General features: G+C 44.1%; 3 protein-coding genes across 3 annotated transcripts; all 3 read left to right on the top strand.

Moving 5' to 3' along the window:
* The first annotated feature begins 570 nt into the window (after positions 1-570).
* Positions 571-93,140, top strand: LOC119383191 (zinc finger protein 1 homolog). Its single transcript, XM_049412865.1, has 4 exons — positions 571-814; positions 78,993-79,295; positions 87,015-87,849; positions 91,085-93,140. The coding sequence occupies exons 1-3, from the start codon at positions 571-573 to the stop codon at positions 87,038-87,040; spliced, it is 573 nt and encodes a 190-aa protein (XP_049268822.1). The 3' UTR covers positions 87,041-87,849; positions 91,085-93,140.
* An 18-nt stretch (positions 93,141-93,158) lies between these two features.
* LOC119381676 (gastrula zinc finger protein XlCGF49.1-like) lies at positions 93,159-112,623 on the top strand (the record flags this gene model as incomplete). Its single annotated transcript, XM_037649449.2, has 4 exons — positions 93,159-95,472; positions 105,270-105,872; positions 111,903-111,919; positions 112,602-112,623. Coding segments are annotated over exons 1-4 (756 nt in total), but the record flags the coding sequence as incomplete, so codon positions are not given.
* A 4,226-nt stretch (positions 112,624-116,849) lies between these two features.
* Positions 116,850-118,898, top strand: LOC119381675 (52 kDa repressor of the inhibitor of the protein kinase-like). Its single transcript, XM_037649448.1, has one exon. It carries the CDS (start codon positions 116,850-116,852, stop codon positions 118,896-118,898), a length of 2,049 nt encoding a protein of 682 aa, XP_037505376.1.
* Positions 118,899-121,896: the final 2,998 nt, after the last annotated feature.

The following is a 121,896-nucleotide window of genomic DNA, read 5'->3' as shown; positions in this document are numbered from 1 at the left end:
TTCCTACTGATAATTATGTGATACATTCAGCTTTGATTGTTCATAGCTCTTCTTAGTCTGACATACCACTTGGAACATCAGAGACCATGCATTTCTGCTGCTTTGACATCGGCACATTCACTTGCACTAGTATCGTTACTTGTGTACCAGGTGTGTTAAATATTGCAAAGCTGAAAGAGAATGTTGACGTGCTCGCGACAGGTAAGTTGTGATGAGGATAGGAATGTTGGTTTCTTCATGTGTGGTGTTTAAGTGGAAAGTATAGTACATACTGAAAACCCAGCTCTAGAAGAAAGCTTCACTACATTACCAGTATATCTTACGTCATAGAAATGTCACAAATACTAAATCTTCGTGGAAGTTTGGCTATCACACTTTTCTCGAGTGGCACGTTAGGCATACAACCCAGAACATTCTCTAGGGTGTACCTATCACTTTGTTTCTTGCATAGACAAATTGTTTTTACACCTTTGCGAGCAGGTTGTACACATCCAATCTTTGCGTTGTCGCATAGAAATACGCAGAGCAAACGAAAAAGGTCTGCATTTTTCTTTTAAAACAAAACATACGATGTTCAAATGGCATGCCTTGTTTTTCTGTGCAGAAGAGTGGCATTCCAGCTTTCCAACAACTCTGGAGTATGGCAAGTCAGAGTCCCATTGTTCTTCCATTGCTGTCTCTGAAACTGAAAGACTCTCTGATATGGAAGTTCATCACAAGATCCACACAGGCAAGCGACTGTTTGAGTGCCACCTGTGCCCACAACGTTTCAAACGGAATAGCAATCTCAAGCAACACCTGCGCACCCACACTGGTGAGCGGCCACACCAGTGCCCTTCATGTGACAAGAGCTTCACGGAAAATTGCAGACTTAGGGACCACCTGCGCACTCATACTGGTGAACGTCCATTTCAATGCTCCATCTGCCCACAAAGCTTTTCACATTCATCCACCCTATCAGCTCACCAGCGTGTCCACACAGGCGAACGACCGTTTCAGTGTCATTTCTGCCCTGAAACCTTTTCAAAGCGTAGCACTCTCAAGATGCACCTGCACACTCACACTGGTGAACGTCCATTCCAATGCTCCTTCTGCCCGCAAAGCTTTTCGCAACAGTCCACCCTGTTAGATCACCTACGCAGCCACACAGGTGAACGACCATACAAGTGCACGGTCTGCTCAAAGTCTTTTCTGCGGAGAACTCATTTGAAAGTTCACATAAAAACACACACAGGCGAACGACCGTACAGCTGCACTGTGTGCTCCAAGTCTTTTGTGCAGAGCGCTCACTTGCAAGGTCATATGAAAACACACACAGGTGAACGACCATACAGCTGCACTGTCTGTGCCAAGTCCTTTGTGCGGAGCACTCAATTGAAAATTCACATGAAAATGCAACACTGAGTATGTTCCCAGCTGGCATGTGTGAATTGTCATTACGTTGGTATTTCAGTTGTTCACGCAGTATGTTGCATATAATTCTAGTGTGCCTGGAACTGACACCATGTGCTCTTATATTTTGAGCTGACGCGTGAAATCAAAGGATTTTGAATAATTATCTAACAAGTTGTAGAGACATGTTTTCGAAGAGATTTGGTTGTCTTACTGTGATCTTGTTGAGATAGTATTCTTTCAAAAACGGTTTTGTGTGTGGGTGTGTTACTATCTAAGTTAAATTCTTAATGTTTCTCCTCTTACTATGGCATGTATGTATTTTCCAAATATACTCCTGCTGTGTGAACACTCCTGAGTCCATTTACTTCTGTGCCAGCAAAACTGATTGCACACTGTACTTCTGTGTTGTTAATGCATTGAGTTGTTAGCAAGTCTAGCTTCTGTGCTGAGGTAGAATCCCTCGTAGTGTTTGAGCTATATCTTTAGATGCACTGCTACCTTAGTGAACAGCCCTTATAGTTGTGTTGTGTTGCTTAACTCAGGGGAGCAAGTTCAGTTCCCGGCCACAGCATCAGCATCCTGATGGGGGTGAAAAACAACAACACCCATGTACATGCATTTAGGTGCACATAAAGCCTGCAACTCCCAAATGGGGTTCCGAGGTAAAGAACGGTGCTCCGAAAAGCGTGGGTACTTGTATTCCAATCACTCTATCTTTCCTTGAAGGTAACTGCTCGAGTGCTTGAAAGTAACTGGTCACTTGTATCGTATAGGGACTGATAGTCTGTTTAACATGAAATCACACATCAGGGTCGACTAAGACAAGTGCAATTTGTACCATCAGAGTTTCTCACGGCGGTCACAGTGAACAAACACAGTATTTGGCAGATTTTTGTTTTAATGCAGCTCCCGCTGAGACCAATTGGTTGGTTGGATTGCTTTTGCCACAAGAGTCTAAAGGAAAATTTTGCTATATCATCAGTCATATTCATTCTTACCATTATAGTTTTGTAAACCAATCACCAGCTCATTCTCGTTTCACCAGGTGCAGGTGCAACAATGAGATGAAACGCCAGCATGCTTGCTTTCTGTCACGAAGGATTAAAATTAGGCTTGTGCGAATATTCGAGCACTTCGAATATTTGAACGAATAATACAGTATTCGAATTCGCTTCGATTCGAATTTAAATTATTGAAAATTTCGAAGTATTCGAAATGAACGAATAGGTGTATATTATTCATCTTTAAAAGGCGCGAAAAAAACCACAACGGACAAGTAGGAAGGAGACAGGACGACGCGCGTCGTCCTGTCTCCTTTCTACCTGTCCGTTGTGGTTTTTTTCGCGCCTTTTAAAGATGAACTTCAACCAACTCGCCCAACTGTCCCTGCTAATTTAGGTGTACTATATTAGTCCGCTTATAACCCCCCTGCAAAGGTGGTTTCACTGCGGTGAAGGAATGCTTTACCGTGAATACACCTTTCCAGGAAAAATCTACGTTGTCTGTTTGTAACCTCCTGTAAAGGTGGTTTCACTGCAGTGGAGGGGTGCTATACCGTGGTTACACCTTTTCAAAAAAAGTCTGTACTGCCGCGAAGCCCCACTTCAAGGTTAAATGAACATACATATTACCCTCGCATTGATTCATCATTTTTTAAGTTTAAAAACTTGTTATACCGGCTTATATGCTCCAAGTATAGTAAACTTTAAAATGTAACATATTTTACAGGTTATTATTCGCATTTTACAGAAAGCCAAATCCTGCTACTATTAAAAGTTGCTTCTACTTCCTTTGAACCAAAAAGAATTACATTTGCACATGCCTTGTTATAATTTTAAAAAAACATTGTGCAGGTTGGTTGGGTCATGACAAATATGCTCATTTTTCTTCATAATATGTGATATATACTATTCAAATTCGATTCGAAATTATTCGACCAAAATCACTATTCACTTCGAATTCGCTTCTAACCTAAAATTTACTATTCGCACAAGCCTATTTAAAATGCTGTTAGAAAGGGTTTGGAAGCATTGTTAGACTGTGCTTCACATCATATCCGTAAAACACTACTGTTGTGTTATCTTTTTCTTTATATCGATGAGGGTATAAGCATATTGCTAAAGTGTCATGGCTGTAGTTGATGGGAATCAACACAACTTTACAGAAGGTATTGTTAAACTCGGCAGATAGAAGAAAATTATTCTTGCCTTGTGTTGTCCGCATCAGCAACCTTATCATTGTTGGTATCCCTTTGCTTTCTTTGCCCTTCTTGGTAAAGTTGCAACTTCCCTGTATAACCTTTCTTCCTGCTTCGAAAGCCATGCATTGTACCACAAATGACAATAAAAGATACATTGCAAGGTCTTGCTGTTTTTTGTTACCTTTTTCTTCTGTCCTTGTCTAAAGCACAGAGCATCTTTTTCTAGCAGGCAATACCCCATGTTCATTATCAATTGCAGCTTCCTTTTTTGTGAGCTTTTATACTTGCTTTATCACTATCATGGCATCTTGAAACCATTGTGGACAGGTCATGACTCAAGAGCTTTGGCATGGAAATGTGTTAGTACTTGACCCGCGGGGTGCTTGCAAATATGCAGGCATTTGGTGTGTTGCGACACCACGGACCCGAGCATGTGTGGGTTGAACCCACCTGTCACAGCTCAGGTAGGCTCAGCCGAGCTGTGATGGTACAAAAATCTAAAAGACAATCCTGGTGTTTTAAATACCCTTTACTTTGACCTTTAGGCTCCCTTGGCGAAGGCAATGAACTGTTGTGCCATGGTAACTTCAAGGCAAGTGTACTTGCGACAAGGCATTAAGTTGAAGAAAAATGAGAAATATTCATTGTTATCTAAATAGTTTGAATCTCTAAAGGCAGGAAGGTGCCTCCAAATCGGCACAACACATGTTCTTAAAGGCAGCTATTAGATCGACATGGATTTTTTAAATAGTGTTTGCTGAACACATTGTTGAACTCATGTCTAATCTGTATTGGAAGCAAATGAGAAAAGCAATTGCATACCAGATTGAAACGACCATGTGTTGCTGGAGAAAAAGAACATTAGAACGAAGGAGACTCATTTTTACACTGAAAGAAAAGTGTTGGTTCAGGCACTCTTGTCTAAATGCTAGAACAATAGAATGAAGGAGTCTTAGTTTCTTGGACCTTTGTTCCTTTGTTGTTAGCGTTTTTTTCTGGAACATACGCATGTGTGAATTTGTTGTGTGCCTATATTTATTGTTTACATCCGGTAAAACTTAGTTGCAAGTCCAGTGTGTGTTTCGTGGGCATTTTACTAAGTGTTTTTGTGGGTTGTTTGTCCTACCATTCAACTGTGCATGTAAACCAGCTAGCACATGTATCGGTGAGTGTCATTACATACTATACTAGAGTAGTGTGGCATGCGGCAACGTCACAGGAGCCTCCAAGGTTTCCACGCTCATATATATGAATAGGGGATGCAAATATTCTGACTCGCTTTTCCTTTTGCACGGTGAAAATTCTTTAGTTGACAGTAGGCTGCACGCATTTTTACACTTAAAGGAAAGTTTTGGTTCTGGCATTCGTGTCTAAATACTACAAGAAAACAAAGAAATTGTTTTTTATGACGGCCGCCTTACCCATTGCATTGCACATAAATTTATTTGAAGTTTTTCTATTATAGCAAGCGGACCTTATGTGTAGCCCTTTGATGAAAGTTCAGTATTGTAAAACATGAAAAAAAGGTTTAGAGTGCGCAGTTTTCAACTATTTAAGAACATTAATTGCTACAATAGAGAAGCCCTCGGAATGATGGTTGGCAATTTATTAACGTGACAGTGTAAAGGAAGTTGTGTCGCAGTAAACCCGCTATGGATGGCGTTGCTTGTATGTGACAAATACCATTAGGTGCAAAGAATAAAGGGTCAGGGTTCAAGTTGGAATCGAGACCAGCCTGGGTCGCAGATACAATCAATGGCAGGTGGGATTCATTGCTGCCACATGCCACCAGGTTCAGTAACCTGTGCTTTCAGGCAAGGCTCTGGTGATAACACAGATATTTCAGGAGATCATATGTTTCTGAGGCATAGGCCTGATAAAGGCTATCGCATTCCACCCTTAAAAGCAAAGGTTAAGCATTCTCCAACTATTGGAGAACACTTAGGCATACAACTAAGGTGAAGCTGGGGCATCTCCCCCAACTATTATTCTGGAAAGCCAGTGGTCCTTCCAGCTGCGATAAGATAATATTCACTTCACTCCGGTGAGGCTTATTCAATGTGTAAGAATACTGGTGAAGCCTAGGAAGAGGTCAAAAGGCTAATTAATCAGTCCTACAAGGAGGCTGATCTCCATGCAAACAGTCGCTGCGGCATTCCACAATGGAAAGGACAAAGTTCTCTACGATCTCAAACACATGGGAAGACCCAGGTTATGTAAAATTACAGCTACAAAAACCCAATTACATATTTGAAATTGAGGTAGAAAGGCGAAGTCAGAGTTCTTAATTTTGTTTGGTTCACTTAAAATATAAGTTACTAGGCCCACATCTCAATTTAACCTGAACATAGTGAACATGAATGTGACAAAATAAATTTTTGACTGATATTGACTTGTAACAAACATACAGTGTATATGGAATGAAATGCGTAATGTAATGCATAAAAAGAAGCATTGTCACACTATATGTGACATTGCTGTTGTGTGACATCGCTTAGCTTGCAGCTGACGCGTATTAAAAGCGAACGAAAAATGTAATCGAGAAACTGACATAAGCAACACATGGAGGAAGCCTTGCTCGGTCATTGGCTGCGAGCCAATGACGTAGTCACTGAACTTCTGTTATGTTGCCGATGTCATAGTCACAACAGTGGGCTACGCCTATCCCTCTGTGTGGTGTAGAAGGGTGGACAGGCTGAGTGAGAGAACGAAACCAGCCGAAATGGTTGTTTTATCCACTGTAACCTTTTTATTACCCCACTTATTCACACAATTCTTGCAGCAGCATGTTCGCATCAAATATATGTGCAGTTATCTGATCATCACAAATATTGGCCCTCAGTGTTGTTTACTGGTTCCCTAAAACTTCACTCCCTTGTACCAGAAAAGTAAATACAAAGTTTATGTTAACTTTTCTGCACTTACATAAGACTTTTAAGAGGTCAAACTCAGCATAGCATACCTGGTATGTTGAGCCCAGCAGAGTAATTAAGCAAATGTGTCATGTTGAAATAACATTCTAGAAACGTCTTGAACCAATAATCTTCGAATGTCTATTCCCATGGGCCTTGTTGTTACTCTAATTTATTGGTTGCCTTTGTGTTACAGTTGGTGCGTTTCTTCTAATAAATAACTGTGCTTTGTTAACAGAGAGTTTTAGAATTGGGGCCCCAAAGAAATATTTTCAAAAGCCACTGTCCATGTGCAAGATGCAAACCACATTTGGGTGTTTCAGTTGGCCACGCTATTGCTGGAATTGAGCAGTGAGCCCCAGTACCTCCATGTTGCATTGTGTCATTAGATTGAACAATGAGCGCAAAGCAAAGCCCTATTCTTCAAATCTTGTATCATGCGTGGCCCATAACTAGCACATGCAGAGCACGTTAGTGCCCCCAAAATTTGGTGCAACTATTCGAAAACTTTCTCATGTATACTTTGTGAGCACATGGTATCGCTGGAGCCGACGTTTCAACAAGCTGACCTGTCTTCTTCAAGGCTGCAACTTATGGTTGCAGCCTTGAGGAAGACGGGTGCTTGAAGAAGTCAGCTGGTTGATGCATCTAACAGATGCATCATATTGCATGCTTTCATATGGCTTGAGAAGTCTTACGTTAGCAGATACACAACCTGGCCATATTTCAGAAATAGCAAAACTATAGCTTCCAGGCATTATAGAGCACTTTGTGTGTGAACATGTGGCTTGCTTCTCTTGGCGACATTTACCTATCTCATTCTAAAATTATGCATACTGTGCTAGCTTTGAACTGAGTATGGTTTATTTCAGAAACTCATTCATCCGCTGCTGTTTGAACCAGGATGAGTGTTCCCCTACCAGGAAAGAAGCAGTCAAAACACTACCCATGGTATTTTTTTTTATTCTTAAAGGGCCCCTAAACCACCCAGAGGTCAAAATTTAGTTGTGGCGTTCCAGTTGTGGATGAGTCTACAGCGAACGCTGGAGGAGTTACACACGTTTGCTCATAACGCTCTTTTCATCGCTACGCTGCATTCCTCGGCTCATCTGTCCAGCTCTCCCAGCACCTTTCCCCAGCATCTGAGATGAAAACGCAAGGAGCGCGCGCATCTGCTAGAAGAAAACAGGGTCTTGTTCACCCACTGACAGCACCTGTTGCTCACGACGTCACCTAATTGGACAGGTGACGGCATGACAGCCGTTGTGTATTGGCCGAGAGATCGAGCGGAGTTGCCGCCTGGCGGCTACTGGCTGAAGCGCGCCTAGTGTGGATTGCTCCCTGCGTCATCTGCTAGCCACGTCGTGTTTACATGTGCGCGTACGTCTTGCACGTTCTCAAAGGGCGGTTTGTTCTGTTGTGTTAGCGCGGGTTTTACTGCTCGTACGTATACCTGACGTGGTGTAAAGAAGCAAATGGGCTTGCTCGGCTGCATGCGCATTGTAATAAGATCAGTGAGTGCGACTTTCGAGAGGGCTGGGTATTGGTGTCGTACCCTTTCGTTCGCCAGAATCATTTCAGTGTTGGTGCTACTTTCTAGTTTAAGCATAGCACCAAACATGAGGAGCATTAAATAGTGTGTGAAGGCAGCGTTTTAGCAAATCCCGATGGCGTGCCTTACATTTCTGTCGTATAATTTCACGCGAAACCTCATTCTTTTTTCTTTACATTATCTTGAGCATTTGTGTGGAGTTGTTATAAATTGATGGAACGCAGCGGACATTATTAGTTTGAAAAAAAAAAAGATACTTATTCCATAAAATAACTGGACCTTTGTTGCATCATTGTCGTGCACGTAAGCAATCGATGAAAGCTCTAGCTGTGCTAAACTCTTGCCTTTTTATTCTGTTACTGGAGCAAGAACAAGTGCGTACGCGTTGAATGTCTCCGTGGCACTAAAGCGCTGTCAGTCACGTAGCTTTCCTGACTAAACTTATCGACTTTCCTTCATTTCATGGAGAACTGAACAATAAAAAAAAATGTGTATGCGTATTCGCACGAACAGTGCTATTGAACTCATTGCACAGGAATATGGGCTAATATACAAATGAACGAGAAGTAAACACTTAAGTAGTTCAGTCGTGCTACAGCAGTGCATAGGTACGCAGAACACAAGCTAAACACGTGCAGAGAAAACAACCAAAAACGTCATATAGTGCGTAAGCTCAGACTGTCGTCTAGGGCGAGTATCCCTTTCATCGGCAGATTGCGCTTCTCTCACTAGTAGTAGTAACGTTGGATGATCTTCGTGCATCGATTCAACAATGAAGAGCGCATATATTACCAGTAAGCTGCAATCCATGCATTTTATTTGCCGACAATTGGCTCAAACTGCTAACAACGAAGCGCCGCTGTGTGCATTTGTATATGCGCCGCTGACGGCCTCTCCACACTAACGCGGCGACGGCGCTGCCACCTATAGGTCGATCTCGCGGCCAATAGTGGAAAGTCACTGGGAGGAGTATTCCAGCATCTGTGAGTGTTTTCGGGGTCTTAAAGTCACCTCAGGTCCTTGTAACATACCGTTAAATACTGTGGTCGCACAAGCGCCCAGTATTAGCATTTCCAAAAGTTCAAAATACTGAAACTTGTATGTTAAGCGCTCACCCCCTTCAAGCATCATTCGAAACATTCGCCCTATTGCGGCCGTCATGAGACTGCTAGGGGTGATGACGGGGATACTGTATACAATCGACTAAGGGCCGCGCTCATGTAAGGGCTGCTCCTCCCAACTTGGCAGTCCAAATTTAAAAAAAAAAAGAAAGGATCTCGCCAGAAAATGGCAGCATCGTCGAGTCTCGTGGACGGCGCATTTCACAGGAGCCACCAGACGGCAGTAGCTGTCCTGCGGCTTCGGGTGCGCGGAACTATCTGGGAGATCATGTCGCTCTTCTCGCCAGCGCCATTGATCCTTTGTGCCGACGAAGACATCTAGCGATGATGTCCGCAGCTAGATGTCAGATATCTCATCAATTGGTATATATGGCACGATTAAATAGGTGTTTCCATACGTGGATCGAAAATTGAACAGAAATTTCACAGTTCCGTGGAAGGGCCGCACCCCATCAAAATCGCGGAAAAAAACTGCGGCCCTTACAAGAGTGTATATGGTATTCGCTTTCTTGTGGCAGAACTGGAAAGACTGATGGGGGTGAAGATAATGCAGAATGACAATGAACAGTTCTTGAAGGAAAACCTAGTCGTAGCAGGGCTTTTGTGAGACAAGTCTTCATAAACTGTGCACGCAGTCGCTATTCCCACACTTCTCGTGCAGACCACCAGGCGCATGATGCATTCCTACTCTGTTTCCAGGACGATTGAAGTCTCCACCTAGCTCACCTGCGCCTCCACACAAGGGAAATGCCATACAGCTGCACTGTCTGCTCCAAGTCCTTTGCACTGAGCAGTCACCTGAGAGTTCACGTGAAGTCTTACAACATTGAATATGTCACCAGTGATGCATCTGTGAATTTTTATTGCAACCATATTTCAATCCTTCATATCTATACCACGGCCACTACATAAAAAAAAAGGTGAGGCCTGTTGCGTGGTGTCGAAACCACGTCTAGGGCCTAGTTCTCGCGCTCGCTGTGGCACCCCAGCTTGGGTACAGCTGTTCACAGAGAAGCACTTCTACAGTCACGTTGGTGCGTGCGACACTGACTGTAATCAGGCCGTAAATAACATGTTTTATAGTTGGACATTACAAGTTGAATATTAAAGTCGTTATAAGAGGTGCTGATTACCCCACATGTGCGAACAGTTCGCCCTAGGAGTGCTAATCTTTTGTAGAGTGGGCCTCGATGCTCTCCATGAAGGTTGCCCGCTTGACTCACCTGAAATGAAAACAAGTGCTCGTTATTACAAGTTATTCTGAGTAGATTTACGCTTTCCTTCAAGACGAAGCAGGGAGTGATGCAGGCACTGAGAAGGGTGGCCGAAGGACCCGGATGCCTTTTCCCCTAAAGTTTAACTCTCCCTCTATTCCTCTTTCCTCGGCAATCTGACAAGTGCAGCAGTTTCGGCAGTTTGGTAAAGATGCGTGACCTGAAATTAGTAGCGCTTAAAGAAACAGTGGCAAATTAAAAGATACGTAGAAGTAACGAGCACTGGTCCTGTGTACGTCCCCTCCTCATGCCTCCGTTTTTTGTTACGCGATACTCATTTTAGCTTTTGCCTGTGTTTCTGATGGGCACGTCTCTCCGAACAGCTCCTCTCGCCCCCGCACTTGGCAATGAAACTCACCTTGTTAACCCGCCACGTGCACCCTCTTTCCCCCAAGAAAAAGTTCTGGCTACGTGCCTGGATGTACGTTATTGTCATGAATTGGAAGCCAAATTTCAATGTACGTGAGCTTGTGGAAAATTTATAACTTCCAGTGTCATTGAAAAAGGCTTGTCTTTCTCGAGGCACCTTGTGAGGAAATAGCCCACCGGTAGACACAGGCCATTGACAGTCCTCATAAGACGAAGCATACCAAAGCGGTTTGCTGCTTGAGGAACTGCACTTGACTCTTTCTCGCGACTCACGTAAACAAGACCAAATATCTTCATCATACTCAGGCTGTTTCTCGCTCAAAATGGCCACTTGGTTGCAGATAAAAACGGCAGCTTTGTCTCCTTTTGCGCTTTTTGTAATGCATGAACAGAGGCCTGCACGTCTTAATTGTTTTCATAAGTTAAGAGGCGTTCCTTCATTTCATCTCGATTGGCCTGCAATTTTTTTAACTGTTCTCCTTGACGAACAACTTTCTTTTTCAATCTGTTCACGGCTTTCTTTGACTCTTATAAGGCATGCGCAAGATCTAATGTGGTTTGGCAGGCCTGATCTCGAGGAAAACTACGTTATCTGCATCATTCTGAGGCCGACTGTGGAATGAGCGCTTCGATCTCGTCTTCAACTGGACAAGCGTCATCAGCTGGATTCCAACGGCATTTGCTGTACTGTGCGTTCTTTTTTTGCATCCAGTGTGGATAGCCGCGAAACACAGTCAGGACCACAGTCGGAAGCAAAAGCCTAACCTGCGTGTTCTTTTTAGTCATTCTCAGTAAAATGTAGTGAACATACCGGCAGTGATGGAATTGCTGCTACAATTGCTCTAAACTGCTCCAAAAGAGAAATGCTGCTCCATGCTGCTCCAAAGTGTAATATTTGTTAGTAACTGCTCCAAACCTGCGAGCCTAAAGAAACCAAAAACAAGCTATATATACTATCATCCTAGTACGCTAGTATGCAGCTTGCCTACTGCTGCATACTAGCATATAGGCAATGCCACAGGTATGCACTATATATATCTGATTTAGCTCTATATTTGTACCTGTCAAGCAGACTACTTTGGAGAAATGTGTGAGATGTTAGTTCGATATCATACTGATTACTAACTTGTACTGTGACGACTTTGATATGTTACTGACTACATTTACTATTTTATCAGTTTAGACCTTATTTATGCCACACAAACGGGCATTTTAAGTGCTGAGCTTGTTCAGCTGCTTTTATTTTTAGAAATTTTTCATGCTGGCTATTTTGGTGAAATAGCAAAAATAACATATTGCTTTGATTTTGTATCGATTACAAACTGCTGCTTTGGTAATAGTTACATGTGATTCTGGCTACTTTTTATAATTTGATGCTCAACTTTATCTCTTTTATATCATTTCTGACACAAGTACTGGTATTTTAAATATATGTAGCTCATCTTACTTAGTGTTCAATGACCATCCATCTGCTTAAGTATTTGTTTCTTGCAATTTCCAGTGATTACTGTATGTGCAATATGTTTAATAATAAATATCAATATTTATGAGATGCTTAAGTGATGCTTTAGACTCCAGGAGTCGTTAAGAATACTTTGCCATCTGCTCCGAAAACAGCAATAGCTGCTCCAAACTAGCATTTCTTCTGCTCTGAAGACACTTAAGGCCGCTCCAAAGCACCATTTTTTCTGCTCCAGAATCTGCTCCAAAAAGCCAAATGTCGCTTCCATCACTGTACCAGTGACCTGTCGCTTGGCTCCCACTCGCTTCTTTTCCACGACGGTCCTTGGCAAGAAATATTCTTCAACCACGCTTCCCGACACTGTAGATTCGTGATACTTCGCAGTAGCGTCTTTTATAGCGTTTGAGTTGCACAGATTGACAGAACCATCTGCCGCATGCGTGCACACCAAAGAACCGTACCTAAGCACAGAAAGCGCGAGGCAAGCTGCTCACCGCACGATCACACAAAAAAGCACACGAAAAGCACACGAACACGCATAAATCCCGAGGAAACCACATTCTAGCACGAACCGGCATCTATCCTGCATACCGGAGCAGTGGCGTCCTCACCGAAAACTGCAACCGCAACTGTCAACTCAGCTGAGACGCACCCGCCCATTGACAGTGACGCGATGCAACAGGCCGCACCTTTTTTTTTATGTAGCAGCCGTGTCTATACATTAAGCTGCATGTTATTCTGGTGCATATGTAACTGTCACCATGTGCTCTTATATGTTGAATTAACAGGGGGCAATAGAGCATTTTCCAGGAATATTTAACTAGTTGCAGACATTTTTTCTTGTAAGAAGGTTCCATTGCCTTACTGTGGTCTCTTTAAGTACTCTTCCTCCAAAGGGGTTGTGTGTGTGGCTAAATATTCATATTAAATTGTTAGTCTCTGTTTTGTCGTTTTGATATATATATATTTTCTTGATGTTCTTTGACCAATGTGGACACTCCTGTGAGTTGATTTGCTTGTACACAAGTTAAAGTAGTGTCATGTTGTATTCGTATGTTGTTATTGCACTGAGTTGTAGGAAAGTCTTTTGTGCTGAGAACTACAATGTTGATTCCTCTTGATGTTTGAGCTGCCTGTGCAGATGTACTGTTCTGCGACTTTTGTAAGCAGTCCTCCGAACTGTGCAGCTGAGGCCACAGAAGTAGCATATTTATAGGTGTGAAAAACAAGAACTGCTGCGTACTCAGATTTCGGTTCACACTAGGAAACCCAGTTGGTAAAAACTAAGCCGTAGTGCCTTGCAGTGTTACGCATCAAATGTTATGGTGGTTTTCGCTCATAAAACCAAAACGTAATTTAATTTTGTTAATCACATGTCTTAGTTATTTGTTTTTCCCTGTTCTGAATGAAGCTAGTGGCATCTTGTGTTCTCAGGTGTTATCGCACTTAGTAGGCAAGTGTTTGTAGTAAGGTGCAATCGCAATTTTGATCGGTCATGGTGTTTGAGCTAAAAAGTATTCTTAATGACTAATGTACATAAACAAAGCTGATTCCCTTGTGCAAAGAGAGATATTTCATGTACTGCAGCATTGTTTTCTTTTGCCGTTACATTTGCACAAGAATGTGGAAAGGACTAGGGCCACCAATGTAGGTACATACTAGTAAATTTGAATTAACGGATGCATTGTTTTTATTTCTTTGTGTTGTCTATGTATTTGTTACTACTGTCTCTGTTTAAACTGTTTCTCCATTGCTCATGTCACTGTTGATTTGTATCGGCGGCAAAAGTCCAACCACCAGCCATGAAAACACATGAAAGATTCAAAGAAAGCTGTTGACTTTGAAATAGAACTTGCCCTGGTGTGGGTAATAAAAATGGCATATCTCATGTGTTAAGAAGAGGAAGAAATAGACTGAAATGCAGGCATATTTGGTTGTGTTTAACAAAGAAACGAGTGTACTGATAATTATGTGATACATGGAGATTTGGTTGTTCATAGCTGTTCTTAGTAGGGATGGGCGAATATTCGAGCGTTTCGAATATTCGAACGAATATTACAGTATTCGAATTCGCTTTGATACGAATTTAGATTTTTCGAAATTTCTAATTTCAGTATTCGAAATTCGTACGACTATATGTATACATTTGACCGCACATAACCTTCTGTAAAGGTGGTTTCACTGCAGCGTCTGCTTGCTGTGCCGTGAAACAACCCATCCAGGGGAAATCTGCACGGGAAGCCATACTTCAAGGTTAAATTACATATCTCTTTAAGTTTAAAAGCATGTTGTATGGGCCTATATGTGCTAAGTATAGTAATTTTTAAAACTGTAACGTATTGCACCACTTATAACCCTATTGCTATTCAAATCTTGGTATTATTCAACGCTGCCTCCACTTAATTTCAAAGCAAAAAAGTGACATTCACTCATACCTAGTTCCAATCCTTAAAAATATTGTGCAAGGGTCATGACAGAAATGCTCATTTTTCTTAATAATATGAGGTAAATACTATTCGAACTATTCGATTTGAAATTATTCGACCAAATCACTATTCGCTTCGGATACGCTTCGAACCTCAAATTCAGTATTCACCCATCCCTGCTTCTTAGTCCGCCATACCACTTGGAACATCAGAAACCATGCACGTCTGCTGCTTTAATAGCGGCACCTTCATTTACACTAGTGTCATTACTTGTGTACAGGGTGTGTTGAATAGTACAAAACTGAACAAGAACATTGAAATGCTCACAAGAAATAAGTTCCGATGTGGATAGGAATGTTGGTTTCTTCATGTTTGGTAATTAAGTTTAATAAAGCACAATGTATCCTGAAAAGAAGTTCTAGAAAAAAGCTTCACTGTATTACCAGCTTATTTTTCTGTATGGCAATGTCACGAATATTAAATCTCCGTGGAAGTTTGGCCATCCCACCTTTCTGTGGTGGCATGTTAGGCATACAACTCAGAACATTCTCCGGGGTTTACTTATCATTTTGTTTCATGCATAGACAATTTTTTTTTACATGTATGTGGGCAGGTTGCACATATCCAAGCATTGCAGAATCATATACAAATATGCACAGCAAATGAAAGAGATTGACGAGCCTCGAGAAACCCTCTACATTTGTTGATGAAAAGAAGTGGTGATCATTTTCAGCACCAACATCTATTGCTCTAGTTTTGTTTGACCTTTTCTTAACTGCATTTTTCTTTTAAAGAGAGACAAATGATGTTCAAATGGCATGGCTTGTTTCTTCTATGCAGAAGAGAGGCATTCCAGCAGTCCAGCAACTTTGGGCGATGCCAAGTCACAGTCCCATTGCCCTTCCATTGGTGTCTCTAAAACTGAAAGACTATCTGATATGGAAGTTCATGACAAGGCCTGCAAAGGCAAGCGACTGTTTGAGTGCCACCTTTGCCCTCAACATTTCGAACGGAACAGCAATCTCAAGCAACACCTGCGTACCCACTCCGGCGAGCAGCCACATCAGTGCCCTTCATGTGACAAGAGCTTCTCGAAAAATTGCAGACTTGGGGACCACCTGCGCACTGATACTGGTGAACTGTCCATTTCAGTGCACCTTCTGCTCCCAAACCTTCTCACTACAATCCAACCTATCACGTCACCAACGTATCCGTACTGGCGAGCGACCATTTAAGTGTCATTTCTGCCCAGAAAGCTTTCCTAGAAACAGCACTCTCAAGAGACACCTTCGCACCCACACAGGTGAACGTCCATTTCAGTGCTCCTTCTGCCCACAAAGCTTTTCACACTCATCCACCCTATCAGCTCACCAGCGTGTCCACACAGGCGAACGACCGTTTCATTGTCATTTCTGCCCTGAAACCTTTTCAAAGCATAGCACTCTCCAGATGCACCTGCACACTCACACTGGTGAACGTCCGTTTCAGTGCTCCTTCTGCTCGCAAAGCTTTTCGCAACGATCCACCCTGTTCAATCACCTACGCATTCACACAGGTGAACGACCATACAAATGCACGATCTGCTCAAAATCTTTCGTGCGGAGAACTCACTTGAATGTTCACATGAAAACACACACGGGTGAACGGCCGTACAGCTGCACTGTGTGCTCCAAGTCTTTTGTGCAGAGGGCTCACTTGCAAGGTCATATGAAAACACACACAGGTGAACGACCGTACAGCTGCACTGTCTGTGCCAAGTCCTTTGTGCGGAGCACTCAATTGAAGATTCACATGACAATGCAACACTGAGTATGTTCCCAGCCTGGCATGTGTGAATTGTCATTACGCTGGTATTTCAGTTGTTCACGCAGTATGCTGCATATGATTCTCGTGTGTCCAGAACTGACACCATGTGCTCTTATAATTTGAGCTGACACTTGAAATCAAAGGATTTTCAAGAATTATCTAACAAGTTGTAAAGACATGTTTTAAAAGAGATTTGATTGCCTTACTGTGACCTTGTTGATATAGTATTCCTTCAAACATGGTTAGGCGTGTCGCTGTGACTATCTAAGTTAAATTCTTAATGTTTGCCCTCTTACTATGGCATGTATGTATTTCCAAGTACACTCCTTCCTGTGTGAACACTCCTGAATCCGTTTTTTTCTACACCAGCAAAACTGATTGCACACTGTACTTCTGTGTTGTTAATGCGCTGAGGGGTTGGCAAGTCTTCTGTGCTGAGGTAGGATTCATCGTGGTGTTTGAGCTATGTCTTTAGATGCGCTACTGCCTTAGTGAACACCCCTCCTAGTTGTGTTATGTTGTTTACCTCGAGGGAGCGAGTTCAGTTCCAGGCCACAGCATCAACATCCTGGTGTGGGTGAAAAACAACACCACGCATGTACTTGCATTTAGGTGCACATAAAGCCAGCAACTCCCAAACAGATTTCCGAGGTAAAGAACGGTGCATCAGAAAGTCTGGGTACTGTATTCCAATCACTCTACCTTTGCTTGAATGTAACTGGTCGAGTGCTTGAAAGTAACTGGTCACTTGTATCGTACGGGACTGATAGTCTGTTTAACATGAAATCACCCATCAGGGTCCACAAAGACAAGTGCGATTTGTACCCTCAGATTTTTCGAGGAGGTCATAGTGAACAAACACAGTATTTGGAAGACTTTGTTTTAATGCAGGCCCCCGCTGACACCAATGGGCTGGTTGGATTTCTCTTGCCACAAGAGTCTAAAGGAAAATTTTGCTATATCATCAGTCATATTCATTCTTACCATTATAGTTTTGCAAACCAATCACCAGCTCATTCTCGTTTCACCAGGTGTAGGTGCAACAATTAGATGAAATGGCAGCTTGCTTTCTGTCACGAAGGATTAAAATGTTGTTAGAAAGGGTTCGGAAGCATTGTTAGACTGTCCTTCACATCATATCCGTAAAACACTACTGTTGTGTTATCTTTTTCTTTATACCGATGAAGTTATAATCATCTTGCTGAAGTTTCATGGCTGTAGTTGATGGGAATCGAACACAACCTTGCTGAAATGGTTTTTGCATATTCTTAAACTCATCAGATAGAAGAAAGTTATTCTTGCCTTGTGTTGTCCGCATCAGTAACTTCATCATTGTTGGTATCTCTTTGCTCTCTTTGCCCTTCTTGGTAGAGTTGCAACTTCAGTGTATAACCTTCCATGCATTGCAGCACAAATGGCAATAAAGGATGCATTGCAAGGTCTTGCTGTTTTTTGTTACCTTTTTTCTTCTGTCCTTGTCTAAAGCACAGAGTATCCATTTCTAGCAGGCAATACCCCATGTTCATTATCAATTACAGCCTCCTTTTTTGTGAGCTTTTATATTTTACTTTATCACTATATGACATCTTGAAACCATTGTGGACAGGTCATGACTAAAGAGCTTTGGCATGGAAATGTATTAGTACTTCACCCGCAGGGGTGCTTGCATATATGCAGGCATTTGGTGTGTTGCGACACCACGGACCCGAGCATGTGTGGGTTGGACCCACCTGTCACAGCTCAGGCAAGCAGGACTGAGCTGTGATGGTACAAAAATCTGAAGGACAATCCTGGTGTTTTAGATACCCTTTACTTTGAATTGAGGTTCCCTTGGCAAAGGCAATGAACTGTTGTGCCATGGTAACTTCAAGGCAAGTGTACTTGCGACAAGGCATTAAGTTGAATAAAAATGAGAAATATTCATTGTTATCTAACTAGTTTGAATCTCTAAAGGCAGGAAGGTGCCTCCAAATCTGCAAAACACATGTGCTTAAAGGCAGCTATTAGACCGACATGGATTTTTGAAATAGTGTTGCTGCACACATTGGTTGAACTCATGTCTAATCTGTATTGGAAGCAAACGAGAAATGCTAGTGCATACCAGATTGAAACAACCATGTGTTGCTGGAGAAAAAGAACATTAGAACAAAGGAGGCTTAGTTTCTTGGACCTTTGTTTTTTTGTTGTTAGTGTTTTTTTTCTGTAAACATACACATGTGTGAACTTGTGTGCTTATATTTGTTGTTTACATCTAGTACAACTTGGTTGCAAGCCCAGTGCAGCTGTTTCGGGGGCGTTTTACCAAGTGTTTTATTGGGCAGTTTGTCCTGCCATTCAACTCTACACGTAAACCAGCTAGCACATGTATCGGTGAGTGTCACTACATGCTATGCTATGGTAGTGTGGCATGCAGCAGCATCACAGGAGCCTCCAAGCTTTCCTACACCCACATATATGAATGGGAGATGCAAATATTCCCACTTGCTTTTCCTTTTCCACTGTGAAAATTCTTCAGCTGACAGCAAGCCGCACGCATTTTTACACTTAAAGGAAAGTTTCGGTTCTGGCATTCTTGTCTAAATACTACAAGAAAACAAAGAAATTGTTTTTTATGACGGCCGCCTTACCCATTGCATTGCACATAAATTTATTTGAAGTTTTTCTATTATAGCAAGCGGACCTTTTATATGATTGTCATATCTTTGACGAAAGTTCAGTATTCTAAAACATGGAAAAAGATATTTGAGTGCATAGTTTTGAAGTATTTAAGAACACTAATTGCTACAATAGAGAGGTCTTGGGAATGATTATTGGCGCTTTCTTAATGTGATAGTGTTAAGGAACTCATGTCGAAAAAACCTGCCGTCACATTGTCGGTGAGCGACAAATGCCAGTGGGTGCAAAGAATAAACGGTCAGGTTTCAAGTTGGAATCGAGACCAGCCTTGGTCACTGATACAATCGGTGGCAGGTGCGATTCATTGCTGCCACAAGCCACCTGGTTCACTACCCTGTGCTTTCAGCCATGGCTCTGGTGGTAGCGCAAATGTTTCAGGAGATTACATGTTTGTGAGACCTAGGCCTGATAAGGCTATCTGATTACACTCAAAGCTGAAGCATCTTCCAACTATTTTTATTCTGGAAAGCCAGTAATCCTTCCTGCTGCAATAAGATAATATTCACTTCATTCCTGTGAGGTTTATTCAATGCATAAGAGTGCCTCTTGTGTCTTGTGTGGCCCATAACTAGCACATGCAGAAGACGTTATTGCCCCTAAATTTGGTGCCACTATTTTGAAACTTTCTCATGCCTGCTTTGTGAACACGGGGTGTCGCTGGAGCCAACGTTTTGACAAATAGACCTATTTTCTTGACGACTGCAACTTAAAGTTGCAGCTTTGAAGAAGAGAGCTAGTTATTGTGTTTTTTTTTGTTTGTTTCATCTAACAGATGCATCATATTGCATTGTCAGGGATGACAAGATAAATTATAGAAGAAGAGGAAGAGAAGAAAAGAAATAGATGAAACACGAGCAAGAAAAAGAAATCGAAGATGATAAAGAACGGGGTGGCCAGTACGGTGGAGCTCGGGGGAAGATGGCTGAAAATTGGTTAGTCTGGGTCCTGCCCCCAGTGCTGCAGAGGTCGAAGGAGAGCCCGCCCGAGTTCTAGTCTCGAAAAGCTGTCAACTACTTGCTCCAGAGGTCCAGCTGACCGGCAGTGCATCGAGCTTCCGGGACAGGTCAATGTTTTTGCCGCTGAGCATGGACCAGCTAAGGCTGGCTGTCGGCCGTCCATTCTGCCAAGTGCTCACGAACCAGCATGCGCTGGGATTACCAGGAGTGTAAGCTGGCACACGTCTCATCTTGCCGAAGTTGGACGACGCCAGAGCACCTCGCCTCGTCTGCAAAGCGCCCTGCGACATCAGCGGAGACACCGGTACCGACAGACGCAACGAGCGACGGTCTCGTGGCAGCATCCGATCACAACTGTAAGCGGCCAATGATTTCATACCAGTGTTCATACGGACGTTAACACGATTTGAGGGATGCCTGTAGTTTTCGCAGATATAGGACTTGTTAGTTATATTGTTGTTGGGACATACTTCTCCGTGTTCTTCTGTGTTTAATTATCTATTTAGTAAAGTGAAGCTTTGGGCTAGTTGGTTTTACATTATGAAATAGTGACAGCGCGAAATTCTACACGGGGACACACAAGAGAAGTAACACGGACATGTTCCTTTCATGTTCAATAAAAGTTCAGTTGAAAGTCAGCGCTTGTCTGTGTTGCTTCTCTTGTGTGTTCCCGTGTATAATTTCACGCTGTTACTATTTCATAATCATCTATGTGTGTATTGAGTGAAAGCTGTGTTTCTGTCATGCCATTTTGTGTTGGTGCGTTCATTCTGCTGACTCAAGCGAAACGTGCCGGGTGCTTACATACATGGTGACATGCATGCTTTCATATGTCTTGGTAAATGTTATGTTAGCAGACACAACCAGTGCATATTGCAGAAATAGCCAAACTATAGCTCGCAGGCATTATGCAGCACTTTTTATGTCAACATGTGGCTTGCTTCTCTTGATGACATTTACGTTTTTCACTCTAAAATTATGTATACGGTACTAGCTTTGAGCTGAATATGTTCTATTTCAAAAACTCGTTAATCCGCTGCTGTTTGAACCAGGTTTAGTGTTTCCCTGCCAGGAAAGAAGCAATCAAAACGCAATGTATGTTATTATATAGTGATAGCAATTATATGGACAGTCTCGACGAGTTTTTGCCGTCACCGTCGCCGTCATGTCCTGTATAACGTCCAAATTGATAAGATACCCCCCGCGCATCATCTGTTCTACTGTGAGTAAAAGCGCGGGAGCGGGGGCGACGAACGCGGCCGAAGCACAGATCAAACGAGCCGGCCCATTTACGTCGCTCGGAGGGCTCATGCGATAACACTACCCCGCTCGGGAGGCCTGTCGTCGAAGCAGACAGGAAACGCCCTGCCTGTCTCGAACGAGCATGAAAAGATGCAAGGAGGAGTGGGGGTGTCGCTCGAGTAGCAACTTTGAGCTTTGATTCTAAGCGTGCTGTCGCGATCACTGGCGCACGCGCTATCTCAGGAGCCATCAGCTGGCGGCTCATATACTCCTTCTACGTGCTGCGCTCTCAATGTGAAATGACTATGCGAAAAGAGCATCTTTCTCAATGCGAAATGACTATGCAAAAAGAGCATCTTTCCCTGGAGCGGCCGTATTCTCTGACACCAGCGTTTTGCAGTTACGCGAGATCGGATACAAAAGAGTTAGCTGCCAGCCTCACTTCGTATAACACTACAATTTGTTGCTATCGCATTCATTGATTCGCCCTTGCGGTGAAACTGACTGTTTTTTCAGGGCTTCAAACATACCGTAAAATACCATAGAAGCACCCAGCACAAGCACCCAGTATTAACATTTCCAAAACTTCAGAATTCTGAAAATTATATGTTAAGCGCCCACCCCCATCCAAGAGCCGGCATCATTCGAAACATTCACCCTATTGCGGCCGCTATGAGACTGCTAGGGGCGATGACGGGGATATTCGCTTCCTTGTGGTGGTAGGTGAAAGACCAATGGGCGTGAAGATAATGCAGAAGGACAATGAACAGTTCTTGAAGGAAAACCCAGTGGTAAAGGGGCTTTTGTGAGACAAGTCTTGATGAACTCTGCACGCAACCACTATTCCCACACTTCTTGCCCAGACCACTTGCCGCAAGATGCATTCCTACTCTGTTGCCAGGAGGACTGAAGTTGTCGAGTGGCAGTGCACATCGCCAAAGAATGTGAAGGTGGGAAAAAATGGTACTTTAGCAGAACAGACTGTTGGGCTAGTTGTTTATCCATGAACACTGAAAGAATAGGTGCTAAAAATTGACGAGCACAAAAAGGAGAACAGACAAAGGACTGGCGCTACTAACAACTGTTTATTTTGTGAGAGCGCCAGTCCTTTGTCTGTTCTCGTTTTTGTGCTCATCAATTTTTAGAGCTTATTCTTTCAGTGTTCAGGGAAGAATGGGTTCAGTACAATGAGTAGGCGCTATGCCCTTCATTTACCATTTGAGAGTAAGTATGCTTTCTTCGATTTCGTAGCCATTGCAGCCCCACCTTAGAAGTTTTCATTGGCCACCATCTTGGTTTTTGCTGTCTTGGTTTTCCGTCGAAAACCATCTTGGTTTTCGACTAGACAAGCCCCCATATCTAGATTAACTCAGCTTTAAATGAAAGTGTGGTGGGTGCTTTCACGGTATTATATGGTAATGGTTGAACCCTTTTGCATATTGTTGGATGTTTGTCCGCCCCCTGGTATGGCTCCGAACAGCAAGGCAGTTGTACACATCCCGTCTTTTCAATCATACTGGGCACATTCATTGTTTGCAGCAATTTGGACCCTTTTACAAAAAGTGCTAGTTTATGTTTGTAATTATGGTTATGTAATGCTTAAATAATGAAAACAAGACAAACATTTAGTGGAAGATGGAGGCTTGTAGTGATTAAAAGCATCATTAAACATGGAATGTTGCTGGAACCAATGTTTCACCAAGTGGACGAATGTTTCTTCATAAGGGCATTGCTGCCCTAAAGAAGGGAACTCCACTTTCTCTGAACAGTGGCTCCAGCATCATTCCATGTTCAGTGATTTTTCATCACTTTGTTAATCGAGTCGCAGGTTTTTTTTTTTCCTAAACTGTGGGACAGCCACTGCTAGCTAATGTAGAATCTTGGACACCATAAATTTGATTGCACCTGTGTCATTTCTATTGCACAAAGTTCAATGCAGCTAAAATCCACAGACTATTCCCTTTTATTTTCGCTGTACAGCCCTTACAGACTGGTAAGCTTTGGTGGTAGAAAATTTTAAACTAGTTCATGTAGTGCGTATTCTCAATAGGGTGGTAGCCTTCTGATTGTAACGTGAGAATCTGAACCAAATTACGATGTTCATCCTGAGTGAGCTGTCGCATGATGAACTACACTGTTGTTGAGGCCACATTTTTTCACAAGTTCTGCAAACTCTGTGTATATTGATTGCATTACTTCATATTCAGTTGTGAAGTGTAAACAGAAATGCCTTCCTCTGCTTCTCTTTCAGTTCTCAAAGAGCTTCTTTGAACCCACAATATGAATTGAACACGAAGCTAAGGCTTTTGTGTTAGCAGACTGGAAGACTGGGAATGCTGCTTACTAGCTTACTCAACAACCATCATCGTGTCAACTACTGGATAAAATGGCAGATACTGTCGTTCGTACAGTTTACGTTGTTCTTGCAGTGGGCTCTTCCTTGCTTTCACTTAGTGGCAATACTGCAGTCTGTCCACGTGCACGATATGATCAACTGCGTACGAAAGTAACAATAGAAATAGGCACTGACACATCGAGGATGAAGTTGCAAAGCCATGTAGCATTGGCATGCTTATGTACACCAGAAAATTGTTACCCGCAAATCCTCTCATAGCACTTATGTATGTCTGTTGGCATCCATCTAGTATCACACACACGCCATTGTACAGGGTGTTTCCAGAAATGTGTGGAAAATTCTCAAAAATCAAGGAAATAGGATATTTGTTCGATGTCTTCACAATTACTTCTTCTATAGCCGCAGACATCTTAGGCATCTTAAATTGGAGAATTAAAGTTTTTCATGCGATGAACCCATTGCAGCCTTGAGATTTCAAAAAGGCGGCCTCTAGAAATAATTGCGAATTATGTATTGCTATCCAACCAAATTCAGCGCCGAAAGCGAAACGCGAAAGAGTGCAACTGCCATATTCTTCTGAGACGCGCAGAATCAGTTGGCGTCATTATACCAATCATCAACCAATTCCGTTGTGTGGGTGCGCAGGCTGCGCTTGCAGTTATAGCAGGCACTGCACACATACATTAACAAACGTGGAAGAACCTCTGTAATCGTTGTCTTGAGCAGGGACGTCGTTCTGCTTGTCTGCTTGTAGCATTCATCGGTGCTTTGGTTTCGGTTTCGTCATTGAATTTCATAGAATTTCATTACGCCGCAATAATTACTAGAGGCTGCTTTTTCGATGTCTCAAAGCTGCAATGGGTTCTTCGCATGAAGAACTTCAATTCTCCCATTTGACATAACTGCATAACTCCATTAATTAAAAAAGTTGATTAACTTAACTTTCTTAATTAGTGTACCAAATGATGTCTTTAACCTTCTTAAGGTGCCTGCCACTACAGAAAAAGCAACTGTGAAGGCAGCGAGCAAATATTGCATTATTCTGATTTTTGAGGATTTTGGACATATTTCTTGAAACACGCAGTATATCATTGCCATTATATAAAATGTGTGTTTGTGCACCTTCACACGTACATTCTATGTTACGTTGAAACTTTTTATGAGTACTACGTAATTGTATACATGCCGGGTCAGAACATGGATACTTTCAAAACCTAGTGTTTCCTACTGTGTCATCTAAAACGCTATTGTATGTTCGCATTGAATGCTCGACACTGAGCCCTTTCATTGTCTTGGCTGCATGTTTTGACATTGACTTTCTTGCTGGTTCTATGTGCTGTTGCTGCAGTTTTTTTGGTGTCTGATTCATCTCTGTTGTATCTATTTACTGTTGACTGTTGCTGGGTTGTTTTACACTGCCGGGAAAGGCAAAAGCTTTGTGTTCCTCTGGGTTGACAGAATGCTCGTTTTTATAAGGATTGAATGAGAGAGAATCATAGGTCGGCAAACTCACTCATGAGTCGACTCACTCGGACTCACTCAGACTCATATCGAGACGTGAGTCTCAGTCTGAGTGAGTCCGGGTGAGTAAAGTTTTTGTGAGTATGAGTCCGAGTGAGTTTTGTTGGGAAATATTTTGGTGAGCCTGAGTTCGAGTGAGTCCGGTTGAAGAAAATTTTGGAGAGTCGGCAAACTTTCGTTCGAGTGAGTCCGGTTGAAGAAAATTTTGAAGGTCGGCAAACTCACTCACGAGCCGACTCACTCAGACTCAGATCTAGCCGTAGGTCTGAGTTCGAGCGAGTGCGGTTGTGAAAAATTCTAGTGAGTCTGAGTGAGTCTGGTTGAGGAAAATTTGGGTGAGTCTGAGTCCAAGTGAGCCCTAAGGGCAAAATATATTTCTTGAGTGAGTCCGAGTGAGCTCCATATTTTTTGCCTACCTATGGTCCTATCTACTCAACTTCAGCATTACTATCAGCCTTATGTCGGCTCACGCTTATACTCACGTATAGTCCCACATACTTCAACGCGCTACCGTTCATACTTCAGCTCAATATTTATTGATCAGAGAGGTGAGTTGAGAAGGGGGAGGGGGAGGAGGTGCCTTGACCTACCCCCCCCCGCCGTAAACTTTTTCACGGAAAGTTACTGATAAAAATATCTCGTGTGAGTCATCTCGCTCAATAAAAAGGTCCTTATGGAACTGCACACTCAGACAACTCATATTTGAAGGTACGAAATCAAAAGGTGCTAAGTAGCGCACCGATTATGCGAGTTATTTGCGTTAAAGAGCATTGACATTATGGTGGAAAAAGGCTAATTATAGGCTAACAGACTCATGGGTCGACTCACTCAGACTCACTCAGACTCAGATCGAGTCATGAGTCTGAGTCTGAGTGAGTTCGAGTGAATTATATTTTGGTGAGTATGAGTCCGAGTGAGTCCGGTTGAGAAAAATTATAGTGAGTCTGAGTCCGAGTGAGTCCGGATGAGGAAAAGTTTGGTGAGTCGAAGTCCGAGTGAGCTCTAAAGGTAAGATATGTTTCGTGAGTGAGTCCGAATGAGCTCCACATTTTTTGCCGACCTATGGAAAGAATATACATAAGCACTTTTGTGGGAGAAGCTTCTCTTTCATTTTTTGCCAGTCATTAACTATGCGAAATGGCAGGTTACGTCCAGTACAACATGACAGAAGAGCTTTGTCAGACAGGTAAATGACCGTACAGCTGCACTGTCTGCTCCAAGGCATTTGTGCAGAGCACTCATTTGAAAAGTCACATGCATGTTCAATACTGAGTATGTTTTCAGCCTGGTATGTGTGAATTGTCATTATGTTGTTATTTCAATTCTCCACACAGACTGCTGCATTTTATTCTGGTCATCCTCTTCTTTTTTTTTTTTTGTAAAATTGCAGCTTTGTGTGTTCTAGGACAAGCAAATTTTAACAGAAGCACCATATTTTTTTTTTGGCACTGGCGTTCTCCAATATTCTTGCAGAAGCAAGTTGCGTTGCACTCACATTAAATTGCAACCATTATTGAAAAAAAGTGTCGCACGCACTTAAAGGGGCCCAGCACCCATACTTTAGCAGCCAAGTTCCGCATTACAGTGCGTTCATGTCATTGCAAAATGAATGCTAACGAATTATGAATGCTTACGGCCAAAGAATTCAACTTTCATATTCAAAATAAAAGTGGACGACAAAGCGAGGCATTCCATCTCGCTTTTTTTTTTTTACCCACTGAGGACTTACTGCTTCCATTAAAAAAACAGCTTTCATTTGAATGTAGCAGAAGCAGTTGTCCGTCGTGGCCGTCCAACAACAACTCGTAGCTGCGCTTTTTGATGGATGATTCAATCTACTGGAGCACTGGTAGCTGCATCTCTAGAAGAGCACATGATAATCATTTGAGTTGCATCACTGTTGTCGTAGAGGGTGAAAAATAAGAGGAAAGCTGGTACATGCTTATTGTTGTTGTAGCAGATTCTTGCGATTTAGCAGAAACTGAGAACTTAACCGTTTCAGTGTTGTTTCTCAGTGCTGCAGTTCACGTCCTTTCACGAGATGGTACTGCCAGTGTTGCGTACAACAGGGCCTGGCACAATGCTGCTAATACCACTGTGTAGCTTTTAAAAGTGTGAAACACATTTTCATTTTACTCTTGAAAGGAAGTTTACGTGTAATGTATAATAAGACCTTTGCACCCAACCAATGAAACTGATGACATAAACTGCGCATCAAAAGCCTCCTGGCTAACTTCTGCTGCAGAAAATTGTCAGTGTGCGGCACATTACTGTCACTGCAAGAACTTGCTTCTTGGGCAAATCAACGTATCATATACTTTGATCTTGGTGCTTTCACTACAGCTGAAGCATTATCAAGTCCAACAGAAAGCAAATGTGTAATAAAAACAACGTGCATACCATAAAATCCCAAGCAGGCGCCCCTCCATTCACTTCCACCATTTTCACTGTTTCGTTCACTCTTTTTATTCACCTGAAGAGGCCTAATAAAAACAGCGAATGCATGTGTATTCAATACGGCACTTCATTACAAGCACATGTGTGCATTCTTTATTTTGACTGGCTCCTCCGCCACCATCTTGGATTGGGATCCACGACCGAGCAAGGACGCCCCTCCAAATTTTGTAGAACTGTTTTTCACTGTGAGGGGGGAGGGGTGGGGAGTGATCTTATGGTAATTCAGTGTCCAGGGCCTTCTCAAAGTTTCATTAACATCTCTACCAAAGGAAAACCACAGAATCAGATTCAGTACATTGAAACATAAATAGGGCTCCGGCAGCGGCGTAGCCAGAATTTTTTTTTTTTGGGGGGGGGGGGGGGGGGGGGTCAACCATACTTTATGTATGTTCGGGCGTGTGTTTGTATGTCTGTGTGTATATATACGCAAGCAAAATTGAAAAATTTTGGGGGGGGGGGGGTTGAACCCTTGGCTACGCCCTGGGCTCCGATGACGTTGCTGTTCTACAGATTAGCAGAGTCATGAATTTTGTGCATTAAAAACAATAATTACGATGATGTAGTGTTGATGCTTATTATTTAGAATATTCGAAGTTGCATTATTTTTGCCATTATGTAATGGGTGACTGCAGGGACGTAGCCAGGGGGGGGGTTTGGGGGTTCAAACCCCCCCCCCGAAATTTTTCAGTTTTGCTTGCGTATATATACACGCGCACATACAAACGCACGCACGAACATACATAAAGTGTGGTTGAACCCCCCCCCCCCCGAAAAAAATTTCTGGCTACGGCCCTGGGTGACTGTGTTCTTTTACTTTATTGGTTTGCTTAAGGCTATGGAAATTTGTTATAGACACTGTAAAACATGTTACAGTGCTGCAAAACAATTTACTTTCAGTAATTTCAACTGAGCAGCACCAAAATTAATGCACTGATGTTGTGTGCCATGCAGTCATATCAAAGCAGGTTACTTGACTCAGTTTCAGTTATTGTGCTCTTATACTTGCCCAGACTGAATTTTCAAAAGAGTTGTGCTACTGTAGTAACCTCTACATCTGCGCACATGCAGCTGGTGGGTTGAACTCTTAGTTCACATGTGAGTCACGTGACGTTGCAATTTATTCAAAGACAATGATTAATGGCAAAACGCTTAGCACAAAAAGATTTCTCTGTGTTCAAGGACTTGTCTATTGCTGTTCGTTATGCCTCACTGATTGTGTTTGCGATTATTGAAAGTATCACATATAAAAAACTCAAACAGTCTCACTTTCATGTCTACCGTGTACTCTATATATATGGACAATGCATGGGAAATAAAACAGTTGAGAGTTGCGCTTTTCATGTTAACTTTTGTCTGCCTGAGTTCTTTAAATGTGATACCTTCCATCAGCACAAACTTATTGGTCTGATGCATCAGTAACCTGTGTCAATTTTCTCGTGCAGCTGAAAAAAGGAATCGAGGCTACCCAGCACAGAAAAAGCAACAGCTATCACTGCAAGGGCACCCTTATCCCTGCCACTATTGCAATTATGTTGCTGACAGGTCGTCATTTCTTGTAAGGCACAAGGTCATCCACACGGGCGAACAGCCATTCCAGTGCCACGTCTGCGCTGGAGGCTTCTCGCAAAAGGCCCACCTGAAGTCGCACATGCGCACCCACACGGGCGAGCGACCTCTCAGCTGCTCTGTGTGCTCCATGACTTTCATGCACTTTGTTCAGCGCAGCAGACACATGAGAAAGCACCATCGTCACCATTGTACCGCGCAGTGAGATAGATAACCTCGGTTTTTCAAAGTGGACGGGACACCTTTATGAGGAACTTAAAAGGACGCTAAAGGCAAATGTTAAGTCGACGTTGATTGCTGAAATAGCATTCCATAAAGCTCGTAGTGCTTGCATCGTGCGAAGGAAATGCTTATTTTCAAAGAAAAATCACATTTTAGTGATCCACACAGCGTTGGCACGCTTCAAATCACCCGCCTAGAAAGGGCCTGCACAACGTTGCCCGCCTTTACTGCCCAGCAGTCGACGCTGCGGTTTCTGCTCTGAAGGGCGCATTACAAGCTTTGCCCAAGTTGCGGTTGATCTCGTAATCTTCTCCACGAAAAGGCAACGAGCACGCACGAAGATTTCTAGGTTGTTTAACACACTGCCGCAGAGGCACGGCACTCGGCCACTTCGGCGTAGGGGTTTATTTGCAGCACCTATTGGAGAGTCATGTCGATATCTTTGCTGAAGCTGTTGTTGCTGAAGCAGTGCACGCCATTGAAGCATCCGGCAACGTAACAGGGACACGGCATTTTGTCGAACTTTCCGTTAGAGAGACTTTCATGAGCGTGCAAAGCACACGCAGCAGTACACGATAAAGAAACTACCACTGGGACGAGACTGTGCGAGCGTAGGGCAGCCTGTCGGAAATGCAACTTTTAAACCACCCGCGCCGCTCTCCTTGATAACGCCAAATTCTTTTTTCCATGGTTGAAACAGAAATGCACAAGCAGCATTTTACTACGTCTTGTGATGTGCGGAATGTTATTTTTTTATTATAAGTAGCTTGAGTACTAGTGATTAATCGTACTTGGGACTCTTGACGTCATAGGGCTCATTCCAAAATGTCCCACTGGTGGCGCATATCGTGTTCTACGTTTACCTTAATTTCTCGATTAGTAGAGCACTGCTGTTGATAATACTGACGTTTAGGCGTTCTCAAACATTCACTTTTTTACTCTGCATTATTGCCTTTAGTGTCCCTTTAATAACTGGCCTACATGCGCACAGCAGTATCAAGACCTCACTGTACACCAAGAAGCTGGCTGAATTTGCATACTGTCATTCATCACAGTGCTGAGACGCTTTGTAGGACAGTGAAACTAAATTAGTTGGGGGTGATTCTGTTTTGATGAGATTTAAACCGCACACTTTGGTTTCATTCCTTTTCACAAGACAATCTATAAAACTCATTAAATAATTTGGCACTATGCTGATTGCAACTTGACTGCAGTTAATTTCAATTGCCTATTTCCTGCCTTTGCCTGTTCATTTATACGGGCCAAGGCTTGTTTCTGTACTCTGCCATGCCCACCCCAGAATAATGAAAGAAAACGCCATGGGCACATTATTTTAGTAGTTTATTTTGGTGAGAAACATTACTTGTTTTAAATTGTTTTTGCGACATTGGAGATATAGGTCGAAAAACTCACTTATGAGCCGACTCACTCGGACTTACTCAAATTCAGATCTAGCCGTGGGTCTCAGTCCGAGCGAGTGCGGTTGAGAAAAATTCTAGTGAGTCTGAGTGAGTCTGGTTGAGGAAAATTTTGGTGAGTCTGAGTTTGAGTGAGCCCTAAGCGCAAAATATATTTTTAAGTGAGTCTGTGTGAGCTCCATATATTTTGCTGACCTATGGTCCTATCTACTCAGCTTCAGCATTACTGTCAGCCTTATGTCGGCTCACGCTTATACTCTCTGACTACTCACACATACTTCAACGCACGAGCATCCATACGCCAGCTCAATATTTATTGATCAGATGCACGAGTTCCGAAGAATGGGGAGGAGGGAGGTTTCTCTTTCAAGGAAGCTTCTTTATAAAAATATTTCGTGTGAGACATCTCTTTCAATAAAAATGTCCTTACTGAATCGGAACCCCTGGTAGCTCGTTTATAAAAGTACAACCAAGAAAGGTTCCGTGTAGAGCAGCGATTATGGAAGATATTGACGTTAGAGAGCATTGACACCATGGTTCAAAAAGCTAATGATGCGCTAACGGACTCGTGAGTCGACTCACTCAGACTCAGATCGAGCCGTGAGTCTGAGTCTAGCTCAGTCCAGCTGAGTAATATTTTAGTGGGTCTGAGTCCAAGTGAATCCGGTTGAGGAAAATTATGGGTGATTCTGAGTCCGAGTGTGCCCGAAAGGCAAAATATATTTCATGAGTGAGTCTGAGTGAGCTCAAAATTTTGCCGACCTATGCTAGGAGAACAGGGGTTCAGGGCTACTTTGGTTATTTAGCTCACAAGTACCGGACCTCAATTGAGAACTTCATTTGTGATTGAATGGTTGCATATGAAGAAACACTTGCATGGCCACATTCGGTGCCCTTTGTGTGATAAATGCCTTTTGGAAAAGTACAGGCTTAGGAAACGCCACCGTGTCTACACAGGCAAGAGACCATTAAAGGGCCCCTAAACCCCCTCTGATATTTTTTCAAACATTTTAAGTAAACACGCGCATCATGTGGAGAGTGCCGTCACGATCAACAATGCCACATGTGGCATCGCTACAAGCCGCGGGCTGAGCTGAGAAGCACAGAGTCGCGGCAACCGGAAGTGCCCTTTGTTTCGAAGACCACGTCAGCGATGACGATATGTCACGCGAGATTGGGAGGGGCACTCAGCGCGGAGGGCAAAGTGGCTTCGGGAGAGGAGACCGGCAGACAAGTGGAGGGTAGTGAAGGAAAGAGTGGAAACGAGCGATGGCAGCGTTTCGATCCTCAAACGCGTGTTACTCCGCTATTATGGCACCATTTCAAAAAATTCTCACAGTTACGTGTTCGTTGGAGACTTGTGCACAACTGTCACACCACAACTAAATTTCGACCTCTGGGTGGTTTAGGGGCCCTTTAAAGTGTCGTTGGTGCCCACAAAGCTTTCCAAGAAATAGCAGTTTGAAGGAACTCCTGCACACTCACACTAGTGAATGTCCACTTCACTGCACCTTCTGCTCACAGAAATTCTCATAAGAAATTCCACCTATCAGCTCACTTACTCCTACACACAAGGGAAAAGCCATACAGCTCCACTATCTGCTCCAAGTCACTTGTGCAGAGCAGTCACATGAGAGTTCACATGGAATTTCACAACATCAAGTATGTCACCAGTCATGCATCTGTGAATTGTTATTGCATCCATACTTCCCTTGTTCATACCTACACATTATGCTATATGTTATTCTGATGAATTTGGACCTGCCACCATATGCTACTATATATGTTGATTTAACACGGGGCACTGGAGGATTTTCCAGGAATACCTAACAAGTTGCAGACACTTTTCCTTGTAAGAAGATTCCATTGCCTTACTCTGGTCTTCTTCATGTTCTGTCCCTTTATGTGATATTCCTTCAAAGGAGTTGTGTATGTGACTAAATATTCATGCTAAATTCTTATTGTTTGTTTTGTTGTTGAGGTACGTACGAATTTTTCAAATATTCTTCTACCTATGTGGACACTCCTGTGAGTTCATTTGCCTGTACACAAGTTAACTAGTGTCATGTTAGTATTTGTATATGTTGTTAATTCACTGAGTTTTAGGAAAGTCTTTTGTACTGAGATACAACTAGAATGTTGGTTCAAGTCATTGCTTGCTTTTCATGCTGCCACGTGCCGACCGCTTTCTCCGGGCAAACGCATGCTTTATGTGAAAGACGTCATGGAGAGGAAGAAGTGCACGTTAAATGCCGACCGCTTTCTCCGGGAAAACGTGTGCTTTGTATGAAATACGTTATGGAGAGGAAGAAGTGCAATGTCAGTGCGCACATGAGATGTTTCAAGGCTTAGCACACCCGCACATAGTACCCCTAATGCCCAGTGTCCTATATGTGTAGGACGGCTTGCAAAAGAGTGTTGCCTTTACCTGGCAGTAAATAAAGAACTTGTGCTTTCTTTGAGGGTAGAAGTACACATTTTGTGAAAAAAGATATTTGTTTTGTCATTTTTTCTGAGTTTGGGCATATATGGGTTAAACTAGTGTCATGTTGTATTTGTAAGTTGTTAATGCACTGAGTTCCAGGAAAGTCTTTTGTACTGAGATACAACTAGAATGTTGATTCCTCTTGATGTTTGAGCTACCTGTGTGAATGTACTGATATGCAACTTTTGTAAGCAGTCGTCCAAACTGTGCAGCTCAGGCCACGGAAGTAGCATATTGATGGGTGTGAAAAACAAGAACTGCTGCGTACTCAGATTTCGGTTCACACTAGGAAACCCAGTTGGTAAAAACTAAGCCGTAGTTCCTTACTGTGTTACGCATCAAATGTTATGGGGGTTCTTGCTCATAAATCCAAAACGTAATTTAATTTTGTTGATCACATGTCTTAGTTATTTCTTTTTCCCTGTTCTGAATAAAGCTAGTGGCATGTTGTATTTCTCAGGTGTTATTGCGCTTAGTAGGCAAGTGTTTGTAGTAAGGTGCAACTGCAATGTTGATCCATAATGGTATTTCAGCTAACAAATTTTCTGAAGCACTAATGTGCATCAGCATAGCTTATTCCCTTGGGCAAAAAGATATAGTATTTCATGCATTGCAGCATTGTTTTCTTTTGCCTTTACATTTGCACAAGTATGTGGACGGTAACTACAGCCACCAGTGTAGGCACACACTAATAAATTCTAATTAATTGATGCTTTGTTTTGATTTCTTTGTCTTTACTATGTAGTTGTTGCTGTGGTCACTTTTTAAATAGTAGCTCTGTTGCTGATGTCACTGTTTATTTGTAGCGGTGGCAAAAATTCACCCCTCAACCATGAAACCACGTGAAAGATGCAAAGAAAGCTGTTGACCTTGAAATAGAACTTGTTCAGGTGTGGGTAATAAATATAGCATATCTCATGTGTTTAGAAGAAGAAGAAATAGACTGAATAACAAATGTATTTGGTTGTGTCTAACAAAGAAATGAGCAACTTTAAAATAATTTTTTCAAATTGATAATTATGTGATACATGGAGCTTTGGTTGTTCATAGCTGTTCTTAGTCTGGGAGACCACTTGGAACATCAGAAACCATGCACTTCTGCTGCTTTGACAGCGGCACCTTTGCTTACTCTAGTGTCATTACTTGTGTACAGGGTGTGTTGAATAGTGCAAAACTGGAAGAGAACGTTGACATGCTCACAACAGGTAACTTGCAATGAGGATAGGAATGTTGGTTTCTTCATGTGTGGTATTTTAGCGTAAGGTATAATAATGCATGCCGAAAAGCAGTTCTGGAAGATAGCTTCACTGCATTACCAGTTTATTTTTCTTTATGGCAATGTCATGAATATTAAATCTCCGTGGAAATTTGGCTATCACACCTTTCTGGATTGGCATATTAGGCATGCAACTCGGAACAGTCTCAAGGGTGTACCTATCACTTTATGTTTCTTGCATAGGCAATTTTTTTTACACGTATGGATGGGTCCAGTCATTGCGTAGTCACATAGAAATTTGCAGAACAATAAAAAAAATATCTGTATTTTTCTTTTAAAACAAAACAAATGATTTTTAGGAGGCATGCCTCGTTTTTTCTATGCAGAAGAGAGCAATTCCAGCAGTCCAACAACTCTGGAGAATGGCAAGTCACAGTCCCATCGCTCTTTCATTGGTGTCTCTGAAACTGAACGACTATCTGATATGGAAGTTCATGACAAGGCCCACAAAGGCAAGCGACTGTTTGAATGCCACCTGTGCCCTCACCGTTTCCAACGGAACAGCAATCTCAAGCAACACCTGCGTACCCACTCCGGCGAGCGGCCACATCAGTGCCCTTCATGTGACAAGAGCTTCTCGAAAAATTGCACACTTAGGGACCACTTGCGCACTCATACTGGTGAACGTCCATTTCAGTGCACCTTCTGCTCCCAAACCTTCTCACTACAATCCAACCTATCACATCACCAACGTGTCCATACAGGCGAGCGACCGTTTAAGTGTCATTTCTGCCCTGAAAGCTTTCCTAGAAGCAACACTCTCAAGACACACCTTCGCACCCACACAGGTGAACGTCCATTTCAGTGCTCCTTCTGCCCACAAAGATTTTCACTCTCATCCACCCTATCAGCTCACCAGCGTGTCCACACAGGCGAACGACCGTTTCAGTGTCATTTCTGCCCTGAAACCTTTTCACAGCAAAGCACTCTTCAGATGCACCTGCACACTCACACAGGTGAACGTCCATTTCAGTGCTCCTTCTGCTCGCAAAGCTTTTCGCAACGAGCCACCTTGTTCAATCACCTACTCATCCACAGAGGTGAACGACCGTACAAATGCACGGTCTGCTCAAAGTCATTCGTGCGAAAAACTAACTTGAATGTTCACATGAAAACACACACAGGTGAACGACCGTACAGCTGCACTGTCTGTGCCAAGTCCTTTGTGCGGAGCACTCAATTGAAAATTCACATGAAAATGCAACACTGAGTATGTTCCCAGCCTGGCATGTGTGAATTGTCATTACGTTTGTATTTCAGTTCTTCACACAGTTTGCTGCATATGATTCTGGTGTGCCTGGAACTGACACCATGTGCTCTTATATTTTGAGCTGACACGTGAAATCAAAGGATTTTCAAGAATTATCGAACAAGTTGTAGAGACATGTTTTAAAAGAGCTTTAAAAGTTGCTTTCATGTGACCTTGTTGATATAGTATTCCTTCAAGCACGGTTGGGTTTGTTGCTGTGACTATCTAAGTTAAATTCCTAGTGTTTGTCCTCTTACTATGGCATGTATGTATTTCCAAGTACACTCCTTCCTGTGTGAACACTCCTGAATCCGTTTGCAACTTCCCTGTATAACCTTCCATACATTGCTGCACAAATGGCAATAAAAGATACATTGCAAGGTCTTGGTGTTTTTTGATTACCTTTTTTTCTGTCTTTGTCTAAAGCACAGAGCATTTATTTCTATCAGGCAATACCCCATGTTCATTATCAGTCACAGCCTCTTTTTTTTTTGTGAGCTTTTATATTTTACTTTATCGCTATCATGACATCTTGAAACCATTGTGGACAGGTCATGACTAAAGAGCTTTGGCATGGAAATGTGTTAGTACTTCATCCGCAGGGGTGCTTGCAAATATGCAGGCATTTGGTGTGTTGCGACACCACGGACCCGAGCATGCGTGGGTTGGACCCACCTGTCACAGCTCAGGCAGGCAGGACTGAGCTGTGATGGTACAAAAATCTAAAAGACAATCCCGGTGTTTTAAATACCCCTTACTTTGACCTTGAGGTTCCCTTGGTGAAGGCAATGAACTGTTGTGCCATGGTAACTTCAAGGCAAGCGTACTCCTGACGAGGCATTAAGTTGATGAAAAATTAAAATGCTTGATTGTTATGTAAATATCTTGAATCTCTAAAGGCAGGAAGGTGCCTCCAAATCTGCACAACACGTGTGCTTAAAGGCAACTATTAGATCAACATGGATTTTTGAAATAGTGTTACTGAACACATTGCTGAACTCAAGACTAACCTGTATTGGAAGCAAACGAGAAATGCAAGGGCATACCAGATAAAAACGACCATGTGTCGCTGGAGAAAGAGCACATTAGAACGAAGGAGACGCATTTTTACACTGAAAGAAAAGTGTTGGCTCAGGCACTCTTTTCTAAATAGAGCAAGAGAACAAAGAAATTGTTTTTTATGGCGTCTGTCTTACCCATTGCATTCCACTTAGATTTACTTGAAATTTTTCTGTTATCGCAAGCAGACCTTTCTGTATGATCGTCATATCTTTGACGAAAGTTAAGTATTGTAAAACATGAAAAAAGATATTAGAGTGTGCAGTTTTCAACTATTCAAGAACATTAATTGCTACAATTGCTCTGGGAATGATGCTTGGCTATTAATATTTTGATAGTGTAAAGGAAGTCGTGTCGCAGTAAACCCGCTGTGAATGGCATTATTTGTGAGCGACAAATACCATTAGGTGCAAAGAATAAAGTGTCAAAGTTCAAGTTGGAAGCGAGACCAGCCTGTGTTGCAGGTACTACCAATGGCAGGTGCGATTCACTGCTGCTGTTGCGACCTGGTTCAGTACCCTGTGCTTTCAGCCATGGCTCTGGTGGTAGCACAGATCTTTCAGGAGATCGTATGTTTGTGAGACATAGGCCCGATAAGGTTACCACATCCCACTCTTAAAGGCGAAGCTTAGGCATCCCGCTGAACTATTATTCTGGAAAGCCAGTGGTCCTTCCAGCTGCGATAAGATACTATTCACTTCACTCCTGTGAGGCTTATTCAATGTGTAAGAATACCGGTAAACCCTAGGAAGAGGTCAAAAGGCTAATTAATTAGTCCTACAGGGAGGCTGATCTCCATGCAAGCAGTCGTAGCATTTAGCAGCAGCAGCATTCCATAATTGAATGGACAAAGTTCTCTACGATCTCAAGCACATGAAAAGACCCAAGTTACGTAAAACTACATCTATACAAATTAAATTTTAACACAAGCGCCATATTTTTTTTTTTTTTGGCACTGGTGTTCTCCAATAGTTCTTGCAGAAGCAAGTTGCGTTGCATTTACATTAAATTGCAACCATTATTAAAAAAAAGTGTCGCACAACATTAATGCTAACGAATTACGAATACTTACGGCCAAAAAATTCAACTTTCATATTCAAAATAAAAGTGGACGACAAAGCGAGGTATTCCATCTCGCTTTTTTTTTTTACCCACTGAGGACTTACTGCTTCCATTCAAAAAACAGCTTTCATTTGACTGTAGCAGAAGCAGTTGTCCGTCGTGGCCGTCCAACAACAACTCGTACCTGCGCTTTTTGATGGACGATTCAATCTACTGGAGCACTGGTAGCTGCATCTCTAGAAGAGCACATGATAATCATTTCTGTTGTATCGCTGTTGTCGTAGAGGGTGAAAAATAAGAAGAAAGCCGGTACATGCTTATTGTGCTGTAGCAGATTCTTGTGATTTAGCAGAAACTGAGAACTTAACCGTTTCAATGTTGTTTCTCAGTGCTGTAGTTCACGTCCTTTCACAAGATGGTGCTGCCAGTGTTGTGTACAACAGGACCTGGCACAATGCTGCTAATACCACTGTGTAGCCTTTAAAAGTGTGAAACATTTTCATTTTACTCTTGAAAGGAAGTTTGCGTGTAATGTATAGTAAGACCTTTGCGCACAACCAATGAAAATGATAACATAAACTGCGCATCAGAAGCCTCCTGGCTTCTGCTGCAGAAAATTGTCAGTGTGCAGTACATTACTGTCTTTACAAAAACCTGCTTCTTCGGCAAATCAACGTATCATATACTTTATTGATCTTGGTGCTTTCATTACAGCTGAAGCATTATGAAGTCCAACAGAAAGCAAGCGTGTAATAAAAGCAACTGTACATACCATAAAATTCCAAGCAAGCGCCCTTCCATTTCCCTTCCACGATTTTCACTGTTTCGTTCGCTCTTTTTATTCACCTGAAGGAGGCCTAATAAAAACAGCGAATGCATGTGTATTCAATACAGCATTTTAATACAAGCACATATGTGCATTCTTTATTTTGACTGGCTCTTCCGCCACCATATTGAATTTTGATCCACGACCGAGCAAGGACCCTCCCTCCAAATCTTGTCGCATCATTTTTCACTGTGATGGGGAAGGGGGGGGGGAGGGATTTTACGGTAAATCAGTGTGCAGAGCCTCCTTAAAGTTTCCTCAACATCTCTACCGAAGGAAACCCGCAGAATCAACTTCAGTACAGAGAAGCATAAATAGGGCTTCGGTGACGTTGCTGTTCTACAGCTTAGCAGAATCATGAATTGTGTGCACTAAAAGCAATAATTCGGATGATGTAGTGTTGGTACTTATTATTCTGGCTATTCGAAGTTGCATTATTGTTGTCATTATGTAATGTGACTGTGTTGTTTTACTTTATTGGTTTGCTTAAGGCTATGGAAATTTGTTATAGACACTGTAAAACATGTTACAGTGCTGCAAAACAATCTACTTTCAGTAATTTCAACTGAGCAGCACCAAAATTAATGCACTGATGTTGTGTGCCATGCAGTCATATCAAAGCAGGTTACTTGACTCAGTTTCAGTTATTGTGCTCTTATACTTGCCCAGACTGAATTTTCAAAAGAGTTGTGCTACTGTAGTAACCTCTACATCTGCGCATATGCAGCTGGTGGGTTGAACTCTTAGTTCACATGTGAGTCACGTGACGTTGCAATTTATTCAAAGACAAGGATTAATGGCAAAATGCTTAGCACAAAAAGATTTCTCTGTGTTCAAGGACTTATCTATTGCTGTTCTGTTACCCTCACTGACTGTGTTGCGATGATTGAAAGTATCACATATAAAAAACTCAGACAAACACAGTCTCACTTTCATGTCTACTGTGTACTCTATACATGTGGACAATGCATGGGAAATAAAACAGTTGAGAGTTGCGCTTTTCATGTTAACTCTTGTCTGCCTGAGTTCTTTAAATGTGATACCTTCCATCAGCACAAACTCATTCAACCTGAACAAATTAGCCCCAGTTATTGGTCTGATGCATCAGTAACCTGTGTCAATTTTCTCGTGCAGCTGAAAAAAGGAATCGAGGCTACCCAGCACAGAAAAAGCAACAGCTATCACTGCAAGGGCACCCTTATCCTTGCCACTATTGCAATTATGTTGCTGACAGGCCGTCATCTCTTGTAAGGCACAAGGTCATCCACATGGGCGAACGGCCATTCCAGTGCCACGTCTGCGCTTGAGGCTTCTCGCAAAAGGCCCACTTGAAGTCGGCACATGCGCACCCACACGGGCGAGCGACCTCTCAGCTGCTCTGTGTGCTACATGACTTTCATGCACTTTGTTCAGTGCAGTAGACACATGAGAAAGCACCATCATCACCATTGTATCGTGCAGTGAGATAGATAACCTCTGTTTTTCAAAGTGGACTGGGCACCTTTATAAGGAACTTAAAGGGACGCTAAAGGCAAATGTTAAGTCAACGTTGATTACTTAAATAGTGTTCCAGAAACCTCGTAGCGCTTGCATCGTGCGAAGGAAATGCTTATTTTGAAAGAAAAATCACATTTTAGTGATCCGCACAGCGTTGGCACGCTTCAAATCGCCCGCCTAGAAAGGGCCTCCTGATGTAGCGTTTGCCTTGCATAACGTTGCCCGCCTTTACTGCCCAGCGGTCGACGCTGCGGTTTCTGCTCTGAAGGGCACATTACAAGCTTTGCCCACGTTGCGGTTGATCTCGTAATCTTCTGCACGAAAGGGCAACGAGCACGCACGCAGATTTCTTGGTTGTTTAGCATACTCTCGCAGAGGTACGGCACTCGGCCACTTCGGCGTGGGGGTTTATTTGCAGCACCTATTGGAAAGTCACGTCGATTTCTTTGCTGAAGCTGCTGTTGCTCAAGCAGTGCACACCATTGAAGCATCCGGCAACGTAACAGGGACGCGACATTTTGTCGAACTTTCCGTTAGAGCGACTCTCATGAGCGTGCAAAGCACATGCAACCGTAAGTGATAAAGAAACTACCACTGAGGCGCGACCGCGCAAGCATAGAGGAGCCTGGCGGAAACGCAACTTTTAAACCACCCGCACCATTGTCCATGGTAACGCCAAGTTCTTTTTTGCATGAATGAAACAGAAACGCACAAGCAGCATTTTACTACATCTTGTAATGTATGGAATGTTATTTTTTTATTATAAGTAGCTTGAGTACTAGTGATTAATTGTACTCGGGACTCTTGACGTCACCGGGCTCATTCCAAAATGTCCCACTGGTGGCGCATATCGTGTTCTATGTTTACCTTAATTTCTCGATTAGTACAGCACTGCTCTTGATAATACTGACGTTTTAGGCGTTCTCAAACATTCACCTTTCACTCTGCCATAAATTGTTATTTGCCTTTAGTGTCCCTTTAATAACTGGCCTACATGCACCCAGCGGTATCAAGACATCATTGTACACCAAGAAGCTGGCTGAATTTGCATGCTGTCATCCATCACAGTGCTGAGACGCTTTGAAGGACAGTGAAACTAAATTAGTTGGGGGTGATTCTGTCTTGATGAGATTTAAACCGCACGCTTTGGTTTCACTTCGTTTCACAAGACAATCTATAAAACTCATTAAATAACTGGGCACTATGCTGATTGCAACTTCACTGCAGTTAATTTCAATTGCCTATTTCCTGCCTTTGCCTGTAAATTTATACGGGCCAAGGCTTGTTTCTGTACTCTGCCATGCCCACCCCAGAATAATGAAACAAAACGCCATAGGCAGTGGTGTGGCCCCACTCCTTCGAAACGGAAGGATGATGCAGGCACATGTGAAAGGTGAATGTTGCGCTTGTAATAAGGCTCTACAAAAAATTATTTTGGTAGTTTATTTTGGTGAGAAACATTACTTGTTTTAAATTGTTTTTGCGACATTGGACACATAGGTCGGCAAACTCACTCATGAGCCGACTCACTCAGACTTGGATCTAGCCATGGGTCTGAGTCCGAGCGAGTGCGGTTGAGAAAAATTCTAGTGAGTCCGAGTGAGTCTGGTTGAGGAAAATTTTGGTGAGTCTGAGTTCGAGTGAGCCCTTCGCATGAAATATATTTTTAAGTGAGTCTGCGTGAGCTCCATATATTTTGCTGACCTATGCTCCTATCTACTCAGCTTCAGCATTACTATCGGCCTTATGTCTGCTCACGTTATACTCATGTCTACTCACACATACTTCAACGCACAAGCATCCATACGCCAGCTCAATATTTATTGATCAGATGCATGAGTTCCGAAGGAAGGGGAGTGGGGGAGGTTTCTCTTTCAAGGAATAAAGATATCTTGTGTGAGTCCTCTCTTTCAATAAAAATGCCCTTACTGAATTGAAACCCCTGCTAACTCGTTTATAAAAGTACAACATAGAAAGGTTCCGAGTAGAGCAGCGATTATGCAAGATATTTGTGTGAAAGAGCATTGGCACCGTGGTTGAAAAAGCTAATTATGCGCTAGCGGACTCGTGAGTCGACTTACTCAGACTCAGATCGAGCTGTGAGTCTGAGTCTGACTGAGTCCAGCTGAGTAATATTTTAGTGGGTCTGAGTCCAAGTGAGTCCGGTTGAGGAAAATTTTGGTGAGTCTGAGACAGAGTGAGCCCGAAGGGCAAAATATATTTCATGAGTGAGTCTGAGTGAGCTCAAAATTTTGCCGACCTATGCTTGGAGAAAAGGGGTTCAGGGCTACTTTAGTTACTCAGCTCACAAGTACCCGACCTCAATTAAGAACTTCATTTGTGATTGAATGATTGCATATGAAGGAACACTTGCATACCCACATAGGCAAATGGCCACATTCGGTGCCCTTTGTGTGATAAATGCCTTTTGGAAAAGTACAGACTTAGGAAACGCCACCGTGTCTACACAGGAACGAGACCATCAGAGGGCCCCTAAACCCCCTGCGATATTTTTTCAAACATTTCAAGTAAACACGCGCATCATGTGGACAATGCCGTCACGATCAACAATGCCACATGTGACATCGCTACAAGCCGCCAGCGTGCCACAAATTTCAAGAAACAATTTCTTCTCCTCTCCGGGCCCTTCCACTCTGCTTAGTGACGTGTGACGTCAGCATGTTGAATCTGTGATGCAGTATGCGGGCGATGCTGCGATTGGTCAAACAAAAACCTACGACTTCTCGTTAGTCTCCAAGCAGCTGCCCGTGCTCCTTGCTGTTCATCCGGTTGTCCGCGTGTGCGCACTTGTGAATCGGCAACTGCGGCCCGTAACACAACTGCCAAATCGCTAGCATTTGCACAATAATGTGGATGGTAACTATGGCCACCAATGTAGGCACACACTAATAAATTCTAATTAATGGATGCTTTGTTTTGATTTCTTTTTCTTTACTATGTAGTTGTTGCTTCGGTCAGTTTTGAAACAGTAGCTCTGTTGCTAATATCACTGTTGATTTTTACCGGCGGCAAAAGTTCTCCCACCAACCATGAAAACATGTGAAGGATGCAAAGAAAGCTGTTGACATTGAAATAGAACTTGCTCAGGTGAGGGTAATAAATATGGCATAGCTCATGTGTTGAGAAGAGGAAGAAATAGACTGAAATACAAGTGTATGGTTGTGTCTAACAAAGAAATGAGCAACTTTACAATAATTTTTTCGAATTGATAATTATGTGGTACATGGAGCTTTCGTTTTTCATAACTGTTCTTAGTCTGGTATACCACTTGGAACATCAGAAAACATACACTTCTGCTGCTTTAATAGTGGCACCTTCGCTTACACCAGTATCATTGCTTTTCTGCAGGGTGTGTTGAATAGTGCAAAACTGTAACAGAACATTGACGTGCTCACAACGAATAAGTTCCGATGAGTATAGGAAGGTTGGTTTCATCATATGTTTGGTATTTTAGCGTGAAGTATAAAATGCATGCTGAAAAGTCGTTCTAGAAGAAAGCTTCACTGCATTACCAATATATTTTTCTTCGTGGAAATATCACGAATATTAAATCTCCGTTGAAGTTTGGCTATCACACTTTTCTCGAGTGGCACGTTAGGCATACAACTCAGAACATTCTCTTGGTCGTACCTATCACTTTATGTTTCTTGCATGGACAATTTTTTTACGCCTATGTGGATAGGTTGCACATGTCCAGTCATTGTGTAGTCACTTAGAAATATGCAGAACAATAAAAAAAAGATCTGTATTTTTCTTTTAAAACAAAAATGATTTTCAGGAGGCATGCCTCGTTTTTTCTATGCAGAAGAGAGCAATTCCAGTGGTCCAACAACTCTGGAGGATGGCAAGTCACAGTCCCATTGCTCTTTCATTGGTGTCTCTCAAACTGAAAGACTATCTGATATGGAAGTTCATGACAAGGCCCACAAAGGCAAGCGACTGTTTGAGTGCCACCTGTGCCCTCAAAGTTTCCAACGGAACAGCAATCTTAAGAAACACCTGCGCACCCACACCGGCGAGCGGCCACATCAGTGCCCTTCATGTGGCAAGAGCTTTTCGGAAAAGTACATTCTTAGAAACCACCTGCACACTCATACTGGTGAACGTCCGTTTCAGTGCTCCTTCTGCTCGCAAAGCTTTTCACAACAATCCACCCTGTTCAATCACCTACGCATCCACAAAGGTGAACGACCATACAGTTGCACTGTCTGCGCAAAGTCATTTCTGCGGAGTAGTCACTTGAATCTTCACATGAAAACACACCCAGGCGAAAGACTGTACAGCTGCACTGTCTGCTCCAAGTCTTTTGTGCAGAGCGCTCACTTGAAGGATCATATGAAAACACACACAGGCGAACGGCCGTACAGTTGCACTGTCTGCTCAAAGTCTTTTGTGCAGAGCACTAACTTGCAAAGTCACATGAAAACACACACAGGTGAACGACCGTACAGCTGCACTGTCTGTGCCAAGTCCTTTGTGCGGAGCACTCAATTGAAGATTCACATGACAATGCAACACTGAGTATGTTCCCAGCCTGGCATGTGTGAATTGTCATTACGCTGCTATTTCAGTTGTTCACACAGTATGCTGCATATGATTCTGGTGTGCCTAGAACTGACACTATGTGCTCTTATATTTTGAGCTGACATGTGAAATCAAAGGATTTTCAAGAATTATCGAACAAGTTGTAGAGACATATTTTAAAGGAGATTTGGTTGCCTTCAGGTGACCTTGTTGATATGTAGTATTCCATCAAACATGGTTGGGTGTGTCGGTGTGACTATCGAAGTTAAATTCTTAATCTTTGTCCTCTTACTATGGCATGTATGTATTTCCAAGTACACTCCTTCCTGTGTGAACACTCCTGAATCCGTTTACTTCTACGCCAGCAAAACTGATTGCACATTGTGTTTCTATGTTGTTAATTCATTGAGTGGTTGGCAAGTCTTCTGTGCTGAGGTAGAATCCCTCGTAGTGTTTGAACTATGTCTTTAGATGCACTGCTACCTTAGTGAACAGCCCTTATAGTTGTGTTGTGTTGCTTAACTCGGGGGAGCGAGTTCGGTTCCCGGCCACAGCATCAGCATCCTGATGGGGGTGAAAAACAACAACACCCATGTACTTGCACTTAGGTGCACATAAATACATAAAGCCGGCAACTCCCAAACGGGGTTCTGAGGTAAAGAACGGTGCTCCGAAAAGTATGGGTACTTGTATACCAATCACTCTATCATTGCTTGAAGGTAACTGGTCAGAGTGCTTGAAAGTAACTGGTCACTTGTATCGTACGGGACTGACAGTCTGTTTAACATGAAATCACACATCAGGGTCCACAAAGACGTGTGCAATTTGTACCCTCAGAGTTTTCATGGATGTCACAGTGAACAAACACAGTATTTGGCAGATTTTGTTTTAATGCAGGTCCCCGCTGACACCAATGGGTTGTTTGGATTTTTTTTTGTCACAAGAGTCTAAAGGAAAACTTTGCTATAACATCAGTCATATTCATTCTTACCATTATAGTTTTTTAAACCAATCACCAGCTCATTCTCACTTCACCAGGTGGAGGTGCAACAATTAGATGAAACGGCAGCTTGCTTTCTGTGACAAAGGATTAAAGTGTTGTTAGAAAAAGTTCGGAAGCATTGTTAGACTGTCCTTCACATCATATCCATAAAACACTACTGTTGTGTTATCTTTTTCTTTATACCGATGAAGTTATAATCATCTTGCTAAAGTTTCATGGCTGTAGTTGATGGCAATCAGCACAACTTTACTGAAATGGTTTTTGCATATTGTTAAACTCCGCAGATAGAAGAAAATTATTCTTGCCTTGTGTTGTCCGCATCAGTAACCTCGTCACTGTTGGTATCTCTTTGCCCTTCGTGGTAGAATTGTGACTTCCCTGTGTAACCTTCCATGCATTGGAGCCATGCATTGCCGCACAAATGAAAATAAAAGCTGCATTGCAAGTTTTCCCCGTTTTTTATTTATCTCATTTTCTGTCTATCTAAAGCACAGAGCATCCATTTCTAGCAGGCAATGCCCCATGTTCGTTATCAATTACAGCCTCTTTTTTTGTGAGCTTTTATATTTTATTTTATCACTATCATGACATATTGAAACCATTGTGGACAGGTCATGACTAAAGAGCTTTGGCATGGAAATGTATTAGTACTTCACCCGCAGGGGTGCTTGCAAATTTGCAGGCATTTGGTGTGTTGCGACACCACGGACCCGAGCATGCGTGGGTTGGACCCACCTGTCACAGCTCAGGCAGGCAGGACTGAGCTGTGATGGTACAAAAATCTAAAAGACAATCCCGCTGTTTTAAATACTCTTTACTCTGACCTTGTGGTTCCCTTGGTGAAAGCAATGAACTGTTGTGCCATGGTAACTTCAAGGCAAGCATACTCCTGATGAGAGATTAAGTTGAAGAAAAATCAAAAAGCTTCATTGTTATCTAAATAGTTTGAAACTCTAAAGGCAGGAGGGTGCCTCCAAATCTGCACAACACATGTTGTGCTTAGAGGCAACTATTAGATCAGCATGGATTTTTGAAATAGTGTTACTGAACACATTGTTGAACTCACGTCTAATCTGTATTGAAAGCAAACGAGGAATGCAAGTGCATACTAGAATAAACCGGCCATGTGTCACTGTTGCTGTCCGCGACCTGGTTCAGTAACCTGTGCTTTCAGCCATGGCTCTGGTGGTAGCACAAATGTTTCAGGAGGTTATAGATTTGTGAGACATAGGCCTGATAAGGCTATCGCAATCCAATCTTAAAGGCGAAGCTTAAGCATCCTTGAACTATTTTTATTCTGGAAAGCCAGTGGTCCTTCCAGCTGCGATAAGATAATATTCACTTCACTCTTTTGAGGTTTTTTCAGTGGGTAAGAATACCGGTGAACCCTAGGAAGAAATCAAAAGGTTAATTAATTAGTCCTACAGGGAGGCTGCTCTCCATGCAAACAGTCATAGCATTTGGTAGCAGCGGCGTTCCACAATGGGATGGTCAACGTTCTCTACGATCTCAAACACATGGGAAGACACAGGTTATGTAAAATTGCAGGTACACAAAACCAATTACATATTTGAAAATGAGGAAGAAAGGCAAAGTTAGAGTTCTAAATTTTGTTTTGTTCAGATAAAAATTAAGTTTCAAGGCCCGCATCTCAATTTAACCTCAGTATAGTAAACATGAATCTGACAAAAAATATATTTTTGACTGATACTGACTTGTAACAAACATACAATGTATGTGCAATTAATGCGTTATGTAATACATAAAAGGAAGCATTGTCATGCTTTACGTGACATTGCTGTTGTGTGGCATTGCTTAGCTTGCAGCTGACGTGTATTAAAAGCGAGCGAAAAATGTAATCGAGAAATTGACATAACACATGGAGGAAGCCTTGCTCGGTCATTGGCTGCGAGCCAATGACGTAGTCGCTGACGTTCTGCTATGTTGCCGATGTCATAGTCATGACAGTGGGCTACGCCTATCCCTCTGTGTGGTGTAGAAGGGTGGAGCGACTGAGTGAGAGTACGAAACCAGCCGGAATGTCATTTTATCCACTGTAACTCCTTTATTACACCGCTTATTCGCACAATTCTTGCAGCAGCATGTTCGCATCAAATATGTGTGCAGTTATCTGATCATCACAAATATTGGCCCTCAGTGTTGTTTACTGGTTCCCTAAAACTTCACTCCCTTGTACCAGAAAAGTAAATACAAAGTTTATGTTAACTTTTCTGCACTTACATAAGACTTTTAAGAGGTCAAACTCAGCATAGCATACCTGGTATGTTGAGCCCAGCAGAGTAATTAAGCAAATGTGTCATGTTGAAATAACATTCTAGAAACGTGTTGAACCAATAATCTTCGAATGTCTATTCCCATGGGCCTTGTTGTTACTTTAATGTATTGGTTGCCTTTATGTTACATATTGTGTGTTTCTTCTAACAAATAACTGTGCTTTGTTAACAGAGAGTTTTAGAATTGGGGCCCCAAAGAAATATTTTTGAAAGCCACTGCACATGTACGAGATGCAAACTGCATTTGATTGGTTTCTGTTGGGCACACTATTTCTTTGATTGAGCAGTGAGCCCCAGTACCGCCATGTTGCATTGTGTCATTAGATTGAACAATGTGCACAAAGCCCTATTCTTAAAATCTTGTATTATGCACGGCCCATAACTAGCGCATGCAGAGCACGTTAGTGCCCCCAAAATTTTTGCAACTATTCTAAAACTTTCTCATGTATACTTTGTGAACACGGGGTATCGCTGGAGCCAACGTTTCGACAAGCTGACCCCTCTTCTTCAAGGCTGCAACTTTAAGTTGCAGCCTTGAGGTAGACAGGTCCTTGATTAAGACAGCTAGTTAAGGTCCTTTTTTGTTTGTTTGTTTGTTTCATCTAACAGATGCATCACATTGCATGCTTTCATTGCTTGAGAAGTCTTACGTTAGCAGATACACAACCTGGCCTTATTTCAGAAATAGCAAAACTATAGCTTCCAGGCATTCTAGAGCACTTTGTGTCGTGTGGCTTGCTTCTCTTAGCGACATTTACCTATCTCAGTCTAAAATTATGCGTACTGTGCTAGTTTTGAACTGAATATGGTTTTTTTCAGAAACTCATTCATCCCCTGCTGTGTGAACCAGGATGAGTGTTCCCCTACCAGGAAAGCAGCAGTCAAAACACACCCCATGGTATTTTTTTAATTTGTAAGGTCAGGTCAGGTCCGCTACATAAAAAAAAAGGCGAGGCCTGTTGCGTGGCACCGAAACCGCATCTCGGGCCTGGTTCTCCTCGCGCTCACTGTGGCGCCCCTGCTCGGGTACAGCTGTTCACAGAGAAGTGCTTCCAAGTCCCGTTGGTACGTGCTGTACTGACTCTAATCAGGCCGTAAATAATGTTTTTTATAGTTGGACATTACAGATTGAATATTGAAGTCATTGTTACAAGTGCTGATTACCCCACATGTGTGAACAGTTTGCCCTAGGAGTGCCTATCTTTTGTAGAGTGGGCCTCGATGCTTTCCATGAAGGTTCCCGCTTGACTCACCTGAAATTAAAAGAAGTGCTCGTTATTGCAAATTATTCTGAGTAGATTGACGCTTTCCTTCAAGGCGAAGCAGGGAGTGATGCAGGCACTGAGGAGGGTGGCCGAAGGACCCAGACAACTTTTCCCCTGAAATTTAACTTTTCCTCTATCCCACTGTCCTCGGCAATCTGACAAGTGTGGCAGGTTGGGCAGGTTGGTAAAGATGCATGACCTGAAGTCAGTAGCACTTAAAGGGGCCCTGCAATATTTTTGCAGCATAGTGGAAGACACTGCCGATCGGTAGTCGAGGCTCCTGAGAACACGCGAGCCAAACGTTATAGCGCAGCACGCGGCCTGGGATTTACAATAAATTCTCAAAATCAGCTAAAAATCGCTTCCTCTTCAAATCGCTTCTTCCTCAAAATCACTGCGTCACTGACACAAGTTCCACGCCATTGGCTGATTTGAACATGGCACGCTCGATAGTTACTGCGGCCTCCGTAAGAGGCCACCACTTGCCCGCATGCGCATGCGATCACACTGAAAGTGCGTAAAGTGTTCGAAGAAAAAAAAAAGAAAAAGGGCTCTAGGTTACGAGGCGCGCGTGACGTACCTTCTTTCCCCGTGCCACCTCTTCCTGCTTAGCTTCCAATGCTTTCGTCAGGATGAGAGAAGAGAGAAAACAATTACAGCATGCGACAAATCTGTGTAACATCGCTCGTACTGGACAGATTCTAAAAATTTTTGCGGTCGTTGATTCATGAGGAAATAAGCTCCTTTAGTGAAGCCATTCCATGGCTACTTGAAAAAGTCTTGCAGGGCCCCTTTAAAGAAGCGGTGGCAAAATGAAAGATATGTAGAAATGTCAAGCGCTTGTCCTGTGTATGCCTCCTCCTTTTGCCTCAGTTTTTTTTACGCGCTACTCATTTTAGCTCTGGCCAATGTTTCTCATGGGCATATCTCTCCAAACGGCTCCTCTCGCCCCTGCACTTGACAATGAAACTCACCTTGTTTACCCGCCACGTGCGCCCTCCTTCCCCCAAGAGAAAGTTGTGGCTACGTGCCTGGATGTACGTTATTAAGTCATGAATTGGAAGCCAGATATCAATGTATGTAAGCTTGTGGTAATTTATAACTTCTAGTGTCATTGAAAAAGGCTTGCCGTTCTTGAGGCACATTGTGAGGAAATAGCCCACCGGTATGACACAGGCCATTGAAAGTCCTCGTAACACGAAGCATACCAAAGTGGCTTGCTGCTTGAGGGACTGCACTTGACTCTATCTCGCCCAATGCACAAACAAAAGCAGCACACTCAGCTAACCAACTAGCCTAATTGCTGACATAAAAGTACCCGTGATTGAAATGGCGCTTCGCTTATTACTCTGAATGTGCTGCACTGAAAAGGAAACACAACGCTTCGTCCATAAAAAAGCTCTTCTTTGCGTCTGAATCCAACAGGCCAGTGGCATTACAGACACAAAGGAACGTTAAAATGTGCATATGCCACAAAAATGTCGGATATTCATGTACCATACACGCGCAATAATATGCTCTATTCCAATGATTGCTAGACTTTATGGGATCCGAGAAAGTGGTTGACTAATAGCGTAAGAGTTTTGGTGATTGACGATAAATATTTACCGTCGTAGTTGTTGAACTGAAGCTTATAAAACACCCAAAAAATAAATAATTGCGATATCATCACACACAAAAAATAACGGCCAATGGCAGCCGGTGCGGACCCGCAACCGGCCCGCCATCTGAAAAACCGGCCTGGCCGGTCTCAAACCGGACAGGTGGCAACCCTAGTTCGTAAAGATGCATGACCCAAAATTAGTAGCACTTAAAGAAACAGCGGCAAAATAAAAACATAAATAAGAAGCACTTGTCCTGTGTACGTCTCCTCCTCTTACCTCTGTTTTTTTTTATGCGCTACTAAATTTAGCTTTTGCCAATGTTTCTGATGGGCATGTCTCTCCGAACAGCTTCTCTCGCCCCCGCACTTGGCAATGAAACTCACCTTGTTAACCCGCCACGTGCACCCTCTTCCCCCAAGAAAAAGTTCTGGCTACGTGCCTGGATGTACGTTATTAAGTCATGAATTGGAAGCCAAATTTCAATGTACGTGAGCTTGTGGAAAATTTATAACTTCCAGTGTCATTGAAAAAGGCTTGTCTTTCTCGAGGCACCTTGTGAGGAAATAGCCCACCGGTAGACACAGGCCATTGACAGTCCTCGTAAGACGAAGCATACCAAAGCGGTTTGCTGCTTGAGGAACTGCACTTGACTCTTTCTCGCGACTCACGTCAACAAGGCCGAATATCTTCATCGTACTCAGGCTGTTTCTTGCTCAAAGTGGCCACTTGGTTGCGGATAAAAACGGCAGCTTTGTCTCCTTTTGCGCTTTTTGTAATGAATGAACAGAGGCCTGCACATCTTAATTGTTTTCATAAGTTAAGAGGCGTTCCTTTTTTTAACTGCTCTCCTTGACGAGCAACTTTCTTTCTCAATCTGTTCACGGGGTTCTTCGACTCTTATTAGACATGCACAAGATCTAATGTGGTTTGGCAGGCCTGATCTACAGGAAAACTACGTTCTCTGCACGATTGTGAGGCCGACTGTGGAATTAGCACTTTGATCTCGTCTTTCAAAGTGTGCAAGGAACATTTAATCTTGGGGGTTGTCTGCTGAGCTGCCAGTCGCCTGCCCCAGCTACTGCGTCATCAGCTGGATTCTGATGCCGTTTTCTGTACTGCGCGTTCTTTTTTTGCATACAGTGTGGATATCCGTGAAACACAGTCAGGGCCGCAGTCGGAAGCAAAAGCCTAACCTTCGTGTTCTTTTTACAGTCATTCTCAGTAAAATGTAATGAACATACCAGCAGTGATGGAATTGCTGCTACAATTGCTCCAAACTGCTCCAAAAGAGAAATGCTGCTCCTTGCTGCTCCAAAGTGTAATATTTGTTAGTAACTGCTCCAAACCTGCGAGCCTAAAGAAACCAAAAACAAGCTATATACAGGGTGTCCCAGCTATCACGCAGCACGATTTAAAAAAAGAGGAACGGCGTTACGCGAATCAAACCTACAGCATATTGTTCCTAGTACACTAGAGTAGCCACTGCTATTTTTTTCGTTAATGAGGTTTAATTAATTAGTCATAATTATATTTCTAACTCGACAAGTACTCGCCTAATAGTCAAAATGTCAATGAGGCGTATGTAGGCATGTTCAAATGGCATCTAACTGCGCTACTTTCAACAACGTGCTAATTGCGCGCTCATTTTTTCCGCTTGATCAAGAAAGCCCGCGAAATATGAAAAAGTGACACGTGACTAGAGTGTTGCGCGCGTTGGGAACCAGCGCCCTCAAACAGGCTCCCTATGAGGCAGACAGTATCAAGGAAAAAATGCAGAAAGAGAAAAAAACGCATCGCCCTATCTGCCACTCCCCGGCTTAGAAACGCACCACTTGGCTTTACAGAGTCAGGCCGTAATCAGAACACCTGCCGCGTTATCAATGAGAACAGTCGGCCGTGAGATATGGATGATTGCGGCGTACTATCGAACGGATTGATTCCCAGCGAAATTGCACGCATATCGCTGGCGCTCGACCTGTACCCTTGCCAAAATGCGGAACGCTGTCTTTCGCAACAGGCAACAGGCAAAACGGTTGTTTGCAGTAAGCTTATTTGAGGGCGCTGGTTTCCTTTGCGGGTTGGAGCGTAGTCACGTGTTATTTTTCATATTTAGCGGGCTTTCTTTATCAGCCTGGAAAAATGAGCGCGCAATTAGCACGTTGTTTAAAGTAGCGCACTTAGATGCCATTTGAACATGCCTACATACGCCTCATTGACATTTTGACAATTAGGCGAGTACTTCTCGAGTTAGAAATATAATTATGACTAATTAATTGAACCTCAATAACGAAAAAAATAGCAGTGGCTACTCTAGTGTACTAGGAACAATATGCTGTAGGTTTGATTCGCGTAACGCCGTTCCTCTTTTTTTAAATCGTGCTGCGTGATAGCTGGGACACCCTGTATACTATCATCCTAGTATGCTAGTATGCAGCTTGCCTACTGCTGCATACTAGCATATAGGCAATGCCACAGGTATGGCACTATATATATCTGATTTAGCTCTATATTTGTACCTGTCAAGCAGACTACTTTGGAGAAATGTGTGAGATGTTAGTTCGATATCATACTGATTACTAACTTGTGCTGTGACGACTTTGATGTGTGACTGACTACATTTACTATTTTATTAGTTTAGACCTTATTTATGCCACACAAACTGGCATTTTAAGTGCTGAGCTTGTTTAGCTGCTTTTCTTTTTCGAAATTTTTGATGCTGGCTATTTTGGTGAGATACGAAAATAACATATTGCTTTGAGTTTGTATCGATTACAAACTGCTGCTTTGGTAATAGTTACATGTGATTTTGGCTACTTTTTATAATTTGATGCTCAACTTTATCTCTTTTATATCATTTCTGACACAAGTATTGGTATCTTAAATATATGTAGCTCATCTTACTTAGTGTTCAATGACCATCCATCTGCTTAAGTATTTGTTTCTTGCAATTTCCAGTGATTATTGTATGTGCAATATGTTTAATAATAAATATCAATATTTATGAGATGCTTAAGTGATGCTTTAGACTCCAGGAGTCGTTAAGAATACTTTGCCGTCTGCTCCGAAAACAGTTATAGCTGCTCCAAACTAGCATTTCTTCTGCTCTGAAGACACTTAAGGCCGCTCCAAAGCACCATTTTTTCTGCTCCAGAATCTGCTCCAAAAAGCCAAATGTCGCTTCCATCACTGTACCAGTGACCTGTCGCTTGGCTCCCACTTGCTTCCTTTCTGCGACAGTCCCTGGCAAGAAATATTCTTCAACCATGCTTCCCGACATCGTAGATTCCTGATACTTCGTAGTAGCGTCTTTTATAGCATATGAGTTGCACAGTGGCACACAACACCTTCACGGCATCGCACCGATAAAAAAAACCATCTGCCACATGCGTGCAGACCAAACAACCGTACCCAAGCACAGAAAACGCGAGGCAAGCTGCTCACCACACGATCACACAAAAAAGCACACGAACAGTCATAAATCCCGAGGAAACCACATTCTAGCATGAACTGGCATTTTTCTTGCGTATCAGAGCAGTGGCGTCCTCACCGAAAATGGCGGCCGCAACTGTCAACTCAGCCGATATGCGCCCGCCCATTGACAGTGATGTGACGCAACAGGCCGCACCTTTTTTTTTAGGTAGCGGCCGTGTCTATACATTATGCTGTATGTTATTCTGGTGCATCTGTAACTGTCACCATGTGCTCTGATATGTTGAACTATTAGGGTGCATCAGAGGATTTTCCAGGAATATTTAACAAGTTGCAGACATCTTTCTTTGTAAGAAGATTCCATTGCCTTACTATGGTCTTCATGTTGTATCTCTTCATGTCGTATTTCTCTAAAGGAGTTGTGTGTGTGATTAAATATTCATGTTAAATTGTAAATTTTGTTTTGTCATTTAGATATGTATGGATTTTCTTAGTGTTCTTCGACTAATGTGGTCTCTCCTGTGAGTTCATTTGCCTGTACACAAGTTAAACTAGTCTCACGTTGTGTTTGTATGTTGTCAATGCACTGGGTTGTAGAAAAGTCTTTTGTACTGAGAACTAGAATGTTGATTCCTCTTGATGTTTGAGCTGCCTGTGCAGATGTACTGTTCTGCAACTTTCGTAAGCAGTCCTCTGAACTGTGCAGCTCAGGCCACGGAAGTAGCATCTTGACGGGGTGAAAAACAAGAACTGCTGCGTACTTAGATTTCGGTTCACGTTAGAAAACCCAGGTGGTAAAAACTAAGCCATAATGCCTTGCTATGTTACGCATCAAATGGTATGGTGGTTTAGCTTGTCAATCCCAAACGTTATTTAATTTTGTTAATCACATGTCTTAGTTATTTGTTAGTAGGTGCAACCGCATGTCTTAGTTAGGTGCAACCGCAATTTTGATTCATCATGGTGTTTGAGCTAAAAAGTATTCTTAACGACTAATGTACGTAAACAAAGCTGATTCCCTTGTGCAAAAACATATATTTCATGCATTGCAGCATTGTGTACTTTTGCCTTTATATTTGCACAAGAAGGTGGTAGGTAACGGTGGACACCAATGTAGGTACATACTAGTAAATTATGATTAGCGGATGCTTTATTTTCATTTCATTGTCTTGACTATGTATTTGTTGCTACGGTCACTGTTGAAACTGTTGCTCTGTTGCTGATGTCACTGTTGTCACTGTTGATTTGTATCGGCTGTGTATTTGTAAGTCCACCCACCAACCATGAAAACGCGCGAAAGATGCAAAGAAAGCTATCGACCTTGAAATAGAACTTGCTCTGGTGAGGATAATAAAAATGGCATATCTCATGTGTTAAGAAAAGGAAGAAATAGACTGAAATGCAAGTGTATTTGGCTGTATCTAACAAAGAAACGAGCAATTCAAGAGTAATTTTTTTTGTACTGATAATTATGTGATACATGAAGCTTTGGTTGTTCATGGCTGTTCTTAGTCTGGCATACCACTTGGAACGTCAGTAGCCATGCACTTCTGCTGCTTTGACAGTGGCACCTTCGCTTACACTAGTGTCATTACTTGTGTACAGGGTGGGTTGAATAGTGCAAAACTGAATGAGAACATTGACGTGCTCACAACAGATAACTTCCGATGAGGATAGGAATGTTGGTTTCTTCATGTTTGGTAATTAAGTTTAATAAAGCACAATGCCTACTGAAAAGAAGTTCTAGAAAAAAAAGCTTCACTGATTACCAGTTTATTTTTCTGCATGGCAATGTCACGAATATTAAATCTCCATGGAAGTTCGGCCATCACACTTTTCTGGGGTGGCATGTTAGGCATACAACTAAGAACATTCTCCAGGGTGTACTTGTCACTTTGTTTCATGCATAGACAATTTTTTTTATGTGTATGTGGGCAGGTTGGACATGTCCAAGAATTGTGTAGTCATATACAAACGAAAAATAGCAAACGAAAAAGATTGACGAGGCTCGTGCAACCCTCCGCATTTGCTGAAGAAAAGGAGTGGTGATAATTTTTAGCACCAGCATTTATTGTTCTAGTTTTCTTTTACTTTTCTTAATGGCATTTTTCTTTTAAAACCAGACAAGTGATATTCAGGTGGCATGCCTTGTTTTTTCTATGCAGAAAGTGAGGTATTCTAGCGGTCCAGCAACTCTGGAGGATGGCAAGTCACAGTCCCATTGCTCTTTCATTGATGTCTGTAAAACTGAAAGACTATCTGATATGGAAGTTCATCACAAGGTCCACACAGCCAAGCAACTGTTTGAGTGCCACCTGTGCCCTCAAACTTTCCAACGGACTGGCACTCTCAAGAAACACCTGCGCACCCACACCGGCGAGCGGCTGCTTCAGTGCCCTTCATGTGACAAGAGCTTCACACAAAAGTACAAACTTACGGACCACCTGTGCATCCACACAGGCGAGCGGCCATATCAGTGCTCCGTCTGCTCGCAGAGCTTCTCGCAACAATCCACTCTATCAGCCCACCAACGCGTCCATACAGACGAGCGACCAGTTTAAGTGTCATTTCTGCCCTCAAAGCTTTCGGTGGAGTAACACTTTCAAGACACATCTGCGCACTCACACTGGAGAACGTCCATTTCAGTGCTCCTTCTGCCCGCAAAGCTTTCCATATCAGTCCGCCCTATCAGATCACCTACGCATCCACACAGGTGAACGGCCGTACAGTTGCACTGTCTGTGCAAAGTCTTTTGTGCGGAGCAGTCACTTGAAAAGTCACATGAAAACTCACACAGGCGAAAGACTGTACAGCTGCACTGTCTGCTCCAAGTCTTTTGTTCGGGGCACTCACTTGAAAATTCACATGCGAACACACACAGGCGAGAGACCGTACAGCTGCACTGTCTGCTCCAAGTCTTTTATGCAGAGCTGTGACTTGCAAACTCACATGAAAACACACACAGGCGAAAGACCCTATAGCTGCACCGTCTGCTCCAAGTCATTTGTGCAGAGCATTCACTTGAAAAGTCATATGAAAACACAACACTGAGTATGTTACCAGCCTGGCATGTGTGAATTGACATTATGTTGGTATTTCAGTACTTCATGCAGTATGCTGCATGTGATTCTAGTACGCCTGGAACTGACACCACGCGAAGAAGTCATAAGCATATTGCGAAAGTGTTATTGCTCTAGTTAATAGGAATCAATAAAGCTTTTTTGAAATGGATTGCGTTATTGATCAACTCAGTTGATAGAAGAAAAAAATTATTCTTGCTTTGATTTGTCCGCATCATTAACCTCATGATTGATGCTCACCTTGCTTTCTTTGCCCTTCTTCGTAGAGTTGCAACTCCCCTCTATGCTTTTGTCCCTGCTTTAAGAGCCACGAATTGCCACACAAATGACAATAAAAGATACATTGCAAGATCTTACTGTTTTTTATTACCTTTCTTTCTTTCTTTGTCTAAAGCACAGAGCATCAATTTCTATCTGGCAATACCCCATGTTCATTATCATTTATAGTCTGCTTTTTTTGTGTGCCTTTATATTTTACTTCATCACTACCAAGATGTCATGAAATCATTGGAGACAGGTGCAGGCTGAACTGCTTCGGCATGTAAACTTAGCATATCACCCGCAGGGGTACTTGCATATCACCCGCAGGGGTGCTTGCAAATCTGCAGGCATTTGGTGTGTTGCGACACCACAGACCCGAGCACGTGTGGGTTGGACCCACTTGTCACAGCTCAGGTAGGCATGGCTGAGCTGTGATGGCACAAAGACTAAAGAAGAAGATCCCAGTATTCTAAGTACCCTTTACTTTGACCCTGAGGTGCCCTTGGTGGAGGCAGCGAAGTGTTGTGCCATGGTAACTTCAAAAGGCATTAGGTTGAAGAAAAATGAGAAACCTTCGTCGTTATCTAAAAATTTTAAACTCTGAAAGTAGGCAGGCGCCTCCAAGTCTGCATCAACACATGTGCTTTATTCAATGGCACGGCAAGCTGTGCGAAAGACAGCAGAGAAGAATATTTATGGTGGCTAATACTTATTAGAATTGAACAATAAATGCAAATACATACCATGTTGTAACATGTACGTCTTTCAGAACAGTTAAAAAGAAAGGAACAATAGAGACTTCGTTTCTTTGACCTTTGTTCCTTTTCTTTGTTCCCTCTTTATTTTCTTCTGCAACACATGCATGTGTTATGTTGGTGTGTAATTTCATTTTTCGTTCACTTCCACTGAAAGCTGCAGGTTCAGTGCCATGTTTCATGGTCCTTTTCTTTTCTCTGTGATCTTGTGTTCGGTTTCTGCTGACATTCACTTAGACATGTGAACCAGATAGTCCTGGTATCATCAGTATTATTACATGCTGTGCTGATGTAGTGTGGCATGGGCAACATCTAAAGGGCATCAAGGCTTACCTACATCCACATGAATAAATGAATGAATGAATGAATGAATGAATGAATGAATGAATGAATGAGATGTATTTGCGTTTTGAGAAAAAAAGATATATTGCTACTCTTTTTTTTTTCTACTAAGAACGCTCCCTGGTTGAAAGCCAGCTCCACCCATTTTTTACACCTGAGGAATGGCTTTATCTCGGGCATTCTCGTCTAAATGTCGCAAAGGAACAGAGAATTCGATCCTTATGGCCATCACTTTACCGATTCAGTTGAATTTAAATGAAGTTGGCATATTTTCATTATAGCAAGCAGACGACCTCTCATTTGGACTGTCCTATATTTAACAAAAGTTTAATGCTATAGAACTTTAACAAAGTTTGAGTACCCATGGTATTCAACTATGTAATAACATTGCTGGCTACGAGGTCCTTGGGATAATTGTTCACCTACATATTGAATGATATCACCTACATATTGAATGATATTCAAAATCAGAAGAAAAAAAAAAAACTGAGTTAGACTGCCAAATCTCGTTTAGGTCACTTCAAAATTCAATAGATTTAAGGTTCAAGTCTCACCTTAATCTCATTACAGTAAACATGAATACTAGAACCACTTCAGCACTAAAAGCAGCAATCATTTCACTCCTTTATACCATGTTGATATGAATGTTCGTAGGACGTGACGTGGTGTTTGTTCTTGCTGCATGGTTCATCTTTGTCGACATCTTTATTCACTTTGTTAGCGAGTGTCAGTGAGACGAATGTGAGTAGAGTTCTAGAGTACAGCTCTTGAGTACCCGTTGATGCCTATGCATTGTCCTCTTCAATGTAACCAAACGAACAGTCGGTGCTAGAGAGGATAAATGGCAGTGATAGTGAGGAGTGCTTGAGGAGGAACATAAAAGTGGTACTACGCTACCTTGCGTGCATCACCATCACTAAAAACAGTGCTTCCCAAAGTCCAGTGTTCACAATTTCTTTCTAAAAGTGAGTGACACAACCAGTGAAAGTGCTTTGTCTGCCACTGCTGTTAAACGAGCTACCCGAACAGAGGTTGAGTGCCAAGGACGCCAGAATCTAGAAGTGTGGGCTGCCAAAGCATAAGTTAAAAGAGCCTCTCAACACTTTGTCAAGTAATCTTTGAATGACTTCATTAAAAGAGTCGTTTGCGTCATGAATTGACTGCTGCAAAAATTTTTAGAATAGGTCGAGTACGAGCGGAGTTACAGGTATTTGTTGCATGCTCTAAGCACTTTCTCTCTCCTTTCATACTAGTGGGAGTGCTGAAAGCTAAGCGACGGGGAGGAGGGGAGATGACAAACTAGGGGGCAAGAAGCTACGACCATTCACCAGTGCGCGTGATGACCTTCAGTACTTTCTTTTCCCTTTTTCTTCGAATGCCCTCGTTACTTTCAAGTTTTGGGACGTTAAACCCCAGATATTATTATTACTTTCAGTGTTATCGTGAGCGAGTGCACAGGCACCTCGCAGCATCCCGCAGTGGCTGCATTAACTGTGCAGATCACAATGCTCAAATCAACCAATGGCTGTGGACTTTCTGTTTATGGCACAGTAATTTTACTTTATGGCATCATTTGTTGAGAGGAGAGTGAGGGATTTCTAGCTGACTTTGAGAATTAATTGGGAATTCCAGGCAACATGCAGTGCTATTATGTCTGGCTCACATGTTCTCAGGAGTCTTGACTACCGATCAGCAGCATTTTCTGACCATGCTAAAAAAGTGTTGCAGGGCCCCGCTTTAAATGCCATCACAGAGAAGGTCTGGAGCTGCGCAGTGCTGCAGTGAGCACCCAGCTGTTTGCATATGTTTAATTGAATACCGCCTAAAAAGCTGCACTTAATATTTGCATTAGCGAGTATCGTAATCTTATATGAACTTTTTTCTTATGTACTTTATACCATAGGTATTGCCAACAAAGAATGCATGAATAGAGCACTTAGAGGAGGTGCAGGAGTGGTTTGACATACTTATGCGTGTTCAAAGAGTGTTACGCATGTACCAGTAATTAGTATTGATCACATCCACTTATACCTCTTGTGAATGCATATGCTGAGCTGTACTGGAGCATTTTTTCCCACTGTGTTATCTTTAACATGCTGAACATCCAGCTTCATTGATACATATTGTTTCTATCCTTACAGATTCGCAAATGTCGTATGCTTACCTCAAGGGCTCAAGGCATATTTGAAAACAAGCCAGGATGAAGTTTGCCACAACTTGAATAGCATGGTTCTCGCCAAACAGAACTTATGTTCAGAAGTTCTAACCAGGCATTGGTTCTCTGGTTACTTTGTAGAGACAGAACGAGCGTACAGTTACTGCATGCTTTCAAATTCACTGCATTTGCAGGAAGGCCAGGCGAAAATGGGAGCAGAATAATTTGATTTAACATAAAAAAAAACAAAAATAGTGCACTTGTTCACCACTGTTGTCATTGTTTTGTTATTATTGTCGTTGTTGTTGCTATTGTATGTAGTGTTGTGTACTGTCAAGTCACTGGTGACTTGTGTAGACACAATTAGTATATGGCCACCAGTGAGGCTGATTTAATACGTGTACATTAAGGTCACCTAAGCCTTTACTGTTGGCAAAGTGCATTGGTGCCCCCAAAATTTTCTGCTTCTACTCTAAAACGTTTTGCCATAGACTGTTGTTCAATGTGACACTCATTGCTCGCACTGTTAACATGTTTTCTTTCAGAATTATTATAGTGTTTTTGCGTTAGGTAGTCCGAAAGAAGTTCCGAGTTCACTAAGTGGTTCTGAATGTTTATTTTTATGGTCAAGACTACGTGAAAATTCAGCAACTTCTTCTCGTCTTCAGCAACATCCTTACAAAAAAAAAAATCTGCAGGTGACCCTAATCATAGTGGCACTCCCACATCATCATTCATGTGCCCTGGAGTATTCCTTAGGTTAACTTTGTGTTTCATTGCACTGCCGAAGCAGATCACAGAGGCCTACATAGAAAGAATTGCATGGTTAAAATGTGATCCGCCAACAATCCTAGCTGCTCACAAGAAAACTATGCACTCTTTCAATGAACTCAATAAATTAACTTTCATCAATCATCCTGAAAGTTAATTGGCCCTTATCTTGAGAAAACTTATGCTCCGATATCATATGTATACAATTTAACTTTTAAACGAACACTGACATAAAATTTAGCTCTAGATGTCTCCTACGTTCGATTGCTCGGTATGCATGAGAATTTTATACTAAATTTGAATGGTGGCCGTCACCTGGAGGTTATTTTATTTCGAGGGAAAAGAGCGTACGAAAGCTTAGTGGGGCTTTTAGCAGCCTGCGACATCGATAGCGGGACATGTTCGGTGTGGCCCATACCATCATGGGTCACAACGCGCTAGTAGTGATGACGTTGCCGATCCAAGTGTTCTCATCGTGGCGTTGAGTGGCACCAACACCTGGAAACGCTCTCACTTCCAGTGGCTCTCCTCTCTCTTCATGCCTTATCTTCGTCGTGCCGCTTTGTATGATTTCATGAAATTACAAGACGCGAACTACCACGAAAAGACAGGCGAAAGGAAAAAGCATTATTTGACGTATGCTCGTCAATCAGCATGTCGGGGGAACCGTTGTGAGCTGCAGTTGTGGTGTTCGAAGCACGGAAAAAGCGGAAAGATTGTGTCGTTTACGCGTACGGTAGACGCCAACACGAACACAAGCTATAAAAGTGGAGTAGCGTATAGGTAAATATCATCGCTAAAAATTAACATGCAGGTGGGTTAATAGAGAATTTTAGTTCGTCCGTAGACTTCATGCATTAGCATAATACCAGGTTACGGCTGCCGTAAACGTGAGAGGCCGGGTAGGTGGGGCATCTAGCAGCGGGAAGAGGAACCTGGTGAGCACAGAATTGTTATACTAGAAACCTTATATATTCTACTTCTCCTCTGGTGTTCATTCGTTTTTCTGATATTCCGTAAACCCCTTTGCGTATACCGGAATGTTGTACAAGCTAAAATTCTCTGATATAGCTAACTGAGGCATACCGTTTTACCACGTGTTAACGCACGTAGTAGGCAACCATTTGTATTGAGGTGCAACCGCAATGTTAATCCATCATGGTGTCTGAGCTAAAACGTATTCTTAAGCACTAATGTACGTAAACATAGACGATTCCCTTGTCAAAAAGATATATTTCATGCATTGCAGCATTGTTTTCTATTGCCTTTACATTTGCACGAGAATGTTGAAGGTAACTGAGGCCACCAATCGAGGTACATACTGGTAAATTTTAACTAACGGATGCTTTGTTTTCATTTCTTTGTCTTGACTATGTATTTGTTGCTACTGTCTCTGTTTAAACTGTTGATCCATTGCTGATGTCACTGTTGATTTGTATCGGCGGCAAAAGTCCAACCACCAACCATGAAACCCTGTGAAAGATGCAAAGAAAGCTGTTCACTTTGAAATAGAACTTCCCCTTGTGTGGTTAATAAAAATGGCATATCTCATGTGTTCAGAAGAGGAAAAAATAGACTGAAATGCAAGCGTAGTTGGTGTGTTTTAACAAAGAAATTAACAAGCAACTTGAGAATAATTTATTCATACTGATAATTATGTAATGCATGGAGCTTTGGTTCATAGCTGTTCTTAGTTTGGCATACTGCTTCGAACATCAGAGGCCATGCATGCACTCCTGCTGCTTTAAGGCACTTTAAGGTACATCACCACCTTTTTTGTAAATTTTTTAATATTTTGACCTTTACAATTTTATTTTAAAATGGACTTATAAAGGATCGTTTTAAACTATGTTCATATGCAGAAAAGAGTGAAAAAAGATCAGAATAGGATTTGTTATTGACAAAACATTGCCCAAACTCGGCCTTTACGCGAACAGTCATAACTTGAGAATGGAGCTCCGGAATTAAGAACTTTTTATTTGCACAAAGGTAGCCAACTTAACACACTGTGCAATGAACTAGGATGTTGGCTATTTGATGATTGGGAATCAAGTTAGAGTAAAAATACGAACGAAAACAAAAAAATTGGCGCTCTTTTTCTGAAATGCTTGAAATAAAGCATTTTTACATAAAAACTTAACAATCGTTTTTATTGATCCTAGTTCATTGCACAGGCCAGTAATAAAGCAACAAGCATGCAAAGTTTCAGTGAAAAATATTTAGTGTTTATTCCTTATGAAGTTACAACTGTTTGCGTGACAAAACGAGTTTAAAGTTTTCCTGTGTTTGTACAAACAGGATGCTGATGCCCTGAACAGTTCAAATCCACCAGGCTTATTACTAGGGCCCTCCTTAGATGCCATGAGCTCTTTCTTTTTTTGCTTTTGTTGCTGCCCGTCTTTTCTTCCGGTGTTGTTTTGCTTCGCCAGTCGACTGAGGCTGGGCTTTCCTTACACGGTATTGGTCCCTAGCGTATACAGTACACACTACTAGTGTAGCATCAGGTAGCATGCTACGATAGTTTGGCGGCCAGGTTCGATGCCTGCTTCTCTCAAAATAATGACAAACTACGCAGCGTTAACCAGCAGTAGCATGAAGCGCGCGCAAAGTAAGCAACAGAGACGCTCGAACTAGAGTGTACTCTACTCGAACGGTGTCGAACCGCTCGAACCAAGGGTCGGTTTCTTCGTATACCTCCCATAGGACGCGAAATTCAAACGCTCCGCCGACGCAAGCGCCGACAGCGCCGAGAGCGCTATCGAGTTACGCCCCTTGCGGAAGGCCGCCAAGCTCAGTTGGGCGATGACGTAGCGATTACGTTGCTTACGTCGTCAGGGCAACAGTAACAACAGCCGCTCGCCTCCACCCCTCTTCCTCCCTCTCCGCGCGCCGTTTTCTTTCTTTTTTTTTTGTGCGCTTGCTTTTTCTCCTCTCCCATGCCGCGCACCGTTTTTTTTGTACGCTTGCTTTTTTCCTCTCCTATGCCCCGCGCCGGGATTTTTTTTTTTTTTTTGTTCGCGTGCGCTCGCGCGCGTGCTGTGCTTGGCCGCGCATTCGTGTTTGCCCGCAGCCAGCATGTGCTGGAGCATAAAGGATGAATCCACCTACAATATTTCTGTTACCTCTTTTTATTGTTCTGTTTCCGAAACCCAAGATTTGCATGTAATGGGGCGCGATATAAGTTCAGGAGAAGAACAGAAGGGAAGAATTCACAGTGTGTGCATGACTAAACACAAGAGTTCATTGTAAAATTTATAAATTATAAAATCGAACACATCGAAAAGTGTAGGCCCTTTGACGTACACACATATAAGAAACACGGTTTTCATTTGGTGCAATACCGAGCAAAGTGCAGAGGAGCCTCTGATGAGAGGTAATCATGTAGTTCAAAGAAATGTCAGTGCATGACAAAAACATAACGAATCGCAAAATATGTAAATATGAAATAATACTGCAAAGATTTACTTATTAACCGTTGAAATGATACGAAACACAAAGCAACAAGTTACATATTTGCTCAGATTTTGCACAAATATACATCAAATGCTGGACACCTTCACTAGATAAACAAAATGAAAAAGATAAGATTTAGCACAGTAAGTAGTACATTGCGCTAAAAAGAGCAAGACACAATATATGGTACTTGAACACTACTTGAAAGCTAGTTTGTGGCAACGGGATGCAGGCCATGGTCAGTTTATGCAGCAGCACACGACATTCGAAGAAAAGTGTATTACTCAACGACCAGGTGAAATAAGCCTATACGCAGCTTTTCTTTCACCGCGAATACAATGCCTAGCTGAATATAACGCCACTGAAGGGAGGACGTCATGTCGGGTACACTGAGCACTTCACTGTGATAAACACAGTGAAATTCTGCATATAGGACATGTCTCATGCCTACACATGAATCCTTAGAGCGGTTTTTCCATAGGTAATAACAGAGACAATATATAAACACGTAGAGTACTTCTTCAGCCGTAAGTACATAGCATATTCACGCACAGAGAAGAAGCACTGGGGGCAGGACAGAAAGCTGGTCCACTTGAGTTGCGGATCGAGACTTCGCAGAGAGCTGATTATACAGCTGTTAACCCCTCCTTGGGCAAACGCATCAGTTCTTGCCTTCTCGAATACTCCGAAAACGTTTCCATCCTGAAATAAAGCAATTGAAAACTATTAATTCCAACGATACAAATTATGCAGTCGCATGAGGCAAACGTAGGTTCGTCGTCTCGGCTCAGTGCAAGCTGCTATACATTAGGCAGCTTTAGAATAGCGTACGCTATGTTAGCGTTTGCGGCTCGCTATTTCCGTCACTACGGGAGCCCGCAAACGGTTAGCGTACGACGCATGCACAGTTGCGCGAAAAGCCAACGCAAACCTTTTCGTACGCTATTCTAAAACTGCCTATTGAGTCTCAGAAACGCGTATTTAAACGATGGCGAGTGATAAACAGGCAAAAAAAGCAAAACGCACTTCCATCACGTAGTTCTGTCATAGACGCAAAAGTTAAACTATGAGTCTCAAGTGCTTTAATTTCATTGCTTCTAGGAACAGCGATATTAACCGCAACATCGTGCTCTTCACGATTCAGGCATTGTTCTGCGCGCAGAGCACGCAGTGTATTGAAGCGCTGCCTGCCTTGCCCCACTGAACAGTGCGGGGCTTTGTGTGTGTGCGCGTCTGTGTGTGTGAGTGTGTGTTTAGTGCTGTGTGCGACGTCGTTCTCGAACAGCGGGGTGCCTTCGGTGTCACTAATGGTTCCGGGAACTGTGGGCTGACCCCTCGCCACGTGCGAGGCGACGCCGCGCGCGAAGCCACGAACCGCTCCTCCTCCTCCTTCTTGTGCCAGGGCGCGAAGAAGGCCCGGACTTCACGCCTCAGTCTGCCTTATTCAGCCCAAGAATTCGCACCGCTTTTTACGGTGTCGAGTGCTTTTCTCAACTAAACTTTGCCATTTCTTTGTATAACCCAGTGACCTAATTAAAAGTTTTGGTTTAAAGAAGTTAATTGTATTCGACCCGTTATCTGGCTGGCTAGCTACGCGACTTTTTTGATTCCGTTGGAAAAGTCACCGCGAGGCCAGCACAGTAAAAAGCGAAGTCTTCTCCCATCGGCCGCCAGCATCACGTCCGCCGGCAGTGCATACGTCGCTACAGCAAGACCATCGGCTTGCTCAAGACCACCACGTACTGCAAGGACACGGCATCGCTCCAGTGATGACCTGCTGACGGCACAAAGGGCAACAAGGTAGGCTCATTCCATGACATCTATCAGCTTAGCTTCGTTGACAACATACGTCCGCTCCGCACGAGACACGTTGTGAAGGAAGCATGGAACAGGACAAGCTGACAGAGCAGACCGCAGAGAACTGCACCGCATTAGAGCACGAACCTGCGGCGATCAACGTTCGTCCGCGCAGAGTAACTACGCTCTCAGCAAAAGCTACAGAGAATTACGAAGCGAGCTGCGAACAGCATCGCCGTAGAACAGACGCTGCATGGGAGTGCGTCGAGGCGGCCATCCTCAAGCTATCCAGCGCGCACGAAGAGGCTGTCGACGTTATCGCTGCGCAGCTTCGTTCAAGCTATGAGCGATACAAGAAGATCTCCGACAAGTACACTGCTTTCTTGACCGCTACGGAGACGCAGGCAAGTCGGAAAGAGCTCGACATGTTAAGTGCCATAGACGCGGATCGAGACATGATAGTGAAAGAGAGGCTTCGAGAGACCACGGAGCAAGCGCGCAACCTCAGAGCGGAAACTGCGTCGAAGCGCTCGCTATCGGTGAGCTCAAGAGCTTCGTCAGTGTCACGACGCTCGGGTTCCTCGACCATGAGCATAGCTGCAGCACAGGCGCGTGCGCGGGCAGACGCCGTGAGAGCCAGGGCAGCCTTCAGCCGTAGAGAAGCTGCGATGCGCCTCGAGAAAGCCAAGATTGATGCAGAACTAGAAATCCTGCATCACGAGAGAGAAGTGGCCGTCGCAGAAGCTCAAGCAAATGCGTTGGAGGCAGCTGCGGAGCAGGATGGCGGGGAGAGGTCACGAGTGACGCCTTCCGTTGACCCGACCTTACGGACCGCGAGCTATGTAACCCAACAGGAAGAATTAAATGTCGGGAGGTTTCAGTCGCCTCATCCACCTGTTGTCTCTGTGACAAACCGCGATGAGGATGACAGCGTCCTTTCAGGAGCTGCTGTAGCTCACAACAGTCCGACGGGCGTTCGCGTCATTCAACCTCTGTCTATTCATGAGGTAGCGCCCGACGGTTCAAGCACGGAGCTGGCTGGTGTCCTGAAATTCCTGTGCCGAAGAGATCTTGTTTCGGGTGGCCTCACGAAGTTTGATGACCAGCCCGAAAATTATCGCGCCTGGAAATCGTCCTTCAAAGGTGTCACTCGTGATCTGGGTCTCTCCCCTCGGGAGGAGTTAGATCTACTTATCAAGTGGCTCGGCCCAAGATCTGCGACACAGGCACAAAGGCTCAAATCTGTGCACGTGGAAGATTTCGCAGCAGGTTTGAACACCGTGTGGAATAGGCTAGACGGCACCTATGGTTGCCCTGAGGTGGTGGAGGACTCTTTGCTAAAAAGACTCGAAGATTTCCCGAGGGTGTCTCACCGGGATGCCATTAAACTTCAGGAGCTTAGCGATCTTCTCCTTGAACTTGAGGTTGCAAAGGCGGACCCACATTTGGAAGGTCTCAGGTACCTTGACACTGCAAGAGGGGTGAATGCTATCGTCGCAAAGCTCCCTCCCGGTCTGCAGGAGAAATGGATGTCGGCAGGGTCAAAATACAAAAAAGAACATCAGACTGCATTTCCGCCGTTTTCCTTCTTCTCAAAATTCATAATGGATGAAGCCGGTATGAGGAACGACCCAAGTTTTAAGCTTTCGCGCGATACGCCAGCTGACTTCAGCGCAAGGAAACAAGAGAACTCTAAAACAAGGCCGAAAGCAACCGTCTCCACAAAGAAAACTGAAATCGACTCCACTTCAGCGGATACATGTCAGGACACTATCCCAAACGGGCAGCCAGCTCAGGCAAAGAACTCGGTGGACAAATGGTGCCCCCTCCATAAGAAGCCTCACCCCTTAGAGAAGTGTCGCGCCTTCCGGGAGAAGAATCAGGAAGAACGAACGGAATTTCTCAGGCAGCAAGGAATCTGCATGCGCTGCTGTTTGTCGCACAGTCACATCAAAGCGCAATGCCAGGCGATCTTGAGGTGCCGCGTATGCGAGAGTGGCGACCACGCTACAGCCTTACACGTTGCATCGCCAAGTTCATCACTCTCGAGTGTAACCGCCTCCAACGTGAGCGCAGCAGAGAGTTCCGAGAGACGGGTAACATCTACACGTACTCATGTTGCGAGTGGAAGCGATGACAGCAAGTCGTGCGCAAAACTTTGCCTTGTGGATGTGGCTCACGACTCTGATCCCAGCAAGACGCTTAGAGCATACGTAATCCTGGATGAGCAAAGTAACCGCTCACTAGTCAAGTCAGAACTCCTTGATTACTTCCGGGTGAACGGAACTCCTGTCCAGTACACATTGCGCACCTGTTCAGGCAACACTGCGGTAGCTGGAAGATCAGCCGACGGCTTCTCCGTACACAGCTTAGCCGGCGATGTGAAGCTGCACCTTCCACCTTTGCTCGAGTGCAACGAGATCCCTGATAACAGGAGCGAAATTCCAACTCCGGACGCTGCGCAGAGCTACCCTCATTTAAGAAAGATCGCGAATGAGATTCCGCCCATTGACTCAGAAGCCAACATTCTACTTCTCCTGGGACGAGACATACTAAGAGCCCACAAGGTGCGCCGGACTCTCAACGGGCCGCACGACGCTCCTTACGCTCAGAAACTCGACCTGGGTTGGGTCATTGTGGGTGACGTCTGCGCCAACCGCACGCGGAAGGCAACGAGCGTTAACGTGTTCAAGACTCACGTGCTGGAAAACGGACGGCCTTCGCTCTTCGAGCCATGCTCCAATCATTTCTTCGTTAAAGAAACACCGGTCCCCAAGGCTAATGAACTTCCGCCTCCTCAAGGCTCAACCGTAACGGCAGACACAAAAGGCATCCATTCCCATTGGCTATTTGAAACCACTGATTCAGATGAGCAGCGTGCTCTCTCTATCGAGGACAGAAAATTTATCGAAATGATGGACAGGGATTTCGCTCGAAACGAAACCAACAGCTGGGTCGCACCACTTCCATTCCGCACCCCGAGATGCAAGCTTCCGAACAACAGACAGCAAGCTCTCTCTCGTCTGTTTTCATTACGCAGAACGTTGCTAAGGAACCCGGAGACGAGGGAGCGTTTTATGAGGTTCATGGAAGAATTGTTCGTGAGCGGACACGCCGAGGAAGCTCCCCCACTTTGTGAGAACGACGAGCGCTGGTATTTGCCGATATTCGGTGTGTGCCACCCACAAAAGCCCGATCAGATAAGGGTAGTTTTTGATTCAAGCGCTCAGCACGAAGGGGTCTCCCTCAACAGCGCCCTACTGACTGGTCCTGACATGACAAACAATCTTGTCGGAATCTTGGTGCGCTTCCGGGAAGAACCGGTGGGAGTAATGGCAGATGTCCAACAAATGTTTTACAGTTTCACGGTTCGAGAGGACCATCGAGACTTCCTGAGGTTTCTCTGGTTCAGAGACAACGACTTGAACAGAGAGATAATTGAGTGCCGAATGAAAGTGCATGTTTTCGGCAACAGCCCATCGCCCGCCGTAGCTACCTACGGGCTTCGACGAACAGCTCGAGAGGCTGTTCAGCAGTTCGGAGAGGACGCAAAGAAGTTTGTCGAAAGAGACTTCTACGTGGACGATGCCCTGAAGTCGTTTCCAACCGAAGAGGATGCCATTGGCCTGTTAAAGACGACGCAACAAATGCTTGCATCTGCTAACATTCGGCTGCACAAAATAGCCTCAAACAGGCAAAACGTTTTGCTTGCGTTCCCATCCGAGGACCACGCGAAAGGTTTGCAAAACCTCGACTTCAGCGCTGACCCATTGCCCACACAGAGAAGCCTTGGCTTGCTTTGGGACGTACGCGACGACAGCTTCGTTTTCCGGGCCCCACTTCAGGACAAGCCATATACTCGGAGAGGTGTATTATCGACGGTCAATAGCCTATACGACCCGCTGGGTTTTGTAGCTCCAGTCACGGTGCAAGGAAAACATCTGCTTCGCAAGCTGACGGCAGAAGGCTACGACTGGGACACTCCTCTCTCGGAGGACAAGCGACGACAGTGGGACGAGTGGAAAACCTCGCTTCAAGCATTACACGATCTCCGAATCGCACGATCGTATGCCCCAATGTCGCTACGCGAGGCTCGATGCAAAGAACTTCACGTCTTCTCGGACGCGTCCACGAAAGCCATAGCAGCAGTGGCATATCTGCGTGTGATCGACGTAGACGGGGGCAAACACATTGGATTTGTTATGGGAAAGGCCAAACTGACCCCTCAGCCAGAACACACCATACCAAGGCTTGAGTTGTGTGCAGCGGTGCTTGCGGTTGAAATGACTGATTTCATCCTACGAGAGTTAGACTTTCGGCCGGATTCGGTGGTATTCTACACAGACAGCAAGGTAGTTTTGGGATATATTTTCAACGAGACCAGGCGGTTCCACGTGTACGTAGCCAACAGAGTCCAGCGCATTCGCAAGAGCACGCTACCGGAGCAGTGGAAGTACGTCCGCACGGACGAAAATCCGGCAGACCACGCCACGAGAATGGTGCCAGCGACGCGGCTCAAGGGCACAAACTGGTTCACGGCACCAGACTTCCTTTCGCGGCATGAGACAGATCCCGCAACACAGGATTTCGTCCTCGTGGATCCTGACCATGACAAAGAACTGAGGCCCGAGGCCAGCACGTTTGTTACCAAGGTGAACGTAAACGAACGACTCGGATCCAACCGCTTCAGTAGGTTTTCAAGCTGGCAATCACTACAACGCGCTGTCGCCAGTCTGATCCACGTAGTACGGCAGCGGGGAAAAGAGCCCCAGCCAGAGGCAGATGCTGTGCAGCTGCTACTGAGGGCCAAGACTGTCGCAATTCGGGCAGTGCAGCAGGATGCTTTCTCCGAGGAGATACACTGCATTCGTGAGCAAAAGTCACTTCCTAGAAATAGCCCACTCCGAAAACTCGATCCGTTTCTCGACGCACGTGGTTTGCTTCGCGTCGGCGGCCGCTTGAACAAAGGCGACTTTCCGGACGACGAAAGAAATCCCCTGATAATCCCGGGCCGGCACCATGTTGCGACACTCCTTGTGCGTCACTACCATGAGCGTGTGCAACACCAAGGCAGACACTTTACTGAGGGCGCCATTCGGTCGGCTGGTTGCTGGCTAATCGGAGGCAAGACAGGGTTCGTACAGGTTTCAAAGGAGAAAATTCAAGGATATTCAAGGACTTTCAAGGCCCTATAGGAGGATTTTCAAGGCCCTCTTCGAGAGGTAATTTTTTTTCCCATGTCGAAGATCTTGAAAGAGTGCTCTCAAAAGGTCTGACATTTATTGCACAAAGAAAAATACATGTCACAATACAAATCTGCTTGTATTGCACACAATAAAAAATAAAGATATGTTTACCAAATATCACAACATAAATTGCTTCAAATGCACAAAAATCTTCAGGAAGCAGCTCCTTATAGCTGCCCACTTATACATATCACAATGCAATTCTGCTTGTATTGCACGCAATAGAAATAAATAAAGATAGCTTCATCAAATATCACAATGCAAATTGCTTCAAATGCACAAAGCACCTAGCGGCTGCCCACTTCAGGCGAGCTCCAGAAGCTTTTGCTGAATTTGGACGTTGAGCGAGTGTAGCTCACCAGTCTTCTCCTTTGCCGTCTTCCTCAAGCTATTTGACTTGACAATGTGTGCCACATCGTTTGCTGCCTCTGCTTTTTCCGCATAGGCATCTGCAGAAGCCATGAGGTCATCAATTGTCAATTCTAGCCTTTTTTTCTTTCTTTTCATTCCATCGAGCTCTTCCTCTATGCATTGTTTTTTCCTCTGCTTTGAAGCTTCAAGGTTTTGCTTCTTCTCGGCTTCTAAGTATGCTCCATACTTGTGTCTAGCAGCTGACACTGCCATCCTCAGTTCCCTGGTGATTGGAACCTGCAGAACACCACCTGCCTTCTCAACCGCATCACACACAACCCGCTGTGAAACATAGGAAAGGTCCTTGAGATTCTCCACGCACACCTGTCGGTTCACACTGAATCCACGTTCAACTGTGGCCTGGCCGTGACTGAGGACAAGCAAAAGTTTTACGATGGTCCATAACTCAGAGTAGCTGGAACTAAATTTCAAGAGGTCAGGGTAGAACTCATCCAGCCTATCAACACTCTTGTCATATTGTCTAAGCTTATGTTTCTGCTCGTGCAGAAGCTCCGTGTACTCGGCCAGCACAGTGTCTCGAAAGTGTTCAGCTATTCTACCCGCAGCGATGAGGGTATCCAACACTTTTCTAAAACCTGTAAGGCATTCGTCGGGCTTTGAACACATCTGTCGCGGGTCCAGTGAAGAAAGGCCCCTAACAAATACAAACTTCAAGGGGCTTCGCTCTAGGACTTTTTTTGTGGCACTGATCAAAAACTGTTTACATTCCATCCGGAACTGAAACACATCCCTTGAGCTTACCCGAGAATTCTTGATAATTTGCTCGGCTTTGTAGCCTATATCCACCTTTTCAAGTGGAATATGATTCTCAACATTATCAACATCGACCTTCAGCAGGCCAACGATTCCTTTGGCAGAGAGGATCGAACATTTCAAAAACTTCATCAGCAGCTTCCTGAGAACAGTTTCTAAATCCTTTGCAAGAAAAAAAGCCATTGGCTTGTCTGTTTGGTACTCTACCAGAAAAGGCTTGAGTGCCATTGCCACACACAACGCAAAATTCAACTTTGCTGGCAGCAAAGCATCACAGCTGAACTCAAACAAGTTGTTGAATGAAGCACACTTCGGCAGATTAACTTCTTTCTTTCTAGCAGCCTCAATGTACTTTTTGATGTCAGACCACACCACCAATGCTCTCTCAATGACAGGGACATTCTCCAACCACCTGTGGGCAACAAACTTGAGAGGAAAAGTGCACTGGCCTGTAACTGACGAAAAGTCTTCTCTCCGTGCTGGGGCATCTTCAAAAAGTGTGCTTAGACTAGACAGCAGGCAATCAAGTCCCCATTTAGTAGCTGAAACTCCTGCTCTATACGCGTTGTGCACTGTGTGAAGTCCACAAGTGCCTAAGTCCACACACTGAACTTGGTAATGTTCTTGCAAGTGCTCTTGGAGGCCCTTAAAGAACTTCAGATTGACATTGGGACCGTCCATGGATATCTGAAGAATCTTTGCCAGGGGCAATGGCTCAAGCGCGCTTAGCAACTTTTCCTGAATGTCATTCGCTGTAGAATGTCCCAGAAAAACGGAGGTATAATATCTTGTCGTCACCTTCTGGGCGGAGTCCCAACACCTCACGTGCACATCCATTTGCTTACTGTGCAGACAGTCATTTGCCGACTCATCAAAAAGTACGACGAAGAATTCACACTGTTCTATCTCTCGCTGCAAGGCCGAAAGAAAGAAAGGCCTGAGTCCATGACATGTCACATATGCGCATTTCTTTTCACCACAAGAAAACGCCTTCGCCACTTCACTGTCCGGAAACATGCGTCGAAATAACTCCCCTGCTTGGGATGACGACCGGTACGAGAAGTGGGATGTGACGACTTTCAAAGTCCAAAGAATTTCTGCGTCAGTGACAAGCTCGTGCGTTTTAGAAGCATCATTTAAGCTTGGCGACTGCAACGGAGACGCTGTAGTGGACTGCTCTGTCGGAACAGGCGTCAGGTAGCTTTTCAACGCACTCCCTTGCCCCATCTTGATTGCGCCAATATGCTTGGCACTTTTCATGTGACTTTTTAAAGCGGATTCACCCATGGCAGTCACATCAAAAGTTTTGCAGCAAAGCTTGCACTTAGCCCGATGCGGATTCGTCGTGTCAGGTGCAATCCAGTGCTTGTAGTCGTCATGGTGGAGCCACGTAGTCTGAAATTTGCTTTTTCCAGGCATTGTTTAACATATCAACACATCACTTGCACCCCTTGTACAAACACGTAGAAGGCACGCTCATTCCAAAAAGCGCTGGTAGCACAAGGACACGACTAGGTTAAAGCCCGCGCACAAACGCGGACGCCGCGTTGGACTAGTTGGACGGAGACAATGGACATGCGATAGCGATGGGGCGACTGCGCTCGCAGCCGTTACTACTTCCGCTAGCGCCGGTAGTGACGTTTTAAGCCACTGACACGAAGTCTACATTGAACGCTGCCTCCGAAACTCGCACCAAGTCCAATGTTGCCAGCGGCCAAACGAGATTCGGCTAAATAGGTATAAAAATTGGTACGGTTTCCTGCCGCATTTTAGAACTCAAACAAAAGACAAAAGTTGAGCAACGAAAACCATTTTCATGATGACAAATACAATTCAAATTTAGCATTCAACAAATTCAAGGTTTTTCAAGGACTGGTCCGAAATTCAAGGTTTTTAAGGGCCTTGAAAACACACTTTCGATTTTCAAGGGTATTCAAGGGTTTCAAGGACCTGTGCGCACCCTGCAAGAGGTGCATCCGTTGAGTGCTGTCGGGTTGCGTTTTATGCAAGAAGCTCAGGGGACGCTTCCAAGAGCAGAAAATGGCCGACCTTCCAAAAGACCGGCTCAGCGAGGATCCTCCCTTCACAAACGTTGGCATTGACGTATTTGGTCCGTGGACCATCGCTGCCGCCGAACAAGAGGTGGAATAGCCAACAGCAAGCGCTGGGCAGTTATATTTACTTGCCTCAGCATTCGCGCCGTGCACATTGAAGTTATCGAATCACTCGACACGACAGCCTTCATCAATGCCCTTCGTAGGTTCTTGGCAATACGAGGACCTGTCAAGCTGATACGTTCTGACTGCGGAACAAACTTCGTCGGAGCGTGCAGGGAACTAGGAATCAACGCCAAGAGCCTCGATAGTTCAGACGTTGGCAACTTCCTTAGCGAAAACGGCTGCACGTGGGCATTCAACCCACCACATGCTTCTCATATGGGCGGAGCGTGGGAGCGGATGATTGGAATCACACGCCGCATCCTTGACTCTATGCTCATTCAGAACCGGCACCATCATCTCACGCACGACATGCTTGCGACCTTCATGGCAGAAGTGTCCGCCATCATCAATGCCAGGCCCTTAGCCCCCGTATCATATGACCCCGAAGATCCCTACCTTCTCACTCCAGCAACTCTCCTGACACAAAAACAGGGGAACAACGCGCCAGCTCCTGGAAAACTGGACACAGGCAACCTATACAAGCGGCGCTGGCAACAAGTGCAGGGCCTCGCTAATGGTTTTTGGAAGCGCTGGCGCACCGCCTTCCTCTCAACTTTGCAGCAACGGCGCAAGTGGCAACAAGCAAAGCCTAACCTAAAGAAAGGCGATGTCATCTTGTTAAAAGATAGCCAGGCCGCCCGCAGCGACTGGCCTTTGGGAGTCGTGACACAAAGTTTTCCTAGCACGGATGGAAGAGTGCGAAGAATAGAGGTCAAGGCAGTTAGAAATGGAGCTGTGAAGACGTTTTGCAGACCCATCACGGAGGTTGTGCTTCTTGTGTCGCCATGATATACAGTGACAGTGGTGTACAACGGGAGCTGACACCAGACGGGGAGTGTTCTGCGCGCAGAGCACGCAGTGTATTGAAGCGCTGCCTGCCTTGCCCCACTGAACAGTGCGGGGCTTTGTGTGTGTGCGCGTCTGTGTGTGTGAGTGTGTGTTTAGTGCTGTGTGCGACGTCGTTCTCGAACAGCGGGGTGCCTTCGGTGTCACTAATGGTTCCGGGAACTGTGGGCTGACCCCTCGCCACGTGCGAGGCGACGCCGCGCGCGAAGCCACGAACCGCTCCTCCTCCTCCTTCTTGTGCCAGGGCGCGAAGAAGGCCCGGACTTCACGCCTCAGTCTGCCTTATTCAGCCCAAGAATTCGCACCGCTTTTTACGGTGTCGAGTGCTTTTCTCAACTAAACTTTGCCATTTCTTTGTATAACCCAGTGACCTAATTAAAAGTTTTGGTTTAAAGAAGTTAATTGTATTCGACCCGTTATCTGGCTGGCTAGCTACGCGACTTTTTTGATTCCGTTGGAAAAGTCACCGCGAGGCCAGCACAGGCATATTAAAAAAAAAACAATAACTGTGTTGTCCAACTGCAACTCGTATATGTGTGGCTGCGAACGCAAGCCGCATGCTCACCTTTAGTTTTTCGGAACCTCGAAGAATCTTGCGGAACTCGGCCGGTCTTGAAGTATCCGTGCACCGTTGCATGATGTACGAATGGTGCGTGCCGTTAACCACCACGGCGCAAGAGCGCACAACACACAAACACCACAAAAACTCCACACGCCGGCCAAAGCTCGCTTCATATAACGGAACATCACGAAACTTCATGTCAAGGCCAGCGACTAGTACGGGCTCCTGTATGGCGGCGACGGAGCACGGCTGACGTAACGACCACTTCGATAAGTGTCGAGAGCGAACAATTACCCGCCAACCACAACGGGAGACTTGCAGGTGTTCGCCAAGCATAGCCTGCCTGCACGGCCAGCCTGGCGCCCGCTCTCAACACTCGCTTCGTGCTACAACGGAACTTTCGAGGAATTCAAAACTAGCGTCGCGGCGCGCGCGCGGCCTCCGCGGCCGGCGCGGGGCGCACGGCTTTGTCGGCACGGGCGGGCTGCTTTAATTTTGAATATCCATCGACCCTAGCGCCAATTTCGCCTTCAGTTAGGGCCCCTTTCAAAAGGCCGCCGAACTAGCAAATTATTCAAGATGGTGTCGGTGACGTAATCATGACGTAATTCTTTGGGACGCCGGAGCGGCAGTGTTTCCGGGTATTGCTCGAACTTCGAAGCTTCACGCGTCCCCCTTACGGATATTTAAAGCAGCGTTTGAAAAAATGAAGATTTACAAGTTGTCTTTAAATAAGTTTATACTTATCAAACCAAAATTTAACAGAAAAATTATCGCTGACTTAGTTTCTCTTACCATACAACATTAGTTTCGGTTTCGCAACCGTTCATCACATGTTCGAAATTTGGCTATAATTTCGGAACTAAATAAGATAAAAACAATTCTTTCGGCAAAATATTTTTTAATGTGTAGATATTCTTAGAATTTAAAAATTAAAAAATGTGTTTTTTGAAAAAAAAGTGTGTTTTCAAAGGTGGTGCCTTACCTCCCATTCGGCACCTTTGCATATAGTATCATTTCTGTGGTATCATTCCTTGTATGCAGGGTAAGTTGAGTAGTGAACAAATTGAACAAGACCATGGACATGCTCACAACAGGTAACTTGCGATGAGGATAGGAACGTTGGCTTCTTCTTAAGTGATGCTGAAAAGCAGGTGGCAGGGTTCTGTTTGATGTCGCAGAAGTCTGTTGCCAGATTGAGAAGCGCGAAGTGGCTCGTGGGTCGCGCCCCAGTGACACGGGCACACCACGGACGCTGGCAAAATACTGAGGAGGGCGAAGCGGCTCGTGGGTTACGTGCGCCCCAAAGACACGGGCACACCACGGACGCTGGCAAAATACTGAGAAGGGCGAAGCGGCTCGTGGGTTACGTGCGCCACAGTGACACGGGCATACCACGGACTTCTGCGACACCAAACAGAACCCTGCCTTTTCCCATTTTTCTGCATGGCAGTGTCACGAATATTAAATCTCCGTGCAAGTTTGGCTATCACACTTTTCTAGAGTGGCATGTTAGGCATGCAACTTTGAACGGTTCTTGCATAGACAGTATTTTACCCCTATGTGGGCAGGTAGCACACGTCCAAGCATTGTGTAATCACATAAAAAAATCTAGAGCAAGCAAAAAGTTTGAAGAGCCCGGAGCAACCCTCCACATTTGTTGAAAAAAAGAAATAGTGATCATCTTTAGCACCACATCTATTCCTATAGTTTTCTTTGACATTTCTCAACTGCATTTTTCTTTTGAATCAAAAGTAGTGATGTTCAGTGGCCTGCCTTCTTTTTTTCTATGCAGAAGAGAGGCATTCCAGCTGTCCAGCAACTCTAGAGGATGGCAAGTCACAGCAGCGACAGTCCCATTGCTCTTCCATTGGTGTCTGTAAAACTGAAAGACCATCTGATGTGGAAGTTCATCACAAGGTCCACATAGTCAAGCGGCTGTTTGAGTGCCACCTGTGCCCTCAAAGTTTCCAACAGAAGGGCAACCTCAACCAACACCTGCGCACCCACACCGGCGAGCGGCCACATCAGTGCCCTTCATGTGACAAGAGCTTCTCGGCAAGGTGCAAGCTTAGGGACCACCTGCGCACTCACACTGGTGAACGTCCATTTCAGTGCTCCTTCTGCCCGCAAAGCTTTTCACGCTCATCCGAGCTATCACGTCACAAACGTCTCCACACAGGCGAGCGACCGTATAAGTGTCATTTCTGCCCTGAAAGCTTTCAGTGGGGTGACTCTCTAAGGATACACCTGCGCACTCACACTGGTGAACGACCATTTCAGTGCTCCTTCTGCCCGCGGAGCTTTTCGCAACAATCCAACCTAACGGAGCACCAACGTGTCCACACAGGCGAACGACCGTTTAAGTGTCATTTCTGCCCGCAAAGCTTTTCGTATCAAACCTCACTATCAGATCACCTACGTATCCACACAGGCGAACGACCGTACAGTTGCACTGTCTGCTCAAAGTCTTTTGTGCGGAGCACTCACTTGAAAGTTCACATGCGAACACACACAGGCGAGAGACCGTGCAGCTGCACTGTGTGCTCCAAGTCTTTTGTGAAGAGCAGTGACTTGCGAGCTCACATGAAAACACACACGGGCGAAAGACCGTACAGCTGCACTGTGTGCTCCAAGTCTTTTATGAAGAACTCTCACTTGCAAAGACATATGAAAACACACGCAGGTGAATGACCGTGCAGCTACACTGTCTGCTCAGAATTTTTTTTTGCAGTGCACTCACTTGAAAAGTCACACTAAAACATAACACTGCGTAAGTTCCCAGCATGGCATGTGTGAATTGTCATTGCGTTGGTATTTCAGTTCTTCATGCAGTATGCTGCATATGATTCTGGTGCGCCTGGAACTGATGGCACGTGCTCTTATATTTTGAGTTGACATGTTAGATCAAAGGATGTTCATTCATTATCTAACAGTTGGGGAGACATGTTTTATAAGAGATTTGGTTGCCTTACTGTGATCTTGTGGATATAGTATTCCTTCAAACATGGCTGTGTGTGTGGCTGTGACTATCTAAGTTAAATTCTTAATATTTGTCCTCTTACTATGGCATGTATGTATTTCCAAGTACACTCCTGCCTGTGTGGACTCTCCTGAATCCGTTTACTTCTACGCTAGCTCAATCCGTTTACTTCTGTGCCAGCAAAACTGATTGCACACTGTACTTCTGTGTTGTTAATGCATTGAGTGGTTGGCAAGTCTAGCTTCTGTGCTGAGGTAGAATCCCTCGTAGTGTTTGAGCTATGTCTTTAGATGCACTGCAACCTTAGTGAACAGCCCTTATAGTTGTGTTGTGTTGCTTAACTCAGGGGAGCAAGTTCAGTTCCCGGCCACAGCATCAGCATCCTGATGGGGGTGAAAAACAACACCCATGTACGTGCGTTTAGGTGCACATAAAGCCTGCAACTCCCAAATGGGGTTCCGAGGTAAAGAACGGTGCTCCGAAAAGCCTGGGTACTTGTATTCCAATCACTCTATTTTTGCTTGAATGTAACTGGTCGAGTGCTTGAAAGTAACTGGTCACTTGTATCGTACGATAGTCCATTTAACACAAAATCACCCATCAAGGTCCACAAAGACAATTGCGGTTTGTACCCTCAGAGTTTTTCATGGAGGTCACAGTGAACAAACACAGTATTTGCAGATTTTTGTTTTAATGCAGGCCCCCGCTGACACTAATGGGTTGTTTGGATTTCTTTTGCCACAAGAGACTAAAGGAAAATTTTGCTATATCCATCAGTCATATTCATTCTTACCATTATAGTTTTGTAAAACCAATCACCAGCTCATTCTCGCTTCACCAGGTGTAGGTGCAACAATTAGATGCAATGGCAGCTTGCTTTCTGTCACGAAGGATTAAAATGTTGTTAGAAAGGGTTCGGAAGCATTGTTAGACTGTCCTTCACATCATATCCGTAAAACACTACTGGGTGTGTCCAGATAAGATCGAACACAAGGTCCCGGTCACCATTCCCGATTTTGATGAAATTTGCTGTTGGTCTAGACATTACACGCAGAACAACGGTTTCGAAGTTAGTTTTGCAAATAAAAAATTGGTTTGCCTGAAAAACATATACAAATTTTGGCCGAGCAAAAAAAAGAATTTTCCGCCACTTTCGCGATTTCTGAATTTTGAGCGCGCCTAGGGAAAAAACGGTGCGCTTCTCGGTCACAATATTTATTCCCCTCAAAGAACAAGTAAAATAATATCTTATGAGTCTATTATTTTCCTTGCTTGTCAAAGTATTTTTGAAGAAAAAAATCACAAACCTGGCAAATCGCACAAAATACCTGTATTTGAGGAATTTATTGCTGCAAACAAGTTAAAGTGATGATAACAAAGATCATTACATATTAACTTTGGTACTTTCGCTCTCTTTTAAAATAATTTTCGTGGTTTTATCGCGCTCCATTTTACTCGATAATTGGGCTGAAACGTGAGTGATTTACCAAAAACGCTGAACTTTGAAAACAGTTTTCTCAAAAAGGCCACATTTAATTTTTTTTTAAATCCCTGTGATTGAAGTAAAGGACGTCATCTATCATTCTGCATAAAAATACATTGCATTATTTTGGTTGCTAACAAGCTATAATGCATCAAATGTGACCAAGTCAGCCAAGCGGCCGTGTCGTTCGTTATATGCTGAAACTCGAATATAAGTTGTTCAAAATACTTGTATACGTGACATAATCACAAATCAGTAGCTCCACACCAACAAATTCACAGCCAGGTGTCATGGTTCAGCACGCTTTGTCTTGCAATCAGCCGCTTGACAAACCATCGGTAGTGGCCGCTCGACGCTGCGGGCGCTCACATTACATGAGTGCCGCTTCGACTGCGGATGAGCTCCGTTTGCACGCCAAACTACGCTCAGAGGACGAACAAGAGAAGGAATGCATCACTGTGAAATATAAAGACTGTTAAGTGCCAACAAATGTCATAATATGCAACGAAAACTCTGCCGGCAATTTCGCGGTGCGCGCCTTCAATACAGCATGCATGTATTTTTTCCCCTCCTGTTATGCCCGCAGCCGCAAAATATCGTGAAACACACTCAGCTTGCGTTGAAAATATCTGTGGACGCACAACAATACAGTATTGTACAAGCGGTGCTTTAATGAAGCAAAGGACTTGCACTCCTTTTCACAACCGGCTGACACAAGTGTTCTGGCACGAGATATAGAACAACTGCAATTAGAGTTGTTCGGCCATCGGAAGCACAGTATGAGACATTTCTTTAGATGTCAATGGCTTGCTCTTGTGTCATATATTGCTGATAGAGTGAACCTAATTATCTTTAGGCCATCAGAAGAGAGAAAGCAACACATGAGCGCACTACTGGAGGCGCTCACTGCAAATTGCCGGCAGAGCTTTCGTTGTATAATATGGCTTTTGTTGGCACTTACCAGCCTTTAACTTTCACAGCAATGCATTCCTTCTCTCTTTTGTCATCTGAGCGTAGTTTGGCGCGCAAGCGGAGCTCATCCGCAGTCGAAGCGGCACTCATGTAATGTGAGCGCCCGCAGCATCGAGCGGTTTGTCAAGCGGCTGATCGCAAGACAACGCGTGCTGAACCATGACACCTGGCTGCGCATTTGTTGGTGTGGAGCTACTGATTTGTGATTATGCCACGTACAAGTATTATGAACAACTTATATCCGAGTTTCAGCACATAACGAACGATGCGGCCGCTAGGCTGATTTGGTCATATTTGACACATTGTAACTTGTTAGCAACTAAAATAATGCAACGTTTTTTCATGCAGAATGAAACATGACGTCCTTGACTTCAATCCCAGGGATATAAAAAAAAATAAAAATGGCCTTTTTGAGAAAACTGCTTTCAAAGTTCGGCGTTTTTGGTAAATCACCCACGTTTCAGCCCAATTATCGAGTAAAATGGAGCATGATAAAACCACGAAAATTATTTTAAAAGAGACCGAAAGTACCAAAATTTAACATGTAATGATTTTTGTTATCCTCACTTTAACTTGTTTGTAGCAATAAGTTCCTCAAATACAGGTATTTTGTGCGATTTGCCAAGTTTGTGATTTTTTTCTTCAAAAAAAGCTTTGACAAGCAAGGAAAATAATAGACTCATAAGATTTTATTTTAGTTGTTCTTTGAGGGGAATAAATATTGTGACCGAGAAGCGCACCGTTTTTTCCCTAGGCACGCTCAAAATTCAGAAATCGCGAAATTGGCGGAAAAATGTTTTTTGGGGCGAAGATTTATATATTTTTTTTCAGGCGAACAAAATTTTTTTTCGCAAAACTAACTTCGAAACCGTTGTTCTGGGTGTAATGACTAGACCTACAGCAAATTTCATCAAAATCGGGAATGGTGACCGGGACCTCGTGTTCGATCTTATCTGGACACACCCTACTGTTGTGTTATCTTTTTCTTTATACCGATGAAGTTATAATCATCTTGCTAAAGTGTCATGGCGGTTAGTTGATGGGAATCAACACAACTTTACTGAAATGGTTTTTGCATATTGTTAAACTCCGCAGATAGAAAAAAATTATTCTTGCCTTGTGTTGTCCGCATCAGTAACCTCGTCACTGTTGGTATCTCTTTGCCCTTCATGGTAGAATTGTGACTTCCCTGTGTAACCGTCCATGCATTGCAGCACAAATGCCAATAAAAGATACATTGCAAGGTCTTTTTGTTTTTTTATTACCTTTTTTCTGACCTTGTCTAAAGCACAGAGCATCCATTTCTAGCAGGCAATACCCCATGTTCGTTATCAATTACAGCCTCTTTTTTTGTGAGCTTTTATATTTTACTCTATCACTATCATGACATATTGAAACCATTGTGGACAGGTCATGACTAAAGAGCTTTGGCATGGAAATGTGATAGTACTTCATCCGCAGGGGTGCTTGAAAATCTGCAGGCATTTGGTGTGTTGCGACACCACGGACCCGAGCATGCGTGGGTTGGACCCACCTGTCACAGCTCAGGCAGGCAGAACTGAGCTGTGATGGTACAAAAATCTAAAAGACAATCCCGGTGTGTTAAATACCCCTTACTTTGACCTTGAGGTTCTCTTGGTGAAGGCAATGAACTGTTGTGCCATGGTAACTTCAAGGTAAGCGTACTCCTGACGAGGCATTAAGTTGAAGAAAAATGAGAAACCTTCATTGTTATCTAAATATTTTGAATCTCTAAAGGCAGGAGGGTGCCTCCAAATCTGCACAACACATTTTGTGCTTAGAGCCAACTATTAGATCAACATAGATTTTTGAAATAGTGTTGCTGAACACGTTGCTGAACCAACGGCTAACCTGTATTGGAACCAAACGAGAAATGCATGTGCATACCAGATTGAAACAACCATTTGTTGCTGGAGAAAAGGAACATTGCAACAAAGGAGACTCATTTTTACACTGAAAGAAAAGTGTTGGCTGAGGCACTCTTGTCTAAATACTGCGAGAGAACAAAGAAATTGTTTTTATGGCGTCCGCCTTACCCGTTGCATTGCAGTTAGATTTACTTGAAATTTTTCTGTTATAGCAAGCAGACCTTTTTGTATGATTGTCATATCTTTGACGAAAGTTCAGTATTGTAAAACATGGAAAAAGATATTAGTGTGCAGTTTTCAACTATTTAAGAACATTAATTGCTACAATAGAGAGGCCCTAGGAATGTTGGTTGGCTATTTATGAATGTGATAGTGTAAAGGAAGTTGTGTCGCGGTAAACCTCGCTGTGGATTGCGTTGTTTGTAAGCGACAAATACCAGTGGGGGCAAAGAATAAAGGTTCAGGCTTCAAATGGAAGCGAGACCAGCCTGGGTTGCAGATACAACCAATGGCATGTGTGATTCACTGCTGCTGTCCGCCACCTGGTTCAGTACCCTGTGCTTTCAGCCATGGCTCTGGTGGTAGCACAATTGTTTCAGGAGTTTATATGTTTGTGAGACATAGGCCTGATAAGGCTATTGCAATCCACTCTTAAAGGCGAAGCTTAAGCATCCTCGAACTATTTTATTCTGGAAAGGCAGTGGTCCTTCCAGCTGTGATAAGATAATATTCACTTCACTCATGTGAGGTTTATTTAATGTGTAAGAATACCGGTTAACCCTAGGAAGAGGTCAAAAGGCTAATTAATTAGTCCTACAGGGAGGCTGATCTCCATGCAAACAGTCGTAGCATTTGGCAGCAGCGGCATTCCACAATTGAGTGGACCAAGTTCTCTACGACGTCAAACACATGGGAAGAGACGGGTTATGTGAAATTGCCGCTACACAAAACCAATTACATATTCGAAAATGAGGTAGAAAGGCAAAGTTAAGAGTCCTTAATTTTGTTTGGTTCAATTAAAAAATAAGTTTTAAGGCCTGCATCTCAATTTAACCTCAATATAGTAAACATGAATCTGACAACAAATATATTTTTGACTGATATTGACTTGTAACAAACATACAATGTATATGGAATTAATGCGTTATGTAATACATAAAAGGAAGCATTGTCATGCTTTATGTGACATTGCTGTTATGTGACATTGCTGAACTAGCAGCTGATGCATATTAAATGCAAACAAAAGATATAATAGAGAAACTGACATAATCAACACATGGAGGCAGCCTTGCTCAGTCATTGGCTGCAAGACGATGACGTCGTCATTGACATTCTGTTATGTTGCCGATGTGGTCATAGTCACGACAGTGGGCTCCACCTATCCCTCTGTGTGGTGTAGAAGGGTGGAGAGACAGTGAGACAACGAAACCAGCCGAAATGGTTGTTTTATCCACTGTAACTTTGTTATTACCCCACTTATTCGCACAATTCTTGCAGCAGCATGTTCGCAACAAATATGTGTGCCACTATCTCATCATCACAAATATTTGCCCTTGGTGTTGTTTACTGGTTCCTTGTAACTTCACTCCCTTGTATCAGGAAAGCAAATACAAAGTTTATGTTAAGTTTTCTGCACTTGCATAAGACTTTTAAGGCATCAAACCTGGTATGTTGAGCCCAGCAATGTAATTAAGCAAATGTGCCATGTTTGAAATAACATTCCAGAAACCTCTTGAACCAATCACCTTTGAATGTCTGTTCCCATGGCCCTTGTTACTATAATGTATTGGTTGCCTTTGTGTTACAGTTTGTATGTTTCTTCTAATAAATAACTGTGCTTTTTTAACAGAGAGTTTTAGAATTTGGGCCCCAAAGAAATATTTTTGAAAGCCACTGCCCATGTGCAAGATGCAAACCACATTTGGTTGTTTCTGTTGGGCACACTATCTCTTTGATTGAGCAGTGAGCCCCAGTACATGTTGCATTGTGTCATTATATTGAGCAGTGAGCACAAAACGCCATTCTTAAAGTCTTGTGTCATGTATGGCCCATGACTAGCACGTGCAGCACACGTTAGTGCCCCCAAAACTTGTTGCGACTATTCTAAAACTTCCTCATGTATACTTTGTGAACACGAGGTATCGCTGGAGCCGACGTTTCGACAAGCTGACCCGTCTTCTTCAAGGCTGCAACTTTAAGTGGCAGCCTTGAGGAAGACAGGTCCTTGATGAAGACAGCTAGTTAAGGCCCTTTTTTGTTTGTTTTTTTCATCTAACAGATGCATCATATTGCATGCTTTCATATGGCTTAAGAAGTTTTACGTTAGCAGATACACAACCTGGCCATATTTCAGAAATAGCAAAACTATAGCTTCCAGGCATTCTAGAGCACTTTGTGTCGTGTGGCTTGCTTCTCTTAGCGACATTTACCTATCTCAGTCTAAAATTATGCATACTGTGCTAGTTTTGAACTGAATATGGTTTTTTTCAGAAACTCATTCATCCCCTGCTGTGTGAACCAGGATGAGTGTTCCCCTACCAGGAAAGCAGCAGTCAAAACACACCCCATGGTATTTTTTTTTAATTTGTAAGGTCAGGTCAGGTCTTCTAACATACCATAAAATACTGTGGTCGCACAAGCGCCCAGTATTAGTGTTTCCAAAAGTTCAGAATTCTGAAACTTGTGTGTTACGCGCTCACCCCCGCCAAGAGCCGTCATGATTCAAAACGTTCGCCCTCTTGCAGCCACCATGAGACTGTTGAGGAGGAGGAGGAGAGGTTGAGGAAAGAAAAACGCACAACTTCTGCAACCCTGATTGGGAGCACGGCTCTGCACCTGTAAGGGAAAGGGGGAAAGGGAGATAAAGATGAGAAGAGCTAGGAGAAGGAGAGGAGGAATGCTGTCGATGACCGAGGACGCGGTGGGCGGCTACTATAGCCGGTTGGCCAGTCCATTGTCCTCAAGGAAGCGAAGAACCGCCTTGAAAACCTGGGTGTGGTGCTGTGCAGGGAATAGGAGGTGCCTCTGTGTAGCCGCGGGAATACCCTGGTGACGGAGTGCGGCGGGCAAGGCATCTCATGCTTGAAGCGCTGGGCACACACACAACAGGTGAGCAATTGTTTCGTCTTCCCCTCACGCACTGCACGCAGGTGACGAAGCTCTGCCTAGCCGATGGCGTCATGCCGCAGGCCAGGAGCAGCCGATGCGTAGACGCAGTAGTAGGGACTGCTCCCTCCTGGAGAGGCCCCTGTCAGGCAGCCGGGTTGGAGGTTCCAGCCTGGCCACACGTTCATCGGGGTGGCAGCGTAGCAACAGCCGCCTCAAGGTCAGCCTCGAATAGTCTGTTAGGGGTGATCATAGAGGTTCCTATATTAGACCTTTTTGAAGCACACGAGCGCCACCAACAGGCGCGCGCAAGCGCTCATGGGAAATGTTTGTACGCCGCACCAGCCGCCACGATGAGCGCGCGGGCCTCGCGCTGCAGCTTTCTGCTTGCACCATGCCAGGACTTCTTAGACACAGTGAATTTGGCAAGGTGCAACATGTTACTGCGCAATTCAGTCACAAACTTCAGTGTTTAGCTACGATGGCCTCTCGACGATTTCCATCTGTCCCACTGTTGGACCAGTTGAGTGGCTCAGAAGCGTCACCTTTTATTTTTTTTTCAGTGCGCCTTACGGCATAAACGAAAAAAAAAGTACAACCCGGTTGCCTATGAAGTGCAGGAGCGGTCTATGATTGGCGGATGCAATTGGAATCAACGTCCATCGACATTGTCGACGAGTACAGTGTGAGGTTCTGATATTTAAAGAGTATGCTAGAAAATGTAGTCGGCATTCGGGGAAATGAGATACATTCATTGCGTCGCTCGCACCATATATGTAACGGACGATAGTGCCTACTACCTTTTGTTGGTGCTATAACTACAGGTTGGAATAATACTTAGAGTGAAAAAGAAAGGAGGAGTACAAAGAAGGAAATGCACAAACCAGCGCTCACACACAACTGCAATTTTATTGCACGCGTGAAAAAAAGTATATACGAAAATCGAAGTGTGTGGCGCATGTTATAAAGAGGCACAAAAAGTCAAACAACCAAGGCACGTGCTTACAGTCGATTAATAAAGTTGAATTCCTTGTCTTCTAACGACTGAGAAGGTTGACTGACGCAAAGTGTGGCTTTATTTGTGACATGATATGCCTCCGAAATTTCTCCCGTTGTCTGGTTAGGTTGATGGTACAAAATTACTGTGCTTTCAAAGATGGGATTACATTTTGATAACTGACATAGCGATGCGAGATGAGACGGCTCCATGCAATGAATTTCGATGCTCACTGAGGCCCGTATTAATACATCAACCAGTCTGGCCGATGTGTGGACACATGAAAGAGAAATTTGCGGTTAACTCCTACACAATTTACAAAACAATTGTCATACCTCTGACCGCATTTTTCTTTGCCCACCGCAGACCCCTGCGACCTTAATGCGACTAAACTTATTTGGGGCGGCAAACACAACCTTCACCCCCACATTGCTTCCCTATGTTCTTCAGGTCATGCGACTTCTTATACATATGTGCAATAACTGCAATATTTCTAGTTTTTTTCATTAGTTACGGATGGAGGACGTCTGTGTTCATCTTTCTTTGCCATGCGAACAGATTTTCGCAAACCAATACAACGATACACAGGATATCCCGCCTCTTTGCAGCTAGAAACTACTGCTCATTTTATGTGCGCCAGTCTTCTTCCAATGCCGTGCGTAATCATGACATCACAATTCCTCGTTTAACAATATTCGAATGCGCCGACGCGAAATTAAACACCTATTTCACTGAACGCGGGCTATATGTATATATATTGCCCGTAAACATGCTCCGCAGTGAAACTTAAAAGCATGTATCAAGAAACTCCAAATTATCAGAGCAAGGCATCTCACAAGTGAATTCTAGTCCCATCCCTTTTCCTTTAAACACGTTTAGAATGTGCTCACTTCTTTGTACAGCGTGTGACTTGTCATTTAAAATCAAATAATCATCTGTATACCTGAACACTGTAGCACCTCTCTACAGTTTGGTTAAACCCGATCACGAGCCGCTATATGGCATTAAATGCCCTAACGGCTTGTGAACAAGTAATAATGAATAAATGCGAATTTCGGTGTTCCAGCAACCATTGCTCACGATAGCACGTTTTGACTGCATGTCGATAACTCGCAGTGTCGCTTAACTGCTACATCCGGTATACATCCGCTCGGTAATACCTACACTGACTGCATCATTCTTTTCGCATCTCATGCGTAGAGATACATGCGGGTGCATTCAGACACGTGTAGTATTTAGGATTTAATAATAGTCAACCAGCGGTGACGCGTTTTTTTCGTTTGGTGCTGCCACGGTGCCAACGAGCAGCGAGCGACGAAACAGCCGGCGGGTTCGCCGTGCACACTTTTCCCATAGTGCTTCGCGCGCCCGCGGGGGGTCCTGGGATTGCTTGAAAAAGGTCTATTAATTAGAGCAGACTCTGGCGCTGCGATCGTTCAGCCACCATGGGAATGATGGGTAGTACACGGATTTGCCTAGTCTTCGTACTTGTGGGCTTCGAACGCACTTGTGGCTTTGTTTATTGTATTGTTTTGGTTTTCTTTCGGATAGAAGAATGGATGGTTGTTAACTTGGTGGCCAGATTTGAACTGGTGAGCCTAAAAAGGTTAAAGTGGTAAAGTGGAACTGCTGAGTTTTGCTGAACTTCGATTTGCGACAAAGCAGATGCAGGCGACGTGGAGCCAAACGGAGCCGAAAGAACGAAGGTTACACAAATCCGTGTACTACCCATCATTCCCATGCTGGCTGAAGGCCTTGCGTTACAGCTCTCATAGACACTAGCACCAGAGTTCCCTCTAGTAAGTATTGTATGAAACACTATGGGGGTGATGACAGGGATACTGTATACACTCGACTAAGGGCCGCGCTCGTGTAAGGTCCGCTCCTCCAACTTGGCAGTCCAAACTTTGAAAAAAAAAAAGAAATCTCGCCAGCAAATGGCAGCGTCACCGCGTCTCGCGTATGGCGCATTTCACGGGAACCACCAGATGGCAGTAGCTGTCCTGCGGCTTCGTCACGTGGCGCTATCTGTGAGCTTCGGGCGCGCGGCACTATCTGGGAGATCTTGTCGCTCTTCTCGCCGACGCCATTGTTCCTTTGTGCCGATAAAGACATCTAGCAAGGATGTCCGCAGCTAGACAACAGATATCTCATCAATTGGTATATATGGCACGATTAAATAGGTGTTTCCATAGGTGGATTGAAAATTGAACAGAAATTTCACAGTTCCGTGGAAAAGCCGCACCCCATCAAAATCGCGGAAAAAAACTGCTGCCCTTACAAGAGTGTATATGGTATTCGCTTTCTTGTGGCAGAACTGGAAAGACTGATGGGGGTGAAGATAATGCAGAATGACAATGAACAGTTCTTGAAGGAAAACCTAGTCGTAGCAGGGCTTTTGTGAGACAAGTCTTCATAAACTGTGCACGCAGCCGCTATTCCCACACTTCTCGTGCAGCCCACCAGGTGCATGATGCATTCCTACTCTGTTGCCAGGACGATTGAAGTCGCCACCTAGCTCACCTGCACATCCACACAGGAGAAAAGCCATTCAGCTGCACTGTCTGCTCCAAGTATTCTTCACTGAGCAGTCATCTGAGAGTTCACATGAAGTCTTACAGCATTGAATATGTCACCAGTCATGCATCTGAGAATCTTTATTGAATCCATATTTGAATCCTACATAAGAATCCCATACATAAAAAAAAAGGTGAGGCCTGTTGCGTGGCACCGAAACCGCATCTCAGGCCTAGTTCTCCTCGCGCTCGTTGTGACGCCCCTGCTTGGGTACAGCTGTTCACAGAGGAACACTTCCACAGTCGCGTTGGTACGTGCGATACTGACTCTAATCAGGCCGTAAATAACATGTTTTATAGTTGGACATTACAGGTTGAATATTGAACTCGTTATTACAAGTGGCGATTACACCACATGTGTGAACAGCTTGCCCTAGGAGTGCCAATCTTTTGTAGAGTGGGCTTCGATGCTCTCCATGAATGTTGCCCGCTTGACTCGCCTGAAATGAAAAGAAGTGCTCGTTATTACAAATTATTCTGAGTGGATTTACGCTTTCCTTCAAGATGAAGCAGGGAGGGATGCAGGTACTGAGGAGGTTGGCCGAAGAACCCGGATGCCTTTTCCCCTATAATTTAGCTTTCCCTCTATTCCTCTGTCCTCGGCAATCTGACAAGTGCGGCAGGTTCGTAAAGATGCATGACCCGAATTTAGTCGCACTTAAAGAAACAGCGGCAAAATAAAAGACATGTAGAAGTAAGAAGCACTTGTCCTGTGTACGTCTCCTCCTCTTGCCTCTGTTTTTTTTACACGCTACTAAATTTAGCTTTTGCCGATGTTTCTGATGGGCATGTCTCTCCGAACAATTCCTCTCGCCCCCGCAGGTGGCAATGAAACTCACCTTGTTAACCCGCCACTTGCACCCTCCTTCCCCCATGAAAAAGTTCTGGCTAAATGCCTTGGTGTACGTTATTAAGTCATGAATTGGAAGCCAAATTTCAATGTACGTGAGCTTGTGGAAAATTTATAACTTCCAGTGTCATTGAAAAAGGCTTGTCTTTCTCGAGGCACCTTGTGAGGAAATAGCCCACCGGTAGACACAGGCCATTGACAGTCCTCGTAAGACGAAGCATACCAAAGCGGTTCGCTGCTTGAGGAACTGCACTTGACTCTTTCTCGCGACTCACGTAAACAAGACCAAATATCTTCATCATACTCAGGCTGTTTCTCGCTCAAAATGGCCACTTGGTTGCTGATAAAAACGGCAGCTTTGTCTCCTTTTGTGCTTTTTGTAATGCATGAACAAAGGCCTGCACATCTTAATTGTTTTCATAAGTTAAGAGGCGTTCCTTCATTTCATCTCGATTGGACTGCAATTTTTTTAACTGCTCTCCTTGACGAGCAACTTTCTTTCTCAATCTGTTCACGGGGTTCTTCGACTCTTATAAGACATGCGCAAGATCTAATGTGGTTTGGCAGGCCTGATCTACAGGAAAACTACGTTCTCTGCACGATTCTGACGCCGACTGTGGAATTAGCACTTTGATCTCGTCTTTCAAAGTGTGCAAGGAACATTTAATCTTGGGGGTTGTGCTGAGCTGCCAGTCGCCTGCCCCAGCTACTGCGTCATCAGCTGGATTCTTATGCCGTTTTCTGTACTGCGCGTTCTTTTTTTTGCATACAGTGTGGATATCTGTGAAACACAGTCAGGGTCGCAGTTGGAAGCAAAAGCCTAACCTTCGTGTTCTTTTTACAGTCATTCTCAGTAAAATGTAATGAACATACCAGTGACCTGTCGCTTGGCTCCCGCTTGCTTCCTTTCCCCAACAGTCCTTGGCGAGAGATATTCTTCAGCCACGCTTCCTGACGCTGTAGATTCCTGATACTTCGCAGTAGCGTCTTTTATAGCATATGAGTTGCACAGTGACACACAACACCTTCACGGCATCGCACCGATAAAAAAAACCATCTGCCACATGCGTACACACCAAACAACCGTACCCAAGCACAGAAAACACGAGGCAAGCTGCTCACTGCACGATCACACAAAAAAAGCACACGAAAAGCACATGAACACTCATAAATCCCGAGGAAACCACATTCTAGCACGAACCGGCGTCTTTCTTGCATATCAGAGCAGTGGCATCCTCTCCGAAAACAGCGGCTGCAACTGTCAACTCAGCCAAGATGCGCCCGCCCCTTGACAGTGACGCGATGCAACAGGCCGCACCTTTTTTTTTATGTAGCGGCCGTGTCTATACAATATGCTGCATGTTATTCTGCTGCATCTCTAACTGTCACCATGTGCTCTGATATGTTGAATTAACCGGGGGCATCAGAGGATTTTCCAGGAATATTTAACAAATTGCAGACATCTTTCTTTGTAAGAAGATTCCATTGCCTTACTGTGGTCTTCTTCATGTTGTACCTTTTCGTGTCGTATTTCTCTAAAGGAGTTGTGTGTCACTAAATATTCATGTTAAATTGTTAATTTTTGTTTTCTGATTTAGATAGGTATGGATTTTCTTAGTGTTCTTCAACTAATGTGGACACTCCTGAGAGTTCATTTGCCTGTACACAAGTTAAACTCGTCTCACGTTGTGTTTGTATGTTGTGAATGCACTGGGTTGTAGGAAAGTCTTTTGTACTGAGAACTAGAATGTCGATTCCTCTTGATGTTTGAGCTGCCTGTGCAGATGTACTGTTCTGCGACTTTTGTAAGCAGTCCTCTGAACTGTGCAGCTCAGGCCACGGAAGTAGCATCTTGACAAGGGTGAAAAACAAGAACTGCTGCGTACTCAGATTTCGGTTCACGTTAGAAAACCCAGGTGGTAAAAACTAAGCCATAGTGCCTTGCTATGTTACGGATCAAATGTTATGGTGGTTTAGCTCGTAAAACCCAAACATTATTTAATTTTATTAATCACATGTCTGAGTTCATTTGTTTTTCCCTGTTCTCAATAAAGCTAGTGGCATGTTGTATTTCTCAGGTGTTATCAGACTTAGTAGGCAAGTGTTTGTAGTAAGGTGCAACCGTAGGTTTGATCCATCACGATGTTTGAGCTAAAAAGTATTCTTAATGACTAATATACATAAAGAAAGCTGATTCCCTTGTGCAAAAACATATATTTCATGCATTGCAGGATTGCTTTCTTTTGCCGTTACATTTGCGCAAGAATGTGGAAGGTAAATAGGGCCACCAATGTAGGCACACACTAGTAAATTCTGGATAACTGATGCGTTGTTTACTTTTCTTTGTCTTGACTATGTAATTCTTGCTACTGTCATTGTTGAAACTGTTGCTCTGTTGCTGAAGTCTCTGTTGATTTGTATCGGCAGCAAAAGTCCACCCACCAACCATGAAGATGCGCGAAAGATGCAAAGAAAGCTATCGACCTTGAAATAGAACTTGCTCTGGTGTGGGTAATAAAAATGGCATATCTCATGTGTTAAGAAGAGGAAGAAATAGACTGAAATGAAAGCATATTTGGCTGTATCTAACAAAGGAATGAGCAATTCAAGAGTAATTTTTTTTTGTACTGATAATTATGTGATACATGGAGCTTTGGTTGTTCATAGCTGTTCTTAGTGTGGCATACCACTTTGAACATCAGTAGCCATGCACTTCTGCTGCTTTGACAGTGGCACCTTCGCTTACACTAGTGTCATTACTTGTGTACAGGGTGGGTTGAATAGTGCAAAACTGAATGAGAACATTGACGTGCTCACAACAAATAACTTCCGATGAGGATAGGAATGTTGGTTTCTTCATGTTTGGTAATTAAGTTTAATAAAGCACAATGCATCCTGAAAAGCAATTCTAGAAAAAAGCTTCACTGATTACCAGTTTATTTTTCTGCATGGCAATGTCACGGATATTAAATCTCCGTGGAAGTTCGGCCATCACACTTTTCTGGGGTGACATGTTAGGCATGCAACTAAGAACATTCTCCAGGGTGTACCTGTCACTTTGTTTCATGCATAGACAATTTTTTTTACGTGTATGTGGGCAGGTTGCACACGTCCAAGAATTGTGTAGTAATATACAAACGGAAAACAGCAAACGAAAAAGATTGGCGAGCCTCGTGCAACCCTCCACATTTGCTGAAGAAAAGAAGTGGTGATAATTTTTAGCACCAGCATTTATTGTTCTAGTTTTCTTTGACTTTTCTTAATGGCATTTTTCTTTTAAAACCAGACAAGTGATATTCAGGTGGCATGCCTTGCTTTTTCTATGCAGAAGTGAGGTATTCTAGCGGTCCAGAGTCCCATTGCTCTTCCATTGATGTCTGTAAAACTGAAAGACTATCTGATATGGAAGTCCATCACAAGGTCCACACAGCCAAGCGACTGTTTGAGTGCCACCTGTGCCCTCAAACTTTCCAACGGACTGGCACTCTCAAGAAACACCTGCGCACCCACACCGGCGAGCGGCTGCTTCAGTGCCCTTCATGTGATAAGAGCTTCACGGAAAAGTACAAACTTACGGAATCCACACAGGCGAGCGGCCATATCACTGCTCCTTCTGCTCGCAAAGATTCTCACAGCAATCCAGTCTATCAGCCTACCAACAGCGTCCAACAGACGAAGCGACCATTCAAGTATCATTACTGCCCTCAATACTTTCGGTTGAGTAACACTCTCAAGACACACCTGCGCACTCACACTGGTGAACGTCCATTTCTATGCTCCTTCTGGCCGCAAAGCTTTTCGAATCAATCTGCCTTATCAGTTCACCTACGCATCCACACAGACGAACGACCGTACAGTTGCACTGTCTGCTCATAGTCTTTTGTGCGGAGCAGTCAATTGAAAAGTCACATGAAAACACACACGGGCGAAAGACCGTACTGCTGCACTATCTGCTCCAAGTCATTTAAGCAAAGCATTCACTTGAAAAGTCACATGAAAACACAACACTATGTTCCCAGCCTGGCATATGTGAATTGTCGGATTTCAGTTCTTTACGCGGTATGCTGCATATGATTCTGATGCACCTGGAACTGACACCACGTGCTCCTATATTTTGAACTGACACGTGAAATCGAAGGATGTTCAAGTATTATCTAAGAAGTTGGGGAGACATGTTTTAAAAGAGATTTGGATGCCTTACCGTGATGTTGTTGGTATAGTATTCCTTCAAAATAGTTGTGTGTGTGGGTGTGATAAATTTGAACTGTTTGAGAGTCAAATTTTTTCGTGATGTGCACTCCAAAAATGTGTATTATTTTATTGCTGAAATAAATTGTTCAGACATTTCTATTTCAGAAAAAAATTGTCTAAAATTTTTTTTGCGTGACTGTAAAGTGCGAAAAAAAAAGTTTTGTTGATGCTACATACACGTAGTTTATTCGTGAGTAATATCAAGCAAAATCCTAAAAAAACACTTCTACGACTTTTTATAAATAAAAGTTATGCGTTGTATTAAACATAGCTCACAGACGTACAAAAATACACTTGGGGAATAGTCCACATCAGAAGAATCGCCGCTCGATTCCTAGCAGCAGTGCAACCGGCGCGCACTTCCATAGCGTGAGTGAACTGCGTGAGTTAGCGCACGGAAGAAAACTGTTTGGTTGTGCGCCCGTGCAGAAAGCAAAACGAGTGAAAAAGCTATAATAATCTTTCGTCCTGTCGCCAACGAGACGGAGTTAGCTTTTCCGAGTACCCAAAATAGGAAACGCAGCCACGGCGGCATCGTTTGTGTATTTGAGTGCCGCACGGAAACAGATGTAATCGTGCCCCGGGGAGCAATAAATGAGAGAGTAACAAGCGGTCAACCTTTGACAGATTAGAAATCAGACAGCCATCAGCTTTGCGGGCGTGAGAAGCAGTAACAACCATAAGGATGAAACTGAAACCAGCCACACCGCACACGTGTGCTCAAATGCACAAGCGAAAGCCGGCGTTGCCGCTTTGGAAAAAAAACTAACAATGGAGAGACATCGGTGCATGAAAAAAATTCCATATATTCCCGAAGTATGACAGCACATGCCAAGCAAGAGAAATGATTGAAAAAGGCACGCATTTTAAGCATACAGGCAATGTCGTACATGTACGGCGTAAACCCTCAAAGGGTTAAAGTTGAATTTTTAATGTCCATTCTCTCACTAGGGCATGTATGTATTTTCGAAATGTACTCCTGCCTGTGTGAACACTTCTGAATCCGTTTACTTCTGCACCAGCAAAACTGGTTGCACATAACACTTCTGTGTTTGATGCATCGTGTTCCTGGCAAGACCTCTTGCTCAGGTAGGATCCCTCGCAGTGTTTAAGATATGTCTTTGGATGCACTGCTACCTTTGTGAACACACCTCCTAGTTGTGTTGCACTGCGTAGCTCAGAAGAGGCAAGTTCAATTTTTGGCCACAGCATGAGCATCCTGATTGCTTTTGCCCCAAGGGATTGAATGAAAATTTTTCCATATGATCAGTCATATTCAGTTTTACCATTATGATTTTATAAACCAATCACCCACTCATTCTCCCCTCACCAGATGTAGGCGCAACAATGGGATGAAACGGCAGCATGCTTGCCATCACAAAGCGTTGAAACATTGTAAAGGGTTCGAAAGCCTTATTAGATTATCCTTCACTTTGTATCTGTAAAACTCTATTGTTCCATTATTTTTTTTGTATACCGAAGAAGTCATAAGCATATTGCGAAAGTGTTTGATCTAGTTAATAGGAATCAATAAAGCTTTTTTGAAATGGATTGAGTTATGGATCAACTAAACTGATAGAAGAAAAATAATTATGCTTGCTTTGTGTTGTCCGCATCATTAAAGTCATCATTGATGCTCAATAGGGCTTGTTGCTGAGCTAGTTGGTTCATAACTTGAGGAAAAAACTGTAATGACGCAAAGAAGACGGGAACGAAGCGAAGACTCGAACAGATAGATATGGGCGCCAACTTCCAACTGTTTATTATCAGAAACTGCACCGATTTGTCTAGGCTGCCGAACAAGGTAATCCCATAACAGAAATTGAGACATGGCAGAACTAGCAATTCATCATGAGCCACTAATACAGAGTCAAGGCATGCACCGGAACTGCACTAACGCACTCGAACTATGAACTTGTTCGGCAGCCTATATAAATCGGCGCGGTTTCTGATAATAAAGAGTTGGAAGCTGGCACCCGTGCCTGTCTGTTCAGGTCTTCGCTTCGTCCCCGTCTTTACAGTTTTTTCGTCAAATTGATGCTCACCTTGCTCTTTTTGCCCTTTTTCGTAGAGTTGGGACCCTGTATGCTTTTCTTCCTGCTTTAAGAGCCATGCATTGCCACACAAATGAAAATAAAAGCTGCATTGCAAGTTCTCACTGTTTTTCGATGACCTCATTTTCTGTCTTTGTCTAAAGTACAAGGCAGCAATTTCTTGAAGGCACTACCCTGCGTTCATTATAGATTATAATCTTTATTTTTTTGTGAGCTTTTATATTTTACTTTATCACTACAATAATGTCATGAAATCATTGCAGACAGGTGTAAGCTGAACTGCTTCAGCATGGATGCTTAGTATATCACCCGCAGGGGTGCTTGCAAATCTGCAGGCATTTGGTGTGTTGCGACACCACGGACCCGAGCATGTGTAGGTTGGACCCAGTAGTCACAGCTCAGGTAGGCGCAGCCGAGCTGTGATGGCACAAAGACTAAAGAAGAGGATCCCAGTATTTAAAGTACCGTTTACTTTGACCCTGAGGTGCTTTTGGTGGAGGCAACGAAGTATTGCGCCATGGCAACTTCAAAAGGCATTAGGTTGAAGAAAAATGAGAAACCTTTGTCACTATCTAAAACATTTTAAACTCTGGAGGTAGGCAGGGGCCTCCAAGTCTGCATCAACACATGTACTTAATTGAATGGCACGGCAAGCTGTGCAAAAGACAGTAGAGAAGAATATTTATGGTGGTTAATACTTATTATAATATTAAGCAATAAATGTAAATACACGTCTTTCAGAAGAAAAAGAACAGTAACAAGAAATGAACAATAGATACTTCGTTTCTTTGGCCTTTGTTAAGTTTCTTTGTTCCCTCTTTATTTTCTTGTGCAACACATGCATGTGTTATGTTGGTGTGTAGTTGCATTTTTCGTTCACTTCCAGTGAGTGTTAACTGCAAGTTCAGTGCCATATGTTTCATGGTCCTTTTCTTTCCTCTGTGATCTAGTGTTCGGTTTCTGGTGACATTCACTTAGGCATGTGAACCAGATCCAGGTATCATCAGTATTATTACATGCTGTGCTGATGTAGTGTGGCATGGGCAACATCAAAAGAGCATCAAGGCTTCCCTACATCCACATGAATGAATGAATGACACATATTTGCGTTGGAACAAAAAAGGTATATTGCTACTCGCTTTTTTTTTTCTGCTAAGAACACTCACTGGTTGAAAGCCAGCTCCACCCAATTTTTACACTCGAGGGATAGCTTTATGTCACGCATTCTCGTTTAAATTTCACAAGAGAACAGAGAAATCGAAGCAAAACGGAAAGGCGAGCTACTGATTCATAATGGTGTAATAGTTGCACAAAAAAAAGACGAAGACAAGAAAGTGAACACCACATGCGCTTAGTCACAACTGAAAGCTTTATTGCTTGAACAGAAAATGTATATCAAAACTTGACGCTCGACTAATTCCCGCGCATGCGCATTGTGGGCAAGGCAAAATGCAAAAACCAGACAAGTCTCACCTTAATCTCAGTGCAGTAATCATGAATACTAGAACCGCTTCAGCACTAAAAGCAGCAATCATTTTACTCCCTTATACCATGTTGATATGAAGGTTCGTAGGCTATGACACGGTGTTCGTTCTTGCTGCATGGTTCATCTTTGTCGACATCTTTATTCACTTTGTTGGCGAATGTCAGCGAGACGAATGTGAGTAGAGTTCTAGAGTACAGCTCTTGAGTACCCGTCGATGCCTATGCATTGTCCTCTTCAATGTAACCAAGCGAACAGTCGGTGCTAGAGAGGATAAATGGCAGTGATAGTGAGGAGTGCTTGAGGAGAAACATAAAGGTGGTACTACGCTACCTTGCGTGCATCACCACCACTAAAAACAGTGCTTCCCAAAGTCCAGTGTTTGCAATTTTTTCTGAAAATGAGCAGCGCTTTCTGAAGTCCAGTGTTTACAATTTCTTTCTAAAAGTGAGTGACACAACCAGTGAAAATGCTTTGTCTGCCACTGCTGTTAAATGAGCTACCCGAACAGAGGTTGAGTGCCAACGACACCAGAATCTAGAAGTGTGTGCTGCCAAAGCATGACTTAAAAGAGCATTGCAACACTTTTTCAAGTAATCCTTGAATGACTTCATTAAAGGAGTTGTTTGTGTGACGAATTGACTGCTGCAAAACGTTCTAGAATCGGTCAAGTACGAGCGGAGTTACAGGTTTTTGTTGCATGCTCTAAGCACTTTCTCTCTCCTTTGATACTAGCGGGTGTGCTGAAAGCTACGCGATAGTGAGTAGGGGAAATGACAAACTAGGGGACAAGAAGCTACGACCATTTCCCAGTGCGCGTGATGACCTTCAGTACTTTCTTTTCCCTTTTTCTTCGAATGCCCTCGTTACTTTCAAGTTTTGGGACGTTAAACCCCAGAAATTATTATTACCTTCAGTGTTATCGTGAGCGAGTGCACAGGCACCTCGCAGCATCCCGCAGTGGCCGCATTAACTGTGCAGATCACAATGCTCAAATCAACCAATGGCTGTGGACTTTGTGTTTATGGCTCGGTAATTTGGCTTTATGGCATCATTTGTTGAGAGGAGAGTGAGGGATTTCTAGCTGACTTTGAGAATTAATTGGGAATTCCAGGCAACATGCAGTGGTATTATGTCTGGCTCACATGTTCTCGGGAGTCTTGACTACCGATCAGCAGCGTTTTCTGACCATGCTGAAAAAGTGTTGCAGGGGCCCGCTTTAAATGCCATCACAGAGAAGACTCTGTAGCTGCGCACTGCTGCAGCATATGTTTATGTTCATGTTCGCATATGTTTAATCGAATACCGCCTAAAAAGCTGCGCTTTATATTTGCATTAGCTAGTATCGTAATCTTATATGAATTTTTTTTCTGCTGTACTTTATACCATAGGTATTGCCAACAAAGAATGCATGAATAGAGCACTTAGAGGAGATGCAGGAGCGGTTTGACATACTTATGCGTGTTCAAAGAGTGTTACACATGTCCCAGTAACCAGTAGTGATCACATCCGCTTATACCTCTTGTGAATGCATATGCTGAGCTGTACTGGAGCATTTTTTTCCACTGTGTTATCTTTAACATGCAGAACATCCAGCTTCATTGATACATATTGTTTCTATCCTTACAGATTTGCAAATGTCGTATGTTGCCGTTAGATGCTTACCTCAAGGGCACAAGGCATATTGGAAAACAAGCCAGGATGAAGTTTGCCACAACTTGAAAAGCATGGTTCTCGCCTAACAGAACTTATGTTCAGAAGTTCTAACCAGGCGTTGGTTCTCGTGTTACTTTGTAGAGACAGAGCAAGCGTACAGTTACAGCATGCTTTCAAATTCACTGCATTTGCAGGAAGGCCAGGCGAAAATGGGAGCAGAATAATTTGATTTAACATTAAAAAAAAGTAGTGCACTTGTTCACCACTGTTGTGATCGTTTTGTTATTGTCGTTGTTGTTTCTGTCGTTGTATGTAGTGCTGTGTACCGTCAAGTTACTGGTGACTTCTGTAGACACAATTAGTATATGACCACCAGTGAGGCTAATTTGTTACATGTACATTAAGGTCATCTAGACCTTTACTGTTGTCAAAGTGCATTGGTGCCCCGAAAATTTCCTGCCTCTACTCTAAAACATTTTGGCATAAACTGTTGTTCATTGTGACACTCATTGCTCGCACTGTTAGAATGTTTTCTTTCAGAATAATTATCATATTCTTGCGTTAGGTAGTCCGAAAGAAGTTCCAAGTTCAATAAGTAGTCTTGAATGTTTATTTTTATGGTCATAATTACATGGTCATCAGCATTCTTAAAAAAAAAAAAATCTGCGGGCGAACCTAATCGTAGTGGCACTCGCACATCATCATTCATGTGCCCTGGTGTATTCCTTAGGTTAACCTTGTGTTTCATTGTACTTTCGAAGCAGATCACAGATGCCTACATAGAAAGAAGTGCATGGTTGAAATGTGATCCACCAGGTGCTGCAACGATCTCAGCTGCTCACAAGAAAACCATGCGCCTTTTGAATGAACTCATTAAATTAACTTTCATCAATCATCCTGAAAGTTAATTAGCCCTTATCTTGAGCATACTTATCCTCCAATATCATATGTATACAATTTAGCTCTTAAAGGGGCACTGACATAAAATTTAGCTCGAGATGTTTCCTTCGTTCAACTGCTCTGTATGCATGAGAATTTTTGACTAAGTTTAATGGTGTCCGTCACCTGGAGGTTATTTTATTTCGAGGGAAAAGAGCGCAAGAAAGCTCAGTGGGGCTTTCAGCAACCTGCGACATCGACATTAGTGGGACGTGTTCAGTGTGGCCCATACAATCCCGATTGACTATTCACTAGTAGCGGTGATGTCGCCGATCTGAGTGTTCTTATCGTGGCACCTGGAAATGTTCTCACTCTTAGTGGCTTCCGCTATCTTCATGCCTGGCCTTCGTTGCATCGCTTTGAATGATTTCATGAAATTACAAGATGCGAACAACCAAGAAAGACAGGCGAAAGGAAACAGCAGGATTTGACGTATGCTCGTCAATCAGCATGCGGGGGGAACCGTTGTGAGCTGCAGTTGTGTTGTTCAAAGCGCGGAAAAAGCAGAAAGATTGTGTCGTTTACGCGTACGGTAGACGCCAACACGAACACAAGCTATAAAAGTGGAGTAGCGTATAGGTAAATATCATCACTAAGAATTAACATACAGGTGGGTTAATAGAGAATTTTAGTTCATCCGTAGACTTCTTTGCATTAGTATAATACCGGGTTACTGCTGTCGTAAACGTGAGAGGCCAGATAGGTGGGGCATCTGGCGGCGTAAAGAGGAACCTGGCACCTGGCGAGCACAGAATTCTTATATTAGAAACCTTCCATATTCTACTTCTCCATTGGTGTTCATTCATTATTCCAATATTCCATAAACCCCTTTGCGTGTACTGGAATGTTGTGCTAGCTAAAATTCTCTGATATAGCTAATTGAGGCATACCAGCGAGTATGGCCCAAGCGTGCGTCCCAGGGGCACCTTCTCATCGCTGCTTGGAATGGTGTCCATTTTTTAATCGCTGTTTTGCAAAGGGTCGAAGCCAAAATGTATCGTGACGTCGCGAATCGTTGCGACACCAAGTTTCAAAATGTTGTCTCCATCACTTGTCGATACTTTTGACAGCGATGCTGGTGGCAGTGACATGACTGCACCTGTGCGCTAGCATACGAAATATCAGCTGAGCCTCACGTCACTCCTTTCTGTGGGCAAGTGATCAGCTGGGGCGCGGTCTGGAGGAGACTGCGAGGAAGCGCTGCAAGCAGTGCCAATTGGCAGGCTTGTCACGCGTATTGAATCGTGCTCGATACTGGTCATATTAACAATAAAACAAATAGGTATTTGTCCCCCAGTTGCATTTTGGGTCGTGAATCGCTACTCAGGGGTCGATAAATAATTGTGGATGCGAAAATTTTTAGATTCCTAAATTTGATGTCAGTGCCCATAAAAGACAAACATTGTTTAATTTTGTTAATCACATGTCTGAGTTCATATGCGTTTCCCTGTCCTCAATAAACCTTATGGCACGTTGTACTTTACTAAGTATAACGCACGTAGTAGGCAAGCATTTGTAGTGAGATGCAACCACAATGTTAATCCATCATGGTGTCTGAGCTAAAAAGTATTTTTAAGCACTAATGTATGTAAACATAGATGATTCCCTTGTCAAAAAGATATATTTCACGCATTGCAGCATTGTTTTCTATTGCCTTTAAATTTGCACAAGAATGTGGAAGGTAACTGGGGCGACCAATGTAGGTACATACTAGTAAATTTTAAATAACGGATGCTTTGTTTTCATTTCTTTGTCTTGACTATGTATTCGTTGCTACTCTCTCTGTTTAAACTGTTGCTCCGTTGCTGATGTCACTGTTGAGTTGTATCGGTGGAAAAAGTCCAACTACCAAATATGAAAACTCGTGAAAGATGCAAAGAAATCAGTTGACATTGAAATTGAACTTGCCCTGGTGTGGGTAATAAAAATGGCGTATGTCATGTGTTCAGAAGAGGAAGAAATAAACTGAAATGCAAGCGTAGTTGGTTGTGTTTAACTAAGCAACAAGCAACTTGAGAGTAATTTTTTCTTACTGATAATTATGTAATGCGTGGCACTTTGGTTGTTCATAGCTGTTCTTAGTTTGGCATACCGCTTCGAACATCAGAGGCCATGCACTTCTGCTGTTTTCATAGCGGAACCTTTGCTTACACTAGTATCATTCCTTGTGTACAGGGTGAGTTGAATAATGAGAAACTGAAGAACATTAGCATGCTCACAACAGGTAACTTGCGATGAGGATAGGAATGTTGGTTTCTTCATGTTTGGTATTAACCTTAAGTGTAATGCATGCTGAAAAGCAGTTCTAGAAAAAAGCTTCACTGTATTACCAGTATATTTTTCTGCATGGCAATGTCACAAATATTAAATCTCCATAGAAGTTTGGCTATCACACTGTTCTCAAGTTGCCATGCAGCTCTGAACAGTCTCCAGGGTGTAGCTATCACTTTGTTTCTTGCATAGACAATTTTTTTTTACCCCTATGTTCGCAGGTAGCACATGTCCAAGCATTGCGTAATCACATAGAAACATATGTAGAGCAAACAAAAAGTTTAAAGTGCCTGGAGCAACCCTCCAAAAAAAGAAATAGTGATCATCTTTAGCACCAGCACCTATTCCTCTAGTTTTATTTGACCTTTCCTAACTGCATTTTTCTTTTGAATCAAAACTAGTGATGTTCAATAGCCTCCCTTCTTTTTTTCTATGCAGAAGAGAGGTATTTCAGCTGTCCAGCAACTCTGGATGATGGCAAGTCACAGCAGCAACAGTCCCATTGCTCTTCCATTGGTGTCTCTGAAACTGAAAGACCATCTGATGTGGAAGTTCATCACAAGGTCCACATAGGCAAGCGGCTGTTTGAGTGCCACCTGTGCCCTCAAAGTTACCAATACAAGAGCAAGCTCGATCAACACCTGCGCACCCACACCGGCGAGCGGCCACATCAGTGCCCTTCATGTGACAAGAGCTTCTCGGAAAAGTGCAAACTTAAGGTCCACCTGCGCACTCACACTGGTGAACGTCCATTTCAATGCTCCTTCTGCCCACAAAGCTTTTCACACTCATGCACCCTATCAGGTCACCAACGTCTCCACACAGGCGAACGACCCTATAAGTGTCATTTCTGCCCTGAAAGCTTTCAGTGGGGTGACTCTCTAAAGATACACCTGCGCACTCACACTGGTGAACGACCATTTCAGTGCTCCTTCTGCCCGCAGAGCTTTTCGAATCAGTCCGCCCTATCAGATCACCTACGCTTCCACACAGGCGAACGACCGTACAGTTGCACTGTCTGCTCCAAGTCTTTTGTGCGGAGCACTCACTTGAAAGTTCACATGAAAACACACACTGGCGAAAAACCCTACTGCTGCACTGTGTGCTTCAAGACTTTTGTGCAGAGCTGTCACTTGCAAAGACACATGAAAACACACGCAGGTGAATGACCGTACAGCTACACTGTCTGCTCAAAGTCTTTTGTGCGGAGCGGTGACTTGTGAACTCACATGAAAACACACACTGGCGAAAGACCCTACAGCTGCACTTCCTGCTCCAAGTGCTTTGTGCGGAGCACTCTCTTGAAAAAGTCATATGAAAACACACACAGGTGAATGGCTGTATAGCTACAGTGTCTGCTCAGAAGTCCTTTATGTGCAGTATGGTACAAGCCTGGAATGTGTGAATTGTGACGTCATTACATTGGTATTTCTATTCATCATGCAGTATGCTGCATATGATTCTGGTGCGCCTGGAACTGACACCATGTGCTCTTATATTTTGAGCTGACACGTGAAATCAAAGGATGTTCAAGCATTAGCTAACAGTTGTGGAGACATGTTTTAAAAGAGATTTGGTTGCCTTACCATGATGTTGTTGATATAGTATTCCTTCAAAACGGTTGTGTGTGTAGGCGTGATAAATATGTAAGTTGAATTCCTAATGTCTGTTCTCTGACTGGGCATGTATGTATTTTCCAAATGTACTCCTGCCTGTGTGGACACTCCCGAATCCTGAAACACACCTTCTAGTTGTGTTGCGCTGCTTAGCTCAAAAGAGCAAGTTCACTTTTCGGCTGCAGCATCAGCATCCTGACTGCTTTTGCCCCAAGAGATTCAATGGAAATATTTTTGATGTGATCATTCATATTCAGTTTGCCATTATGATTTTATAAACCAATCACCCTCTCATTCATGGGATATTGTGGGTGATCCACACTTCATGGGATCTAGGTGCAACAATGGCATGAAATGGCAGCATGCTTGCCATCACAAAGGACTAAACATTGTAATGTGTTCGGAAGCATTATTAGATTATCCTTCACTTCGTATCTGTAAAATACTACTATCGCATAATTTTTTTTCTGTATACCGCTGAAATGATAAACATATTGCAAAGTGTTATGGCTCTAGTTGATAGGCATCAATAAACATTTGCTTAAATCATTTTAGATGTTGATCTACTATGCAGGTAGAAGTACAATAATTATTCTTGCCTTGTGTTGTCCGCTTCTGTCACCTTATCATTGATGGTATCACTTTGCTCTTCTTGCCCTTCTTCGTAGAGTTTGGACCCTGTATGCTTTTGTTCCTGCTTTAAGAGCCATGCATTGCCACACAAAGGAAAATAATAGCTGCATTCCAAGTTCTCACTGTTTTTCGATTACCTCATTTTCTGTCTGTCTAAAGTACAAAGCAGCAATTTCTTGAAGGCACTACCCCGCGTTCATTATAGATTATAATCTTTATTTTTTTTGTGAGCTTTTATATTTTACTTTATCACTTCAATGATGTGATGAAATCATTGCAGACAGGTGTAAGCTGAACTGCTTCAGCATGGATACTTAGTATATCACCTGCAGGGGTGCTTGCAAATCTGCAGGCATTTGGTCTGTCACAACACCACGGACCCGCGCATGTGTGGGTTGGACCCACCTGTCGCGGCTCAGGCAGGCATGGCTGAGCTGTGATGGCACAAAGACTAAAGAAGAGGATCCCAGTATTTTAAGTACCGTTTACTTTGACCCTGAGGTGCCCTTGGTGGAGGCAACGAAGTATTGTGCCATGGCAACTTCGAAAGGCACAAGGTTGAAGAAAAAATCACAGCATAACCACGTGGTGAATAATGATGAGTGGGGCGAAGCGAACTCGCGCTGCAGCACGGCGATGGCATTGGTGCGAGCGTGGTCCTTCTTCATGGAAGATATTGTAGCGCGCGTTCTGGTATGCAGTAGAAGAAGAAGACGACATTGACGAGTGAGACTCGTGTGTGTTCGCCTGTGTGGCATTCTTTCTTCTTTACTGTGCGCGTTCTGGCATGCAGTAGAAGAAGACGACGACGTTGACGAGTGACACTCTCATGCGTGTTCACCTGTGTGGCGTTCTTTCTTCTTTACTACGTCTCGTGCAGCTTGTCGAGCAGCTTCGGCTTCGCGGGCTCGAACGGCGGAATCTGCTTCGCGGCGGCGCGGGCTCTCACCTCAGGATTCTGTCTGCGCGCGTGCGCTGCCGCCGCCTTCCGTGCCCTCCGTTCCACAGCCTTGTATTCCATCTGGCGACTCCGAGCTAAAGAGAAAGCGTGCCAAGAGGGAGCCTCCTGGCGCGTTACTTCTGAAACGTCGTCTTCTTCTTCTACTGCATACCAGAACGCGCGCGGTAAAGAAGAAAGAATGCCACACAGGCGAACACGCACGAGAATCTCACTCGTCAACGTCGTCTTCTTCTTCTACTGCATACCAGAACGCGCGCTTCTCACGAGCTAGAGGTGGCCCCAACTAGGTGGTTACAAACAGGTCACAGAGGAAGGACAGACCCACGGCTTTAGGAGCTTCGCCCCTAAAATGAGAAACCTTTGTCGCTATATCTAAAACATTTTAAACTCTGGAGGTAGGCAGGGGCCTCCAAGTCTGCATCAACACATGTACTTAATTGAATGACACTGCAAGCTGTGCAAAAGAAAGTAGAGAAGAATATTTGTGGTGGCTAATACTTATTAGAATTAAACAATAAATGTAAATACATACCAGGCTGTAACATGTACGTCTTTCAGAAGAAAAAGAACAGTAAAAAGAAATGAACAATAGAGACTTCGTTTCTTTGACCTTTGTTAAGTTTCTTTGTTCCCTCTTTATTTTCTTCTGCAACACATGCATGTGTTATGTTGGTGTGTTATGTTGGTGTGTGTGGAAAAAGAAGAAAGATTGTGTCGTATATGCGTATGGTAGACGCTAACACGAACACAAGCTATACAAGTGGAGTAGCGTATAGGTAAATATCATCGCTAAGAATTAACATACAGGTGGGTTAATAGAGAATTTTAGTGCATCCGTAGACTTCTTTGCATTGTTCTACTTCTTTGCACCGTAATACCGGGTTACTGCTGCCGTAAACGTGAGAGGCCGTATAGGTGGGGTATCTGGCGGCATAGAGAGGAACCTGGCACCTGGCGAGCACAGAATTCTTATATTAGAAACCTTCCATAATCTACTTCTGCGCTGGTATTCATTCGTTGTTCCAATATTCCGTAAGCCCCTTTGCGTATACCGGTATTTTGTGCAAGCTAAAATTTTCTGATATATAGGCAAAGCAGCGAGTATGGCCCAAGCGTGCGTCCCTGGGGCACCTTCTCATCGCTGTTTGGAATGGTGTCCTTTTTTAAAGACGATAGTCTTTCTTGGGGAACTTACCGTTGTCAGAAGGGAAGGGGAGCTTGGCACTTGAAAGCACCATGTCCCAGAGTTTATAACACTCATCAACCCCTCATCATCCAGTACGTCCGCTCCGGTAGGGGTCCCGCCCCGGGTTGCAGAGCGGGATTTTTTTGTTTTGAGCGAACGGTCCTCCCCGGACAAGGGTGCCGCGCCCGCTCAGCGTGAAGCGCCGAACAGACGCGACATCTCTCGCGGCCCCACGGCCGCGAGAGGACCGGTACTTAAACGCAGAAATTTTGGTCACAAGGGGAAGTTTATTCGCCTCATATCAATTCACTGAGTTACAAATGTCCAGTCGTGACAATAAACACAAAGTATCCGGCAAACAGAGACTCCCGTCGACGGGATTACATGGTCGTTCGCATGAACGGTATCAGGTTATATAATACTAGTGAGGGCCATTGTACATATTTCATTGCGCACAAACTCACAATCCTTCGGTGTTACTTGTGAGCTAGACGCGACGTAAAAAAAAAAAAAAAAAAAAAAACGAGAGAGAGAGAGAGAGAATTTTGGTCTGTCTTTCTGTTTGTCGGCACGTCCCTCGATTCAGCCACTCGGCCAAAGTTGAACCACTTGCCCAAGGGCCAGCCGTCTTGAACTGGTACGGCTGTTCATACTTGTGAACGTTGTCGATCAAAAAGTAAATATCATGCATATCTGAGGTGCAACATCACTAGGTAAGTATTAGGTGGCGTGTTCCTTTAATAGAAAATGCATACATACGTAATTTTAAGGACCCTAGTTTCCTAAGCTGCGCTGAAAATGCATAAGAATGGAAGCTTGAGCGAGTTGGTATGCGTTCATCTTTGTTGAAACAGCGCTCACTAGACGACGACGAAGTAAAAGAAGGCACAGGACAGGCGCTGCCTGTCCTGTGCCTTCTTTTACTTCGTCGTCGTCTAGTGAGCGCTGTTTCAACAAAGCTGAAAATGCGACTGCGCTGAAATTTGCCTTCCTCCGTGCCCTTCGCACGAGCTCATTGTTGTGTTTCGGTTTCGGTTCTGTATTGCACTGTACGAATGCCATGGGTTGGTGTTGAAAAACTTTAGTTTTGAGAAGGCGAAGAAGGTGAAAAAAATTTAAAAAATGAAAAAGCAGCGTTGTGGACGGCCTTCAGGCTGCCGGTTGTGGGCGCCGCTCTGGCGTTCCTGTTTTACCCAGGCGACGTGTAAATAAAAGAGTGTGTGGAGAGTACTCGTTGAGTGCGAACGTTTCTCTGCTTCAGCGCTTCGCGCCAAACCGCGCTGTCGGGCTGGCTGGCGTCCCCGCCGGTCGCGTTGGTCACCGCCGGTCTTCGCCTGCTGCTGCGCCGGGACTACCAGCACGCAACACAGCACTCATGTTTCCCGACGTATTGCCAGATGGTGTCCATATCTCACACAGCGCGCCTCTTCTATCGTCTTTACACGACATTTGCAGCGAAGCACGCAGATACGCGGCCAATTTTTTAATCACTGTTTTGCAAAGGGTCGAAGCCACAATGTATCGTGATGTCGCGAATCGTTGCGATACCAAGTTTCAAAATGTTGTCTTCATTACTCGTCGACACAGCGATGCTGGTGGCACCCATGTAACACAAAAGAAGCTATTGCACGTCTAAAAGACGTCTTGAACGGCTATCAAAAAGGGCTAATAGACGTCTTGGTCAAGACATTCCCGTAGCCGTAGACGTCTATCCGACGTCTGATAGCTGTGCTAATGTCCCGCTAGTTGACGTCTTTAGAAGACGTTTTGAAAAGACCAAGATAAGACGTTTTATAGACGTTCTTGTTTTTTCGCCGTTTTCGAAATTTTGGACTTTCGAAATATAAAATAAACTAATCTAACTGTCTTTGCAGGTGTTCGGTCGGCAGCCTGACGGCTACCATAGGAAGATAGAGATTTAAGGGACCGAAAGAGCTCCCGCGAGAGCACTTTCCTGTTTTTCTCACACTTCCTATGTCAGTCGTCGAGCAAGTGACCAAACAATCAAGCAAGATCACTAACATACGTACATACCTGTTCACCCACGCATGTCCCCACTGTTGCATATATAAGTTTTCGACGCTGAGTTTACTCGCGTTTATTGCGGACCGAATCAAGTTGTTGCGGTCGCTCATATATGCCGCGGGAATTATTGGCTACTTCAGCACACCATACATATCCAATTTTCATGTAAAAGACATCGGCTTATAATAAATTTGAACACGTATCGCAGGGGATCAACACGTATACTGTACATAAATGACGTTTAGCGGATGGCGCGCAAATAAATAATCGCGCTTCTCAGCAACAATAAATTATCCCATGATGCTGTCAAATCGGCTTTATTAATGAATAAAGCACAACCAAATGTGGCACAAAACACGTCGGAAGGTGACCGCACAAGGTGAAGCTGAGTGACACGGCAGCGACGTAAATAGAATTCTGCATGAATGCACTCCAAGCCTCGTCAAAGAAACTGCACTGGCTTCTTGCCGCGTCGCTCTCGCCCTAAAAGACATTTCAGAGAGTGGGAGAGATAGATTAGCTGGCGTGGTCTCAGGCCCAATATCTTGCACAAACAGCAGTGAAAGGGGTCATGAACCACTTTTCCAAGTAATGATCTAATGGCCTCAGTATCGGAGTGTACTGCCTCCCGAATCGATTGCCGCAAAAATTTCTCGAATCCGTCAAGAATCAGCGGAGTTACGGGGGTTTGGCGCACGCTCCCAGCGCTTTCTCTCTTTTCTCGTGCCGACGAGCGCACTGGAAGCTAGACAGGGAGGGATGGCATGGGGGAAAGAAGTTACGCCAGCGCGCGTCATGAAACGCGATCGCTCTCCCGCTGTGATTCGCTTGCGCGAGTGCGGCGCCGGCAAGTGGCGGCATTCCGCGGCAAGAAGCGCATCTGATCCGAACGCCGCTCTCGATTTACGTCGGCTATCGGCCAATAAGCATGCTATGTCTTTGCGACGTACAGCGGACAGACGCCCCGCCCACCGACGAGAGTGAGAACCGGCCTCTGTTTGAAAAGAGGGTGCCTGGGGAAACGGCAACTTCGCGCTCCGCTTGTGGCCATTACGCGGCGCGCACGACTGTAATATTTGGCAGTGCAGTTCATAGCCGTGTCAGCTTTCCGCAGGATGTGTTTTTTCAATCAGCCCAAGGGGTGCTTCATGACCCCTTGAAGAAAAGCTGCATACAGAGAAAGCAAGTAAGCTACGCAGGATTTACAACAAATAACAGATCATCAAGTCACTCTAAAGAAACATTTCCAATTACAGATATGATAAAATGCTGTCATGCATTAAGAAACGACAATCAATCATAACCGCACCTACAGGCGAGGCGCCTACGGTAGAAGCTTTGCACTTTGTCAGCGACAGGCCGGCGTAGTTGTAAGCATGCTTGCCTAAACTATGTCGGGCTGTCACTAGCGTGCGTGCGTGGAGCCACGAGCTGTAACGCGCAAAACATAATTACTCAAAATAGGGCGAGTCAGTCTGGCTTACGATTCGCACCGGCACGAATACTATAGTTTCGCGTTCGACCACGCGGTTCAACTTAGCAAAGAACTGTTCACAGTTTAATCACAATGCTAAAACCTTTCAGTAAAAACGACGAAAGGTCAGGTGCACTTACCGAAAAAAGCGCTCTATCCGAACGTGCACACGTTCTTGGCTGTTTGTCTGCAGTGGCGGATCCAGAGGGGGGGCGGTAGGGGCGATCGCCCCCCCCCAAAGTCTGTGTGACACCCCCCCCCTTCCCTCCAGTGCCTGCGTCCACCTCCTTTGTCAGGTTGCCCCGGCTACCACTGCCCAAACCGCAGAGGAAGCCGAATGGCTAGAGCGTCAGCTTCCAATGCGGGAGCTACCGGGTTCGATTCTCAGTGCCGCCGGACACCCGCCGGTTTTTCTAATAGGCAAATGAGTTGCCCTGCCAGTTTGTGTTCTGGGAACTCGAGACGGTGCCCTCGTCTTTCCTCCAACTTCTTTCACTACCTTTTTCAGCGACGCTGAGCCTCTGTCTGCTACCTTAGTCCCCCACCCCTGAGCAGGAGGATTGAGATGTCCTTCTCGACGAGAGACACTTACTATCCTGTGCTTTTCTCTTCTTCTCTATCCAAGAATTTCATCTCCTCAACCCCCTTGCTTCCTCAGCAAAAGGGGGTGGCAGCTTAAAGGAGCATTGACACAAAAAGCTTGGATCTTGTTTTTTCTACGACTCACTTATTACATATGGAAAGCTCGTTTCCTCGAGCGCGCGACGGTTAATTTTTTGTAGATGGTTTTATAGCGCCCAGTCGCCGTTTCGGTTTCAGAGAGCGCCGAGTGAACACAGAATAGTTATCATGTAAATAGTTATCATGTGTATCGAGAGGGCAGCCACCCTACCGCAGAGAGACAGCGAGAGACACACTACGCGACCCCCCTCCCTCCCTGGCCACCCCACCGGCTACAATGGAATCGAAGAAGCCGGCCCAGCGCGTCGTCATTCCTTATGTGCCGGGCATCCGTGAACAGCTCTCCAGGTTCTTCGGAAAAGCGGGGTCACGGTAATTCACAAACCGGAATCGACGCTCACCCGCTTGCTATCGAGGCCGAAAGACTGACCGTCACCAAGGTGTCGTGTTCTGAGTGTCCAGCCAGCTACATAGGCGAGAGCAAGTGTTTCCCGCAGAGAATACGCCAACACGAGAACGACGTCAGGAATGTGGAAGCGCAGCGCAGCGCTCTTGCAGAGCATTCTGAGAAGCACGACCACAAAATCGACTTTGACGGCGCTTCTGTTCTAGAAACATAAAGGAATCTGCGAAGGAGACTCTTGCTCGAGTCTTGGCACATTCAGCACACACCTGCAAATGTGAACCGCTCGCTAGAAACAATGCCCCCAGTACACGTTCACGGCCTCCGAAACGTGAGGGAAAAGGAAAGCCGGAGCCGTGGTGAAAGAACAAGACGAGGCTATGCTTCCTTTACCAGCGCATGTCACCCCCCGAGAAAGGGACCGAATTAAAGTGTTCTAGAACACTATAACCGAATCAAACCCGAAACGTTGGGCTCTCTTCAAGCTGTGGCTAGAGCCATTTCAACTTCCTAAAACATAGTTGGGGGTACACTTGCACTCCCGTGCAAGTGTGCCCCCTCTTCCCGTTGAAAAGGTCTGCTAGGAGAGAGCGCTCGCAAGGATCGTGACAGCCAGCACAAACTTGTGGAGCAGGTGGTGGTTGGTTTGTTACACGAAAGCCAAAGGCGAGTTTCGCGTGCAGTAGCGCGACACGCTCTTTAAAATCGATTTTAAATATGTTCTAGGCGATATTATCCATTAATATTCCACAGGTGATGCGTATGTGTCCACACAAATCTATCCCACAGTTATCTTGCCTTCAAAATTTTGTGTCAGTACTCCTTTAACAAAGTATGTTCGCGGCGTAAGGCAAGACGCTGGATTGCACACATCGCCGACATATCTGAACCAGCGAAGGTATGACAACGAAACGAAGCGTGTAGGAACCTCTGGATTGTTGACGTCGACGAGATGAAACAGTGTTCTTCACGTCAGCGTTATTTCTGGCATTCCCAGTGCAGCTTGTCGCTTGGCACGAAGCTGTCCCTCTGAGAACTCAAAGGTAAAAGGTTCTCGAAACGGTGCACCTGCAGGTATTAGGCTGCAGGTGCATATTAGGGTATTACCGTCACTGCCGTAACTTGTTAAAGCATTCTAGCCTCACGCATGGTCTCACCTTTCACTCCTTTCTTTTCGGCGAAAAGCATGGGAGAGCTTCCGCAGCAGCTGCAGGTTTTTCTGACTGCAGTCATGCTGTAGGTTTGACGTTGCACTGCGCTTCTTAAAGTGTAGGAGTGAAAGGAAAGTGGGGCTGCATCGCCTTTGTTTACGCCAAGGAGTTCCGCTCTAAAATTTGGCGGGAAACAGCGGTGCGCATTGACAAGCAGGCGCTGCGCCGTGCTCCCGACCGGGCTGCACAAATTAGGCGCATTTTCCTCTTCAAACCACTACCACCACCACCACCACTGACAAGGCACAGGCGGCTCGCGACTGTCCCACCGTCCTGCGAGTGTCTAGACGTGTATGAATCTGGAGACTGGTACTGTGGTTGCCACTTGACCCGTCCCGGCGGCACAAGGTAAGCGTATAGGTCACGCACAAATATATAGCTTCCGTTTAGAACTTTAGATTTGACATCATCACCCCTTGATTCTTTTGTTTCTGAGTTCAAGAAGACTTGAAACGTGCCTATCATTGCTAGCTGCATATTGGAGATACCAGTCACGCCAGTATTCAGCCAAGTATATCCTGCAATTTGTCGTTATTAACCTGTTCAGAGCAGCCAAGAAATACGCAAACTGACTATAGTGTAGCTTTCTGCAGCCCTTCTAAAGCAGTTACGAGGCATATCCTATAGAATCAACTATAACATTATGATTGAATTAAGTACTTCTTGCTTCAGTATATTTTTTCTATACGTTAAAAAACTTCAAGGTATGTTTTCCTAGACATGTGAAATAATATGAACATGAATTGTTTTCTTTTGCGTGAAATAAACACTGCCCACGAGTTTGTGCTCGGAAGTTTCAAAGGCACTGAAGCAATGCCACACTGACTGAAATAATTTTGCTAAATTACAAGCGATATGTTTCACGCTCATATATTCAGCATCTCTTGCTCATGCTCAGCCCGATATAATGTTGATACACACATTGCGATTTATTCTTTCAGTTACAAAGTGCGGAGCTATTTTTTAAGGTATTCCACAGAAAGTCCTTTGCAAGGCTTACGTAAAAATAGGCTTACGTCTGTGATGCTGCTACCGTTCTGCTTTGCCGTTGCTGTCTTCGTTTTACTTGTGAAAGCGATGCGACGTACGCGTGGAGATGAGCAAGTGGAGCAGCGCTTGCGAAATCTCCTCTGTATATTCATTTATTACTCGGAGAATTGTCTTTACGTGAGTAGGCTTCCCTGTTAGTAACTTAGATGCTCATATACTCTTGTACGGATTGTAGGATGTGGCTGTGTGTCGTAAGCTCTCGTTCTATCCGCAGGCCAGCAAAGGTTACTTTTTTTTTGTATTCTGCATATTGAAACATGATGCATCTTAAAACATGAAGCTCGAAATTGCGGCTTGTGACTGTACACCGATAGCATTTGGTAATAACATTTTTTTGTCTGTTTGCAACCACAAGGCTCTCTCTGGAGAATGAAGAGGGCAAGTTCACAAAAGATCGACAAGTTCTTCTCTCCTGCTCCTAAGAAAGCCTTACACGTTGCAGTCGAAGACACCGAACAGACCACCTCATCAGCAACTGTCCCAACACTGCGACTGGACGAGAAATATACTAACACTAGTATTCTTCCCCAGTCGGCATCCTGTAGCACATCGGCACCTTTGCAAGGAGAATGTTTACACCCTGCTTCTCCATGCGACCAAACTACCGAATTTCAAAGCGAAAGATTAGACGTGACATCCCCGAGCATCTCCGTGGAATTCTCGAGCGACATAGGAAAGTTAGTCGGCGGACAAGTAGATGAGTACACTAAACGGCGTTTGTTGGAAACGCACTGGTGCCCTCCGGATAACTACAATTTTCCATACTCACTTCACCGGAAAAACGGCAAAAATGAGAAGCGATACGTAAATCCGTCGCACTTAAACAAGTTCAAGTGGCGTGTGCTCTCTGATTATAGCAGGGGTCTGTACTGCAAGTATTGCGCTTTGTTCGTAACAGGTGCGATGGGAGGTTACCAGAAAAACGTCCCCCTCCAAAAACTGGTCACCAAGCCACTCACGTCCTTTGCAAAACTGCTGGGAAAGGATGGTGATCTTCCTGTACATGAAGCAAGCAAGTACCATAAGGAAGCAATGCAGGCTGGGAAGGAGTTTCTCGCACGTGTTAAGGCTCCCGAAAAAGATGTAGCCAACCAAATCAGCAGTCAGCGTCTACATCAAGTGAACGACAACCGAAACCGCCTGGCCCCAATTATAAAGTCTATCATCTTTCTAGGGCGCCAAAATATACCATTCCGTGGGCACCGAGACGACGGAAGACTTCTTGAACGGTCAAATGAGGCCTCATTGACTTCGAATGAGGGCAATTTCCGCGAGCTCCTGCGCTTTCGAGTATCAAGTGGGGACACTGAACTCCAGAAGCACCTTGCCAGCACATCATCCCGAGCCACGTACATCAGCAAGACAACCCAAAACGAATTAATCAAGTGCTGTGGAGATGAGGTTCTTGCTACACTCATTCAGTGGGTGCACGAGTCGGGCGTCTACAGCATTATGTTCGACGAAACAACCGATGTATCGCACACATCGCAGCTGAGTCTTGTTCTGCGGTATGTACACGAGAACGTAGTGCGAGAGGACTTTTTCCAATTCGTTGACCCTCGCACTGACAGCCATGCTGTCGATGCCAACGTAATTGAGCCCATCCTGACAGGCAGAGTACTTGGTGAGAGGGTTTTGAAGATGCTGAAGGACCTACAACTCGACTTGGAGAGGTGCGTTGGCATAGCAACAGATGGCTGCAGCGTCATGGTGTCAGAGCTGTGTGGCGCCGTGTCAGAAATTAAGCGGTGTGCCACAAAAGCAGTTCACTCTCCTTGTTTTAACCATGCACTCAACTTGTCACTATCAAAGTCATTGCGTGTTCAAGCCGTCAGGAACGCGGTGGGGATTATGAAAGAGGTAATTTCCTTTTTCACCGCCTCACCGAAACGAAACAGTGTATTGAAGAACACACTTGGCCACCAGCTTAAAGGCCTTTGTGAGACGAGATGGGTGGAGCGACATGATAGTGTCATCCAATTTCGAGACTGCCTTGTCCTCGTGGCGAAAGCTCTTGACGCCGTCGCCAACTGGAAAGAACTTCAAAGCGCTGCAAAAGCAAGGACACTCCGCGTCGCTGTTGGCGATGGTGAGTTCGTGATGGCGATAGTTTGCCTCTCGGACCTATTGGCGCACACGCTTCCATTGAGTCGTCTCTACCAGAAGGAGTGCGTTGATGTGCACACAGCAAGGAATACTTTGACAGACACTGTAGCTGTCCTAAATGCTCAAAGACGAAACAGTGAAGAGGCGTTTACACCTCTCTACCAGCAAGCCGTCACGCTCGCGGATGAACTTGAAACAGAGCTGCGGCTCCCTCGCATCACGAAGAGACAGTCCTACAGGTCTAACACTCCAGCGCTTGATCCAGAGAGCTTCTACAGGACGTCAGTATATATTCCACTACTGGATAATGTGTTGGTAGACCTCAAATGGAGATTCAATGAAGATACTTTTGGAGTTTGCGAGCTCTTCCTATTTATGCCGTCCCAGCTGCTGAATACCATATCACCGGAAGACGAAACTAAAATAGTAACACAGATCTCCCAGCGGTATGGATCACTCGTAAGGCATGGACCGATAAGTGCGAGTGTCATTGCAGCAGAACTGCGGCTATGGCGGGAAAAGTGGAAGCGTGAACGTGAAGAAGGAGCTGCCATCCCTGCGACTGCTATTGAAGCATTCTGCACGTGCGACGTAGACATCTTTCCTTCGATCAAGGCACTTCTACAAATACTGGCCACCCTTCCTGTCAGCATCGCCAGCGCCGAAAGATCATTCTCTACACTACGCCGCTTAAAGACATGGCTGCGATCACAAATGAGTGAAACACGCCTGACCGGCCTCGCCTTGCTACATACGCACAGAGACATCCCTGTTGACTGTGAAAAAGTTATTGATCGCTTCGCCAACAGAAATCGTGGTCCGCGGAGGTTAGAATTTGTGTTGTAGAATTGGATTGGTGTTCACCACGTCATACTTTTCGCTAGAAGTGCCCAAATCTACCAACCTGGCGTTGTGGTGATCTCGCTGCACACATTTTTTTTGTCATTTTTTCGGCAGTATAGTGCATGACCTGACATTGCATTTGCAGTAAAGCTTCTTTGTCTAAGTATACACTTGCATCTTTTGAAACGTACACACCAGTGGAAGGAAAGCTGCACAAAGAAGAGAAACCACATGGAAAGTGACTGGACGTAAAACTGTTATTTTGAACCTCTCTAAAATAGTTTCATTTGCAACCGGCACATGCGCAGCTCCGAAACCACCTCCCTACACTCACATGTGTGCCTCCCCTGGTCCGGCAGTCAGAAACGCTATTTATTTATCGGTTAAAACTAGTGACGGTTCACTCGCGCATTTCTCGCCTTGAAAGGTTTGACCGACTGAAAACGACCTCGAGCGGGTTGAAGGGGAGCAACAATGGTATTACAGTACCGCTCTTCTGGCTCTTCCTTTCTCGCTCGTTGTGCTTTCGCCGCTGCTAATTGCGGTAAAGGCACCCCAACACCACAAAAGCTTTTTCAAAGTTTACTGTGTGGTGTCACGCCTCATTATTGCCTGTCAGCCCATGCATTCTTAGCGATGCACCGATGCACCTGTCGTTCGGGGGTCGCACTAGTGTGTCACTGGAACTGGGAGCGGACGAGCGAGAGAGGAGGAGCGCTACCGTAATACCGTACCCTATTTCCTTACCGTCTTTCCGGAACTTGCTAAAAGACTCTAACAGCGCGCCGTGTACCTGCCGTGTCGCCTCTATCGTCTCTTCGGCGCCATACGAATGATTTTTGTCCAAACGTATAATCCGCGTACAAGTGCTGACAACGCGGGGTCAACGAGTCTCCTAATGATCTCCTTCCGAGTCTCCTTCCTCGTGATCTGAATAACGTAAATACTTGTATAGTTTTCTTTCTTCCATCAACTTATCCTAATGAATGCCCGGCCAGACACCAACCCATGTTCGCACCGGCCACGCAACCAGATTTCTAACAGAGGCTTAGCGCAGCAAAATGGGCATATATCTTAAATGTGGTAGCCCGTAATTTGTAGTAATTGTTCCAATTTATTAAGACGAGAAAACTGATTAGGACATATGAGTGGAACCACTTTAAGCACAAATTAATGTATTTAGCTGTGATGGGGCTCTTTTAATAATAGGAACTCCTAAAAACAAGTCAGCCCCCCCCCCCCCTCTATAGCTTTCTTCAAGCGACCGCCCCCCCTAAAATGAGTGGCTGGATCCGCCCCTGTTTGTCTGGCTGCAACGAAGGTGGTGAGCAGAACAATCGCTTCTTGAAACGAACGTACCGACGAACGTACCGTCGCAAAAAGCACAGTAAAGCTTGTTTCACCGAACACTGATGGAAAATATGCGACAGACAGTATGATCGCCGTTACTTGATGCCAAACAGCCCGTAATCCGTTCATCCGTTCACAAACAAAAGCTGACGCTACACAAAACGTAAATGACCGCCGACCGTCGCCTAGCTCTGCTGCCGATCGAGCCGCCGCGAACTAGTGGAGGAAGAGGGGAAAGGGGAAGGAACAAGTATTCTGAAACAAGCCTCACCCTTCACTTGACCGAGCTGAGCACAGCATCACCATTCAACAGAAAAGACACAACGGTTCTCACAAAATAATCCCGCCTATTGCTCAATATTTAGTGAACATTCCTGCCAATAGGTGTATCTGCCATCGACATTGAGTCAAGGTGGAGCGCCGAGTGAAAAGATGTTCTTGAATGCAGGGGTAAACATGCGCGCTTCGACAACACCCGATTCGAGCCTCCGACTGCGTAGCATCAGTAGCTGGCTTGCCTGCGTTTGCTTCTGTTCGCTGTTGCGCGAGCGTTGCGCGGCCTTAGCCGCTTTGGTGGCTTTGGCTTGAAAAGAATATACTTACCAAACTGCTGATAGAAACGCGCCTTGCGGAGCGAAACCAATTATTTCGAGGGCTTTGTTTTCTGCGCCTCTTCTTTCACTAAAGCGACAGTCACCGCTCTTTAGACATGCCGTTTTGGCGTCTTTGCGCTCGTGGACAAAACATTTGAAGAATCATTTATATAGTCGTTGCGCGCGCACTTTCCCCCACAATGTCTAAAAATGTCTCAAAGTAGACGTTGTGGACTTCTTTGGCAGAATACACTCTGACTATGTCGTAGCTGTTGAAAACGGTAATAAACAGTACGCAGGCATATTTGAGAGGCAAGTGCTTTATTTTGCAAAAATGTCTATTCTTGATCTTCTCGTAAACCAAGACGTCTATAGCCGTCCATAGCCGTTTCGAGACGTCTTTTAGAGGTTTTGTGTTACATCCCACGTAACACAAAAGAAGCTAGTTGCCGTCTAAAAGACGTCTTGAACGGCTACCAAAAAGGGCTAATAGACGTCTTGGTCAAGGCATTCCCGTAGCCGTAGACGTCTTTTCGACGTCTGATAGCTGTGCTAATGTCCCGCTAGTTGACGTCTTTAAAAGACGTTTTGAGAAGACCAAGTTAAGGCGTTTTCTAGACGTTTTTGTTTTTTCGGCGTTTTCGAAATTTTGGACTTTCGAAATATAAAATAAACTATTATAACTGTCTTTGCAGCATGTTTGGTCGGCAGCCTGACGGCTACCATAGGAAGATAGAGATTGAAGGGACCGAAAGAGCTCCCGCGAGAGCACTTTCCTGTTTTTTCTCACACTTCCTATGTCAGTCGTCGAGCAAGTGACCAAACAATCAAGCAAGATCACTAACATACGTACATATCTGTTCACCCACGCATGTCCCCACTGTTGCATATATAAGTTTTCGACGCTGAGTTTACTCGCGTTTATTGCGGACCGAATCAAGTTGTTGCGGTCGCTCATATATGCCGCGTGAATTATTGGCTACTTCAGCACACCATACATATCCAATTTTCATGTAAAAGACATCGGTTTATAATAAATTTGAACACGTACGCAGGGG

This window comes from Rhipicephalus sanguineus, chromosome 2 (assembly GCF_013339695.2).
Source record: "Rhipicephalus sanguineus isolate Rsan-2018 chromosome 2, BIME_Rsan_1.4, whole genome shotgun sequence".
NCBI classification, from domain to species: Eukaryota; Metazoa; Arthropoda; class Arachnida; order Ixodida; family Ixodidae; genus Rhipicephalus; species Rhipicephalus sanguineus.
Note: the sequence above shows the minus strand (reverse complement) of the source record. Positions and strands in the feature narration are given on the sequence as shown.

What these genes read in the sequence shown, in the direction of transcription:
- LOC119381675 (XM_037649448.1), top strand. Translation starts at nt 116,850, where the DNA reads ATGGGAGGTTACCAGAAAAACGTCCCCCTCCAAAAACTGGTCACCAAG.
- LOC119383191 (XM_049412865.1), top strand. Translation starts at nt 571, where the DNA reads ATGTTCAAATGGCATGCCTTGTTTTTCTGTGCAGAAGAGTGGCATTCC. An exon ending in ACACCTGCGCACCCACACTG is followed by an intron (nt 815 to 78,992) that starts GTGAGCGGCCAC and finishes TTTTCTATGCAG; the next exon opens with AAGAGAGGCATTCCAGCTGT. An exon ending in CCACCTGCGCACTCACACTG is followed by an intron (nt 79,296 to 87,014) that starts GTGAACGTCCAT and finishes GGTTTTTTTCAG; the next exon opens with AAACTCATTCATCCCCTGCT.